This window comes from Coregonus clupeaformis, chromosome 21, assembly GCF_020615455.1.
Source record: "Coregonus clupeaformis isolate EN_2021a chromosome 21, ASM2061545v1, whole genome shotgun sequence".
NCBI classification, from domain to species: domain Eukaryota; kingdom Metazoa; phylum Chordata; class Actinopteri; order Salmoniformes; family Salmonidae; genus Coregonus; species Coregonus clupeaformis.
The window spans coordinates 51845909-51983756 of NC_059212.1; the positions used below are offsets into that span (position 1 = coordinate 51845909).

Sequence of the window (137848 nt, forward strand, 5' to 3'; positions counted from 1 at the left end):
AGACTATCTCAAACCTTAGCATCACTGATAAGCTTTCACTTCTTTGACTTTATTTCCTACTGATCAACCTTTTGGCCTCAATCACTCTGCCTCCCTTCACATTTTTCACATTTTCTTTAACCAGGTACATGGCTTTTAATCTTTATCCCATTAAGTTTTTCCATTTTCTAAATCTTCCTTTGCTGAGCCTGGCTACCACACAATATTAACAATCCACCAACTTTTTCTCCATTTCGTCTGCACTACTCGCAGCCATTTCCCATTAACCTCTTACCACATTTATGCAATAGCGAAATAAGATTCAACAATATCAAACAACTCTCACTTGTGGTCAAACAATCGGTCTCATTAGTTTCTAGTTGCCTCCTTACACCGTTCAACCGAGAAGTGTCTTGCTCTCTTCTTTCTAAGTCATGTCCAAACAATTTAATTGACTATAGGTGGACTCCAATCAAGTTGTAGTAATGTCTCAAGGATGATCAAAGGAAATTGGATGCACCTGAGCTCAATTTGGAGCGTCATAGCAAAGGGTGTGAATGCTTATGTAAATTAGATATTTCTGTATTTCATTGTCAATATGTTTGCAAACATTTCTAAAAACATGTTTTCACTTTCATTATGGGGTATTGTGTGTGTGTAGATGGGTGAGAGTAAAACATATATTTAATCAATTTTGAATGCAGGCTGTAACACAACAAAATGTGGAATAAGTCAAGGGGTGTGAATATTTTCTCGTGTTTATGTTCTACTTTAATTTATAGTATATTTTTACTACTGATCTTAATTACTGCTTGCAAGAAAGGCGTTTCACTGTCCTTGTGCACGTGACAATATTTTGAAAGTTGAGTCGCGGTCGATTACTGAGCCACACTGCGACTGCGCAGTAGATTCAAAACCGGATGTGTGATCAACTATGCGATTTGTCTCCGCTTCTTTTCTACAAAATAGCAAAGATGTCTGGCTCATCAAATCTCGTTGCGATGAAGAAAGTTGTCCAGCAGCTGCGTTTTGAAGCGAGCATCAACAGAGTGAAGGTAATAATGTATTTCATACTCAAACATACTTGATAAACCTGCTTAGGGAAACTAGTCAGTTGGCATCAGTATCTAGCTAACAGTGGCTAATAGCTAGCTAAGGGCGTGGATCTAGGCACAGAAATTGTGATCTGGCCATGAAAACCTAATATTTTGCTAAATCATCTCCAATGGAATTGTTAGTTGTTGGTTTTAGAGGCTATTGGTCATTACTGAGTGTTGCCTACTGCCCTAGGATCATTCGCCCCAGCACTGCTGGCAGCAGCCAAAGCCTAATTTAAGGGTCTGTGTTCACACCTGATAGCTAATATTGGCAACACCCATTCAAGGAGGATATTGTAGGAGTCTTATAGCTAGCAATGAGTGCCATGTTACCCGTTGCAACAGGCAGACCTTTTTGTTCACAGCTATATTCCTGTATTATGGCATCTGTTCAGGTGTCCCAGGCAGCTGCAGACCTTCAGCAGTTCTGCATGCAGAATGCCCTCCAAGACCCCCTGCTCACCGGGGTCTCCTCCAGCACCAACCCCTTCAGACCACAGAAGGTGTGCTCCTTCTTGTGAGACAGACCCATAGGACAGACCAACCACAGCATTATTTGGTGAGTCTCCTCTCTTGTCAAAACAAAAACGTTATTTTCTGGTTTTGTGTACGTAGTCCTTCATTGGCCTGGAATCCAAACGGAATCAGTGAAAATAAATGATACAGAAACAGATTGTGTGGATTGCAGACTAGTATTTGGTTGCAATTCAGAGAAATGCATGTGTATTGAATGTGCTTATCTCACTGTCTGTTCCTGTCTTGCAGGCCTTCATTTTGATGCTACAGGGAAAAAGTTGACCTCAACACTGCTCCTCATTGCCCACGGCATTCCACTGCCACAGACTCTCATGAAGTGTAGAATAACATGTCAGGAAGACTTGCCATCTATTTTCAGCAAACTACCTTAGAGGAAATGATGAGGTTTATTTTTCATGGCACAGGGTGGTTTTCAAGTAAATTATTGTGCCTTTTCTATTTTATTCATCATTGATCTTGACTTTTTGTATTTAGAAATTAAAACATTCTTCTTTCTCTACTACATGATTGTATTTACTAATCGTTCTTGGGTCGGACTAATAGTGGTATCTCAAATCATTAAAGATGCAAGTTGTTTATTTCATAACAGAATGCAAACAGAGCACCTTAACAATACAAAGGGAAAGAGTACCACTTTTGATAAAAACATTCATATCCAAAACAATTTCTAAAAATACATCCTTTTAAGATGAAAGAATATGGTCTTAATATGGTAATTAAGGAAATCGAAGAACAATTATTAACCTATATTCCCCACCCCCAAGTGCTTAAAGATCCAGTCCAGGATCTTAAGCACAACAAATTCGTAACATATATGAAATGGATGACGTAGTACCCAAAACGGGGACCCGTTTTGGCTTGTAAGCACCACTTTCAAAACTACAGGCTGAAATTTAACAAAAGTTCCCGAAGTATCACTTTAACTAGATCATTGAAGTACATAATGCTTAAAGATACAGATTTGATCATGTAATATTCATAGTGGCTTATTAGGGAAAAAATTCACAGTGATGGAGGAACAGTAATTCTAAGACTATGGTGCAAACACGTACATTTCCTCCAACTAATTACCATGCAATCTTATCTGAAATCAAACTGTGTTCAAAAGTTTGTATATACTGAAAATATCAATAAGACAAGGTTAGGACATTTATCAGCAAGTCAGACATCTAGTGCACCTTTGCGTCCATATGAAAAGGACCATCCCCTAAATAAATCAATTCGGTTGAATTTGCTTCAGCAGCAAGCTTGATTAGAATATTTTATATTACAATGTACTTTGTAAGACCTGTAAAAAAATCATTTTTTATTCAAATAAAGGATTCAAGTCCTTGTTTACTTTCATAAACCAATACCATCACTCCGTTAACTAAAAACAGTATGATCACTGCCATGTCTTTGTAAATTAACTTCACGGCGCACACCATTTGGCATCGGTCATCACTTCAAGTAAAAGAACATTGACTTTGCATAAGGATGCAAATAAGTTTTCTAAGCACCATCATCCTCTGCTGTCCATAAACGTCTTCGGCCTGGTCTGTCCGTACAGCCTCTCACCCCTCCTCCATAGGTGACTGTCCTGTTGCACATGGAGGAGCATGGAGTGATGCTATGATGCATTAGCATTACTCTTCAGATGCTGGGTCTGGAGTGGCTTCACATGGTACTCGTAGATCTTCAGTGCTGGACCCAGTTTGATGGACAGGCCTGTTAGGACATCGTTCCGCGTCATCAGAAGCAGAGACTTTCCGTCGATTTCCTACGAAAAGAAGAAGGGATTGGGAAGCTCTGACCCACGAGAAAGAGAGAGAAGGAAGGAAGAATGTGCAACTTGCAAGGTTAGTAAATGATATGTTCTGTTCATTTACCTGGTCCTGGAAAGCAGTAGCCTGCTCTTGAAATCCTGCAGCTTTGAAATAGTTAACGACATCAGTAACTGCCCAGTCTGCAGGATCCGGCAGCTGGCCATTCTCCACCTTACTAGAAAGACGGAGCAGACAGGAGAATGGGTATAGGGACAAGGCAAAAGGGCATCAATCTTATCCCTCATCTATAGCCTCGGAGGGAAGAACACCCTCAACTTACGGCTTGGCTTCCACTGATCCATTGGTTTTGTTCTCCATTCCAGCTAGTAAAAGAAAAAGAACAGTTAGATTTGTAGAAAAGAGAAAACACAAGAATCTAATCCAAAACTAGATTAGGTTTATTAAATAAACCCAAGGTCTGTCATGAACTGAATACATTCACTACTTGCATGAAGTTTGTTCAATATAATAGGATGTGTTGAGAGGTTATCTGGAAATGGATAATTGGGTTTCTGAAACCTTCAACTACAGAGCATCTGATGTACTGAGTGTTGAATAGAGATGCCAGAGTTGATTTGGAACAAAACAATTCAATGATGCAATACTGACATGCATGAGTACTCAGTTGCTAAATAACATGGATGTGGAGAACTTGATACTGTTGAAATACTAGGGTAAAAATGCATAGACCATTTAATGATGCCCAAAAAGCAAACAGTCTTCAATGGATGATGGATATGGGCCATAGAGGGTATACATAACAAACATGGAGGATATGATCATCACTTCACAGTAGTGGGCACACTGGAATACAATGAGAGGTCTATGGATTCATTAGTTGTGGATTCTGCCCTGATCAAAAGCCATGGAACCCGTTGCACTCGGATGAGTCAATTTCAAAGACAGAGGAGCCATTTAAAGTCCCCTTATCTGCATTCTTAGAACTTCCCTATTCAGTGAACATCTTCTACATGACCATGTGGTTATATCATGAGCTGAGTAATCCAGAATTTACCCAAAAGCAATCTGGCTGTATTTGTGAAGCATTGTATATACTTTAGTATTAGCTACCTACAGTCTTGGATTTTCAGCAGTTTATCTTTGGAGGGCCAATTTCCACCAGAAACTTCACTCTCACAGTTCTAACTTTAGACACTGCATTTCATTCAGGACCTATGCACATCAGTGGAAAGAAAGATTGCGGATCGTGATGATATTGTGGACATTACAATATAATATTACAATGTGTAACATAAATCAGATGCAGCATGAAATATGCAGTAATTGAAGAATGTGTATTCATTACAATCTTGGAATAAGGAAAGCGTAATTCAGGCTACTTTATCTATTACTATAGCTTGCTACCTTAAATTATATTATTGACACCATTAACCTGAGCATGTCTTACTGACTTTAAGTGTTGTTTTTTATCTCAATTCTAACATGTTATTCATTTTGCCAATAATTATGTGTTGCTAACACAGGGTTTCCCAAACTCGGTGCACGTTTTGGTTTTTGCCCTAGCACTACACAGCTGATTAAAATAATCAACTAATCATCAAGCTTTGATAATTTGAATCAGCTGTGTAGTGTTATGGCAAAAACCAAAACGTGCACCCCTTGGGGGTCCGAGTTTGCGAAACCCTGCGCTGTGTTCTGCTTCAGTCTATATTTGACACTTACCTTTTTATTGTTTATTAGTTGGCTTCGTTGATAGTTCTTCTGACAGCGTAAATGAATATCCTGTTTATTCACGAATGTCTGCTTGGCGCTGGGCCGTTTATTTGATCTATAAACCACCTAAACTGCTCAAACTAATTCAATTACTCTGTTCTTATGTTGAAAGGATCTGTGAGTCGGCATGCGCCGCCTAGACAAGACGCTCGTGAACAGGCACAACATTCTCGAACCTGACTGGCCAGTTCACGAGAGGCAAAGCCGGAAATAGGAAGAGGGATTATGCAGCCGTAAACACTGATCTGAAGTCAGTTTATTTTATTTATTCTCCAAGTGGTAAATTCGGATTGGGGTATGGTAAACTGATTTAAGATCTGCTTTAGAGACATCATCTGATTGATTGAATGAATGGATCATGTGAGAGCTGCCAGGGCCAGTTGCTGTGGAAACGTGAATGGAGTCAACTCGTTTCGTGATGGAAGCGATTCAGCAAAGAAAAAGTAAGAGGAAAAATACATTAGATAGCTTGCTAGCTATTTGCCGGCGACACGTTCACATGCGCCCTTTGGTAGAATAGCTAGCTAGCTACCAAGTTTATTTCGATAATTTTGTTCTGTTTATAGTGAAAATGTTATCACTAACGTTAGCTATGTTAGCTAGCTATCTTGCTATCTAGTTGACTTGCAAACAATGAAAAAAAATAGGTAGTATTTTGCTTGTTTGCTTAGTTATAGTAACTAGCTAAATGCTTAAAAGTTGTCTGCAAATACACATCTGCGACATGTTTGCATGACAAGTGATATATTGCCCCGTGTAGCTCAGTTGGTAGAGCATGGCGCTTGCAACGCCAGGGTTGTGGGTTCGATTCCCACGGGGGGCCAGTATAAAAAATAATAAAAATGTATGCACTCACTAACTGTAAGTCGCTCTGGATAAGAGCGTCTGCTAAATGACTAAAATGTAAATGTATATCTGCTTGTGTGCGTTCAGTAATTACTATCTGTTATATACATTCTTGTTGCAGGCAACTGCTCTTGTTTTCTTGCAAGTGTCCCATAACCATGGACTAGAGCTGAATCTTCTCCATCATTAAACCAGAGGGCCAGTCAGTGGACGGTTCAGGAGGACAGCGCCTAGCCTGGCCACCCCAGCCATATGATGCTCCAACAGGCAGGCTCTGCGCAGCTTCTCTGCCTCACTGCCAACAGCGGGGTTCCCCTCTTTACCCGGGGGGCTTCTAAGCAACTCCCCTTCTCCATCATCGGCTCCCTGAACGGTGTGCACATGTTCGGAGCGGGCCAGGGGGTGGTGCTGGCTGGCTGTGAGACTGACCGTGGAGGCCGGGTGGTGTGGAGGGTGTTTCAGGACAGCGTGATGCTCATAGCGGTGAGCAGCGGTGGGCAGGCCCAGCAGGGAGGTGGTGGTGCAGGAGAAGGAGACCTCCACTTGCGGCGCTTGCTGGAGAACGTGTGGAACTGCATGGTGCTGGTGCTGGGGCAGGACGAACTGGCCAGTTTGAGGAACGTGGAGCGGCTGAAGAGGGACCTGCGCTCCTGCTACCGCCTCATCGACCAGCTCCTGGAGGGGGGACAAGGACAGGAGGGCACTATGGGGGACCTGACGCATTGCGCCGACTGCCTACTGCCCCCCAACCCCACCCTGCTTCAGGAGGGCCTGGACGGCTTTACCCAGGCTGCAGATAGCGAGTTTGGCTGCCTGATGGTCCACGGACGGATAGCCACCGCCACTGACAAATGGTGGCGTCTGGCGCCACAGGAAGTGGTTCTCCTATCCTCTCTGGCCCGCTCTCTCTCCCTCTCAGGCTCTGCATCCTGTGACACCCCTGTCTTCCTGCCCCAGGGCAGCCCCACTGTGGCCCATCGCCTGCTCCGCTTTCAGCTGCTCCCGGGGGCGGACGTGTGCGTGCTGTGCGGCCCCAGTCCCACCCTGCACAGGGCTGAGAGTGAGCTGGTGGGATGTTTCTGGTCTCCTCTACTGGAGGCCCTGAGAGGCAGCCTGGCCGTGGGGGAGCGCTGCCTGCCAGGCTCTGTGATCCTCCGCCCTGATGTCCTGGCTCTGCTGCTCATCAACAGAGAGTCCCGTCGCTCTGTCTCCTGTGTGAAAGGTATCGTTACTAACCCCAACCCTCCTCCCAGTGATCCACCTCTGCCCTCCAAGGCACGCTGCTGGGAGCTGCTCAGGCTCTTCTACACTTTCACCACCACTCGCTACTTCCCTCTGGAGGAGACCCAGGCCCTGCCCCTGACCCCAGGGGAGAAGGCCCAACGTGGGGACTCCCTCCGGGAGGACTTTGCCCTGGGCTTCTCTCACCAGCCGCTGCAGTGCTACCTGGTGACTGAGGAGTGTAAGTGTTTTGGCCTGCAGACTGCCCAGCACCAGCTCTACTTGCTCACCCCTCTCTCAGTGCCTACCTTCGCCCTACGCTCCGTGGCTACACAGACCCTCGCCGCCATCACTTCAGCCACAGGATTTTAGGGCAGCTTTTATAATGGACATGGGCACATTGCTGTGAAACCTAGGGATAGTGTGACACTGTTCACTATATGTACCACTTTCATCATGGCCAGCCATTATGAAGCAAGGAATGCTCCTTTTACCTCAATTTGATACTCCAGAATATTATCCTGTGTGTGTGTGTGTATACTTTTTATTTTTTTCTAGAACAGGGGTATTCAACCTTGGGTTCGCAGCCCCCCTAGGGGTCCACAGAGCTGCTGCAGGTGGTGCACGGCGTTACTGCAGGGGGTCCGCATATATACTGAATAAAAATATAAACGCAACAATTTAAAAGATTTTACTGAATTACAGTTCATATAACATTTACATACATTTACGTCATTTAGCAGACGCGCTTATCCAGAGCGACTTACAAATTGGTGCATTCACCTTATAGCCAGTGGGATAACCACTTTACAATGTGTTTTTTTTCCTTTTTTTGGGGGGGGGGGTGGGTTGGGGTAAGGGAGGGGTAGAAGGATTACTTTATCCTATCCCAGGTATTCCTTAAAGAGGTGGGGTTTCAAATGTCTCCGGAAGGTGGTGAGTGACTCCGCTGTCCTGGCGTCGTGAGGGAGCTTGTTCCACCATTGGGGTGCCAGAGCAGCGAACAGTTTTGACTGGGCTGAGCGGGAACTATGCTTCCGCAGAGGAAGGGGAGCCAGCAGGCCAGAAGTGGATGAACGCAATGCCCTCGTTTGGGTGTAGGTACTGATCAGAGCCTGAAGGTACGGAGGTGCCGTTCCCCTCACAGCTCCATAGGCAAGCACCATGGTCTTGTAACAGATGCGAGCTTCAACTGGAAGCCAGTGGAGTGTGCGGAGGAGGGGGGTGACGTGAGAGAACTTGGGAAGGTTGAACACCAGACGAGCTGCGGCATTCTGGATGAGTTGTAGGGGTTTAATGGCACAGGCAGGGAGCTCAGCCAACAGCGAGTTGCAGTAATCCAGACGGGAGATGACAAGTGCCTGGATTAGGACCTGTGCCACTTCCTGTGTAAGGCAGGGTCGTACTCTCCGAATGTTGTAGAGCATGAACCTACAGGATCGGGTCACCGCCTTGATGTTAGCGGAGAACGACAGGGTGTTGTCCAGGGTCACGCCAAGGCTCTTCGCACTCTGGGAGGAGGACACAACGGAGTTGTCAACCGTGATGGCGAGATCATGGAACAGGCAGTCCTTCCCCGGGAGGAAGAGCAGCTCCGTCTTGCCAAGGTTCAGCTTGAGGTGGTGATCCGTCATCCATACTGATATGTCTGCCAGACATGAAGAGATGCGATTCGCCACCTGGTTATCAGAAGTGGGAAAGGAGAAAATTAGTTGTGTGTCGTCAGCGTAGCAATGATAGGAGAGGCCATGTGAGGATATGACAGAGCCAAGTGACTTGGTGTATAGCGAGAATAGGAGAGGGCCTAGAACTGAGCCCTGGGGGACACCAGAGGTGAGAGCACGTGGTGCGGAGACAGCTTCTCGCCACGCCACTTGGTAGGAGCGACCGGTCAGGTAGGACGCAATCCAAGAGTGAGCCGCGCCGGAGATGCCAAGCTTGGAGAGGGTGGAGAGGAGGATCTGATGGTTCACAGTATCAAAGGCAGCAGACAGGTCTAGAAGGACAAGAGCAGAGGAGAGAGAGTTAGCTTTAGCAGTGCGGAGAGCCTCCGTGACACAGAGAGGAGCAGTCTCAGTTGAATGACCAGTCTTGAAACCTGACTGGTTTGGATCAAGAAGGTCATTCTGAGAGCGATAGCAAGAGAGTTGGCTAAAGACGGCACGCTCAATAGTTTTGGAGAGAAAAGAAAGAAGGGATACTGGTCTGTAGTTGTTGACATCAGAGGGATCGAGTGTTGGTTTTTTGAGAAGGGGTGCAACTCTCGCTCTCTTGAAGACGGAAGGGACATAGCCAGCGGTCAAGGATGAGTTGATCAGCAAGGTGAGGTAGGGGAGAAGGTCACCGGAGATGGTCTGGAGAAGAGAGGAGGGGATAGTGTCAAGCGGGCAGGTTGTTGGGCGGCCTGCAGTCACAAGTCGCAAGATTTTATCTGGAGAGAGAGGGGAGAAAGAAGTCAAAGCATAGGGTAGGGCAGTGTGATCAGGACCAGCAGTGTCATTTGACTTAACAAACGAGGATCGGATGTCGTCAACCTTCTTTTCAAAGTGGTTGACGAAGTCATCCACAGAGAGGGAGGAGGGGAGAGGATTCAGCAGGGAGGAGAATGTGGCAAAGAGCTTCCTAGGGTTAGAGGCAGATGTTTGGAATTTAGCGTGGTAGAAAGTGGCCTTAGCAGCAGAAAAAGATGAAGAAAATGTAGAGAGGAGGGAGTGAAAAGATGCCAGGTCCGCAGGGAGTCTAGTTTTCTTCCATTTCCGCTCAGCTGCTCGGAGCTCTGTTCTGTGAGCTCGCAATGAGTCATCAAGCCACGGAGCTGGAGGGGAGGAACGAGCCGGCCGGGAGGATAGGGGACATAGAGAGTCAAAGGATGCAGAAAGGGAGGAGAGGAGGGTTGAGGAGGCAGAATCAGGAGATTGGAGGGAGAAGGATTGAGTAGAGGTAAGAGATGATAGGATGGAAGAGGAGAGAGTAGCAGGAGAGAGAGCGAAGGTTGCGATGGCGCATTACCATCTGTGTAGGGGCAGAGTGAGTAGTGTTGGAGGAGAGCGAGAGAGAAAAGGATACAAAGTAGTGGTCGGAGACATGGAGGGGAGTTGCAGTGAGATTAGTAGAAGAACAGCATCTAGTAAAGATGAGGTCAAGCGTATTGCCTGCCTTGTGAGTAAGGGGGGACGGTGAGAGGGTGAGGTCAAAAGAGGAGAGGAGTGGAAAGAAGGAGGCAGAGAGAAATGAGTCAAATATAGACGTAGGGAGGTTGAAATCCCCCAGAACTGTGAGGGGTGAGCCATCCTCAGGAAAGGAACTTATCAAGGCGTCAAGCTCATTGATGAACTATCCAAGGGAACCTGGAGGGCGATAGATGACAAGGATATTAAGCTTAAATGGGCTAGTGACTGTGACAGCATGGAATTCAAATGAGGAGATAGACAGATGGGTTAGGGGAAAAATTGAGAATGTCCACTTGGGAGAGATGAGGATTCCTGTGCCACCACCCCGCTGACCAGATGCTCTCGGGGTATGCGAGAACACATGGTCAGACGAGGAGAGAGCAGTAGGAGTAGCAGTGTTTTCAGTGGTAATCCATGTTTCCGTCAGCGCCAAGAAGTCGAGGGACTGGAGGGTAGCATAGGCTGGGATGAAGTCTGCCTTGTTGGCAGCAGAACGGCAGTTCCAGAGGCTGCCTGAGACCTGGAACTCCAGGTGTGTGGTGCGTGCAGGGACCACCAGGTTAGAGAGGCAGCAGCCACGCGGTGTGAGGCGTTTGTGTAGCCTGTGCGGAGAGGAGAGAACAGGGATAGGCAGAGGCATAGTTGACAGGCTGCAGCAAATGGCTACAATAATGCAGAGGAGATCGGAATGAAATGAACTAAACATCTGGGATACAGATATGCATCTGTTGGTCACAGATACCCCCAAAAAATGGGCCTCACAATGGGCTTCAGGATCTCGTCACGGAATCTCTGTGCATTCAAATTGCCATCGATAAAATGAAATTGTGTTCGTTGTCCGTAGCTTATGCCTGCCCATACCAAAACCCCACCGCCACCATGGGGCACTCTGTTCACAAAGTTGGCATCAGCAAACCGCTCGCCCATACGACGCCATACATGTGGTTGTGAGGCCGGTTGGGCGTACTGCAAAATTCAATTGCTCTGGTGGACATGCCTGCAGTCAGCATGCCAATTGCACGCTCCCTCAAAACTTGATACATCTGTGGCATTGTGTTGTGTGACTACAGCACATTTTAGTGGCCATTTATTGTCCCCAGCACAAGGTGTACCTGTGTAATGATCATGCTGTTCAAATATAATTGTATTTGTCACATGCGCCGAATACAACAGGTGTAGACCTTACTGTGAAATGTTTACTAACAGGCCCTTAACCAACAATGCAGTTTTAAGAAAAATAAGAGTTAATTTATTTAGTAAATATTTTCTTAAAACAATTCTAAAAAGAACACAATAAAATAACAATCACGAGGCTATATACAGGGGGTACCGGTACCGAGACAATGTGCGGGGGTACAGGTTAGTCGAGGTAATTGAGGTAAAGTGACTGCATAGATAATAAACAGCGAGTAGCAGCAGCGTCTCTGCCCAGTCATGTGAAATCCATAGATTCGGCCCTAATGAATTTATTGCAATTGACAGATTTCCTTATATGAACTGTAACTCAGCAAAATCATTGAAATTGTTGCATGTTGTGTTTATATTTTTGTTCAGTCAGTGTGTGTGTGTGTGTACAGTGCCTTGCAAAAGTATTCACCCCCCTTGGCGTTTTTCCTATATTGTTTCATTACAACCTGTAATTTAAATAGATTTTTATTTGGATTTCATGTAATGGACATACACAAAATAGTCCAAATTGGTGAAGTGAAATGAAAAAAATAACTTGTTTCAAAGAATTCTAAAAAATAAATAACGGAAAAGTGGTGCGTGCATATGTATTCACCCCCTTTGCTATGAAGCCCCTAAATAAGATCTGGCGCAACCAATTACCTTCAGAAGTCACATAATGAGTTAATAGTGTCCACCTGTGTGCAATCTAAGTGTCACATGATCTCAGTATATATACACCTGTTCTGAAAGGCCCCAGAGTCAACAACACCACTAAGCAAGGGGCACCATGAAGACCAAGGAGCTCTCCAAACAGATCAAGGACAAAGTTGTGGAGAAGTACAGATCAGGGTTGGGTTATAAAAAAATATCTGAAACTTTGAACATCCCACAGAGCACCATTAAATCCATTATTAAAAAATGGAAAGAATATGGCATCACAACAAACCTGCCAAGAGAGGGGCCGCCCACCAAAACTCACGGACCAGGCAAGGAGGGCATTAATCAGAGAGGCAACAAAGAGACCAAATATAACCCTGAAGGAGCTGCAAAGCTCCACAGCGGAGATTGGAGTATCTGTCCATAGGACCACTTTAAGCCGTACACTCCACAGAGCTGGGCTTTACGGAAGAGTGTCCAGAAAAAAGCCATTGCTTAAAGAAAAGAATAAGCAAACACGTTTGGTGTTCGCCAAAAGGCATGTGGGAGACTCCCCAAACATATGGAAGAAGGTACTCTGGTCAGATGAGACTAAAATGGAGCTTTTTGGCCATCAAGGAAAATGTCTGCCGCAAACCCAACACCTCTCATCACCCCGAGAACACCATCCCCACAGTGAAGCATGGTGGTGGCAGCATCATGCTGTGGGGATGTTTTTCATCGGCAGGGACTGGGAAACTGGTCAGAATTGAAGGAATGATGGATGGCGCTAAATACAGGGAAATTCTTGAGGGAAACCTGTTTCAGTCTTCCAGAGATTTGAGACTGGGACGGAGGTTCACCTTCCAGCAGGACAATGACCCTAAGCATACTACTAAAGCAACACTCAAGTGGTTTAAGGGGAAACATTTAAATGTCTTGGATTGGCCTAGTCAAAGCCCAGACCTCAATCCAATTGAAAATCTGTGGTATGACTTAAAGATTGCTGTACACCAGCGGAACCCATCCAACTTGAAGGAGATGGAGCAGTTTTGCCTTGAAGAATGGGCAAAAATCCCAGTGGCTGGATGTGCCAAGCTTATAGAGACATACCCCAACAGACTTGCAGCTGTAATTGCTGCAAAAGGTGGCTCTACAAAGTATTGACTTTGGGGGTTGAATAGTTATACACGCTCAAGTTTTCAGTTTCTTTGTATTTTTCTTGTTTGTTTCACAAAAAAATATATTTTGTATCTTCAAAGTGGTAGGCATGTTGTGTAAATCAAATGATACAAACCCCCCAAAAATCCATTTTAATTCCAGGTTGTAAGGCAACAAAATGGGAAAAATGCCAAGGGGGGTGAATACTTTCGCAAGCCACTGTATGTATGTATGTATGTAATTTATGTGTGTGTGTGTAATATATATATATATATATATACACACACACACACACACACACTACCGGTCAAAAGTTTTAGAACACCTACTCATTCAAGGGTTTGTCTTTGTTTTTACTATTTTCTACATTGTAGAATAATAGTGAAGACATCAAAACTATAAAATAACACATATGGAATCATGTAGTAACCAAAAAAGTGTTAAACAAATCAAAATATATGTTATATTTGAGATTCTTCACATAGCCACCCTTTGCCTTGATGACAGGTTTGCACACTCTTGGCAAAATAATAAACTATCTACAAAATCTATTCATTTTTAAAACATGATGGGGGTCGCCGGTTTGCCTGGGAGGAAGTCGTTGGGCAAGAAAAGGTTGTTTCCTCTCACCGGCTCCTATACTTGACTACAGAAGTGCTGTTGGAGGACCAAGGGAAAGTGTTCAGCTGACCAGGTCAAACATACCAGCAATGCGGGTTACGCAGGAACATGTCCTAATGGTTTTTGGAGTAGATGCAGAACCACTGTGTATGTTGTTTATCAACATGTCAAGTGCTTGAAACCTAAGTGCTGTTACTGTCTATTTTCTTATGATCATAAATATTTTGTGTTTCAAAAACTCTGTTTCGATTGAGTTACTGCTGATAGAGATTATGGGAATTTTTGACTGTTTTTATACATCTATGTGGATGAATATGGGATCTACTTTTGAGTTGTCTATTGCATTATTTATTTGTGTGCAATAGTGATAAATGCTTATAACATGGCTAAGGTTGCCTCCTACTGGTAAGAGAAAACATCTTGGTGTTGACCGTGTGAGAAACCAGGACAGTCCACAATCCTGGGTAAGTGTTTTTGCATGGAAAACCTTAGCCATTTTGGGTGATTGACTATTCTTAGACTTCCTATTGATGTTGAAAGTATCCATGGGAGTCTCTCTGAGACGGTGTGAAAGAGGTTTTAGATAACTGAAACGGTCTGGTGTAGGAATCTAAAATGAATGTGCAGCTAATTCTTAATCAAACTTTATCAGTTCCTCAGGTGTGCCAAAATCAAGTCAGGATCAAATAGTTGGAACATCTGGCCCTACTTTTCACAAAATAGTTGATGGTATGTCCTAACTGTTTACTTCAGCTGCAACACTTTCAGCCATCGCTGATACAATGATGACCGCATAGTTCAGTAGATTAACCATGAAGGTTTTCCCCTGCTCTTCCTGATTCCATTTTCTGTTCACTTCAGGCATGGATGAATGGGATGATGACTGAACCTCTGGTTCTTGATGGCAAAATCTCATCATGCCGCAAGAAGGAAACAAATCAAAGTAAGCACTTGAGCCACACTGCTTTTACGTTTCAATAGCTGGTGATAAAAAGATTATGCAATATGAGTACATTGATTATACTCCAACCGTTCCAGTTATTTCTAAAGCTTCAATGGTATGAACTTTCATATCTGCCTTGCTGTGTACTGCTCTGAACCCTTTTCTTGTTTCCATTCAATGTACCTAGTGTCAAAGGCCCAGATGAGTTTACAATAAATTCTTATAAACTGAGAAGGTATGTTATTTTTCTTGTATGTGTACAGAGGAACTGAGGAAGGGGCTATTCAGTATCTGCCACCAGCATATTGAGTCATTATCTCTGAAGCTTTACTTGGTTCATATGACCCATGGTTACATCTGTTAGAGATACCCTATAGTTGCGGTCACACACATTCACACACTCTGCATATTTACATTTTAGTCATTTAGCAGACGCTCTTATCGAGAGCGACTTACAGTTAGTTAGTGCATTAATCTTAAAATAGCTAGGTGAGACGACTACATCTGTTATTTTTCCTCAATAATGTAGCTATCAGCAAAGCCAGTGCTAGTAGGAAAAAGTTCACGAAAGAGACTTGTGTGCAGACACTTGAACTGGAGTACATAAAGGCCCTAGTGGAAATGAGGTAAATGATTTTATTGACCTGATCAAAGTTATGTAGAGGTGAAAATATATTATTGAGAGGACTTTGATTGGGAGGAATAAAACAAATTTTTCCCAAGATGGTAAGCCTATGTAGATAAAAATTATGTTGTGGTGGAGTAATTTGGACTTTATCACTATAGTGAGCAGGGTGCTGAGCAATACTAGGACAAAAGAAACCATTAACATTGTATGCAGACGGTAGCAGGTAATAACTCTATCGTAACATTAGTTAATGATCATATGTTATCCAAAGTTATATAACAACCATTGGGGACAGAGATCAAGCCATTGAGGGAAAGACGAACAGCAAAGCAGGAAAATTGTCTTTAAATAAATCCCCCTGTCTGTAGTGGGTGATTAGGACGGAGTCAGGCACAGGAGGTGGGAATCACAAAATATGGTTTATTAGTCCAATACAGCAGTTTGCAGCAATGCGTAAACCAAATACAGTGCGCCTTAAATGCGTACTGGGAAAACAAAACACGGGTGAATATCCCTGCGATAAAAGCACATAATGATCAACCAAGCTAGCGACACCTCCACATGGAAACAATAACACACAAAGACATGGGGAGCAGAAGGAATACTTATACAGAGACTGATGAGGGGATATGAACCAGGTGTGTGTGAAAACAAGACGAAACAAATGGAATGATGAAAAGAGGAGCGTCAGTGGCTAGAAGGCCGGTGACGATGAACGCCAAAGCCTGCCCGAACAAGGAGAGGAGGCAGCGTCGGAGGACAGTACCCCCACCCCCGACACTGGCCTCGGGGACGGCCAGGAGGACGTGGATCAGGGCGATCCGAATGGCAGCGGTGGAAATCGAGGACATCCTTCACCAGGACCCAGCACCGCTTGAGGTACTGAAGGCCCCCCACCCGACGCCTCGAATCCAGGATGGAACGGACGGAGTACGCTGGTGCCCCCTCGATGTCCAGAGGGGGCGGAGAGACCTCCCGCACCTCAGACTCCTGGAGCGGACCAGCCACCACCGGCCTGAGGAGAGACACATGAAACGAGGGGTTAATACGGTAATCAGGAGGGAGCAGCAACCTATACGTAACTTCGTTCACTCTCCTCAGGACTTTGAATGGCCCCACAAACCGCAGGCTCAGCTTCCGGCAGGGCAGGCGGAGGGGCAGGTTCCGGTTCGAGAGCCAGACCCGAACACCCGGTACAAAGACCGGGGCTTCACTGCGGTGGCGGTCAGCTTTGGCCTTCTGGAGGTGGACGTGGGCGGCGTTCCACGTCTCCTCCGCGCACCGAAACCAGTCGTCCACTGCAGGAGCTGCGGTCTGGCTCTGATGCCATATGCCAGGACCGGCTGATACCCTAAAACACATTGAAATGGTGACAGGTTAGTGGAGGAGTGGCAAAGAAAGTTCTGGGCATATTCGGCCCATGGCAAGAACACCGACCACTCCCCCGGCCGGTCCTGGCAGTAGGACTGCGGGAACCTACCCATATCCTGATTCACCCGTTCCACCTGCCCATTAGATTCGGGGTGAAACCCAGAGGTCAGGCTGACCGAGACCCCTAGACATTCCATGAACGCTTTCCAGACCCTAGACGTAAACTGGGGACCCTGGTCAGACGCTATGTCCTCTGGCACCCCGTAGTGCCGGAAGACGTGAGTAAACAGGGCTTCCACAGTTTGCAGGGTCGTGGGGAGACCGGGCAGAGGAAGGAGGCGGCAGGCTTTAGAGAAGCGGTCCACAATGACCGGGATGGTGGTGTTACCCTGAGAGAGGGGAAGATCAGTTAGAAAATCAATCAATAAATTGGACCATGGCCGTTGTGGAACTGGTAAGGGATGTAACTTGCCCACTGGAAGGTGCCTTACTCTGGGCGCACACCGAGCAGGAGGAGACATACACCCTCACGTCCTTAGCCAAGGAAGGCCACCAGTACTTCCCGGTCAGGCAGCGCACTGTATGGCCGATGCCTGGGTGACCAGAGGAGGGGGACGTGTGTGCCCAATAGACAAGACGATCACGGACACTAGACGGCATGTACCGAAGCCCAGCTGGGCACTGAGGTGGAGATGGCTCAGTGCGTAACGCCCGCTCTATGTCCGCGTCCACCGCCTACACCACTGGCGCCACAATGCAGGAGGCCGGGAGTATGGGGGTGTTGTCAAATCAAATCAAATGTTATTTGCCACATGCGCCAAATACAACAGGTGTAGACATTACAGTGAAATGCAGTTTTTTAAAGAAAAAAATAAGTGTTAAGTAAAAAACGGTGGGCCTCTCCTCTGTGTCGTACAGCCGTGACAGTGCGTCTGCCTTCACGTTCTTAGTGCCTGGTATATAGGACAGCGTGAAATCAAACCGGGTGAAGAACAAGGCCCACCTGGCCTGGCGAGGGTCCAGCCTCCTCGCTGCCTGGATGTATTCCAGGTTACGGTGGTCAGTCCAGACGAGGAAAGGGTGTTTAGCCCCCTCGAGCCAGTGCCTCCACGCTGTCAGGGCTCTGACAACAGCCAACAGCTCCCGATCACCAACGTCATAGTTCTGCTCCCCCGGGCTGAGTTTCTTCAAGAAGAAGGCACAGGGGCGGAGCTTGGGTGGCCTACCCGAGCGTTGGGATAGGACAGCGCCTACCACTACCTCGGACGCGTCCACCTCCACTACGAACGGCAATGATGGATCGGAATGGGCCAGTACCGGGGCTGAGGTGAACAGAGCCCTCAGGTTACTGAAAGCCCTGTCAGACTCAGCAGACCAGCGGAGCTGGGACGGCCCACACTTCAACAGAGAGGTGATGGGGGCTGCAACCATGCCAAAGCCCCGGATAAACCTCCGATAGTAATTGGCAAAGCCAATGAAGCGCTGCACCTTCCGCGTAGCGGAATACACCAGGATGTCATCGATGTAGACCACCACACTGTGACCAAGCATGTCCCGAAACACCTCGATCACAAAGGACAGGAAGACTGATGGAGCATTCATCAACCAGTACGGCATCACCAGGTATTCATAATTCCCCGTGGTTGTGCTAAATGCTGTCTTCCATTCGTCCCCTTCCCGGACACGCACCAGGTTGTACGCACTCCTGAGATCTAATTTTGTGAAGAAGCGTGCCCCATGCATTGATTAGATCACAGAGGAAATGAGGGGTAGAGGGTAACTATAGCGAATGGTAGTTTTATTAAGTGCACTGTAATAAATGCAAGGGCGCAGACCCCCGTCTTTCTTCTTCACGAAAAAGAAACTCGAGGAGGCGGGTGAAGTGGAGGGACGTATGAACCCCTGACGCAGGGACTCGGAGACATATGTCTCCATAGCCTCCGTTTCAGCCTGCGACAGGGGATATACATGACACCTGGGTGGCACAGCGTCTAACCGGAGGTTTATCGCGCAATCCCCCGCCCCATAATTTGGTCGCCTGCGTTTTGGAAAAAGCGTGCACCAAATTGAGGTATTTGGGGGGAATGCGCACGGTGGAGGCATTGTCTGGACTTTCCACCGTGGTCGCATCAACGGAAACAGCTAGACACCTACCCTGACACTCTCGCGACCACCCTGTGAGAACCCTCTGTGGCCATGAAAAGGTGGGGTCGTGTAGTGCTAGCCAGGGAAGGCCCAACACAACAGGGAAATCATGGGACTCAATAATATGAAAGGTGATTTGCTCAAAATGGGTCTCCTGCGTAATCATAGTGTCTGGTGCTGTAACCTCCCTAACAAAACCTGACCCTAATGGTCGACTGTCAAGTGCTTTGATGAGCAATGGAATGGACAGGGGAACCAATGTCATACGTAAAGTGAGGGGAAAAAGTATTTGATCCCCTGCTGATTTTGTACGTTTGCCCACTGACAATGACATGATCAGTCTATAATTTTAATGGTAGGTTTATTTGAACAGTGAGAGACAGAATAACAACAACAAAATCCAGAAAAATGCATGTCAAAAATGTTATAAATTGATTTGCATTTTAATGAGGGAAATAAGTATTTGACCCCCTCTCAATGAGAAAGATTTCTGGCTCCCAGGTGTCTTTTATACAGGTAACAAGCTGAGATTAGGAGCACACTCTTAAAGGGAGTGCTCCTAATATCAGCTTGTTACCTGTATAAAAGACACCTGTCCACAGAAGCAATCAATCAATCAGATTCCAAACTCTCCACCATGGCCAAGACCAAAGAGCTCTCCAAGGATGTCAGGGACAAGATTGTAGACCTACACAAGGCTGGAATGGGCTACAAGACCATCGCCAAGCAGCTTGGTGAGAAGGTGACAACAGTTGGTGCGATTATTCGCAAATGGAAGAAACACAAAAGCACTGTCAATCTCCATCGGCCTGGGGCTCCATGCAAGATCTCACCTTGTGGAGTTGCAATGATCATGAGAACGGTGAGGAATCAGCCCAGAACTACACGGGAGGATCTTGTCAATGATCTCAAGGCAGCTGGGACCATAGTCACCAAGAAAACAATGGTAACACACTACGCTGTGAAGGACTGAAATCCTGCAGTGCCCGCAAGGTCCCCCTGCTCAAGAAAGCACATATACATGCCCGTCTGAAGTTTGCCAATGAACATCTGAATGATTCAGAGGAGAACTGTGTGAAAGTGTTGTGGCCAGATGAGACCAAAATCGAGCTCTTTGGCATGAACTGAACTCGCCGTGTTTGGAGGAGGAGGAATACTGCCTATGACCCCAAGAACACCATCCCCACCGTCAAACATGGAGGTGGAAACATTATGCTTTGGGGGTGTTTTTCTGCTAAGGGGACAGGACAACTTCACCGCATCAAAGGGACGATGGACGGGGCCATGTACCGTCAAATCTTGGGTGAGAACCTCCTCCCCTCAGCCAGGGCATTGAAAATGGGTCGTGGATGGGTATTCCAGCATGACAATGACCCAAAACACACGGCCAAGGCAACAAAGGAGTGGCTCAAGAAGAAGCACATTAAGGTCCTGGAGTGGCCTAGCCAGTCTCCAGACCTTAATCCCATAGAAAATCTGTGGAGGGAGCTGAAGGTTCGAGTTGCCAAATGTCAGCCTCGAAACCTGAATGACTTGGAGAAGATCTGCAAAGAGGAGTGGGACAAAATCCCTCCTGAGATGTGTGCAAACCTGGTGGCCAACTACAAGAAACGTCTGACCTCTGTGATTGCCAACAAGGGTTTTGCCACCAAGTACTAAGTCATGTTTTGCAGAGGGGTCAAATACTTATTTCCCTCATTAAAATGCAAATCAATTTATAACATTTTTGACATGCATTTTTCTGGATTTTGTTGTTGTTATTCTGTATCTCACTGTTCAAATAAACCTACCATTAAAATGATAGACTGATTATTTCTTTGTCAGTGGGCAAACATACAAAATCAGCAGGGGATCAAATAAATTTTTCCCTCACTGTACAGTATGAAGGGGGATATGGAGAGCAAAGTGTTTGAATTGTGCAATACATTGTGCAATAATAAAGGTGTGTGTGTGTGTGTGTGTGTGTGTGTGTGTGTGTGTGTGCATGGGCGCGTGTTGCAGAAGGACAGATGCTGTGTTTCCTCAGCAGATAGACAGGTTTGTTTGACAGCTGATATGTGACCCTATTCCTCTTTCAGGTCTGACCTTGTTCCTACACATTCCCAGAATACCACTGGCCTCACATAACTGGACTCTGGGGGCTCAGAAAGGAAGCCCATCTTTAATACAGAACTAAATAACTTTGACTAAATTATGTCCCTTATCAGTCGAATAAGACCACTTTGATACTTGAAACTTTGTCTGACAATGGTTGATCCTGTTCTTTGAGTGAAATCTGTCCACACTGTGGCAATGGAAATCTCCTATCCACTGTCACCATGCTCATCAACCCAATTATGTAATTACGAATATTGCACTGGGGGTAAGGCCTACTGAAAGTAGGCTATATGAATAGTTATTTAGGAATGTTATATCATTTGAAAGTATTATTTATGTTTAAGAACTATCAGCTATAAATAAAGCAACATCTACCACAGTCATTCACACTAAAACTTTACTAGCCTAGTGTGGAGGGCCCTTAAAACTTCACCAGTTGAGCAAACCAGTTGAGCACAGTGCACATTCCGTGTAAATATGCTGGTGCTACAAGCAGTGGGAGAACTGGGCTCGTGTCCAAATAGGAGGAGTTGCGCAACATTTCTGCAGAATTCCCCCGGTCCGCAGTCTTCTCCCAATAGTCTAGCGCACGCCGCCGGGTGTGTGTTGACCAACGAAAAAGAGGGAGTTCCATGGAAAGGGAGCAAGTTTGAAGCTGCGCCGGGTCTCCTCGCATAGGCTTATCGCTTGTGTCTGTCGTCTCGGTAACCGGAGATCCGATCCTGACTGACAACGTATCGGTGTGTAGGCAAATGAGGATGAAGTTTGGATTCAACTCACAAAAGGGGTGTATGCGGGAGTAATGTTACAATGTGTACGCTGTGCAGAAGACATACATTTCAGGTTGAAAAGAGTGGACCAATCTGTGAATAACGGGTTGGAGAAACAGATAGATCTACTATCACTTCCCCTTAACTATGTTTTAAAAACTCACATCATTCTGTCTTAATTATAAGGTTGAAAGCCCTGGGCGTTTTTTTTTTTTTGTCAGTTGCACAACAAACAGTTGTCTGTCTATGTGCATTTATTGAGCGTAGGGGGGTCGCAGCACTTCACAGCTAAAGAGATAGAATATTGTAACATGTCTGCTTCGCGCATAGGACAAATGTTACCATCCAGAAGCGTGAGCGTTTTGAACGGAGGAAATGGACGGTTTTTCGGCTGCGGGGCGCAATACCCCGTGGGGCACCTCGCCTCTGGGGTCCGCTCAATGCTGATTCCCTCTCCGCTGTCCCCTTTTTTCCCCCAGAGTAGAGCACTTTCAGGAGTCAGTGAACGTCGGCGTGGACTTGCCCAAGAGAAAATGACAGAGAATGGAGTGTTCTCCCGGGACAAGGTGTTGACCATCGACACAATGAACCCCACTGTGAAGAAGGTCGAGTATGCGGTGCGCGGACCCATTGTACAGCGCGCCGTGCAGATCGAGAAAGAGCTGAGAGAGGTATGCTTAAAATAAACTGTATTAATTAAATCATATTGTGATTTTGATTAGCTTACAAGTTGTTATGTTTACATTTATTTCTTTATTTTTTTTATTGTGTAAATCATTTGTTTCTCTCGGTTTTAAATATATTGCAGTTTGCAAAGTGGGAAAGCAATCTCTCACTGACACTGTGCCATGCACTGACTGTCTCTCAGCTAGACTCATTGCATCAGTCTGACTTTTAACCTAGCTGGACTGTGGCCTCATTGGCTCCGCTTTTCTGAATTTGCAACTGCAGCAGAGTGACACGCAGCAGCTTGTAGGCTTGCGTAATATATGGTGACCAGACAATTTTGGTGGCCTGGCCCCGGCTAAAGATGTCCCCGTAAATGTCCCCGATTAGCCCTCTGAAAGAAAAAAAGCAACTCTGAAGTTAAATTGAGGCGGATTATTTAAATAATCAAACGCTGTATCCAATCAGATTTGCATGTACAAATTATGTATATCACTGTTCCAAGCTCGTTTGCTGTCATGGCTTTGCCACAGACCTATTATGAGAACATTTGATCCATAGCCGAAATTGCCACAAAATATACAGTGCCTTCAGAAAGTATTCACACCCCTTGACTTTTTCCATATTTGGGATTAAAATGGATTTAATTGTACTTTTTTTGTCAATGATCTACACAAAATACTGTGGAAGAACAAGTCTAACATGTGTAAAAAATAAATAAATATACAGTCAGCCACCAATTGTGCAAGTTCTCCCACTTAAAAAGATGAGAGAGGCCTGTAATTTTCATCATAGGTACACGTCAACTATGACAGACAAAATGAGAAAAAAAATCCAGAAAATCACATTGTAGGACTTAATTAGAAGTTGCAAATAAATTCATTAAAAATTCTACTTTTTCTCTCTGCCCCATGGCAAAAATATATTTACCCCTACCTACATGTACATATTACCTCAATTACCTCGACTAACCTGTACCCCCGCACATTGACTCGAAAGCCCCTGTATATAGCCTCGTTATTGTTATTTTATTGTGTTACTTTTTGTACTTTAGTCTATTTAGTAAATCTTTTCTTAACTAGTATTTTCTTAAAACTGCATTGTTGGTTAAGGGCTTGTAAGTAGCTTAGTGGTTAAGAGCGTAGTGCCAGTAACCGAAAGGTCGCTGGTTCTAATCCCTCAGCCGACTAGGTGAAAAATCTGTCTGTGTCCTTGAGCAAGGCACTTAACCCTAATTGCTCCTGTAAGTCGCTCTGGATAAGAGCGTCTGCTAAATGACTAAAATGTAAATGTAAGTAAGTGTTTCACAGTATTCGGTGCATGTGACAATAAAATGTGATTAGAATTTCTTTGTTGTATTTTACCTCCCTTTTCTATCATATCCAATTACGATCTTGTTTCATCGCTGTAACTCCCCAACGGGCTCAGGAGAGGCGAAGGTCGAGTCATGCGTCCTCCGAAACATGAACCGCCAAACTGCACTCCTTAACACCCGCCCGCACCAATGTGTTGTAGAAAACACTGTTCAACTGACGACCGACGTCAGCCTGCATGCACCCAGCCCGCTACAAGGACTCTATAGAGCGCGATGAGCCAAGTAAAGTCCCCCCGGCCAAACCGTCCCCTAACCCAGACAACGGTCACAGCCGGTTGTGAAACACACTGGGATCAAACCCAGGTCTGTAGTGACGCCTCAAGCACTGCGATGCAGTGCCTTAGACCACTGCGCCACTCGGTAGGCCCCTTGATTTGAATTTCTGTTGAGTACTTTTTCTTTCACTGAGACCGGAAGCTCAATAATTACGCACATTTCACTTGGACAAATCCCATTTTGATCTTGTGAATCCCATTTGTGTGTAGCCTTGTACTAATTGTGCACTAACTGGTTTACAATGACTTGAGCAACTCTTGTCATGTGCTTGCACTTCCCTTTCCCTCTAGTCTACTAAATGTTCACAAAAATCTAGACTTTTTGGGTGCGTTTGCTCACACACTCAGTGTGTCACCCACCAGCCAAAGTCTACTACTTTGAACGTTAGATGAACATTTTGCAGGTTAGTTGAGCCTTCTGTTGGTCATCTGTTGATTTTGAAGGCAAGCAGATTGACCCTCATCGGAAATTAAATGACTGTCTTAAAAAGGCACGGAGCTGATTGCCTATGACACTAGTTATTTGTTCAACAATGAAGAAGACCTTATTTGACATTTTAGTTATTTTGCAGACACTTTTATCCAGAGCGACTTACAGTAGTGAGTGCATACTTTTTCATTTGTACTGTTCCCCCGTGGGAATCAAACCCACAACCCTGGCGTTGCAAGTGCCATGCTCTACCAACTGAGCCACACGGGACCATTTTCTATGCAGTTGAAGATTACTCTCTCCCCAATCTCTCTCTTTCTCTCACTCACTCTCTTGCATTCACTCTCTCACTCATTATCTCCCTCACCCTCTGTCTCTGGGTCTCTCTCTCCCTCACCCTCTGTCTCTGTGTCTCTCTCTCCTTCGCCCTCTGTCTCTGTGTCTCTCTCTCCTTCACCCTCTGCCTCTGTGTGTCTCTCTCCTTCACCCTCTGTCTCTGTGTCTCTCTCTCCTTCGCCCTCTGTCTCTGTGTCTCTCTCTCCTTCGCCCTCTGTCTCTGTGTCTCTCTCTCCTTCACCCTCTGTCTCTGTGTCTCTCTCTCCTTTGCCCTCTGTTTCTGTGTCTCTCTCTCCTTCGCCCTCTGTCTCTGTGTCTCTCTCTCCTTCGTCCTCTGTCTCTGTGTCTCTCTCTCCCTCGCCCTCTATTTCTGTGTTTCTCTCTCTTTCGCCCTCTGTCTCTGTCTCTCTCTCTCCCTCACCCTCTCCCTCTGTGTCTCTCTCTCCCATGCCCTCTCCCTCTGTCTCTCTCTCATTCGCTCTCTGTCTCTGTTTCTGTCTCTTTGTCTCTCTCTCCCTCGCCCTCTGCGACTCTTTCTCCCTCGCCCTCTGTGTCTCTCTCGCCCTTGTCACTGTTTGTTCTCTGTTATACAGTATCAAAGTTGTTCTCTGAGCTGAGAAAGATCGAGGTCAAAGTCCACAAGTCAAACAGCAAACTGAGAGATTCAGTTCAGTCTGTGGTCTGTTTTTACATCAGCTCTATTTAAACGTCTGACCTCACAATGATATACAGTATGTCATCTATCATCAGAGGTCAGAGGTCAAATCCTCACTTTACCCCAGACCAATACCACTGTCTCCTTTAACTCTCTTAAAAGCAATAACTCATCACTTCTATAGCCCCCCTCCAGTCCCGTGACATTTGTTATGTGAAATGGGTGAATGATCTAGACCAGAGATGGGAAACATTGATGGGGGTCGTGGCCACAAAAATCTGAACTCATCATTAGGGGCTTTAATTGCCCGTGGGTCTGTGTACCCACATCCATACCCACACATGCAGTCCGAGCCGGCCCTAGCCTTTTGGGGGGCCCTAAGTAAAATGTTGATGCCCCGCCCCCCAATAGAGAGAGAGAGAGAGAGAGAGAGAGAGAGAGAGAGAGAGAGAGAGAGAGAGAGAGAGAGAGAGAGAGAGAGAGAGAGAGAGAGAGAGAGAGAGAGAGAGAGAGAGAGAGAGAGAGAGAGAGAGAGAGAGAGAGAGAGAGAGAGAGAGAGAGAGAGAGAGAGAGAGAGAGAGAGAGAGAGAGAGAGAGAGAGAGAGAGAGAGAGAGAGAGAGAGAGAGAGAGAGAGAGAGAGAGAGAGAGAGAGAGAGAATAAATGCACTCTCTAGCTGGGTAGGGGGGTGGAGGGACTGTCATAGTAAGTCTATGGTGACCTTCACCAGACGGCCCTATGGCTTTACCCAAATGCAAAACGTTGGATTCATGGATCTTCTCTCTACTATTTGTTCTGACTCATCCTCAAACACCCTAGCCAACCAGGAGCCTACCTGGGTTATTCAGCAGTCTACCTCAGGGGTTTCATAAGAAGTTATTACATCCTTATGTCATATTGAGCACCTAGAAATAGAAGCAATGCGTGTTTTGTTATGTATGGAAACATCCACATATCCAACTTCTAACACACAAACCATGTGCTGTATCAGGTGGACTCTATCTGTAGGCTCTTCCATGTCTAGCTGGGCCAAACCAGTCTTGTCTTTTGTAACTAAGAAAACCTGCTTTTTAAACTGAGCTCTGGTGGGTGTTAGGTTTCTTTGTGAAAACAGGACACAAAGCTTACATTCACTTGCTTGCCTTTGTCTAAAATAGGTAAGGAAAGAACATGCACTTTCAACAAAATACATTCTCTCTTTCTCTGCCCCCTCTCTATCCTCTTTTCACCCTCTACTATTTTCTCTTACTAACACACAAGCCTATTTTGAGGGCTCAGAGGAACTGCAGTATTTCAGGTGCATATAAAGTTCAGAAAAATGTTCTGATACCTGAGACGACTTAAATAGTCATCATTAGTTAATTCCCCTCTTAGCCAAGCAGAAAGAGAAAAACATTTAAAAAGTAGAGTGTGAGCAAAACAAAATCACATCAACAAATCCAGCCCAGTTGTCATGTCAGTCAGAGCTTTTGTTCCTTGCTAATCGGTTTGCTGATGAACGGTGAACAGAAGGCCCACTAGCCTGTTCACAGATCTGTTTTTGCTGTCTTACCAACTCCTAGTCATAACAGATCTAGGACCAGGCTAGAGGCCCACAGAGATGCCTTCTACAGCCTCAGGGGTCTCCATGGAGACTGCGGGAAGATTGCGCAAAAGCACGGCACGCTGTCACTTTCTTTAATGAATGAAAGGCGTCATGTTACATCTCCTGCCTCTGCTACTTCGCTACTTTTGAAGAGTAAACTAGAATCCATAACGATGCAACTTTCTTTGGCCAGACTTCACATTTGTTTTGCCAGACCAATTAGAATGCAACTTATCAGAGACAGAAAAAGAGAGGCAAATAAATGTACACGTGCAGAAAGAGCAAAGAAAACTAGAGAACTGAGTAGAGAGGTAGAGAGAGAGGGCAACATCAACCATAGGATAGTCTCAATCATCTTACAAAGAACATGCAATAGACAGCACTCTTGACGAGCGATAGGACTTAATCAGTGTACTGTATAAGGGCAGAGAAAATGGTACAGACAGCTACCCACTGTTTCTATTGGCCTATAAAAAACTAACTTTTTAGTTTGGATCCCACGACACAGTTGGCATCAGTTGCTGGCATTGCTAGTCTCTGTCCAGTGATGCTGCTGACCAAGGACGGGTCTGAGGAGCTATTTGACGTTGCAGCTAGCCTAGCTGCTAGCTAGCAGCATATCAAGCTAGCTTGGTTTTCTTGAAGGCTTGAACGCAGCCCGCGACGCGGTTAGCCATTGTGTCAGAGACCGCGGATTGTCCCGGGTTTGTGGATGTCTAGATCCCTGCTGTTTGTTGTTTTCAATCTTCCCTGTGACCTGCCCTGTCTGGAACTGTGAGGAGTAACAGCGTAGCCTACATTGCTAGCTACCATGACAAAGACCAAAGCCGGTGGGAGTACCGTTGTCGAGGACAGTGGTGTCTCTCTATCACACGTGAAAGATCTTTTAAACGAACAAAAATAGTTCTACAAGCAGTTGTTACAACAACAAGAAAATAGCTTCAAGTGCTTTGTCCAAATACTGGTGGATTCGACTAATAAAAGAATGGACGACCTGACCAGAGAGGTCCAGGACCTAAAGAACAGTTTGTAGTTCTTCCAGGGTCAGCTCGATGAGTTGAAACAGGAGAACGGCAAGATTACAGCAATCTGTAAGCCATTGAGAGAGGACATCAGTTCTGTCTGTGAATCCATGATAACAATGACGGATAAATCAGACTATCTTGAGGGACAATCAAGTCGTAACAACATGGTTGTGGACGGAATTGCAGAATCTCCACATGAGACCTGGACGGAGTCTGAGGACAAAGTGAGGGAAATTATCTCTGAGAAATTGAAGCTGAACCACAGGAAGATTGAGGTGGAGCGTGCCCACAGGACTGGAAAACCCACCACCGGCCCAGGTGACAGGCCCAGGCCGATAGTGGTCAAGTTCCTGAGGTTCAAGGACAAGGTAGCTGTTCTGGAAAGAGCCAAGAACTTGAGAGGAACGTATATCTTTCTCAACAACGACTATCCTGAAGCTGTGCGTGTCACGGTTCAGACAGACGACAAGAGGACCACAATTGCGTCACACCAGAAAGTTTATTAAAACTTAAGGGAGAAGGGAAGTAGGGAGTGAGTGAAGGCTCCAGGGGTTATCCCGTCCAATGTGCTGGGTCTGTGCCCCCAGTGGCAGCGGTGCGTCCGATGACGCCGGTGGTTGGTGGTCCAGAAGTCCTGGGGGGGGAGGAAACACAGACACAACGGGGCGGATGAAACAAGGCAGAAGTACAGTTCAAGGGAAATCCAAATACGTTGTAGCAAGGCAGAAGGCTGGTCAGAGTTACCGGGGTCGAAGAGTAGTCAGGAGTCGTAATGGCAGAAAGCAGGTCTGGTCTTCCTGGGGCAGAAGAGTATCCAAGAATCAGGCAGGTCCGGGGTCACAAAACAAGGGTGAGCCAGAAGCGCGAGCACACAGGTTCCGGGTGTGAGCTTTGCAGACGATCTGACAAAGGAGAGCTGAGAGACGGGACTTTAAATACTGGGAGAGGTTAGTGGGTAATGCAGCGCAGCTGGCAGAGTAATTAGAGCCGAGCAGAGCAGGGGCAGGTGGAGCTCGTTAGGCTGAGTAGAGAGAGAGAGATGAGCAGAGTGGAAGATAGTGGAAACACATTAAGGTGGTAACCCGGTGGAGTGAGAGGGCTCATGACAGAACCCCCCCAAGGGACGGCCCCAGAAGTCCCAAGAGCAACACCACGCCGGGCGGGAGGAGGGGAGCCGGAGGAGGGCTAGAACTCCTCCGAACGGTCCGAGCGAACGCCCTCATCCTCGGAGGAAGCCGGAGGGCCGTGGTCGGGAGATGGGACAGGTCCCGAGACAGGATCAGGCACAGGACAGGAAGCCGAGCGGGCAGGACGGTTAGGGATCCCTCTGGGGCGGCCCCTACGGATTGCAGGTTGATCAGGATGCCGTTGGTGGAAGGCGGTGATGAGAGTCCTATCCACAATCCGACTAGCTGGCACCCAGGTCCTTTCCTCAGGTCCATAGCCCTCCCAGTCAATGAGGTACTGGAGACCCCTACCCCTCCGTCTGGACCGAAGCAGGCGGCGGACGGTGTAAACCAGACCACCATCGACGAGCCGTGGAGGAGGAGGACAAGGCGCAGCAGGGACCAGCGGACTCTCATGAATGGGCTTAATCTTAGACACATGGAAAGTGGGGTGCACCCTCATGGAATTAGGCAGTTGGAGCCGGACAGCAGTTGGGCTAATCACTCTTATGATAGGGAATGGGCCAATGAACCGAGGTGCCAACTTCTGCGACTCCACCCTGAGTGGCAGGTTCCTTGACGACAACCACACCCTTTGACCAACATGGTAGGTGGGAGCAGGGATTCTCCGACGGTTGGCCCCGGTAGTGTAGCTGGCAACGGATCTGAGAAGTGTGGCTCGGGCCTGTGACCAGGTGCGGCGACATCGACGGGCAAACGCAAGTGCAGATGGGCAAGTAACCTCCCTTCCTGACTGGCAAATAGAGGAGGCTGGTATCCATAAACACATTGGAAAGGGGACATACCGATGGCAGAGCAGGTCAGAGAATTGTGTGCGTACTCCACCCATGTCAATTGCTGCGACCAGGAGTGGGGGTTGCGTGAAGTCATGCATCGCAGTGCCTTCTCGAGCTCCTGATTTGCCCGCTCTGACTGCCCATTGGATTGGGGATGGAATCCGGAAGTCAGACTGACTGTGGCTCCCAGCAGGTGACAGAACTCCTTCCAAAAAGCGGAGGAGAATTGTGGACCACGGTCAGAAACTACATCCTTTGGCAGTCCGTGGATCCGGAAGACGTGTTCCAGGACCACCTGGGCGGTCTCCTTGGCGGTTGGGAGCTTGGGGAGGGGAATGAAGTGTGCCATCTTGCTGAGTCGGTCAACTATGGTGAGAATGACGGTCTTGCCCCTTGAAGGGGGGCAGCCCCCGTGACAAAGTCAAGGGCGATGTGAGACCAGGGACGTCTGGGCACAGGCAGGGGCTGCAGCAATCCGGCTGGGGGGCTGGCAGGACGACTTGTGTTGGTTGCAGATGGGGCAGGCTTGGACGAATTCCCGTACATCCTTTCTCAGAGCGGGCCACCAGAACCTCTGGGCGAGCAGGTTGTAAGTGCGGGTGGAGCCAGGGTGACAAGCTAGGCGGGAGTCATGTCCCCACTGAACGACCTGGGACCTTAGGTTTTCGGGGACAAAAAGGCGGTCAGCTGGGCAAGTGCTGGGACCGGGCTGGTTACGGAGAGCTTCCAGCACCTGTTCCTCAACAGCCCAGGTCAGAGCTGCTACGATGCAGGGACTTGGCAGAATCGACACAGGATCCTTGGAGGGGTTGTCATCCTTCTGGAATTGACGGGAGAGGGCGTCTGGCTTGGTGTTGCGTGATCCAGGCCGGTATGACAGAGTGAAATTAAACCTGGTGAAGAACAGGGCCCAGCGGGACTGCCTGGAGTTCAACCGCGTTGGCCGTGCGGATGTACTCCAAGTTCTTATGATCGGTCCAAACGAGAAATGGAATGGTGGACCCCTCCAGCCAGTGACGCCACTCCTCCAAGGCAAGCTTCACAGCCAGCAGCTCTCGGTTCCCTATGTCGTAATTGCACTCAGAGGGGGACAACCGACGTGAGAAAAAGGCACAGGGATGGAGCTTCCTATCCTCCGCAGCCCACTGAGAAATCACAGCACCAACTCCCACATCCGAGGCGTCCACCTCCACAATGAATTGCCGGTCCACGTCAGGCATCTGGAGGATGGGAGCGGAGGTGAACCTTACCTTGAGGGTACTGAAGGCCTTGTCGGCTGCTGGGGTCCAGGTGAAGGGTTGCTTGGTGCTGGTTAGAGCAGTGAGAGGGGCAGCAACGGTACTGTAGTTCCGGATAAACTTTCTATAGAAGTTAGCAAACCCCAGAAACTGTTGCAGCTTCTTTCTGTTCTCCGGAACTGGCCATGACGTGACTGCTGATACTTTGGCAGGATCCATTTGGATACTTCCCTCTGCCACTATGTACCCCAGGAAGGCCACTGTCTTGACGTGAAACTCACACTTCTCTGCCTTGGCGTAGAGGGGAATTCTCCAGAAGACGATGAAGGACTTGCTGGACATGGCGGGTGTGTTCAGACAGGTTTCTGGAGTAGATTAAGATGTCATCCAGGTAAACGAAGACAAACTTGTTTAACATGTCCCGCAGTACATCATTCACTAGAGCCTGGAACACAGCAGGAGCATTGGTGAGGCCAAAAGGCATAACCAGATACTCGTAGTGGCCTGTTGGTGTATTGAATGCGGTCTTCCATTCATCTCCCTCCCGGATCCGCACTAGGTGGTAAGCGTTTCTGAGATCCAACTTGGTAAAAACAGTGGCTCCCTGGAGCAACTCAAAAGCAGAGGTGAGCAGAGGGAGAGGGTAACGGTTTTTCACTGTGATGTCGTTGAGTCCCCTGTAGTCGATGCAGGGGGCGAAGAGATCCGTCCCTCTTCCCCACAAAGAAGAAGCCAGCACCAGCCGGAGATGAAGATGAACGGATCAATCCTGTGGACAGAGAGTCATTGATGTAGTCCTCCATGGACCTTCTTTCAGGAGCAGACAACGATAAAGACGGCCCCTTGGAGGGGCTGTTCCAGGGAGGAGGTCGATGGCACAGTCGTACGGTCGGTGAGGGGCAGAGATGTGGCTCTTGCTTTGTTAAACACTTCTCTGAGACCATGGTAGCATTCTGGGACATGGGAGAGGTCAGGGGCGGAGTTAGTAGGTACTGGCCGAGGGGGTAGTGCGGCAGCAAGCAGGCAGGTTCGGTGGCAGTCCTCTCCCCACTCCCTGATCACCCCGGTCACCCAGTCGAGCTGAGGGTTGTGCCGGCGGAGCCATGGGTAACCCAGGATGAGGGGTTGGCCTGGAGAGGGGAGCAGGTGAAACTGGATAGTTTCTTGATGGTTTCCGGACAGACCCATCAAGACCGGGGCCGTGACATGAGTAACCGATCCGAGTAAGTGTCCGTCCAGTGCCCGGGCAGGAATAGGAGGTGTCAAACGGAGGTTCTCCAGTCCCAGTTGGCGTGCCAGCTTGATGTCCATTATGTTGGCTTCGGGCGCCCAGAATCCACCAGAGCAGCCAGGGTGTGAGTAGAGTCAGAGAGGCGGAGGTGAACTTGCAGCAAGGGTTTGCGGTCGGAGGACTGGATGGTCATTGAGCTCAACCGGACTCCCCTATGCCCGGTGAGCTTCGGCTTTTAAAGGGCAGGTTACCACATCGATGTCCATCACCTCCACAATAGAGGCAGAGGTTTGAGGTGAAGCGGCGCTGGCGCTCTGCAGGAGTGAGAGAGGCTCGCCCAATCTCCATAGGCTCAGACTGATCAAGCTGACTTGGGTGAGTGGCAGTAGCTGACAGGAGCCCAGTCGGATCTCTCCGAATGCCGGTAGTTGGTGGACCTTGGCGCCCCCTCTCACGACGACGGGTCTGTATCCTTCTGTCGATCCGGACAGTCAGTGCGATGGCTTCATCAAGAGTGGAAGGCAGTTCATGGGAGACCAACTCGTCCTTGATATAGTCAGCCAAGCTATGGAAGAACGCGTCCACCAACGATGGTGTGTTCCAAGAACTTCGTCTTGCCAGGGTTCGGAAGTCGATGGAATGGTCTGCGACTGTACGTCTGCCTTGTCGAATACTGAACAGTTCACGAGACGCCTCTGCGGTTGGTGAATCCAGGTCAAACACCTTCAGCATCTCCTCAGCAAACAGGTCGAAGGTTGCACATGCGGGGGTTTGACGTTCGAACTCTGCTGTTCCCCAGAGTCGAGCTCGGCCCGTCAGGTGAGTGATGGCATACCCGACCCTAGCCCCCTCCGTGGCGAAGGTCCTTGGCTGCAAGGAGAACTGAAGTCGGCAGCTAGTCAGGAATGGCCGGACCTGGGTAGAATCGCCGTTGAACCGCTCGGGGTTTCCAATCTTGGGTTCCGGGGCAGCGGCTGAAATGACCGGGGCAGGTGACTCGGAGGCAGGGCTGGTGGGCAGACTGGCTGGGGTAAGGTTGGTGAGGAGTTGAATGATCCTGGCGAGTTGTTGTTGCTGCTGCTGGGACTGCTGCTGGTGCTGCTGGAACTGCTGATGCTGTTGGTGGCCGACCTGAAGCAGAGAGGTGATGTCGCCGCTCATGCGGCCTAGCTCTCTCTCAGTGTGTTCCAGGCGTAGCATGGCGGTGGGTTGCTCAGGTTCTTCGGTTTCCATGTCGGGGGGAAGTGTGCGCTGAGTCCATGATGGTCAGATCGTACTGTCACGGTTCAGACAGACGACAAGAGGACCACAATTGCGTCACACCAGAAAGTTTATTAAAACTTAAGGGAGAAGGGAAGTAGGGAGTGAGTGAAGGCTCCAGGGGTTATCCCGTCCAATGTGCTGGGTCTGTGCCCCCAGTGGCAGCGGTGCGTCCGATGACGCCGGTGGTTGGTGGTCCAGAAGTCCTGGGGGGGGAGGAAACACAGACACAACGGGGCGGATGAAACAAGGCAGAAGTACAGTTCAAGGGAAATCCAAATACGTTGTAGCAAGGCAGAAGGCTGGTCAGAGTTACCGGGGTCGAAGAGTAGTCAGGAGTCGTAATGGCAGAAAGCAGGTCTGGTCTTCCTGGGGCAGAAGAGTATCCAAGAATCAGGCAGGTCCGGGGTCACAAAACAAGGGTGAGCCAGAAGCGCGAGCACACAGGTTCCGGGTGTGAGCTTTGCAGACGATCTGACAAAGGAGAGCTGAGAGACGGGACTTTAAATACTGGGAGAGGTTAGTGGGTAATGCAGCGCAGCTGGCAGAGTAATTAGAGCCGAGCAGAGCAGGGGCAGGTGGAGCTCGTTAGGCTGAGTAGAGAGAGAGAGATGAGCAGAGTGGAAGATAGTGGAAACACATTAAGGTGGTAACCCGGTGGAGTGAGAGGGCTCATGACAGTGCGTCAGAAGAGGAAAGAACTTATCCCAGTCATGAAAGCTGCCAGAGCGCGTGGGGACATTCCTTACATCCGCTATGACAGGCTCATTGTCCACCCTCCCTCCCAGAAACCTGGAAGGGATGAGAGAGCCAAGCCTATGGGTTCGTAGCTTCAACCCTGCAGCACACACACACACACACACACACACACACCAATTGATTAATGGACTGCTGAATGTATTTTTTTTTTATCTTGCTTTGTTTGCTCATTCCAGTATTATGTCTATCTCTGATAAGCTACCCAGGAAAGGGCTGAAAATAGCCCATATTAATATATGTAGCCTTAGAAATAAGGTTCATGAAATCAATAACTTGCTAACATCAGATAACATTCATATAATAGCCATTTCTGAGACTGACTTATGACATTTATTTGATGATACAGCAGTAGCAATACAAGACTATAACATCTATAGAAGAGACAGAAATGCTTATGGGGGAGATGTTGCTGTATATATTCAGAGCCATATCCATGTAATGCTTAGAGAAGATCTTATGTCAAGTGTTATTGAAGTGTTGTGGTTGCAGGTTCACTTGCCACATCTATAGCCTTTTGTTTTGGGATGTTGCTATAGGCCACCAAGTGCGAACAGTCAGTATTTAAATAATATGTGTGAAATGCTTGATAGTGTATGTGATGTAAACAGAGAGGTCTACTTTCTTCGGAACCTGAATATTGACAGATTTTCATCAAGCTGTCCGCTCAAGAGGAAGCTTCTTACTGTAACCAGTGCCTGTAATCTGGTTCAGGTTATTAATCAACCTACCAGGGTGTTTACAAACACTACAGGAACAAGATCATCCACATGTATCGATCACATTTTGACTAATACTGTAGAACTTTGTTCTAAAGCTGTATCCGTACTCATTGGATGCAGTGATCACAATATAGTGCCTATATCCAGGAAAGCCAAAGTTCCAACAGCTGGGCCTAAAATAGTGTATAAGAGATCATACAAAAGATTTTGCTGTGACTCATATGTGGATGATGTAAACAATATTTGTTGGTCTGATGTGATTAATAAGGAGCATCCAGATGCTGCACTTGATTAATTTATGAAATTGTTTCTTCCAATTATTGATAAACATGCACCTGTTAGGAAACTGACTGTTAGAACTGTTAAGGCTCCATGGATTGATGAGGAATCGAAAAACTGTATGGATGAAAGAGATGGGGCAAAAGGAGTGGCTAATAAGTCTGGCTACACATCTGACTGGCTGACTTACTGCAAATTGAGAAATTATGTGACTACTCAACAAAAAGAAGAAGAAACTGTATTATGAAGCCAAGATCAATGATATAAAACTTTGGAGTACTTTAAATGAAATTATGGGTAGAAAGACACATTCAACTCCATCTTTCATCGAATCAGATGGCTTATTCATCACAAAACCATTTGATGTTGCCAATTATTTGAATGATTACTTCATTGGCAAAGTGGGCAAACTTAGGCAGGAAATGCCAACAATGAACAGTGAAGGGAGTAGTACACAGCGTTGTATGAGATCTTTCTTGGCAATTTCTCGCATGGAATAGCCTTAATTTCTCAGAACAAGAATAGACTGACGAGTTTCAGAAGAAAGTTATTTGTTTCTGGCCATTTTGAGCCTGTAATCGAACCCACAATTGCTGATGCTCCAGATACTCAACTAGTCTCAAGAAGGCCAGTTTTATTGCTTCTTTAATCAGCACAAGTTTTCAGCTGTGCTAACATAATTGCAAAATGGTTTTCTAATGATCAATTAGCCTTTTTAAATGATAAACTTGGATTAGCAAACACAACGTGCCATTGGAACACAGGACTGATGGTTGCTGATAATGGACCTCTGTATGCTTATTTAGATATTCCATAAAAAATCAGCCATTTCCAGCTACAATAGCCATTTACAACATTAACAATGTCTACACTGTATTTCTGATCAATTTGATGTTATTTTAATGGACAAAAAAATTGCTTTTCTTTCGAAAACAAGGACATTTCTAAGTGACCCCAAACTTTTGAATGGTAGTGTATGTGTTATGGCTTTTCAACCTCTGCCATATCATGGATTCTATTAGCTATCTATCTAATAGAACTCAAAGAGTTTTCTTTAATGGAAGCTTCTCTAATGTCAAACATGTAAAGTGTGGTGTACCACAGGGCAGCTCGCTAGGCCCTCTACTCTTTTCTATTTTTACCAATGACCTGCCACTGGCATTAAACAAATCATGTGTGTCCATGTATGCTGATGATTCAACCATATACGCATCAGCAACCACAGCTACTGAAGTCACCGAAACCCTTAACAAAGAGTTGCAGTCTGTTTTGGAATGGGTGACCACTAATAAACTGGTCCTGAACATCTCTAAAACTAAGAGCATTGTATTTGGTACAAATCATTCCCTAAGTTCTAGACCTCAGCTAAATCTGGTAATGAATGGTGTGGCTGTTGAACAAGTTGAGGAGACTAAATTACTTGGCGTTACCTTAGATTGTAAACTATCATGGTCAAAACATATAGATTAAATGGTTGTAAAGATGGGGAGAGGTCTGTCCGTAATAAAGAGATGCTCTGCTTTTTTGACACCACACTCCAAAAAGCAAGTTCTTCAGGCTCTAGTTTTGTCTAATCTTGATTATTGTCCAGTTGTGTGGCCCAGTGCTGCAAGGAAAGACCTAGTTAAGCTGCAGCTGGCCCAAAACAGAGCGGCACTTCTTGCTCTTCATTGTAATCAGAGGGCTGATATAAATACTATGCATGCCAGTCTCTCTTGGCTAAGCGTTGAGGACAGACTGACTGTATCACTTCTTATTTTTATAAGAAACATTAATGTGTTGAAAATCCCAAATTGTTTGCATAATCAACTTACACACAGCTCTGACACACACATTTACTCCACCAGACATGCCACCAGGGGTTCTTTTCACAGTCCCCAAATCCAGAACAAATTCAAGAACGCGTACAGTATTATATAGAGCCATTATTGTATGGAACTCATATTGCTCAAATAAACAGCAAACCTGGTTTTAAAAAACAGATAAAGCAACACCTCACGGCACAACGCCTCTCCCCTATTTGACCTAGATAGTTTGTGTGTATGTATTGATATGTAGGCTACGTGTGCCTTTAAAAAAATGTATGTAGTTCTGTCCTTGAGCTGTTCTTGTCTATTAATGCTCTGTATTATGTCATGTTTCATGTTTTGTGTGGACCCCAGGAAGAGAAGCTGCTGCTTTTGCAACAGCTAATGGGGATCCTAATAAAATACCAAATACCAAATACTGTCACCACACTCCCTGACAACCTCCCTAAATTCAGTTTTTACCATTCTCCATGTCTGTTTTGAGTCTGTTTTTTTTTACTCTGCAGTTGACACCTGCTTTACTACTTAACTTCTGTTTGTTTCTACAGCTGGAGTCTAGCTGATGTAACACTTGACAAGCCTTCCAGGCAGCCTGGGAATGTGTATGTCTCCTTTTGTTTTCCAGATAGCATTTTCTCTGCTTTAATATACACTGAGTGTACAAACCATTATGAACACCTGCTCTTTCCATTATATAGACTGACCAGGTAAATCCAGGTGAAAGCTATGATCCCTTATTGATGTCACTAATTAAATCCACTTCAATCATTGTAGATGAAGGGGAGGAGACAGGTTAAAGAATAATTTTAAGCCTTGAGACAATTGAGACATGGATTGTGTATGTGTGTCATTCAGAGGGTGAATGGGCAAGACAAAAGATTTAAGTGCCTTTGAACGGGATATGGTAGTAGGTGCCAGGTGCTCCGGTTTGAGTGTTTCAAAAACTGCAACGCTGCTGGGTTTTTCACACTCAACAGTTTCCCGTGTGAATCAAAAATGGTCCACCACCCAAAGGACATCCAGCCAACTTGACACAACTGTGGGAAGCAATGGACTCAACATGGGCCAGCATCCCTGTGGAACGATTTCGTCACTGTGTAGAGTCCATGCCCCAACGAATTGAGGCTGTTCTGAGGACAAAAGGGGGTGCATCTCAATATTAGGAAGATGTTCCTAATGTTTTGTACACTTAGTGTGGCGTTAGGCTAAAATGTCACATGTTGTTTTGACTCCCTCCACTCTGCAGACATTATGTGTATGTATTTGTAGGTAGGTGTGTCTTATCTTAACTTTTCAGTTGCCAACCCTGCCCCATTTACACATTACACCTTCACAGACTCGGCTAACATTGGATTGTGTTACTCCTGTGTTTTATGTTTTTTAACAGCACTAATGTCCTACATTTTAGGACCAAAGGCAATAGGAGTGGAGAGCACGTATTGAACTAATGTATGTTTGCATTGTGCCAAATCATTTCTCCTGGAAAAGACTATACCTGATTTTGTGTTTGTGCTTTGGAGTTGAATAAGTAAAAACAAATGGTAAAGAAAATTATAAAGAGCTGTTTGGCTGTTACTAAAGGTTGTCTATTTAAGTGCATTTGTTATCGACAAACATTGTTTGAGAGAGAGAAGTTGGGAGAGGGGGGTGAGAAAGAGAGAGCGAGACAGAGAGTGTGAGAGGGAGGGAGAAAGAGAGTGAGACAGAAAGAGAAATATAGTTGACGCCAACGCCAAACCTTTTCCAGAGCTCTTGTTTGCTCTCATGATAGCATGATTACAGTAGAGGGGCACCTTTAGCTTTACCTGAGGTAGTGGAGACATCTGAGATTAGAGAGTAGAGCCGTGGCTGGAGTCTAGGAGGACGTGACCTCATATTCCAGGAGGACGTGACCTCATATTCCAGAAGGAACTGACCTCATACTCATGTCTTATTTATAGAGTGACACACTCAGATAAGTAGTTATAAATGGTTAATTATGAGTTTATAAAGAATATGGTAAAGTATTGGTCTGCCTTTCTGCCCTGCACACCGCTGGGACCCAGGAAATCATTCTATTCATCCATTACTTTCTTCCTTGCCCTAATCTTTTCATCCTCTCTCAGCCTCTCTCATTGTTTTGTGTCTTGTTTCTCTGTCCTGAAGGGAGTGAAGAAGCCTTTCACTGAGGTTATCAAGGCCAACATCGGTGACGCCCATGCCATGGGCCAGCAGCCAATCACCTTCTTCCGCCAGGTCTGCTTTTATTCCCTAAGTTCCAAACCATTTATCTAAAACCTCAGTTCTCTTTTTGATTACAGGATGTCTTTCATTCTCCTTTATCATTTGAAACCCTTCTGTCTATGGCAAAACCCCATTGTGACCTTTTCATGCAGATTCATGTGGTGTTTCATGCAGATTTGTGTACATAATTCTGCATCAACTCCTGTCTGTTCCTCACTTAACTCTCTGTCCTCTCTTCCTCCTCAAGGTCTTGGCACTCTGCTCCTACCCGGAACTATTGAATGAAAACATGTTTCCAGAGGATGCCAAAAACAGAGCACGCCGCATTCTGCAGGCTTGTGGAGGGAGTAGTGTGGGTATGTTGTTAATTTACTTGATGGATTGTGTATTGGAAGGATGTAAGTTAAGATAGAAGGATTTTTGGGCCAATAGGCCGTGGTAACCTTTTGGTGACCGCATAACCAATGAATTGACCTCCAACTCCGGTCCTGGAGTGCTGTAGTGTATTGAGTTCTCTCTCTCTCTCTCTCTCTCTCTCTCTCTCTCTCTCTCTCTCTCTCTCTCTCTCTCTCTCTCGCTCTCTCGCTCTCTCCCTCTCTCTCTCTCAGGTGCATACAGTGCCAGCCAGGGAATAGACTGCGTGCGGCAGGACGTGGCTCGCTACATCGAGCGTCGGGACATGGGCGTACCCTGTGACCCAGACAATGTCTACCTCACCACCGGCGCAAGCGACGGCATTGTAGTAAGAACTTTGTATTTTTCAAGTATTGTATTTTTCAAGTAACACTGCAGATAAAGAGGAGGGCGGATGGAGAGCGTTGAGGATTATAGACTTGAGATGCACCCATCAGTCAGTCTATCACCCAGCAACGTTATCACCTATTATTCTTGATTGATTGATTGAATGACCTATCATTTGCTCATCCACTCACTCCCTTCTCCTCTCCCCTGTCTCTCCCAGACCATGCTGAAGCTGTTGGTGTGTGGTGAGGGTGCGTCGAGGACAGGGGTGATGATCTCCATCCCTCAGTACCCTCTGTACTCGGCTGCCCTGGCTGAGCTGGGTGCTGTGCAGGTCAACTACTACCTGAACGAGGAGAAGTGCTGGAGCATGGACCTCAGTGAGCTAGAGCGCTCCCTAGCGGAGGCCAGGAAGCACTGCAACCCCAAAGCCCTCTGCATCATCAACCCTGGTAACCCCACTGGTAAGTAAACAAGCTAACGGGGGCTGAACTTCCCGATTTAGCCTTGGTTTCAATTCTCCTCATTAGGAAATGCGACTGAGAACGAGATTTGGGTCTTGGAGGCGTGCTTTGATGTGGGTTTCTCTCTTGTGTGTGTTCGACCGTTGGAAGTGTTTGTATTTTCACTCTGCCAAAACAGTACACAGTTACAGTCACTCACCCTTCTAGATAACTTGAAACTGTCTAACCAGTTATTTATTTTCCCACGGGGGGCCAGTATGAAAAATGTATGCACTCACTAACTGTAAGTCGCTCTGGATAAGAGTGTCTGCTAAATGACTAAAATGTAAATGTAAAATGTCTGGAAGTAGCCTAGACTAGCTAACAAGCTAGCGAACTTCTTTCGCCAATTAACTTCAGCCGGTGTTGTGCGACCATGGCAAAGTTGGTTTGACTTTGGACAGCCTATCTTTGGGGCTAGTTAGGGACCGTCAATATATTACACAATGTAAATGGGACAATATTTCCATGTTGCACATCTTTTAGTTGTCTCATTAAATTAATTCAGTATTTGTTTATGCATTTCTACAATTTATAGTTGGTTTGAGGTTTTAAGTCATTGAAATTGAGAGCTATTGGCATTTAAAAATATTGGCCCATGTACATTGTGTAATTTACTGATTGTCCCTAACTAGCCCCATAGGGATATGGAATGTCAAACCAAATTGACCATGGGCATTATGATCGGGTCTCGTGCAACTGCGCTCCGAATTGATGATTACTTGGGTGCTGCCAGCTGTGGGCATGTGGGCATGATTTAAAAATCCAACCCAAGGAAAACTGTTACGGTACCCTTCATTCTGTGACATCCCATTTATTCCTAATTATCTCGCAAATATCCGTTTTCCTCCCAGTCATGGCACTAGATGGCGCAAGAGGACATAGATCCCACTTTGACAGAAACGAAAATGTCAAGTTCTGCTCATATGAGCCTTTCCCTCTCCTCTTCTGTGATAGGTCAGGTCCAGAGCAGACAGTGTATTGAGGACGTGATCCGATTCGCTGCCAAAGAGCGACTCTTCCTGATGGCTGATGAGGTTAACCAATCAGACCTTTTTGTCATCCTCCACATAAACATAATTTCACCTCTACATTATTCTCTTACCCCCTGACATCCCTCTCTCTCTGTCCCTCTCCTCCAGGTGTACCAGGATAATGTGTATGCGGAGGGTTGCCAATTCCATTCCTTTAAGAAGGTGCTATTTGAGTTGGGACCAGAGTACTCTGACACTGTAGAACTGGCATCATTCCACTCCACCTCCAAGTGCTACATGGGAGAGTAAGATCATTCTCATTAATTTAACATACCCTGAAATATCAACCATTATATGACCTTACTTATTCAACCAATATATAAATAGCTAGACCTGTAGATATGGTGCAGTTCTGTCTTGCCCCTGTACCTGGTTTCTCTCTCTCTTCCTCTCTCTGCTAGGTGTGGTTTCCGTGGGGGTTATATGGAGGTGATTAACATGGACCCAGAGGTGCAGGCCCAGCTCTCGAAGCTGGTGTCGGTCAGACTGTGTCCCCCCGTCCCTGGTCAGGCTCTGATGGACCTCGTTGTCAACCCTCCCCAGCCTGGAGAACCTTCCCACACCACCTTCATGAAGGTAATAATATTGTCAGTAAGCAGACATTTTCTATCCAAAATGACTTACCGGACTGTCAACATTGACAGTGACACACATTCAATATACACTGAGTATACAAAACATTAAGGACACCTGCTCTTTCCATAACATAGTCTGACCAGGTGAATCCAGGTGAAAGTTATGATCTCTTATTGATGTCACTTGTTAAATCCACTTCAATCAGTGTAGATGAAGGGGAGGAGACAGGTTAAAGAAGGATTTTTAAGCCTTGAGACAATTGAGACATGGATTGTGTATGTGTGCCATTCACAGGGTGAATGGGCAAGACAAAATATTTCAGTGCCTTTGAACGGTATTGTAGTAGGTGTCAGGTGTACCGGTTTGTGTCAAGAACTGCAAAGATGCTGGGTTTTTCACGCTTTTCCCGTGTGTCAAGAATGGTCCACCACCCAAAGGGCATCCAGCCAACTTGACACAACTGTGGGAAGCATTGGAGTCAACATGGGCCAGCCTCCCTGTGTAATGCTTTCAACACCTTGTAGAGTCCATGCCCCGATGAATTGAGGCTGTTCTGAGGGCAAAAGGGGAGGTGCAACTCAATATTAGGAAGGTGTTCCTAATGTGTGGTGTACTCTGTGTATGTGGCCCATATGGAAATCACACACACACTCACACACAACATACACACACACAACATACACACACACACACACACACTCCCACCCTCTTCTCCATGTCCAGGAGCGCACAGCCACCCTCAGTCTCCTGGCAGAGAAGGCTAAGCTGACAGAGCAGATTCTGAACACAGTACCTGGGATCACCTGTAACCCTGTTCAGGGAGCCATGTACTCATTCCCTAACATCAGCCTGCCAGAGAAATCCATCAATGAAGCTAAGGTCAGTCAATACCACAAGAATTTACCATGGTCCTTTTTGTGGGATGAGCCCTGTATACACATCAATAAACAACAATTACACTATACATACAGTGTATTCGGAAAGTATTCAACACCCCTTCACTTTTTCCACATTTTGTTACGTTACAGTCTTATTCTAAAATAGATGTAAAAAAAAAAATCCCTTTTCAATCTACACACAATACCCCATAATGACAAAGCGAAAACAGGTTTTTAGAATTTATTTACATAAGTATTCAGACCCTTTGCTATGAGACTCGAAATTGAGCTCAGGTGCATCCTGTTTCCATTGATCATCCTTGAGATGTTTCTACAACTTGATTGGAGTCCACCTGTGGTAAATTCAATTGATTGGACATTATTTGGAAAGGCACACACCTGTCTATGTCAGAGCAAAAACCAAGCCATGAGGTCGAAGGAATTGTCCGTAGAGCTACGAGACAGGATTGTGTCGAGGCACATATCTGGGGAAGTGTACCAAAAAATGTCTGCTGCATTGAAGGTCCCCAAGAACACAGTGGCCTCCGTCATTCTTAAATGGAAGAAGTTTAGTACAACCAAGACCCTTCCTAGAGCTGGCCGCCCAGCCAAACTGAGCAATCGGGGAGAAGGGCCTTGGTCAGGGAGGTGACCAAGAACCCGATGGTCACTCTGACAATGCTCCAGAGTTCCTCTGTGGAAATGGGAGAACCTTCCAGAAGGACAACCATCTCTGTAGCACTCCACCAATCAGGCCTTTATGGTAGATTGGCCAGACGGAAGCCACTCCTCAGTAAAAGGCACATGAAAGCCTGTTTGGAGTTTGCCAAAAGGCACCTAAAGACTCTCAGACCATGAGGAACAAGATTTTCTGCTCTGATGAAACCAAGATTGAACTCTATGTCCTGAATGCCAAGTGTCACATCTGGAGGAAACGTGGCACCATCCCTATGGTGGTGGCAGCATCATGCTGTGGGAATGTTTTTCAGCAGCAGGGACTGGGAGACTAGTCAGGATCGTGTGAAAGATGGACAGAGCAAAGTACAGAGAGATCCTTGATGAAAACCTGCTCCAGAGTGCTCAGGACCTCAGACTGGGGCGAAGGTTCACCTCCCAACAGGACAACGACCCTAAGCAAACAGCCAAGACAACGCAGGAGTGGCTTCGGGAAAGGTCTCTGAATGTCCTTGAGTGGCCCAGCCAGAGCCCGGACTTGAACCTGATCGAACATCTCTGGAGAGACCTGAAAATAGCTGTGCAGCGACGCTCCCCATCCAACCAGACAGAGCTTGAGAGGATCTGCAGAGAAGAATGAGAGAAACTCCCCAAATACAGGTTTGCCAAGCTTGTAGCGTCATACCAAAGAAGACTCAAGGCTGTAATCGCTTCAACAAAGTACTGAGTAAAGGGTCTGAATACTTATGTAAATGTGATATTTCAGTTTCTAAAAAATTCAAAAAACCAGTTTTTGCTTTGTCATTATGGGATATTGTCTGTAGATTGTTGAGGGGAAAAAACTATTTAATCCATTTTAGAATAAGGCTGTAACATAACAAAATGTGGAAAAAGTCAAGGGGTCTGAATACTTTCCGAATGCACTGTACAACATTTAAGTTGATATATTTGATTGTGAGATGTGTTTCCTGTGTACAGTACTGTAATACCTCTCTCCCTCTCTCTCTCCCTCCCCCACCTCCCCCACCTCCCCCACAGGCACTTGGCCAGGCTCCAGACATGTTCTACTGTATGAAGCTGTTGGAGGAGACTGGCATCTGTCTGGTCCCAGGGAGTGGCTTCGGACAGAAGGACGGCACCTACCACTTCAGGTCTGGACAACCCAGTTTACTCAAACATGTTATCGCAACCTTTCACATCCTTAGATGGGCATAATTTCCCTTTTTGCTATACCTAACAAGGTGGAAATGTATGCAACAGAAGAAGAGTATATGGCCTTTCATTTCCAATGCACTGCATTTCATTCAAAGTTCAAGATATGTAACAGTTTACCAAGGTGTGGAGTATATGATTTATTTTACAGCTTTTTGACGATGTTCTCTCCCTTTACTTCTTCACTCTCTCCCTTCCTCCTTCCCTCGTTCCAGGATGACCATTCTGCCGCCCACAGACAAGCTAAAGATCTTACTGGCTAAAGTAAAGGAGTTCCATCAGAAATTCACTCAGCAGTACTCTTAACCATCCTCCTTAACTTCCTAACTTTCACCCAATCAGAAGAGAATAGCACACTGACCACTATGCGCACCGTCTACCAGCCAACCTATCAGAATTCATCTGTCACTAAGTGCCTACTGTGCTAGTGGCTCTGTCGCCGGTCGCCTTGATCATGCACTTTAGCCCCTTAGCCTACAAGATTCCAAGAAATGGTGGACTCCGACTGTACATGTAAAACTGTAGTGATTATGAACACCCGGGATATTGGGAGATGTCGTTTTTCGAAATCAGGATAAGAGCTGTAGTTTTTTATTTTGGGACATATCAAATTCAGTTTTATCTGACATACTTGATCATTTTTTATTCATTGTCATCTCAGTTGTGTGTTTGTGTGTGCGCGTGCGTGTGTGTGTCATGATCACACAAGTTAAGGCCACCATGATGGTACAGTAATGTTGTACTGTATGAAGAAACTGAAAGCACTAGTACATTATTTCCAAACTCTGTAGAAATGATTTTGTCAGTATTGTAGACAAAGGCACAGGAAAGTATTATATAATAGAAAAACTTTCACAATGATTTTTATATGAAGATGATTTTATTGTATTGAAAATCTCTATCATATGGTCTTTTATATTCATAGTTTCAGTTTGGCAATTTTTTGTGTGGACATTTTCACCATCGTACATTCTTTATAGCAAACTAATGGGAAAACCTGAACATAGAAAAGACAGCAGGAGAAGAATTTAGAATAGCAGGAGTATGAAATTCAAGGTTATTAAAGTGAGCAACGCTGTCAGGGATTTTCAGAATTATGAAGACAACAGCCGTGCATTTCAATTATCATGGGGGTGAGTGAGGAGCTTACTGGACACACACACACACACACACACACTCCCCTGGGAGAGGCTGTCTGTCCACTTGTCTGTCCCCTGCGGAGTCTGTCAGATCTAGAGGATAAAACACTACCTGCACACAATCACATTACACAGTACACAACAACCACCGTACAATAAACCAGCCAGCACCACATTACAACTATACATCCAACCATACATCCAACCCCTCCTTCCAGCCGTACAGACAGCCCCCCTGAGCCCCTATACCTACAGAGAGGGAGAGGGAGCCCTTACATCTCCCCACACAGCCCTTACAATCTCCCCTCACAGCCCTTACATCTCCTCTCACAGCTGGACACGGCCAGTTGGCGACAAGCCCCCTGTTCTCACTAATTTAAATGGGTGCTGATGTAGAAAAGTTTATTTGTCCTCAGTAAATCCAGTATTCTTCCTGTACACCAAGTCAGAACTGTAAGATAAATAAAGGGGGCATATAAGCAGACAATGAAAGCTCTTACAATATTTGATGATTACATTTCTCTAAAACAGGCTATAGGCTACATGTGCACCACCAAGTTAGAACAGTAGGCGAAATTAGAAGGGGAAACGGGACTAGATTATTAGGGTGAGGCACATGGGCTACTAACATCTTACTACACAACATACACTTAGTATTCTTAGCTACAGTATACATATCTCCCTGGCATATTACATCATTTATGCAGCACGTACAATATATTTTTGGACTCACCTTGTTGTGCTGTGCTCACTTGAACAGGAAGGTGGCGTGGTGGTCCTTCGTGGGCAAATTTAGTCATCAAACTTTGTCATCAAAGTCTGGCATTCTCTGGGTTTATGGTGCTTTCAAGACAACTGGGAACTCTGTAAAAAACAAGGTCGAATCATGATGACATCAGTGATCTTCAGGTCAGAGCTCTAGAAAGAGGCCAGAGTTCCCGACTTGCAATTCTGAGTTGGAAGACTGTTCAAAACTTATTTTCCCAGTCTGAGCCTGTTTTTGTCCGAGTTCCCAGTTGTCTTGAACTCACTAAAATCAGATTTCCCAGTTCTGAGTTTACAGTTGTTTTGAGCTCGGCAGAAGTCATGCTGGATTGACAGCATGGCCAATGTTGAATGTTTATTATTTTAAGCTTGGAAAAGAGACCCTTAAACCCAGACTTGGGACCACACACCCTCTCCACTGAATAGCAGGCTAGTGATTGCTTTGCAATGCTTGCAGTTAGCCACTGATTCCCTCCAAACCACTCATTGATGAATTTGTGATTTTCAACTTGTTGTGTAATGTTTATGTCCAATGGCCGATGAGCACCAATGCATTTTATCTATAATTTCTCTTCATTATTTATCTTCATATGACAAGGATTAAAAAAGATTTGCCAGTAGATTGTCGACTTGATTCATGACAATGGCTGCTAGCTTGCTAGCTAAGATTTTGAAAGTATGATGTTGACATGATCAGTCCAATCAAAGCTGCTGTAGATATAACGTGATTTGACGTCATTTTATCTGTGGCCAATGCCCTTGAGCCTTCTTGGATGGGCACTTCTCATGTAACTCTATGGCAGCACCCAAGGGGCTGCACCACCACCACAGAAAGCTCTGAGCTAGGCTGAAACACTTGCATTTTGGAGCTGCCTTACTCAAGAAAGCAAAAAAGAGACCATGTTTGTATGCGGCTTTATTAACTCTTTTTTTTAAATATTGTTTGCAAACTGATATGTGACACGTATTTATGCCAAAATAACATGCAAAACAGGCTCTTTTGTTTTTGCTAGAAAGGTGGAGCTCAAAACAGGCTCTGCCCCACCTGCCCTGAATGACGGGTCGCCACTGAATTCAGATATTCAAGTGGGTGAATAAGTGATTGAAACAATCAAGCCAACAAGTTTGAAATAAATAATTAGAGAGAGAGAGAGACTGAGGGGGACCATCTGGCCAGAAAGCCTTTTCTCCGTGTCCAGCAGATGTCCTGATATTGGATGGCATTTAGCTACATGGTATTAACTCACAAGTAGAGCAATGGGATGTCAACAACATGAGTGTCATGATTAATACTTTGATTATTGCTCTGGGAGTACATCATTAGTTGTAATATGAAACACTTTTAGTACTATTGTTCAAATATGACAAATTCAGATAAGGATTGATTGATTCCCAGTGGATTATCTAACCTTTATATCTGACCATAGCCTATGTTGCCATACTATCTACATGTATACGTTTGAATATTAACATGTAATAACCATGTAATTATGTTAACTTACAGATGAACTTCAAAACATTTTCACAACCACTACCAAACTATTTTATATCGCCATACAAGATGACAGAAATCCCTATATTGCAGGCTCTTGAACACAAGAAAACACAAGCTTAACTAGCAATTGTCTCTTGATAACACTGTATCGGTTTCTCTGCCCCTAGTACTAGAGCCCTGGTCCAATCTATGATTTCCTCTACTCTCACTGCATGTAGTAATTTTAGTGCAATTAAAGCTGCGCTAAGAGATGTGCTGCCTGTTGCATTGTGGGAACTCAGATCAACTGTTGGACAGAACACTCTCATCTTCAATCAGGGACTCCATTGTGCTCGTCCATGCTTATTCAAGGTCATGTGCGACGGATGATGGTGTAGTTTGCTAAGCGTGACTACTGTCAGAGCTAGGACCTAACCCAAATGTAGACACAACTCATGTTGCAATCAGAGAGGGTGTGGTGGAGCGATTAATGAACTGAACTAAAGTGTAAATGACTTGAAGAGTGAATGAGAGGGGAAAGCAATTAACTTCTGATTGTGATTTGTGTTTTTCCTATAATTGTTGTTTATGTATTATTTGCCACTCTCTCTTTCTTGCGCTCTCACTCTTTCTCTCTCTCCCTCGCTCTCTCTCTCTCTCTCTCTCTCTCTCTCTCTCTCTCTCTCTCTCTCTCTCTCTCTCTCTCTCTCTCTCTCTCTCTCTCTCTCTCTCGTAGATGTAACATAGTAAACGAAAATCTGGGACACTCAAATTAGTATGATATGTTACGTTTGGTATGGTATGTATTAATTTGTGGATGTCCATCATCCATTTTGTATGATGTTACGAATTACAATTCGTATGTTATGTTACAAATTGCAATTCGTACGATATGTTACAAATTTGCCCTACGTATGATATGTTATGAATTCCAATTTGTTGAGGCTAACATTAGCTAGGTGGCTAATGCTAACGTTAGCTAGGTGGCTAATGTTAGCTAGGCTAGGGGATAGGGTTAGGGGTTAAGATTAGGGTAAAGGTTAGGGTTAGGCGTTAACGGAAGGGTTAGCTAACATGCTAAGTTGCAAAGTAGCTAAAAAGTAGTTGCAAAGTTGCTAATTAGCTAAAATGCTAAAGTTGTCCATGATGAGATTCAAACACGCAACCTTTGGGTTGCTAGACGTTCGCGTTATACCTCTACCCATCCACTACGACCAACCACCCTTATTTTTCCTTAAGTAACCTTCTGTCTTATGTAACCATACCAAACGTAACATATCATACTAATTTGAGTGTCCCGGATTTTTGGTTACTACGTTACGTCTATGGGACCAGCCTGGAAAGCAACAGGCTTCTTCTCTGACAGTGAAGGACGAGGGCTTGCCTTCAAACCGAGGCCTTCATCCACAACTTCTATCATCCCCTCTTTGGCTTTCTCTTTTTAAGTCCAATTTGTGTTTGCCTCTTTCTGTCTTTTCTCTTGCTCTTGCCTCATCTATCCCTCTCACCCTGCATGCTTTCCCCACTCACCTCTGTTCACTCCCCCAGCCACACCCCTCTTGTCATCCTTTTTTGGTAGTATCCCTCCTTCCCTCACTTTTTGTTTTCCTCCTCTCCATTCACACTCATTCATAAACCTCTGCCATCATACGTTAACATGGTAGCCCAATGACTCTATATTTTTGAATAACATGTATTATTCTACCTAATCTACCTATCACTCTATAATTCCTCTAATTCTACCTAGAGTTCTACCTAATGAAAGGGGTAAAAAATATAAAGCGTGAGAGAGCTAGTGGAGATTGGTGGGAGGTGATCTATCTTTTTCTGATTGGGTTTCTCTGTCACTCCAGCTGCACCTCAGAAGCTCTCGCAGCCAGAGTAATTAATCAATCCCAGACTGGGCTGATCGATCAGTGTCTCTGTGTTCCCCTGGCGTGTTTACAATCCTCCATCTCATTTGCTACTAAGCTCCTCGCCACCGCTCAATCTCATTGGCAGAGAGTGTGACACCCCGCCTCCCTGATGTCACCAGCAAGCGAAGCATTGATCGGTGCCTCTCTCTAAGAATCCATCCTCTCTTTTTAATTTGGTGGATTTGTTTTTGTCTAGTGTCTACCTGTAACATGCCTTTGCAGTTAGGGTGTGCAAGTTCCTGCTTTAAAGTCTGTGTAGCACCTCATTTTCAATGCCAGAATGCATAATCAGCTAAGACCCCAAAATGCATTCTCTAAATATATTACCGATACCAGTTATTTTGTCTTTGAGATGCTTCTATTTCAGGAGCCTGTCTAAATCAGTGATGAGACTTGATAGGTTCTAGAGGTGACGTAACCACCATTGATCAGCTAGCCTGGTAAGCTACAGGACACACTTTGGTATAGGACACGCTTTGAGGGGGTGGTGGTGTGGTCACGCTTGCTTTTCCTCCCTGCTGAGTTCAACTGTTATCTCTCTGCCATTCACTGTTGTATGGAGGAAAAAAGTTAACATTTACAAAGAGATTCTGCAGAAAGAGCAGAATGTGTGAAAAGCATCCTTTGAAACATGCAGAGATCCAACAAACAGGACAGAGTATTAATTGATCAAATGACTCATTTACTCAATACCTTGACTTTGACACACAGACATTTGTGTCATTGGCATGAGATTCTTAATGGCCCCTTACTTGAAGAATATATTGTATACGATTGTATATTTTGCTATCCAAACATGTAGAATAGTAATGACGAAATTATTTAGACTCCAATGTTATCCACTTGATAATTTTTATAGGCATATAGAGTTATATTGATTCAGGCAGCATTGAATACTATTTTGCCACTCTAGGCAGGTTATCCACCTGTCATTCATATTTCATGGAACTCTCTCACTAACTGACAAAGAGAAGTTTAGGTGAACTGACAGCGCACCTCATATCTCATTAGAATACTAAAAAGGTCTCGATCTTGGTCAATTGGCTTGATGTTTTATTCATTCATCCTTTGAAGGAGCCCTCCCCCACCACTGTCCCAGGCTGATTGTAAATGAACTGCAAATTGCAAAGTCTGAAGTCTCCAAACAACCTGTCAAAGCTCAGCGTTAAGCCTTGTTTTTATATCTTACACACTGAATATTTTAATAGTCTACAGCAAAGGAGTTCTTATGAACTGAACAACATTCTGGGTTGGATACCCTTAGACACACATAGCACGTTCACATGACATACTGTACATACATTATTGCATATAGATGCACATGAACACACACACGTGAGCATGTGCACACACACCCACACACCCACATATAGAGGCTGAGTCAGTGAACACTTGTTGCAGGCTGGCCTCTTCCCCCCGTGCTGGCATGGGCCTTCTGTGACTCAGTGTGACTAAAAGATCATGAGTTTAAATTAGACTATAGTAGGCTACTATATCACTGTAATGTCACTGTGATGTACTGTAATGCAGACCTGGGATAACTATAGTATTAACTATGCTTTTTGGAAAGTAACTATTTTTCCGGTGGCACAAATAGTTACTTTGGAGATTACTATTTGAATACAGATCCCAAAAAAGTACTACTTTTTAAAACTATTTGAATACAGATCCCAAAAAAGTACTACTTTTTAAAACTATTTGAATATAGATCTCAGAAAGTGACTACTTTTCAAAACTATTTGAATACAGATCTCAGAAAGTGACTACTTTTCAATACTATTTGAATACAGATCTCAGAAAGCAACTACTTTTTTTAAATATTTGAATACAGATCTCAGGAAGTGATTAGTTTTCTGAAACTATTTGATTGGCTGCTTTTAACTAATGGCAGGGCTGTATCTGGAACTGCATGTTGAAGATAGAAATATAATGAATAGAGAACACACAATCTCCTATACTATTCCAATCTCCCTGACAGTTATATTTGATCTACACAATAATTGTATATCTGAACATTATCTAAATGGCCATTCTCCTGAATGTCCATTGCCCCAGGTGTACATACTCAAGTCAAACCAATTAACCTATGATATTGTGTGCAGATAAGTATAAATAAGTTGTAACACTCAACTACTGTATGACTCTTTCAACATGCCACTGAAAAGGTTGAAAGCTTAAATTAATTGTATGATACCTGAAAATACTGCAGAGGGAGGAGGTATCTGAGGGTAAGTGTTCTTGTTTCAAACACACACTATGCCATCTTTAAAGGGATAGTTGACTGAGAATACAAACTAACATGATTTTCAACCTGCCTTAGCTGTAGTTGATTCAAGAATGCCGTTTTGGGATATTTTGTTTCCTTTCGACACTTAACAGCCATATTTTGTTACCATTAGCATTCTCAGTAACACTTAACATTAAATTGTTATTGTGCATGTGTAATCAAACTGTAATTACTTTTGGAACAAGATTTTATTAGCATGTTGTTACATAATACTTCGGTAATTGCATTTTAATTGCATAGAAATTAGCTGTGAGTTTTTGTAACTACTGTACACAAAAGGAATAGTGACTGTTCTTTATTCCACTTATGTAATAACTCCATTATTATGCAATCATAAAACAATTTCTAAAGTCCTATGTAACAACAATGTTGCTATTGCAATAATCACCAAGTTACTACACATGCATAAGAACTGGATGTCAAGTGTTACTGGATTACCTTGTCTCACTCATTATGAACATATATTTGTTTGTCATTTTGAAGCTGCAAAAGTGGTCTACTCTGATGTTGAGGTGATTCCATGTCCCTCATGTATTTAATTCTAGGATAAAGGCTATGTTAAGATTAATATCTAAGAGCCCTCCAAACCATGTGCTTATAATAATATACAGTATTTAGACTAATTCAACTAACTGTTGAAGTTTTTGATTCTTCATTAAATATTTGGCAGCCATCAAGTAAATCTTTTTTTTTGTTTTCAAATAACTTGCATTTATTCAAATATGATTTGGTTTTCTGAGAGGTGTTCAAAATACGTTCAAATATATATATATTTTTTTATGAGACCTCTATTTGAAAATCAAATAAAAAAGTTGCCTATATTCGACTACCTTGATTATTTGAAAAGTTACAAAATCAATATCACCCTAACTGCATTGTTGTTGCAATGCCGTTCTTCTCCAAATCTGTCTTTCCTCTGCCTCTCCGCAGCCACAAGACCCATGGTAACCCATGGCAACATCCTATCATCGTCCCTCCCCGACTGCACCAATTAGATCTTCATCAGTCAAACAACACTCCAACCCACCTTTTCTGGTTCTAAAGTTGCCTCACATCCATGCCATGGGATCTTTAATTACCACGGTGAGATAGGACATCGGTTTAACGTCTCATCCCAATACTGAATCTGACATCTGAACAACCTCAATAAATGAAATGTCTCTCAGTTGGTTGCGTTATCATTCAGAGGTATCCCTTCATTTCACCTTTCAATGTGTATGGGGACACATCCCCTACGCCCACCCCCAACCCAATGCCCTCCGTCTCTTTGACTTTATTGATTTCCTCCAGAATGATTAATTGGACACAGGGGGAGCTGAGGTGTGACCAGATACTAAGCGTACAGCCTATGTCCTCTGTGGCCATACAGAAAGGCCATTCTACAAACAACATGCCTCTGTTAGTGGACATTCAAATATGAGATTGCAAAAATCTCTCTCTCTCTCTCTCTCTCTCTCTCTCTCTCTCTCTCTCTCTCTCTCTCTCTCTCTCTCTCTCTCTCTCTCTCTCTCTCTCTCTCTCTCTCTCCCCGTTGATGGAGGAGATTACATAATAGATGAATTGGAGTACCTTTCCCTCAACATCCATCTGATATCAGAGCTAGCCTCCTCCCCTCCCCTCTCCAAACACTCACGCACAGGTAATCGCTGTGACCATCTCGAGGACATCGTAGCATGGTGCCAGGTAAACTTGTATGTATGCTTTATCCCAATTGGCGCAAAGCGTAGGCAGCAAGTGGATGCTAAATCTATAAACTATTGCGAGTGTTATTTTAATACAATGTGATGTTATTGAGCCATACCAGCGCGGAGAGGAGAAAAAAGAATGGACTTTGTGGCGCGTAAAAGTTGAATTCATCAATACCACTTCAAGACCAGGACACGGGACAACATTTCAATAGCCCGCCTTGTATAGATTACGCACACAAATTTATTCGTTGTTTTCTTATTTTCTGATCGTTAAAGTGCACCGGCAACAAGAATCCCTCTCATCCGGCAAGATTTCGTCCAGAAGCAGACTGGAAGACCGTCCACTTCGGAGGTTGGCCGGAAGGACGCGGATGATCGTAACGGGTGTTTGTGGAGTAGTCATGGTGCTAGTGTTGGTTATCCTGATTCCGGTGCTGGTCAACTCAGCCGGGACATCCGCGCGCTACGAAATGCTCGGATCCTGTCAGATGGTGTGTGATCCCCACGGGACCAAGTCCACGGCCACGGACAAAGCCAATACTATCAGAGACAGCCGCTTGGTCCAGTCTCTACCAACCTTAATCCAAGGTCCTAAAGGGGAGCCCGGACGCACGGGAAGAATTGGCCCTAGGGGTCCTCTTGGAGAGCCAGGACCACCCGGACCTGTCGGCCCGCCTGGGGAGAGAGGAGAGCCTGGTCCGCCAGGACTACCCGGAACGCCCGGAGATAACGGAGCCACAGGTGCCATAAGCGCAGCCACATACAACACCGTTCCAAAGATAGCTTTCTATGCCGGGCTGAAAAAACAGCATGAGGGCTACGAAGTGCTGAAATTTGACGACGTAGTCACCAACCTTGGCAACCACTACGACCCCACGACCGGGAAATTCACCTGCTCGATACCGGGCATCTACTTCTTCGTTTACCATGTGCTGATGCGAGGCGGGGATGGCACCAGTATGTGGGCTGATCTTTGTAAAAACAACCAGGTGAGCCATATACTGACTTGTGCAATCAAATGAAACTGAAACATAGCACTTCTTTCTCATCTATAATTTGTAATTTTTGATTAAGATTCAAAACATTAGAAAACAGCTTAGGCTACAATTTTAGCACACGTAAACTGCGTTTTACCCACGTACTCCACTTTCATTAAAGCGGCGCTGTCAGTGGTGCTGAAGTTCCAGCCCTGCGCCCCTTTCATTACTGAAACTCCAATTCACTAACATGACTAAATAATACCACATTGATAAAAACATAAATAAAAACGTGGTATCAGAAAGATTGGTGACTAATAATATTGTTCTCCAGGTGCGCGCGAGCGCTATCGCCCAAGACGCCGACCAGAACTACGATTATGCCAGCAACAGTGTTGTCCTGCATCTCGAGCCCGGCGATGAGATCTACATCAAGCTGGACGGGGGCAAGGCGCACGGGGGCAACAACAACAAGTACAGCACCTTCTCCGGCTTCATTGTCTATGCCGATTAACAGAACACCATATATTCTACACTAGGCTGTTCACTGCGTCTTCATCTGCTATTATTCTCTCCTTTGGATTGGTTACACCGCTGTCGTTAAGAAGTGGTTACAGAGAGACTGGGGGATCTTGACGCAGAAGTGAACATTAACATGCTTAAATATATATTTCCTTTCGTGCGTAAAACCCCAAATTATGCAATGTCCAAAGATGAACTTGGAAACATGGAAGGAGATGAGTGAAAGTTGCATGTGTATAAACCCATATTATGTACAACAGGTTAAACAGGAATGGTATTAATGCTTCATTGCTGTTCATTGCTTTTGCCATTGGGTCAATTAATGAATGTTTCAATTGGTCTTGTAATGCATCTCAGTTCATGTTAGAGTCCATGGAATAGGAAAAAATAGGCAACTCATAGAGGTGATTAAAAGTGTACTGTAGGAAGTCATGATTGGTGTGTTTCTGTCTGCATCTTCTTACTTTACCGTGGGTTACTGCAGTGTTTTTCTAACCATTACTACTGTTTTATCAGACTACTGCATGAGTGTAAAAGAGCTATCATGATCATAATGTCTATAAATGTCTTATAAAGCCCCGTGTAGCTCAGTTGGTAGAGCGTGGCGCTTGCAACGCCAGGGTTGTGGGTTCGATTCCCACGGGGGTATGAAAAAAACAAAAATGAAGAAAAAAAAGTATGCACTAACTGTAAGTCGCTCTGGATAAGAGCATCTGCTAAATGACTAAAATGTAAATGTAAAGTCAAATTCAAGATTTTCCTGGAAAAATTAATTAAGTGCTCAGTGCTTGACTAAGACTGATTAGGCCTACAGCCGGTATTTGATATGGAAAATCTATATTATCTGGAAGAAAAACATGCCATCAGAGAAAATGATTTCTGCACAGTATTCCTGTTCTTCAAAAAATAAATAATCAACAGGTCAATTCTAATTTAAACAGAGCTTTGAAAATGGTAAAAATGTTTTCCTTGGTCACATTTTTCATCTGAATGGTAGGCTGCCACTATGTTCCATTTGGTGATGTATCAGAACACAAGAGACTTTCCTACTGTACCTGCACTTCCTAACTTTTTCATCCTATCACACACTGTCCTGAAGTGACATAATAGTTATGTATTGTCTGCTGTGATGTCATTGCTCATGTGGTGAAGTCACTGTGATGCCACCTGTTCCCAGGAGAGACCATGTCCTTCAGGACGACCCACCAGCCAACCAGCTCCCTCCCATAGCCACCCCACCGTGTGACCTCACAACAACTCTTCTAACAAGCTTTGAGTGCACAGTATACTGATTAAGAAAACCTTGAAAGAGTTAGCTCTTTCAGTGCTCTTTTGGTACCCTAATATCTATTAGCAATTAAAAAATATCAAATAGGAAATATATTTTTTTGTAATGCTACTACTTTTCACAAAGACTGTTTGTGAAATGTCATTACTACTGACAAAGCTGCTACTGCTTTCAATACAACTAATCAGCACCATATTTACAAGTAAAGCACCATGTGCAGACCATGTCGTTGAGTTTGATTGGGCAGAAATTGTTGCTTTACCTTGTTGAATTACATTGGGCTTTTGTGTTGGCGCCGCATTTACATTTAGTATTTTCAAACTGAGAATTTTTGAAGGAAATGTGGCCTTTTGTGCGACCAAGGCTATAGCTATTGAGGAGCACTCTGCCTAGCAGGATGGTTTTGTTAATTTGCTTATGGTATTAATGATTAATTACAAACATTAATTGAAGCTTTGATTCACTCATGGCTCTTATGTGAAATAAATTGAATAACTTCCTCACTCAGCTGTCAGAATATTGTTAGTGTTCAACAATTCAAGTTTTTTCCCTTATTTACTTCTCCATAATACATTTCAATTCAGTACATCACAGCGAAGTAGCAAGAATAAAAAGTGTCAACCTCTGACATCAATTATGTTTGGTGATTTGCAAGTAATATAAAATGTATAAAACATTTTTTTTTTACTGTGTTCAATAGCTGATGCAAAGCTAAAGGCCAAGGAGCAGCCTTCCTCTGTTCTGGGTAATCTGATTCGGATCCTTCATTTGAATGTGAGCCAGCGTTTAGAGTTGTCTATGACGATCTTGTCCACCTGGGTCTGGTTGATCCCTCTGCTCAGCATCTTGGCCACAATGTTCTTCAGGATGTGTAAGTAGCCCTGGCCTCCGTACTTGGTGAGACGGTTCTTGGTGTGGATGTCATGGGCGATGACAATGTTGTCCTCATAACCCTCCTGGACCAGGAACGCCAAGCTGGAGAGAGGGAGGTACACACTCGCACCCACGCACATACACACACATCAAAACAGATCTATGGGTGTTATTTTGCTGTTTACATTTTGTAAAGTATCGTGAATTATATAGAGACAACCACATGGACTTTGTTTAGCTGTGGTTGTCTAGTACATATGTAGGATCTTCATTTGATCACCCTTTTGTTGCAGCAAATGCAAACTTGCAGTGTATTTGAGGTTTTAAAAGGCTTCTAAAGTTTGTAATTTCAACTTTAAATGTTCAGACTTGATTTTCCAATGCCTACAAATATGTCAATTAATTATAATTCACATTTCCTGTTGTTGCAGGATTATGTTCATGCTGTGGGAATCAGGGTCAAATTAAGATCCTAAATCTGTAGGTAGTTTGGTAGCAACATAAAGAGTACTCACACTTTGACTCTGGCTGTCACTGGGCATGTCCATCTCCAGGTTATAGGCATAGTTCAGCATCTCTGTTCCATACAGGTCGTACTCCAGGTTATTCCCCATTTTAGCAAACTCCAGCAGCTCTCCATTGTCAAATATGGTCCTGTGTTAGAAAAAAACCAATATAAATAATTTACAGTCACTCATCACTGAAGCTACTGTATCTTTGAGTCATCAGCAGATTCAAATGCTCCACAATAAGCATTATTACCTTGCTGAACATAACAGCTATATAGAAGCTTGCTTTATAAGTATAATTGTTTATACTATATTATAAACCCATGTAGGGCCCAGAGTTTTTCCAGACTATGTGACTGACCAGGAAAAACTCTTAGCCGTAGTCCTGTCACCACTCCATATCCAGTCCAGTCTGGGTCCTGAGAACCCTCACCTGTCCAGGTGTGACATGACGGTCTTGCTGATGTCACCTCCAGCCTCCTGCAGGAGGTAGACTATTTCAGCGGGGCTCCAGGGTTCCATCCCAGGTGGATGATGACTGGGCAGCCCAGCTTGGTCTGAGCGTGTGCAGTGGCCTGCAGCAACTTCTTCTCACTGTCCATGACTGGCCAGCTGCAGCCGACCTCGGTCCCGTCCGCCCCCTGGAGCACCTCGCTAACGCTGTTGTCTGTGTCATGCCTCGTTCACATTAACCATAGGCACTCAGTTACATTGCGCCAGATGTCATTCATTTCAATGGGGTTGTCCACAACGCAGTGGAATCGTAACGCCCCCTTGAACAAAGTTTGAATTTTTCAAAACTTTGCATTGTCTTCAGTCCAGCTAGAATCCGTTGATAAAATATGTGGTTTTCGGTTTTGGCTTTATGGGATAGCTAGCAGCTTGTAAACAATGACCCATTCCTATAAGTGAGTACTATTTTAATAGTAATGTTAAGTAATACACATTGGCTGGTAAGCCAATTATATGACTGCCTCCCGTTTATGTTTATTGTAATGGTAATGTTGTTTCTTTTTGATGGAGAGAGGACCAGACTTGAATGCAACATTTTAACTACTGTATTTGCCTTGAATGCAGCTCCCTACTAACTTAACAAGCACCTGCTGCTACTAACTGCCAATCAGTTTCCATGCCTTTTGCAACACTTTAACTAGTTACCGTGAACACAGCTCCTCAACAGCATTAGTTGCAACTCATTGCTAATCAGCCTCGACACCTGTCCTCACTCTCCTTAATCACCACTGCCACCATACTTAAATCTGAACAAACTAATATTCCTCCTCTGTCTTCTGCAGTGCATGTTGCGTTGCACGACACTGTGCATTACTAACCTTATCAAGTTTTGCATCCCCCCTTCTATCTAGTATCTCTTAGGTTCTTCCAAGGATCTCCTGGAAGCAGCCTAACTCCCACAGGCCTGACGATGATGTCTACCTGAGACTCCAAGCCAAACTCTAGAGTCCACCCCCCGGATCCTTCATCTGCAGCCTTCAGCTTCATCCGGCCCATTCCCAATTCCCCTCCTGAATCCATTACATTCCCGCAATAAATATTCTAAAGCGATCTCAATGTCTGGTCCTTAAATTCGTGAAATGATAATTATTAGATGGAGGTCGCTAGGTACAGTGGTATCTTGAACCTAGCCTAGCTTTTAGCTAGCTGCTCTGCAAGCTAGCTTCACGTGCTATGAAGTTAGAGAAACAAGACAATGGACACAAACTGGCCATAACTCCTTCAGGTGGGAGACAGCTGACCAAAGCCACTTGGAAGATTCTTACTGAGACAGTGGCTCCTACAAATAGGCCAGTACACATCAGACACAAACTACACGACACCACCAGGTAGCTTAGTGGTTAAGAGCGTAGTGCCATTAACCGAAAGGTCGCTGGTTCTAGTCCCCGAGCCGACTAGGTGAAAAATCTGTCGATGTGCCCTTGAGCAAGGCACTTAACCCTAATTGCTCCTGTAAGTCGCTCTGGATAAGAGCGTCTGCTAAAAGACTAAAATGTAAAAAATGTAATAAACCTTCCCGACCTTCTCCACTGTCATCTTCCTGATGTCCTCAGAGTGGGTGGCATCCACATAGTCCCCCGCCCCTCCTATGACATGTAGACCTGTATCCTTGGACAGCTGTTTGAGGCTGGGCAATACCCTGGGTAGTGCTTTCTCTGATGGTTCCCCCTCCTGCCTTTTGGTACTCACGCAACGCTTCCCGCACAGCTCTGGTCTCCTGCAGCAGAAGCAGGTTCTCATGGCTAAAGAGGAAGATGATGAAGACGAATACTTTATTGTCCATTGCCACAGAGATTTAACAGGTTCTAGACTGCCTTCTGTATGGGTTCTAGACTACCTGTGTAAGGGTTCTAGAAAACTGCCTACTGTATGGGTTCTGGACTACCTGCTCTATGGGTTCTAGACTACCTGCTGTATTAGTTCTAGATTACCTGCTGTACGGGTTCTAGAAAACTGCCTACTGTATGGGTTCTGGACTACCTGGTCTATGGGTTCTAGACAACCTGCTGTATTAGTTCTAGATTACCTGCTGTACGGGTTCTAGAAAACTGCCTACTGTATGGGTTCTGGACTACCTGCTCTATGGGTTCTACACTACCTGCAGTATGGGTTCTAGACTACCTGCTGTACGGGTTCTAGAACACTTCCTGCTATATGGGTTATAGACTACCTACTGTAACGGTTCTAGACTACCTGCTGTATGGGTTCTAGACTACCTGCCGTAAGTGTTTTAGACTACCTGATGTAGACTACCTGCTGTAAGGGTTCTAGACTACCTGCAGTACAGGTTCTAGACTACCTGCAGTAAAGGTTATAGACTACCTGCTGTATGGGTTCTAGACTACCTGCTGTACAGTTTCTAGACTACCTGTGGTAAAGGTTCTAGACTACCTGCTGTAAAGGTTATATCTGCTGTACAGGTTCTAGACTACCTGCTATAAAGGTTATAGACTACCTGCTGTAAAGGTTCTAGACTACCTGCTGTAAAGGTTCTGGACAACCTGTTATAAAGGTTCTAGACTACCGGCTGTAATGTTTCTAGACTACATGCTGTATGGGTTCTAGACTGTCTGCTGAACGGGCTCTAGACTACTTGCTATTAATGTTCTAGATTACCTGCTGTAAGGGTTCTGCTCCAGCCAGAACATGTTCTTCATCTGGATGGGGGCCAACTGGGCCACGGCCTCGTCTCCCTGGCCAGAGGGAAGTAGCAGCACTCAAAGGTCATGGTCAGGTGCTCGTGGGTCATGGTTCAACCAAGCTGGTCGGGTTCTATCGGACCCAACACTGTCTGGACCTTACAACTCAGTGCTGACATGTTGGAATGGATGAGTCTCTGGGGTTAAGATCCTGCAGAATAGAATATGTTATTATTACTACATTACACATAACATATTATTATTGAGCTATTCCAGTACTGGAAAAACAAATCCATTTGGTTGATGTATAGTTCCATGGATTGCTGAATTGATTGAGACCAGCAGCAAAATACAGAGATAGCAAGCAACTGTGCATGCATTTAGGACACACCTCTTTCACATGAATATGTATGACTACTCCTAGCTCTCGAGAACCCAATGGGTTCCCTGCCCTTGAGTTCTCAATTGAACATATGGACTACAGCTGGATCAATTAACTACAATTCCGACACTCTGTTTCAACATTTAGAAATGTTAATTATCCTCGCTTGCAATACGGTTTTGAAAACCTTTGGAATACAAAAGATACACTTACTATATGCAGCTTAGCAAAGTTGCATCCTGGTTGCACCCGGCAGAATTGTCAAAAACAGCCCCCAGCCGAGGTATGAAACTTCCTCCCCAGTTACGTTCTATTGGAGACGTTTGAACGGTAACACTTTACTTGACTGACACCCAGCATCATAACATATTATGACACAGTCGTAACCATGTCATAATATGTCATAACACTGTCATGACACGTATTTAGACCTGTTGTGATATATATTCCGTTATTTTATGGCTGGTTATGACACCTACATAAGTGTAAAAACCCACTGAACCTACCACGGTAGTTATTTTATGGCTGGTTATGACATCTACATAAGAGTGCCAAAACGCACAAAACCTACCACAGAAGGCAAAACATTCCATTACACCATAGCATACGTGTCAACAGTACGTTTGTGTTATATTCTTTAGTTTTTTTATTGACCATATTAAATTATCATTGTAATTGCACACATGTCAGACATGTACCGACCCCAATGCTCTGTTGCTTATGCCTGGAATGAACGTAGGAGCAGATTTCAGGAGCAGGACAAGACACCCTCTTTTTGACTGATGACTGATATAAGGGCCTATCTAGCTTATATAATTATGATGGTCATAATATTTCTTGACAGTGTCATAAAGTGTATTTTCTTAGTCCAAGTAAAGTGACACAGGATGGTCATAATGCTTCATGACAGTGTCATAAAGCGTATTTTCATCAAGTTATTTAAAACATGATGAAAAAAACATGACTGTAAAGAATTCATTACAACAATAACAAAGGATTTAAGAAAAAACTTTCAAACGAAAGAAAACTTATTGGCAGGGAAAAACTAATTTGAATAAATGTGGGTTTTGACTATCTTATGTAGGTGTCATAACCATCCATAAAATAACGCAATAGGTCACAACAGGTGTACATATATGGTGACAGGTTATGACAAGTTATGTCAGCTGTTATGACATATTATGACATGGTTATGACCATGTGATAACGTGTTATGACACTGGGTGTCAAGTAAAGTGTTACCGTTTGAACTTGAGGGGAGGGGAGGAAGTGTAGTCTCGGTTGGATGCGGTGTTCTTGAAAATACAGCCAGGTGCAACTTTCCTAAACTGCATACATTAAGGGTATCTTCAGTATTTGAACAATTATTTCTCGCTTATACTGAGTGTACAAAACCTTAGGAACACCTTCCTAATATTGAGTTACACCCCCTTTTGCCCTCAGAACAGCCTCAATTTGGATGTCTAATCTAATCAAATGTTATTTGTCACATGCTTCGTAAACAACAGGTGTAGACTAAAAGTGAAATGCTTACTTATGGGCCCTTCCCAACAATGCAGAGAACAATTGACAAATAATTGAAAAATAATAACACAAGGAATAAATACACAATGAGTAACGATAACTTGGCTATATACACGAGGTACCAGTACTGAGTCAATGAGAGAGGTGCTGGGGGGCTGCCTTAATCGACATCCACGTCATAATTTCATGTAGATATGTACATATACAGTAGGTAGGGGTAAAGTGACTAGGCAACTGGATTGATAATAAACAGTAGCAGCAGCATATGTGATGAGTCAAAGGGGTCAATGTAGATAGTCCGGGTAGCTATTTGGTTCTGTTGGTTCCAGACTTGGTGCATTGGTACCGCTAGCCATGCAGTAGCAGAGAGAACAGCCTATGACTTGAGTGGCTGGAGTCTTTTTTGGGCCTTCCTCTAGCACCACCCGGTATAGAGGTCCTGGATGGCAGGGAGCTCTGCCCCAGGGATGTACTCGCTAGTATTCCTCGATCAGACAGACATCGTCGTTGCATCAATGCTGCGTAATAAATTCTGCAGTCAAACTTTTTTCTTTATGTAATCCCAATATTTTTGTGGATATGTGTGCAACAAAAGTTCAACATTCACCTTTTGCTACTATTTCTGTCAAATCTATGCATAGAATTTGATGCATACGTTGGATAAATCCAACATATGCACCACACAGAATGCACTGACACTGCCTCTGTAATGCAATGCTGCAAGGCAAACGTAGCATTCCATTGGAAATGAATGTACTTCTGGTGTACCAAAACACAATGACGCTGTCGGTCTGATCAGGGCGTAGACAGGTGCACACTGAAGAGACCTTTGGACCGACCAATGGTTGTATATAAGAGATCAGAGGATGCTGGTGGGAGGAGCTATAGGAGGATGGGCTCATTGTAAAGACTGGAATGGAATCAATGGAACGGAGTCAAACAGATTATAATGAGCCCGTCCTCCTATAGCTCCTCCCACCAGCCTCCTCTGCAAGAGATCAAGCTCCTATTTTGACTCACATGACCTGCTATAGCCTACTGCAGTCTCTGATGTGAGTAAATATCATTGATTGTTTTCAGTTTTGCAAGTGTTATGATATCCCACATCAGTAACATGGCAAAGGAAAAATAATGCTTAGGTTTAAATTTCATATGGTGCTGATTTCAAATAATTTTACTGGCAATCCTTTGGCTGTGATTGAGTTTAGCAAATTTAGCGGGCTGAAACAAGCAACTGTGGTGTCTGCAAATGCAACAGCTATTCAGTTCATTGGTAAAGAATGTGCATCGATTGTTCACGAGATCATGACACTACGATGTATCCAAAATGATACAAGACCTGGAAGTCTTTCTTCGATTCAGCAGTACACAAAACAAGTCCTCTTCTCTGAGGTTTTATGGCATACCACAACAATTGCAGTATTGCTGCCACCAACTGGAAGGGACGGGGGAAAAATAAAATAATAAAAGTACATTCCATCACGGACAATAAATTATCATAGAAAAAAAAAAAGGTCCTCCCTCATCTTAAACGGCAGCGATCGCCACTGTAGTTCACATATCCCAGCTACACTCGGATAGGGAGAAACTTATAAAAAAACACAAGAACAAACCAACTCTTATCTTTCCTCCCATTTACCACGCGATTCATTCTATGTGCATCGACCACTCCATGAATCTTCTTCAGTAGAGCAATGTCGAATGATTTCGCTACTCCAGATATTACTCCTTTGACAGGTGCCCTGCTTCGTAGATCAAAGCATGACACATCATATCCATCAGTTCGAGTGAGATCTAACACTTTTCTTCTGATCAACAGATACACAACCCAGCAAATCGGAACATTCCCAGAACATAAGCTAAGATTCCCATTAATTTCTAGTTAGGGTTTTATCTAACATTAGGATAACATCCAAACATTCAAATAATGTTTTTGATAACAAAATCTTCTTCTTTTTTTCAACAAATGTTTTAAATGAAATATCTTTTGAATGTTCTCCTACCATTCACTAAAATGCTGTGCACAACATCTGCAACAACAACCACAGAACATTCCCCAAAAGTTATCATTATGCTTACAGGTAATGTAATAATGTACCAGTAAAGTTTTCCTAGCAAACCAAAAGATCCCAGAACATTCGTTAGGTTGTGGCAAATGTTCGTTAAAACACAAAAATTGTCCAGTCTTGCAAGAACGTTCCTAGAACACATTGAATATGTTCTTTAAAGGTTCCCAGAATGTTTCATTAGGTTGTGGGAACAGTCTGGTGAGAACATTGTGGAGACATCACAAAAGATATGTTCCCAAAACACAGTTGTGCAGATTATTCTACAATGTTTCTTTTAGGGTGCAAAAAACATTCACCTGATGTTACAAGAACGTTCCCAGAATTTTTTTCCCCCTGTTCTCTAAAGTTCCCAGAATGCTTCTTAAGGTTGTGAGAACATTGTGGGCATATGACAAGCAATAGGTTCCCAAAACACTAAAACTGTCCAGTTGTGCTGACATTCAGATAATGTTGACAGAACAGCCTTGGAGGTACTCAGAACATTTTCTATTTAAGTTTGACCTAATACTACCACCCCATTCTTAGTATGCAAATGTAAGCTCCTTAAAGCAGATTTGAATACATACCCATTATGTTTCTCTCCAGATATAATGGCAACACACATTTGAGGACTGTATTGTAAGCCCACCACATGGGGATGTAGGCACACAGCATTTTAATTTCATTCATAGGACATTTGAACAGCATTTAATCATACAAACACAACCATATGTTTTACACTTTAACTGTTGACAATCTGCAATGTTTGGTTTCCAAGCCAGGTATTTTATCGTCTGCGCCATCAGGGAAGCGCTCTTACATTTAATTTTTTCAGTGTACAGCTATGGCAGTATGATCAATCGGGAAGTCCATGCTTCCTTTTCAGCCTTCTTAGACATAACTAACCCAGGGATATACTGGTAACTGGGTTATTCGCAATCACTTCACCCATCCTCTTTATATGCTGCATACTTCTGGGCCCATATTTACAAGGTATCCAAGACTATGAGTGCTAATCTAGGATCACTTTTGCTTTTCAGATCGTGAAAAATAAGACAGGGGGGACCATGTCAAGCATCTCAAAGTAGGAATTATATTGGGTGCGTTTAAAAAAAAGTTGAACAGTCAATTAAATGTGTTCTAGGAACGCTCTTCTAACATCAGGCACATTTTTTATACAAACATTCTATAATCATCAACACAGTTGGACAGTTTTTGTGTTATGAGAACATTTGCCACAGCCTAATGAATGTTCTGGAAACTTTCACAGAACCAATCTTGGTTTGCTGGGAAGAAATTAAAAGAAGTCCACTTCTCCTGATTTTCACAGATTTAACTTGACCTATTGCTTTCTCTACCAGTTTTGATATTTCAAATGGATCCACTAAGTTGCCCCAAAAACGCATTACGACTAGATACGATGGGGTATCTGCAGCACTAGACGACTAGATACGATGGGGTATCTGCAGCACTAGACGACTAGATACGATGGGGTGTCTGCAGCACTAGACGACTAGATACGATGGGGTGTCTGCAGCACTAGACGACTAGATACGATGGGGTATCTGCAGCACTAGACGACTAGATACGATGGGGTGTCTGCAGCACTAGACGACTAGATACGATGGGGTGTCTGCAGCACTAGACGACTAGATACGATGGGGTGTCTGCAGCACTAGACGACTAGATACGATGGGGTATCTGCAGCACTAGACGACTAGATACGATGGGGTGTCTGCAGCACTAGACGACTAGATACGATGGGGTGTCTGCAGCACTAGACGACTAGATACGATGGGGTATCTGCAGCACGAGACGTATTTTCACAAACTATTTTGCTCCTTTTTCATTTTGTTTTGGACAAAAGTCTACACATCCATTTTCCCACCGCTATCGGATTCAAGCTCCACATCCATTTTCCCACCGCTATCGGATTCAAGCTCCACATCCATTTTCCCACCGCTATCGGATTCAAGCTCCACATCTATTTTCCCACCGCTATCGGATTCAAGCTTCACATCCATTTCCGCCATTTTGCAATTTCGAGAATCGGAGTTGTTTACCAAAACCCAGAAGCAACAAGTCGCACCGCCGGCGTGATTAAGTAGTTGTATACTATAGCGAGAATACGACTGATACAAAGTATAATAGGCCACTGCCAGAATATATCATAAGCATATCATTTGATGCAATTTATCATCATAATGACATTGCTCATGAAGTCATTAACATAACACTGCACCCGACAAGAATAGCCTATTGTACCATGGGTTTAAAGAACTAAGTATTAATACCAACAAATGTTTTTCTTTTTTTTAAAGGCGTAATCTTGATAAGAGCCTCAGAAAAGATCTGGTCTCAGTCATAAATTGAGTTGCTTAGCACGCTTCTCTTTCGAGAGTCCACCACAACCCCATCCTGAGAGTAGGCTACTTTGATTTGATCAGATGTGACAAGAGTTCTTCTCCATTATGTTCATTAAACCCTCAGGAGGAGCAACAGATAAGCTATTAACTCACTGCAAATTGTGCCAGAAATATAATTGACCTTCTTGCCTTTAACAGCTCTATGTATGCTATGAGAGAACAAAACACCACAATCTATCTCTAAAGGATTGATTGCAATTTGAGCATGTTTTCACATTGTCCTGGTTGGTGTGTCTCTATTTTTCTCAGACCACCAACATTTCCTCTCTCTATCCCCCCCTTTCATTTTTACATAGCCCATTTCTTGAACAGGCTGAAAGACAGATGGATTAGGTAACCCCCGTTTATCATTCTCCAGCTGTCACTCAGTGACCAGCCCAGTGGATGTGCACTCATACAGCATGTGAGATCATTGCAGAGAGTCTGACATAGGCTACAGTTGGAGTTAGGGCCAACTTCTGTGCTCTCTCCGAACACGCTTTTGCAGAATCTGTTACACTTATGTTCTCCAGCATTTGGTTTTGAGAAATGCCAATAGTTGAGCAAATGATTGACTACGGCTGTTCTCCATCTGTAGGCTATGCAAAATTATGACCTCTCAACAGTGTCATGTAGCAGAAGGGACAGCGAGAGAGAGAGAGAGAGAGAGAGAGAGGCTATGATGAGTAATATTTCTGATGTACAATCAAAATAAACGTTTTACCCTGCTTATTGTCTATAACTGGGGCTCAGATCAGAAAAAACTCAAGGCCCTAAAGATGACTGAAAACTTAGACTAGAGGTTCCTTGCCCTGTGCACAGTGTTACAGCAGCTTTACACATGACCCAACATGCTCCTCGCTCCAGGTTCCCTCATTACTGAACCTCTGTCCTGTCACTGTCATCAGTCACCCTGACTCTGCTCTGCTACACACACACACACACACACGCACGCATGCAAGCACACGCATGCACACACACACACACATACACACACTCACACAGAGGCATGGGGGAGTCTGACAAAGAGAGATGACAGAAGCAAGGCCTGATATCCACCGAGACCTCTGTAGACAACTCATTTATTTAGGAGGAATCTCAGTGGGACAGAGAGTCGAGGGTTGGAGGTGATTTGATGATACTAGTCGTTGTTCATTGCCATTTTTGTATTATTGTGAGTTGGGTGTAGGCTGGTGTTGCAACCCATGAGGTCTTGGTTTTCAGACAAAAAGAGGTCAAAAAATATAAAAGACATCAAAACTCATGTTAATATTTTACTGTTATCGTATTTAGCATTTAGATGATTTCCTGCATTACAGTTTTTTTCAATCGCTAACAAGCATCAGTCAATACTGAAGCCACTTTCAAAACTCTTCACACAGTCTGCATTACCAACATGCATCTTGGCCAAACAGTTAATCTCACCTCCAAAACTCACTCAAACCACCAAAACACTTCATACATGTCTCAAAATAAGCCCGTTCGACCATAACACTGGCAGCAATTCTCACTCAGAAAGCATACATTGTCACTCATAACACACTGACCTAAAAAACACTAACAACAGGGAGCATTACATAAATGATTAACTTTTCTCTTTGAAGTTTGAATGATTTTTCACATAAATCAGTATTTCATTATAGAATAAGAATAACACCTTTTCACTTTATCGATTGTACTAAAGTATATGTAACAAGAATGATTCAGAAATGCAGCAATTTACTTCAAAAGCCTTTTTTTCTATATCTTTGCATATAGTCACTTGTGAAAAATAAAAAGTTGAAACAAAAAACAAAATCCTGAAATTCCAGGGCTGCAATAATAATTACAAAAAAAACCATCATCAACATGTATAGTATAATCACTCATACTGTACAGTACTGTGAGGGTTCTAGTCTCCCTCTCTCCTGCATTTGGCCACTAGTTCTCATCAACATCACATCTTATTTCTTCTCTGGCGATGCATCTTGGAAAGTATCTTCTGGAACGTCTAATCCAGGGGTGTCAAACGTACGGCCCGCGGGCCGGATCAGGCCCGCAAACGGGTTTAATCCGGCCCGCGAGATGATTAAAAAAAAAAAAAAAAATTACAAAAAATGTTATTTTATTTTTGTAAAGTATAAAAATGCGCTGCAATTTTTCAATAAAATAAACCGCTGTTCCAATTGCGTCCACTGGATGGCGCAATAGCAATTGTGTTAAGCAAGCAAACTGTTTATACCGGGGCAGAGCAAGTAGGTCAAGCACGTGCAGCCAATGAGCTACTTTGTTTTGCCCGCGATATTTATTACGGCTTCTACTTTTAACATAATGTGCTTTGGCACCCTCATTGCCCCAATATGTCTCTGTCAAAAAGAGAAAAGTGGACGCAGAGTGCAGTGTTCCAAGAAAAATGGTCATCCTATTTATTCACGGAATTGAATGGGAAAGCTGTATGTTTGGTGTGTTCAGAGCATGTTGCAGTGCTGAAAGAATATAACCTTCGTCGCCACTATGTGAGTCTTCATGCCGACAAATATGACAACTTTCAAGGACAGCGGAGATGAGAGAAGGTGAATGAACTGTTGGCGGGTCTGAAGAAACAGCAGTCTGTGTTTACTCACAGCCGAGACATCAGTGACGCTGCAGTGAAAGCTAGCTACCTCATTGCTAATGAAATCGCAGTGGCTTCAAAACCATTTAGTGAGGGTGAATTTGTAAAAACATGCATGATGAAGTCAGCGGAGATTGTGTGCCCTGAAAAGCGGCAGGCTTTTGCAAATATCAGCCTGACAAGAAACACAGTTGCAGACAGGATTTCCGATCTTTCAGTGGATTTGGACAGCCAGTTGAAGCAAAAAGTAAAGTCATTTATTGCGTTTCGGTTGCAATTGATGAAAGTACGGACATTACAGATGTTGCACAACTGGCCATTTTCATCCGCGGAGTTGATGACACATTGACCGTCACCGAGGAGTTCGTGGAGTTGGTGCCGATGACAGATACAACGACAGCAGCTGATATTTTTACCGCAATCGTCGGCGCGCTGGACAGGGTCGGAGTGGACTGGTCCCGCGCTGTCAGCCTGGCTACAGATGGTGCGCCCTCAATGATCGGGAAAAAAGCAGGCGTTGTGACAAAGTTCAGAGAGAAAGTGCAATCTGCAAATGGAGGACGTGATTTTTTGACTTTTCAATGTATTTTGCACCAGGAGGCTTTGTGTTGCAAGTCATTAAAGATGGATAACGTCATGAAGGTGGTCATCCAAACTGTTAATTTCATCCGATCCAGAAGCCTGAATCACCGTCAGTTTGACAGCCTTCTCAGAGAGAAAGACCACATCTATGGCCTGCCATACCACACTGAGGTAAGATGGTTAAGCCGAGGTGCTGTGCTGAGGCGTTTCTTTGATTTACGAGAAGAAATTGAACAGTTCATGGAAGAAAAGGGCAAACCAGTGTTAGAATTTCATTCCGCAGAATGGATGCAGGACCTTGCATTTATGGTGGATGTTACAGAGCACCTGAATAACTTGAACAAACAGCTGCAAGGGCGCAACAAAGTTGTCACGCAGTATTATGACAGCATACGTTCTTTCAAGTTGAAGCTGTCATTGTGGGAGACGCAACTTGCCAGTGGTGATGCAGCTCACTTCCCCTGTCTGAAAAATGTGTGCGCGACCCAACATGTGGCAGACATGAAGCGGTTCAAAGATAAAATAATGGGACTGTTACGGGAGTTTGAGCAACGCTTTCAGATTTATGTTTATATGTTTTTATGTTGATGTGCTATGGTTTTTAATTGTTTTTATTTTATTTGTATATTTAACCTATTCTTGACTCTGTGGTTCTTGCACTTGTTTGGGGAACAGGATTTCATTATTTTTATCTACATTTCTGCCTGAGAAACGACACCCTGATATAGTTATGTGATCTGTGAAACAGTTCTGTTAATCACTGAGGCATTGTGTGTTTGTGTGTTCTTTTTCTTTAGAATTTTCAAATAAACTTGACGTGTTTTATGATTAATAGTGATGTTGTGCTTGTACTATTTTGGACACACTGTCCTCAGGCTCCAGCTTTATGTTGTATGTTGATCGTATTAAAACAAAGAAAACAATCTGAAGTTGTTGTTTTTAAGTTATATATACCATGATTTTTCCGGTCCGGCCCACTTGGGAATAGATTTTCCTCCATGTGGCCCCTGAGCTAAAATGAGTTTGACACCCCTGGTCTAATCCAACCCTGGAATTGTCTCCACACCACGCATTCATGGCATCCAGTAAGGACATCTGGTCATGAACCTTCCACCTCCACACAGAGAAAAACTCCTCTATGAGGTTTAGGAAGGAGTATGGAGGCAGGAATAGTACTGACATCCTGGGATGTGGAGCAAACCACATCCCAGTCTGTGACTGCAGCAGAGTGGTGGAATGCCACATTATCCCACACAACAACGAAGGTAGGGGAGTTTCTTGACCCTCTCTCCTCCGCTGGCACAAGTCGATTATGCAGGTCATCCAGAAAATAAATGATCCTCTCTGTATTGTAGGGGCCAATGAGCGGTTTGTGTAACAGCAAACCATCATTGGACAGTGCTGCACACATTGTGATGTTAGCTCCTCTCTGGCCTGGGACATCCATGGTTGCTCTCTGTCCAATCACATTTCTTCCCCTGCGGCGTGTTTTTGCCAGGTTGAATCCAGCTTCATCCACAAAGATGAATGTATGAGCAGTTTGCCTGGCTTTCATCTCCATTACTCTCTAAAATACAGTAAATCCACAGTTTTACAGTACTTTACACTATGTATAGCTGTGTATGTACCCTGTTTGGTTATTGAACAGACATCTTACCTGGACATGTTGATACTGGAGTACTTTCACACGTTCACCGTTTCTCTCAAAGGGACAGTGTACAACTGCTTCATCCTTATTTTATGTTTCTCTACGACTCTGGCAACTGTCGTTGTGCTGACCGTATTCACATTCCCAAAAGTGATATTGTCTGCCAGCACTCTGTCCCGAATTTCCTGCAGTTTTATTGCATTGTTGCCAATTACCATGTCAACAATGGCAATTTCCTGCGCATCTGATAACATTCTGGCTCTCCCTCCTGTGGGAGGCAACCTTTGGATCCTACAGAAAAACACAAAACAATCAATATATTTCAAAATGTCAGTACATGTAAAAATGTGAACATACTGTATTGTACTGTAATATGTACTTCAATTATCATTGAAGGATGCACATCTCACCTGTTGTTTTGCCGGAAAATGTGTACTATTGATGCAACTGTTGAACGCTGCAGATTTGGTTGCACCCTTAAACCGGCCTCTCTCAAAGAGAGACCACGGTTTACAACATGGTCAATAATTGTGGCCCTTATCTCATCAGAGACCACCGCTCTTGGTCTTCCTCTCCTTTGTCCTCCACGCATTCTCCCTCACCCTGCCACTCTTCTTTCCCCACCAACCTGTCTTCCTTGATCCATGTTTCCAAACTAAATCATTCCGAAGCTGTCCTCTTTTGTCTGTTTGGTAACGAGACTAAAAACAGGACACTCAGCTGTGTTAAGAATTATTAAATATTCTGCTGAGATTTTCTACATGTTTCAATCTGGTTACTGCAGAAATGCACGACATTTGCCATCATTCTGTTTTGAATGTGTTTTTAACAGTTTTGGAAACGGTGTGTTAGCATTTGAAAACGTGCTGCAAATATAACGTTTAGCAGGTGGTGGAGTATGAATGAGAAAAGAGTTCATGGATTTCGGAGAATGTGGTCATTGAATGCATTTTGTGTGAAAGCAATAAAAAATGATTCACAGTTTGGTCCACATACAGTGGCTTACAAAAGTATTCACCCCCCTTGGCATTTTTACTATTTTGTTGCCTTACAACCTGGAATAAAAAAAATTTGGGGGTTGTATCATTTGATTTACACAACATGCCTACCACTTTGAAGATGCAAAATATTTTTTGGGGTGAAACAAATAAGAAATAAGACAAAAAAACAGAACTTGAGCGTGCATAACTATTCACCCCCCCAAAATCAATACTTTTTTGAGCCACCTTTTGCAGCAATTACAGCTGCAAGTCTCTTGGGGTATGTCTCTATAAGCTTGGCACATCTAGCCACTGGGATTTTTGCCCATTCTTCAAGGCAAAACTGCTCCAGCTCCTTCAAGTTGGATGGGTTCCGCTGGTGTACAGCAATCTTTAAGTCATACCACAGATTCTCAATTGGATTGAGGTCTGGGCTTTGACTAGGCCATTCCAATACATTTAAATGTTTCCTCTTAAACCACTTGAGTGTTGCTTTAGCAGTATTCTTAGGGTCATTGTCCTGTTGGAAGGTGAACTTCCGTCCCAGTCTCAAATCTCTGGTAGACTGAAACAGGTTTCCCTCAAGAATATCCCTGTATTTAGCGCCATCCATCATTCCTTCAATTCTGACCAGTTTCCCAGTCCCTGCCGATGAAAAACATCCCCACAGCATGATGCTGCCACCACCATGCTTCACTGTGAGGATGGTGTTCTCGGGGTGATGAGAGGTGTTGGGTTTGCGCCAGACATAGCGTTTTCCTTGATGGCCAGAAAGCTCAATTTTAGTCTCATCTGACCAGAGTACCTTCTTCCATATGTTTGGGGAGTCTCCCACATGCCTTTGGGTGAACACTAAACGTGTCAATGGCTTTTTTCTGGCCACTCTTCCATAAAGCCCAGCTCTGTGGAGTGTACGGCTTAAAGTGGTCCTATGGACAGATACTCCAATCTCCGCTGTGGCTTTGCAGCTCCTTCAGGGTTATCTTTGGTCTCTTTGTTGCCTCTCTGATTAATGCCCTCCTTGCCTGGTCTGTGAGTTTTGGTGGGCGGCCCTCTTTTGACAGGTTTGATGTGATGACATATTCTTTCCATCTTTTATTAATGGTTTTAACTGGTGCTCCGTGGGATGTTCAGTTTCAGATATTTTTTTATAACCCAAGCCTGATCTGTACTTCTCCACAACTTTGTCCCTGACCTGTTTGCAGAGCTCCTTGGTCTTCATGGTGCTGCTTGCTTGGTAGTGCCCCTTGCGTAGTGGTGTTGCAGACTCTGGGGCCTTTCAGAACAGGTGTATATACAGTTAAAGTCGGAAGTTTACATACACTGTTTTTCTACCACTCCACACATTTCTTGTTAACAAACTATAGTTTTGCCAAGTCGGTTAGGACATCTACTTTGTGCATGACACAAGTAATTTTTCCAACAATTGTTTACAGACAGATTATTTCACTTATAATTCACTGTATCACAATTCCAGTGGGTCAGAAGTTTACACACACTAAGTTGACTGTGCCTTTAAACAGCTTGGAAAATTCCAGAAAATGATGTCATGGCTTTAGAAGCTTCTGATAGGCTAATTGACATCATTTGAGTCAATTGGAGGTGTACCTGTGGATGTATTTCAAGGCCTACCTTCAAACTCAGTGCCTCTTTGCTTGACATCATGGGAAAATCAAAAGAAATCAGTCAAGACCTCAGATTCTTTTTTTGATCTCCACAAGTCAGGTTCATCCTTGGGAGCAATTTCCGAACGCCTGAAGGTACCATGTTCATCTGTACAAACAATAGTACGCAAGTATAAACACCATGGGACCACGCAGCCGTCATACCGCTCATGAAGGAGACGCGTTCTGTCTCCTAGAGATGAACGTACTTTGGTGCGAAAAGTGCAAATCAATCCCAGAACAACAGCAAAGGACCTTGTGAAGATGCTGGAGGAAACAGGTACAAAAGTATCTATATCCACAGTAAAACGACTCCTATATCGACATAACCTGAAAGTCCGCTCAGCAAGGAAGAAGCCACTGCTCCAAAACCGCCATAAAATAGCCAGACTACGGTTTGCAACTGCACATGGGGACAAAGATCGTACTTTTTGGAGAAATGTCCTCTGGTCTTATGAAACAAAAATAGAACTGTTTGGCCATAATGACCATCGTTATGTTTGGAGGAAAAAGGGGGCGGCTTGCAAGCCGAAGAACACCATCCCAACCGTGAAGCACGGGGCTGGCAGCATCATGCTGTGGGGGTATTTCACTTCACCAATTTGGACTATTTTGTGTATGTCCATTACACGAAATCCAAATAAATATCCATTTAAATTACAGGTTGTAATGCAACAAAATAGGAAAAACGCCAAGGGGGATGAATACTTTTGCAAGGCACCGTACACTTCTGTTTCGCTGACTGTGTGAAGAGTTTTGACAATGTGACTTCAGTTTTGACCAATGCATGTTAGCAATTGAAAAATACTGTCATAGATGAGTAAATGAATTGACAAATCGGCTATCACTCGCTTCATGCTATTGTTTATTACGTTTAAAAAGCTCTCTTCTCATGCTGGAAGGGAGGATACTGGGCCTTGTTCAGAACGAAAACGTTTTGGAACATTGCAGATAGGAACGCTATGACTAGAGCCGGCGTTATTCTTTATTCTACATGTCAGAGGCATGTTCGTTGTACATAGCATACTTCTATCTGAACGTAACAAAATGTCCTGCTGAAAGCTCCTCTGGGTTAACTATTAGATTCCAGGGCCATCTGTGGGTGGAAATGGAGAGCTGCATGCAAACTGACTATTCAATGATCCAAAAGTAAATTCATAGACTGCAAGGATGATCACAGACAGGAGAGAAACATTTAGAAAATGAGTGAAAAACGGTGGTTAGGAGTTAAATGTGAATATCACTATGATTCCCCCATACATTGGTCCCCCCCTTTCCCAGATTAGTACAGCAGCTGTTAGTTGTGAGTTTTTCTATAACAAAGACAGCACTGTAATAGCAGACCACTCCCATGTCATAGGGGACCATCCCCGTGACCCATATGAGAAGTTTAAGACTATTTTTTCAAGACCATCATGCTAATCAATAGACATTCTCTGGTCAATGATTAGTGCTGCAGCCGTTGATCAGTGGATAAACATTACCACTGCAAACCACAAAATACATCTCTTAACATTTTTATGTGTTCAAATGTATTATAGATCCACTGAAAACAACTATATAACTATAGTTCCACTGAAAACAACTATATAAGAAGAGGTGGTCATCCTGTTAAGTATTTGTATTTGTATTTATTAAGGATCCCCATTACTTCTTGCCAAGGCAGCAGCTACTCTTCCTGGGGTCCAAACACATTAAGACACTTACATTACACGTAAAACAAAAGATAAAACAGTACATCATATAACACTGTCACACCCCCTCATATCCACAACACAAAATGTTTAATACCACCATACAACAATATTACAATGTACAGTGGGGAGAACAAGTATTTGATACACTGCCGATTTTGCAGGTTTTCCTACTTATAAAGCATGTAGAGGTCTGTAATTTTTATCATAGGTACACTTCAACTGTGAGAGACGGAATCTAAAACAAAAATCCAGAAAATCACATTGTATGATTTTTAAGTAATTAATTTGCATTTTATTGCATGACATAAGTATTTGATACATCAGAAAAGCAGAACTTAATATTTGGTACAGAAACCTTTGTTTGCAATTACAGAGATCATACGTTTCCTGTAGGTCTTGACCAGGTTTGCACACACTGCGGCAGGGATTTTGGCCCACTCCTCCATACAGACCTTCTCCAGATCCTTCAGGTTTCGGGGCTGTCGCTGGGCAATACGGACTTTCAGCTCCCTCCAAAGATGTTCTATTGGGTTCAGGTCTGGAGACTGGCTAGGCCACTCCAGGACCTTGAGATGCTTCTTACGGAGCCACTCCTTAGTTGCCCTGGCTGTGTGTTTCGGGTCGTTGTCATTCTGGAAGACCCAGCCACGACCCATCTTCAATGCTCTTACTGAGGGAAGGAGGTTGTTGGCCAAGATCTCGCGATACATGGCCCCATCCATCCTCCCCTCAATACGGTGCAGTCGTCCTGTCCCCTTTGCAGAAAAGCATCCCCAAAGAATGATGTTTCCACCTCCATGCTTCACGGTTGGGATGGTGTTCTTGGGGTTGTACTCATCCTTCTTCTTCCTCCAAACACGGCACGTGGAGTTTAGACCAAAAAGCTCTATTTTTGTCTCATCAGACCACATGACCTTCTCCCATTCCTCCTCTGGATCATCCAGATGGTCATTGGCAAACTTCAGACGGGCCTGGACATGTGCTGGCTTGAGCAGGGGGACCTTGCGTGCGCTGCAGGATTTTAATCCATGACGGCGTAGTGTGTTACTAATGGTTTTCTTTGAGACTGTGGTCCCAGCTCTCTTCAGGTCGTTGACCAGGTCCTGCTGTGTAGTTCTGGGCTGATCCCGCACCTTCCTCATGATCATTGATGCCCCACGAGGTGAGATCTTGCATGGAGCCCCAGACCGAGGGTGATTGACCATCATCTTGAACTTCTTCCATTTTCTAATAATTGCGCCAACAGTTGTTGCCTTCTCACCAAGCTGCTTGCCTATTGTCCTGTAGCCCATCCCAGCCTTGTGCAGGTCTACAATTTTATCCCTGATGTCCTTACACAGCTCTCTGGTCTTGGCCATTGTGGAGAGGTTGGAGTCTGTTTGATTGAGTGTGTGGACAGGTGTCTTTTATACAGGTAACGAGTTCAAACAGGTGCAGTTAATACAGGTAATGAGTGGAGAACAGGAGGGCTTCTTAAAGAAAAACTAACAAGTCTGTGAGAGCCGGAATTCTTACTGGTTGGTAGGTGATCAAATACTTATGTCATGCAATAAAATGCAAATTAATTACTTATAAATCATACAATGTGATTTTCTGGATTTTTGTTTTAGATTCCATCTCTCACAGTTGAAGTGTACCTATGATAAAAATTACAGACCTCTACATGCTTTGTAAGTAGGAAAACCTGCAAAATCGGCAGTGTATCAAATACTTGTTCTCCCCACTGTATGTGTATGTAGAGTGCATGTGCTAGCGTTTGTTTGCATATGCGTGTGACTGTACCTGTGTGTGTTTCTTTACAGTCCCCGCTGTTCCAAAAGGTGTATTTTTATCTGTTAAAAAAAAATCAGATTCTACTGCTTGGATCAGTTACCTGATGTAGAATAGAGTTCCATGTAGCAATGGCTCTATGTAGTAGTGTGTGCCTCCCACAGTCTGTTCTGGACTTGCGGATTGTGAAGAGACCTCTGGTGGCCTGTCTTGTGGGGTATGCATGGATGTCTGAGCTGTGTGCTAGTAGTTTAAACAGCTCGGTGCAATCAGCATGTCAACACACTCTTACAAAAACAAGTAGTGATGAAGTCAATCTCTCCTCCACTTTGAGCCATGAGAGATTGACATGCATATCATTAATGTTAGCTCTCCGTGTACATTTAAGGGCCAGCCACACTGCCCTGTTCTCAGCCAATTGCAATTTTCTCTTTGTGGCACCTGACCACACGACTGAACAGTAGTCCAGGTGCGACAAAGAACTAAAGGCTATCATTTGGCTATCATTTGAATTTCCCATCTGGTGCACTTTCAGTCTATTATATAGAGTTCCAGATATTACTGAGGAATGATCTGGGACACTGTGTGCTGCTAATAGTGCTATTCTTAACATGTGCACCAACATGTGAGTTTCGTGATCTGATCAATATGATCCAATCACTATCTGATCAAGGTTTGTCGCGTCTACACACTGTATTAGAATGTGTCTCTTATCCGTCTACTGTGTCCACATTGTAATCAGATTAGCTGGTGCCTCCCTGTATGCAAATTATTGGACATATTCTTTCAAAATAATATGAATTAATTTGTTTTAACACAATTACTGATGCCATAAGTCCATGATGCTACCTGTCAATGATTTTAGAGGACAGTATAATGATGATTTAATGGTTTGACCATCCAGATCTGTTTACACTTGATTGATATCCAGACACCATGTGTGCTTGACTACCTCCATTTTTATACACCTAAACATTTGTGTACAATCAGAATGTGGACAAAATCAGGACAAAGGTGCATGTCAGCACCAGGTATAAACAAGGCTTTAGATGAGATATTAAACCAAGATCCAGACTCTCTATATAGACATTGGGTCCCTTTTCCCAGACCCGAATCGCTCTTTCACTAATTGCAAGAGCCTGTCTTTTTTGGCCCACTTAAAATATATTAATGTACTTTTTGAAATGCAGATCCATGAAGTTTGTCTAATGTCAGGTTATAAGTAAGTAGTAGCCTTAACAGTTGTATCACATACAGGTATGTTCTAACTAAACTAAACCATATTTTAAAAAAATCCAATAGTAGTGTGTTTTCATTCAAATAAATGATTTGTTTTCTCTGAAAAATTTGGCATGTCACACATCATGTTTTTCTGACTTCTAGGAAGATTCTAATCCACTTACCCCAACAAATTGCCTAAAGTTTTAATTTTAAAGCCCAGTTATTTTGTTGCTTTGTCAAAGTAATTTATTGCATGTGATTTTTGTCACTCATTTTAAGGTCAACCCGGTAATGTGAACTGAACTCTCATTTGAATATGGTGAAACTATTCCTTTTTAAATTTAGTCATAGTGTAAAAGCAGGTGAGGTGGCTCTGCTCTTTTTAGCCATTATCTGATGTTTTGTGGTAGAAAACTGAGAGCGTCAAGCATAACACATCAATCCTGTTATATGTAGATGGACTAGAAATGTTTGACCAAGTCTAAATGTTTTGTTAAGCTTGCATTCAATTGCACACAACACGCTTCCATTTCCCCTGTCACAAGGAGTTATGGCTGATTAAAGAAATCGTCAACGCTGTTATGGTCAACCCTGTTACTTTAATCAGCACTTTCCCTGTTACTTTAATTGGCATTTTTCTTAATTTAACCTTTTGAGGTGAGATTTCTTTCTTCTATGAAGTGGAACACATGTTCTTTATGACAGAATATAACATTTAGGTAAAATAAGTAGTTATTTATGACAGAATTACACTACTCAAAAGCCACTCTTTTCGTGGTACGACCATAGAATTAGTTAGATGACTCATCTTTGTATCTGACCCATTATGGCATCTGTGAGAGCAACGGCAGCACCATCTCCATTTTTAAGTAGTCCCATTTCCTCTTCTTTTCTTTCTGAACCAAATCTTGTGTCATTCATTTATTGTGGCCACTAGATGGCGATGATACAGCTTAAATTCTTTCTAAACCAGGTAACCCAATTACATTTACATTTTAGTCATTTAGCAGACGCTCTTATCCAGAGCGACTTACAGTTAGTGAATACATTTTTTTTATTTTTTTTATACTGGCCCCCCGTGGGAATCGAACCCACAACCCTGGCGTTGCAAACGCCATGCTCTATCAACTGAGCTACATCCCTGCCGGCCATTCCCTCCCCTACCCTGGACGACGCTGGGCCAATTGTGCGCCGCCCATGAGTCTCCCGGTCGCGGCCGGCTGCGACAGAGCCTGGATTCGAACCAGGATCTCTAGTGGCACAGTTAGCACTGCGATGCAGTGCCTTAGACCACTGCGCCACTCAATTACCTGCTATACCCTACTATACCCTACTATTGTCTACTATACCCTGCTATAGCCTACTATAGCCTACCATACCCTAATATGGCCTACTATAGTCTACTATACCCTACTATACCCTATAATACCCTACTATACCCTACTATAGCCTACTATACCCTGCTATTGTCTACTATACCCTGCTATACCCTACTATACCCTACTATTGTCTACTATACCCTGCTATAGCCTACTATAGCCTACCATACCCTAATATGGCCTACTATAGCCTACAATACCCTGCTATAGCCTACTATAGCCTACTATATCCTACTATAGTCTACTATATCCTACTATAGTCTACTATACCCTACTATACTCTACTATACCCTACTATAGCCAACTATAGCCTACTACAGTTGAAGTCGGATGTTTACATACACTTAGGTTGAAGTCATTAAAACACGTTTTTCAACCACTCCACAAATTTCTTATTAACAAACTATAGTTTTGGCAAGTCGGTTAGGACATCTACTTTGTGCATGACACAAGTACTTTTTCCAGCAATTGTTTACAGACAGACTATTTCACTTATAATTCACTGTATCACAATTCCAGTGGGTCAGAAGTTGACATACACTAAGTTGACTGTGCCTTTAAACAGCTTGGAAAATTCCAGAAAATGATGTCATGGCTTTAGAAGCTTCTGATAGGCTAATTTACATAATTTGAGTCAATTGAAGGTGTACCTGTGGATGTATTTCAAGGCCTACCTTCAAACTCAGTGCCTCTTTGCTTGACATCATGGGAAAATCAAAAGAAATCAGCCGAGATGTGTAGACCTCCACAAGTCTGGTTCATCCTTGGGAGCCATTTCCAAACACCAGAAGGGACCACGTTCATCTGTACAAACAATAGTACACAAGTATAAACACCATGGGACCACACAGCTGTCATAACGCTCAGGAAGGAGACGCGTTCTGTCTCCTAGAGATTAACATACTGAGTTTAAATGTATTTGGCTAAGGTGTATGTAAACTTCCGACTTCAACTGTATACCCTATTATACCCTACTATAGCGCATCTGGTCCATCCAGTATAGCGAAAATGCAAACATTTCCTGGTGTAACATTTGAATAGTCCATGATTTATGGGGATGACTCATATCTTATGTAAAAATTAAGACAAGGATGGGGTCAGCATTTACACAGCAGCAACATAGGCTCAAAGATGGGGTCAGGCTGCAGTTCTAACAAAAAGATGCGACTTTATTAAGTCATCATAAACCCATCAGCTCATGACACAGTCAGGCATTAGTCTAATGACCAATCATTCTCAATTTTATTCCATAAAACTCTTAAACTATTTCTATAAGTTACCCCCTTTGATGTATGGAGTAGGTTGTGTACATAAAACATTTTTAGATACTTAAACGTTGGCAACAAAACAAATGCAAACTAATAAGAAAATTGCATGAGGGGTGAATGTTTGCTTTCTTAAGCTGCAAGCCACCTAAACTGTCCCAAAACAAAGAGGTCATGTTGTCCCAAAATCAGGAAAATCCTGGCTCCTTGCTCCTTTCTCCTGGCTCCTTGCTCCTTGCTCCTGGCTCCTGGCTCCTGGCTCCTGGCTCCTGGCTCCTGGCTCCTGGCTCCTGGCTCCTGGCTCCTTGCTCCTTGCTCCTTGCTCCTTGCTCCTTGCTCCTTGCTCCTTGCTCCTTGCTCCTGGCTCCTGGCTGCTGGTCTGACTAATTCATGCTGTGCTGCTCCCTTCATTAGGCCGACCGTACATGTCAGGCCAATGGCCATCTAGAGAAAATGATCTTTAACAAAACTGGGAAAGATCAAGCAAAACCTTCCCAATACCAAGACATCATGCATGCCATTGTCTTACAAATCCATCTTGCGCTTATCTATTTTCTGTTACACATGGCAGGCCTATTGTGTTGAGAAAGTTTGGGAAGCGTCCTCTATAAAGCCTGGGTCTGCACTGCTATGACACACACAGACATCAGACACGCTTCCCAAGAAGCCAGCAACCAGCAACTACTGAAGAAGACGCCAAACCAACTCCATCATCTCTGTGAAAAGTTTACTCCTAGCATCTGCTATGATCTCAACTGCTGCACCCATCCATGCATTCTGCAATGTGGTCTGGTAAAGTCTCACTGATCTCTGAATCCTTTCAACTAACAGTTCATTGTATGTTAGTCTGTCTCTGTCATAGTAGCATCTTGAGTAGTTTGGAATTGTGTTAATAACTAAGATGAGGATGATGCTTTTGGGAAATTAATTAAAAACTAACAGTACAGTAAGTAGATTGAAAACATACCATGTCTAATGAATATAGTCACATTACTGCAGCAGTTATATATCTATCTACACTAAACACTGAGTGTACAAAACATTAGGAACAACTTCCTAATATTGAGTTGCACCCCCTTTTGCCCTCAGAACAGCCTCAATTCGCCGGGGCATGGACTCTACAAGGTGTCGAAAGTGTTCCACAGGGATGCTGGCCCATGTTGACTCCAATGCTTCCCACAGTTGTGTCAACTTGGCTGGATGTCCTTTGGGTGGTGGATCATTCTTGATACACACGGGAAACTGTTGAGCGTGAAAAACCCAGCAGCATTGCAATTCTTGACATAAAATGGTGCGCCTGGCACCTACTACCATACCCTGTTCAAAGGCACTTAAATCTTTTGTCTTGCCCATTCACCCTCTGAATGGCACACATACACAATCCATGTCTCAATTGTCTCAAGGCTTAAAAATCATTCTTTAACCTGTCTCCTCCCCTTCATCTATACTGATTGAAGTGGATTTAACGTGACATCAATAAGGGATCATAGCTTTCACCTGGATTCACCTGATCAGTCTGTGTCATGGAAAGAGCAGTTTTGTACACTCAGTGTATATAAAACACAGGAAAAGCATGTTTTTGACTGCACTGTGCTTTAATATATCCTCTAAAATCATAGCTCACAATTCCACAACTGGTGCAGTTTATAACAATTTAAAACAGTGCAGCATTACAAGTAAGTTAATAAACACTGGTCTTTCTGACATCAGCCTCTCCAGTAAAGATAACAGCCAACCACGTCTCCAGATTACCTCCATGTCCTCTATCGAGATAACTATGGGCTGCCGGGTGTCGGTAAATCAGACATTTTCAATGTCAATCGAAAAATGGCACATCATCCCAGAATTTTCCTAGCCCAGTATTTTCATACAATAGTATCGCAGAGCCATGCTGTGAAAGACTAAAAAAATACAAAAACATTGCATACCATGTGAATATAATGTACTGTATATTTCTACTTATCAATGAATAAAAATAATTATACCAATTATACTAATTTGACCATTCCCACTGTGAAAGCTCAAAGTAGATTCTCTCAGATGAAATTGTGTCTTGTATTTTATGGTCCCCAAGTACCTCTGTAACTACTTTACCTTGGTCAGGGATAACCATAACTATTCCACTAGAAGGAGTAAAACCAACGTTGTTCCTTTCAGATTTAAGATTGGTATGGGGAAAGAAACCTTTTTGTAGTCAGCTGCCATTCTTTGGAATAGTCTTCCAAATAATTTTTAATTCATGGTCGGTTTCAAGTTCTCACTGAAAAAATTGCTAAATAGTAGCATGTCTCAAAACATGGATGAGAAGAAAATGCACAGCTTAGCATATGGGCTGGCTTTTGGTGCCTATGGTGTGTCATATTGTGATTGTCTTTTATATATTAGGGATTGATTGTTGTATATACACTGCTCAAAAAAAATAAAGGGAACACTTAAACAACACAATGTAACTCCAAGTCAATCACACTTCTGTGAAATCAAACTGTCCACTTAGGAAGCAACACTGATTGACAATAAATGTCACATGCTGTTGTGCAAATGGAATAGACAACAGGTGGAAATTATAGGCAATTAAAAAGACACCCCCAATAAAGGACTGGTTTTGCAGGTGGTGACCACAGACCACTTCTCAGTTCATATGCTTCCTGGCTGATGTTTTGGTCACTTTTGAATGCTGGCGGTGCTTTCACTCTAGTGGTAGCATGAGACGGAGTCTACAACCCACACAAGTGGCTCAGGTAGTGCAGCTCATCCAGGATGGCACATCAATGCGAGCTGTGGCAAGAAGGTTTGCTGTGTCTGTCAGCGTAGTGTCCAGAGCATGGAGGCGCTACCAGGAGACAGGTCAGTACATCAGGAGACGTGGAGGAGGCCGTAGGAGGGCAACAACCCAGCAGCAGGACTGCCACCTCCGCCTTTGTGCAAGGAGGAGCAGGAGGAGCACTGCCAGAGCCCTGCAAAATGACCTCCAGCAGGCCACAAATGTGCATGTGTCTGCTCAAACGGTCAGAAACAGACTCCATGAGGGTGGTATGAGGGCCCGACGTCCACAGGTGGGGGTTGTGCTTACAGCCCAACACCGTGCAGGACGTTTGGCATTTGCCAGAGAACACCAAGATTGGCAAATTCGCCACTGGCGCCCTGTGCTCTTCACAGATGAAATATTATATATATTATATGGTGTTCGGTCAAGGGACGAAACGGCTGTGACATTAATAATGTGTCTCATGCAGTACAGCCATTAATAATTGGTTCTGTGAGGATGATATGATCCTCTTATACGCCTCTGTCCCGTGATGCATGTCAAATGACCCCAGCCTGATTCATCTGCTACCTGTCACTGTTAATCAGAGATGTAGGACCTGCTGCTGTACTACTGTAACACCCCTGGACAATACATATCTCAAACCTTATGTTCACCATCTTTGACTTTAACTAATTAGCATATGGTTTTGCTGTAATCATCCCATCACACTGCTTTCACAGTGTGCTTTTAGTTTTTTGGTTTGTTGAATGTCATCAACTGTCAAGGACAAAACAGATGGGTATTAATATATGGGTCTGTGCTGTGTGGGTGTGTTTGTGTGTGTGCATGCGCGCCTGTACGTGTGTGTCTGTTTAAATTCTCCTAGAATTTTGCTTTTGGGTAAAGCCATAGGGTCGTCAGGTAAACGTCACCATAGACTTACTATGACAGTCCCCCCCAACCAAAGAGTGCACCTTTCACCTCTCTCTCTTTCTCTCTCTCAAAAGTCACGTCTCTTTTATCGAATGCTGTGTAATTGGCTCTACCCACTTCTATTAATGGCACTCCAAATGATCCCTAATGGCTTAACAGCATGTGTCAAAGCAGCAGAGAGAGAGGCACTCAAGAGACTGGTGAAGATAACACTTATCTACTTCCAGACAGACAGAGCTGGCAATCATGCCAGGCAGTTTTAACATTTAATGCTCCTGATTTTTATAACATTCTCCTTTGCCCTTAGTGGAGAAGATCTCATGTTAGTTGACTATATAATTATAGTGTTTTGGCTTGTTTGGCATTGATGCTGATCCTTTGTATACACTTATGGAATTCTCTATAACCAAACAGGCTTCAATGGCAAAGCCTTTTTTTAAACGGCGTATTCATCCTTTTGGTTTTGCCTTTTTTCAAATGTTCTCTATTGAGCTCTCTGCTTTCAAATATAGTATTTTATTCAATCATAATTTCTGTTGATACTACTAATGCTTTATTTTATTGTATGATAACTTAGAAATATCATTTTCTTAGATTTAAACACTTATAATGAAAATAACATTTACAAGAATGATGTGACTGTGCTGTACAATGCCAAAAACAAGCACGGGGATGACCAAACGCTGCACTGCGTTTTAAAATCCACTTTATTGACAGATTTTATCTTGCCCTCAGAACAATGCAACGAGATTAAGGTGCTGATGAGCACAGAGGAATAAATACACCAATAAATACAGTACTGACTGAACTGAACTAGCCTGACTGGCTCTGCTTCAGAGTTGGGTTCTATTTCAATTCAATTCAGTCCATTCAGGAAGTACACAGAATTCCAAGTTCTCATTGAGGAAAATTGGAATTGAAATTTCAGCATACTTCACGAATTGACATGGAATTGACCCCAACCCTGCCATGCTTTCAGACCTGTCTTTCAGACCCTCACCACAAACACACTTACCATTAAAACATGTAGGATAACATGGAGTGCAGGCAAGCTTTCTTCTTCCAGCTTAAATCATATGAGAATGTATAACCAACAGCAATTGGATGTTTGAAGAAAGTAGAGATATCCCTTTAGAACGTATCTGCCAATGTGAACATAATATTTCATGGCCTTCAAATGAGGAGAGGTCTGGGGAGCAGACCATTTAACATGGTTTAGAAAAAAATAATGTCTCTGCCATGTAAATCAAATACAAAACTACAATTACCATCAGTATTGTAGTTCATGAATAGCAATTCGTTATGACCCTTTTAAATGATCCATGGAGAACAACAATGAGAAATGAACTGGTTGTTATAAGATAGTTATAACATGTTATTACACATTAGTCTTATGGTTTGATAAGAGCCCTTTCGTTTTATGATTTCGAAGGGTTAAGATATAGTATTGATATAGCTGTTGATTTGGAGTTCAATATCCTGATTCTATAAGAGACCATATCCTTTGTAAGTAAAACATAGTTTTTACCACAAATGTGGAAAACTCTAATCCCTAAAAATGCTAATATAATTTTTTTCACATTCACCGGGAATCTCACATAAGGAGTCATCTCACACACGTCAAGAGGAACGTGACATCACAGAGCTCTACAGTGCGACCATTTTACTCGCATATGTGCCTACATATTTGGCTGTGCAACCTGGAATTTTAATTGAGGAGCACCAGTGCGCCTAGAAACAAATCAACCAGATGATAATTGTTGCAATGATTACTTCACTGTACCACAGGCCGAGTGCCATGGAGAATACACTGAGAGCAGATTCATGACCATCATGCTTGCACAATTACTACCTCAAACAATTGTTACCTCAAATATTTTTTATTGTGCTCCTAAATGTCTTTGTGTGCTCCTAAATGTATTTGTGTGCTCCTAAATTGTTCAACTGCTGCTGCTTCCCATAGACATTGTACATTTGGTACTGGCACTGACCCTGTATACAGCTTCCTCTCTTATTTCTTATTTCTCCTGTTTTTATATTTATTGTATTTTTTATTAGTTATACTCTTTTGATATTGAATATTGCACTGTTGGGTAGGGCTTGCAAGTTAAGCATTTCACTGTACTTGTGCATGTGACAAATACAACTTCAAACTTGACAGAGTGCACACCAGACCAGACCAGAGCAGAGCACACCAGACCAGAGCAGAGCACACCAGACCAGAGCACACCAGACCAGAGCAGAGCACACCAGACCAGACCAGAGCACACCAGACGGATGGTCACAGGCAGATATGGAAAAGACATGGCCAAAGAAAACGTGAGCGTGATGTAATGTCATGATGATGTTAGATCCATGGATTAGAATTAAACATCCCAACGAAGAATCTCGGAGTCGTAATCCTCTCTGGGAAGGTCATATTTGGTTTGGGTATCAGACAGTCCACCTCACAAGTACTAATCTTTTAAAGAGAATTCAATTCAAAAAGCACAGTCTGGGCAACTTGAACTTTACTAGGACACATCAAAAGTAGTAACCTATTACTAAATGATCCACTGTACTGTAGTTAGTAAGGGCTTGTTGTGGGCGTGCAAAGACAGAGATAGACATAGGTCCCACACAGCTTTCCTCTTTCTCCAATAACTACTGAGTGTACCCAAAGATAGTCAAGAGTCAAAGCAGACAGCTCTCAGTTGGAATTGGCAGCCACAGTCCCTCATAGTGTTGAATGAAGAGGGCTAGCTTCAATCCACCTTGTCTGTCACAAAGAGGGCAAAACACAGTTTTGACCATGTTAGGAGGACTCCTCTACTGTACTGTATATACTGTCCATCCACAGAAGGGCTTAGTTCAACAACTACAGAACAATATGAGTTTGATAACTCTTCCTTACAGTCCGTAGTGGGAGTTCCATACACCTCCTCTACAGTTCCAGTCCCCTCTCAGGTTTAGCTCAGACCCACTCCTGCATGGAGCGCTTGCAGTACAGTATGTGTCTCTGCGTGCTCTTCCTCCTGAACTGGAACACGGTGTAGAGCAGGACCATCATGCACAGCGCCAGGATACAGGGGATGGCGATAGCCACGGCCTTCTCCGTGCCCCCCGTGCTGTCCAGCTTGATGATGATGTCCACGTCACCACTGCTGCTGTCGTAGTGGCGCTCCTCCACCTCCGGAGGGCTCCAGTCCCAGTCGGGGTCGGCCGGTAGGCCGTCGCAGCCCATGAAGTCCCTCAGGATGGAGCGGGGGTAGCCCGGCTCCACACGCAACCGCTGGTTGTTGAACTTCCAGTACTCCTTCCCCTTGTAGAAGTAGGTGAATCCTGTTCACAGGAGGAGGAAAAAAACTTAACATTTAAACATTCATACAAGCTAATAAAATGACTTGTCCCAGAAAGTGCCCAAAAGTTTCTCCTTAACTTTGGTTTGCTAGTTTTAGAAACCAATCTTTACTTCCTGTACTGAGAAGCAAGGCATAAATAGATTATATAGAGGCCTATTTTAGTCATTAGAAAGAGATGTGATGCAGAGATGGAGGATGATATAGAGCAGGGGTATTCAACTCTTACCCTACGAGGTCCGGAGCCTGCTGGTTGTCTGTTCTACCTGATAATTAATTTCACCCACCTGGTGTCCCAGGTCTAAATTAGTCCCTGATTAGAGGGGAACAATGAAGAAATGCTATGGAACAGGCTTCGAGGTCCAGAGTTGAGTTGGAGAGGTATAGAGGGAGGATTGGATGGCCTACCGTTGGCCTTGTCCACAAACGCCCCCTGAGGAGAGTCAGGGATGCCCTTCCACACCGTGATGGGTTTGGGGTAACCAGGGTCCATGTTTCTCATGTCTTCATTGTACCTCCAATATCTAATGCCAGGTAGGAAAGAAACACTACGGTCAATATCCATAAAGACTACACACACATGGATGCATGCATGCACAAACAGTCACACGCACACACACACACACACACACACACATACACACACACACACAGTCACACGCACTAACATTATAATCTCATGATCTACTACACGTACACACATCTCTTTAGGATCAAGACAATGGAATTCTGTCAAACACAGAGGGATGAAGTCATGTTCGACAGAACATAATATCCGTGATATGAAACAGTTTGCTGCTGAATGATGACAAAGCATTTTATCTGCTCTCACAACAGGGTTAGGACCTCGTATGACTTGATCTATCATGACAGCTGCACCAAATGTTTGAGTCACATTGGTATACAATAAATAATGTACTAATTATAGCATCTTATCCTCTCACAGTCAACTTTATATCAGCTAGCCTGTATCACTGTCAGTGGCGTACCGCAGTTTGGCGAAACATTTGTAGTTTTAAAGCTAATCTCATACTATTCTACACATTTTGCCATGAGGCTAAAATAATATTTTGCATTTTTAGAGCTAATTTCCTGTAATTCTAAACGTTTTGCTACGGCTTATGACGTGTTCATATGCTATCTGGGGAGGGGGCCCAACCTCCAGGGGGCCCCCAGAGCTCGTGGGACCCCCCGCATTGCGGGGGCTGCAAGGGTGTGTGAAACGCCAATGATCATTGTCATTGACAAAACTAATACAGTATAATGTATAACCTACAATTCACAATCTAACCAATTGAATGTAATGGATAGATGGATAATTCTATAATCAGCTACATTCTACCTTCACTATGGATAAAACCAATGTAATTTAACGGATAGATGGATAATTCTATAATCAGCTACATTCTACCTTCACTATGGATAAAACCAATGTAGCGTAACAGATAGATGGATCATTCTATAATCAGCTACACTACCTTCACTATGGATAAAACCAATGTTTTGTAGCAGTTATATAAATAATTATATAATCAGCTACATTCTACCTTCACTATGGATAAAACCAATGTAATGTAATGGATAGATGGATAATTCTATAATCAACTACATTCTACCTTCACTATGGATAAAACCAATGTAATTTAACGGATAGATGGATAATTATATAATCAGCTACACTACCTTCACTATGGATAAAACCAATGTAATGTAATGGATAAATAAAAAAGTCAAACAGACCTGTCTCCCTTGAAGAAGTATGTCTTGGCTACGTCCTCCCACCACACAGCAGTCTCTATACTCTGGGTGGGCATCCCACTCCCAAACAGAGAGATGTCCTGCGGGTAGGTGGGCTGCAAAGTAGTGTCCTTGAACACCCAGAACCGGTTCCCTAAAACAAACACAGTCACAAATGGATCAGTGCTCATAATTGTCCATTATTCAAAAACAGAGCCTGGGTCCAAACATTATGTTTTACACTTTTGCTAGGAAATATCCCTTGCTTTTTGCTGTAACACGATGAGCATAATTGCCGTATAGCTGCTAAATTCAGTCTAATAATGAGGCCTTATTAGCATCGTTCACACAGACGTAAAGAGCTACTATAGTGTTGTGAGTATATTAGAGCTAGGATAGTGTTGTGAGTATATTAGAGCTAAGATAGTGTTGTGAGTATATTAACACTAAGATAGTGTTGTGAGTATATTAGAGCTAGGATAGTGTTGTGAGTATATTAGAGCTAAGATAGTGTTGTGAGTATATTAGAGCTAAGATAGTGTTGTGAGTATATTAGAGCTAGGATAGTGTTGTGAGTATATTAGAGCTAAGATAGTGTTGTGAGTATATTAGAGCTAGGATAGTGTTGTGAGTATATTAGAGCTAAGATAGTGTTGTGAGTATATTAGAGCTAGGATAGTGTTGTGAGTATATTAGAGCTAAGATAGTGTTGTGAGTATATTAGAGCTAGGATAGTGTTGTGAGTATATTAGAGCTAGGATAGTGTTGTGAGTATATTAGAGCTAAGATAGTGTTGTGAGTATATTAGAGCTAGGATAGTGTTGTGAGTATATTAGCACTAAGATAGTGTTGTGAGTATATTAGAGCTAAGATAGTGTTGTGAGTACAGTATATTAGAGATAAGATAGTGTTGTGAGTATATTAGAGCTAAGATAGTGTTGTGAGTATATTAGCGCTAAGATAGTGTTGGAGTATATTAAAGAGCTAATAATAGTCTTATGAGTGTATTAAAGAGCCACTCTACAGTAATGTTATTATAGTGAATACAGTAAGGGGCAACTATAGAGTTGTGAGTGAGTCAAGTCCAGCAAGTAGCTCCTCCATCAGCGAATAAATAAAGCATGAGACTCTTTGTGATCCTGCTGGAGGACAGATGTCATGTTAATCTGCCTGATGGAGGGATGCAGGGAATGATGGATGGAGGGAAGGAGGGATGGAGAAGGGGCTGAACTCTCACCCATTATTATACAGTACAATATCATACAGAACAAAATGGATGCTATTTAGAACATATAAGCAATATTTCTACTAATTGAAGTAGCATTCTCTTGTATACTTATTAATACACTGTAAAAAAACAACCTAGCTAATTATTAGTAAGAAACTGGTTCCACAGCCTTTTTTTTTGTTTAGCCAACTTTTCGGACAAAGTGTAACCTGAACTTAAAATGTTTAGTTTGCTCAACATGAGAAAACGTACGCAAAAATTAGATCCACTTTAAATTATGTGTACTTTGTCTCATATGTTCATTCAACTAGAAATTTATATTTTTGGCATCTTACAAAAGAAAAGTCTGTGGAACTCTTTACACAGCGCTTTTAACATACAATGTTTTCAACTTACATATCTGACACACATTATTACATTGTGGATGTTCATTTATACAGTAATTAGTATTCAACATGTCCTCACCTGGGATTTGAACTCACAACCTCTTGGTTCATGTCATTCCGATCGTCCTGCTACGCCACCACGTCTGTGTCAATTATCAGCTAATCTGACTATTCAAATTTTGCCTACGTTCTCTCATGTTGGAACTAAAAATGTTACATTCTGGTAACACTTTGACTGAAAAGTTGAGTAAACAAGGCTGTGGAACCATTTACTTAATAATATGTAGCTGAAACAACTAGATTTTTAATTTTTTTACAGTGTATGACACTGTGATGACCACAAACAAAATACTTTGCTCTGTCTTTCTCTCTAAATTGCTCTCCTCTAACTAACCTTCAAACCTAATGCTACCTTCTGCTGATATAAGAGTAAAATAAGGTCCCTTTTGTCTCCTCCATCTCTCTTTCTCTCCCCCCTCTCTCTCTTTCTCCCCCCCCCTCTCTTTCTCTCCCCCTCTCTCTCTTTCTCTCCCCCTCTCTTTCTCTCCCCCTCTCTCTCTTTCTCCCCCCCCTCTCTCTTTCCCCCTCTCTCTTTCTCTCCCCCCCTCTCTCTTTCTCTCCCCCTCTCTCTCTTTCTCTACCCCCTCTCTCTCTTTCTCTCTCTCTCTTTATCTCCCCCTCTCTCTCTCTCTCCCCCCTCTCTCTTTCTCTCCCCCTCTCTCTCTTTCTCCCCCCTCTCTCTTTCTCTCCCCCTCTCTCTTTCTCTCCCCCCTCTCTCTCTTTCTCTCCCCCCTCTCTCTCTTTCTCTCCCCCCCTCTCTCTTTATCTCCCCCCCTCTCTCTTATTCTTTCCTCTCCTCCAACTCTCATTACTCTCTTTCTCTCACCTTTGAAGAAGACAAACTTCCCCTCGCTGTTTTCGTAGACGGCGTCGATCTTGGCGGGCAGGCCTCTCCAGAAGAAGTTGATCTCCATGGGGTAGCCAGGGACCACCGAGTTGTCCCTCACCCTCCAGAACCACTGGTCCTACACACGTAGACCAAAACACTTGATATTTTTCCTTATATTCGTCCCCTTCTCTCTACTGTAATATTACCCAAACTCTGAAACCTGCTTTGTTGTCTAATACCAGCAGTGATTGATTCCACTGAAACCCTTCAGTGCCAATCTCTACCTCCTCATGCAAACATACCTTTTTAACACTGTGTTCATGAGATTATATAGGGTAGACAAGTGTACATCATACAGTATCTGTACATGCCAACCTACCTTGAATACGAACAACTCTTGTCTGAGGATGGCCAGGGTGTTGAAGCCTCCGTCACAGATGTTGGGTTTGGCATTGGGGTTGGAGGGTTTTGCGCCCTGAGGAGGGCGGTGTGGCCGGACCTGGCGGTCATGCTTACGGGGTTCCGAGGGGGGGTGGAAGCGTGGGGGAGGGGCCGTGGGTGGGGCTCTGGTGGGCTGGGCGGACCTGTCTGGTGGACCTGGAGATGAATGGGCTACATTAGCATAGCCAGCTAACTAGCTAAGGGCATCAAAAAATTACATATTATCATTGTAATTATTTTGTCATTGAACATTATCATTGAACATTTGTTCCTTCAATGAAAACAATGAAACTCACTTTAAAAAACATATACACAAGACAAATATTAACATACTACTTGGTGAAGATTTAGTGTAATAAACAGATTTTGAGGGCATTCTTCTAATATAATAAAATAAAATGTAGGAAATTCAGTACCATAGATAGACACAGTACCATAGATTTTCTGGATGCCCTGAAGGTCATCGTGAGGTAGTTTAAAGTTCTCTGTGTCCATGTACTGATAGAAGGGAGCCATGATGGCTGTGGGGTCGTTGGAGTGCTCCAGACCCAGGGCGTGGCCCAGCTCATGGACTGCCACCAAGAACAGGTCATTACCTGGGAAGGGCAATAGAGACTATGGATTAGATACACACACACACACACACACACACCACAGGAGGTTGGTGGCACCTTAATTGGGGAGGACAGGCTCGTGGTAATGACTGGAGTGAAATGAGTGGAATGGTATCAAATACATCAAACACATGGTTTCCACGTGTTTGATGTCATTCCATTTGCGCCGTTCCAGCCATTATTATGAGCCGTCCTCCCCTCAGCAGCCTCCACTGATACACACACGCACAAACACACATCCGTACGAAGCTGGCACATTTCCAGTTGAATTTGTACAGATGTGTATCACCATGTAAATCACACTGCTGACATTTACTATAGTCTGACTTTATTGGGCTAGAATTCATACGGTTTTGTGTTTTTCACCTGGGGATTCTGCTCTATTATGTACTGCAAGGTTAGAAAGAGGCTATTGAGGCTGGGAGACGTCTACAGGGAGCCACAGCTTACACAGAGAAGAGTGGTCCCTGCCCAGGGCAATGGAACACTCATCATGTCCTGCTATACAACACACGTGCACAACACACACACACACACACACAGCATCAGGACCACAGTAATACGTGCATGACTCCACGGTACTGTCAACATTCAGTGTAATAATAGTGTCAGGTTGATTTTGTGATCGCTTTGGAAAAATCTACAAAATAGAGTTTCTCTCTATAGCATGTGACTGAAGATATCCCTGGGAAATGGCTGCCCTTAACAACATGATATCTACTCCAGCCAGGAGCACAGAGAGCCAGGAACACAGAGAGCCAGGAGCACAGAGAGCCAGGAGAACATAGAGCCAGCATCACAGAGATCCAGGAGCACAGAGAGCCAGGAACACAGAGAACACAGTAACAACAGCAGCAGCTGACCCTCTGCCAGCAGTTAAAAGGTTACTACACTAAGATCCTATCTACACAACTAGCCATCCTAACCCCACCCCCACTAATCCATCTATCCTATCTACACAACTAGCCATCCTAACCCCACCCCCACCACCATCTATCCTATCTACACAACTAGCCATCCTAACCCCACCCCCACCACAATCTATCCTATCTACACAACTAGCCATCCTAACCCCCCCCCACCACCATCTATCCTATCTACACAACTAGCCATCCTAACCCCCCCACCACTCCATCTATCCTATCTACACAACTAACCATCCTAACCCCCCACCACCATCTATCCTATCTACACAAAAACCCATCCTAACCCCCCCAACACTCCATCTATCCTATCTACACAACTAGCCATCCTAACCCCCCACCACTCCATCTATCCTATCTACACAACTAGTCATCCTAACCCCCCACCACCATCTATCCTATCTACACAACTAGCCATCCTAACCCCCCACCATCTATCCTATCTACACAACTAGCCATCCTAACCCCCCCACCACCATCTTTCCTATCTACACAACTAGCCATCCTAACCCCCCACCACTCCATCTATCCTATCTACACAACTAGCCATCCTAACCCCCCCCCCCCCATCACCATCTATCCTATCTACACAACTAGCCATCCTACCCCCCACCATCTATCCTATCTACACAACTAGCCATCCTAACACCCCCCACCACACCATCAATCCTATCTACAGAACTAGCCATCCTAACCCCCCCACCACCATCTATCCTATCTACACAACTAGCCATCCTAACCCCCCCCTACTCCATCTATCCTATCTATACAACTACCCATCCTAACCCCCCACCACTACTCCATATATCCTATCTACACAACTAGCCATCCCAAACCCCCCACTCCCACCACTCCATCTATCCTTTCTACATAACTAGCCATCCTAACCCCCCCCCCCCACCACTCCATCTATCCTTTCTACACAACTAGCCATCCTAACACCCCCCCCACTACTCCATCTATCCTATCTACACAACTAGCCATCCGAACACCCCCACCCCACCACTCCATTTATCCTTTCTACACAACTAGCCATCCTAATCCCCCCCACTACTCCATCTATCCTATCTACACAACTAGCCATCCTAACCCCCCCACCACACCATCTATCCTATCTACACAACTAGCCATCCTAACCCACCCACCACCATCTATCCTATCTACACAATTAGCCATCCTAACCCCCCATCACCATCTATCCTATCTACACAACTGGCCATCCTAACCCCCCCACCCCACCACTCCATCTATCCTATCTACACAACTAGCCATTCTAACGCCCCCACCCCACCACTCCATCTATCCTATCTATACAACTAGCCATCCTAACCCCCCACCACCCCCATCTATCCTATCTACACAACTAGCCATCCTAACCCCCCATCACCATCTATCCTATCTACACAACTAGCCATCCTAACCCCCCCACCACTCCATCTATCCTATCTACACAACTAGCCATCCTACCCTCCCCCACTACTCCATCTATCCTATCTATACAACTAGCCATCCTAACCCCCCACTACTCCATCTATCCTATCTACACAACTAGCCATCCTAACCACCCCACCCCCACCACTCCATCTATCCTTTCAACACAACTAGTCATCCTAACCCCCCCACCCTTACGACTCCATCTATCCTTTCTACACAACTAGCCATCCTAACCCCCTCACCCCCACCACTCCATCTATCCTATCTACACTTTCTACACAACTAGCGATCCTAACCCCCCCCACCACTCCATCTATCCTATCTACACAACTAGCCATCCTAACCCCCCTCCACCACCATCTATCCTATCTACACAACTAGCCATCCTAACCCCCCCACCACCATCTATCCTATCTACACAACTAGCCATCCTAACCCCCTCCCACCACTCCATCTATCCTATCTACACTTTCTACACAACTAGCCATCCTAACCCCCCCACCACTCCAACTATCCTGTCTACACAACTAGCCATCCTAATCTCCCACCACCCCTAACACCATCTATCCTATCTACACAACTAGCCATCCTACCCCCACCATCTATCCTATCTACATAACTAGCCATCCCTAAACCCCCACCCCACCACTCCATATATCCTATATACACAACTAGCATCCTAACCCCCACCACTCCATCTATCCTATCTACACAACTAGCCATCCCTATCCCCCACCCCCACCACTCCATCTATCCTTTCAACACAACTAGTCATCCTAGCCTCCACCCCTACGACTCCATCTATCCTTTCTACACAACTAGCCATCCTAACCCCCTCACCCCCACCACTCCATCTATCCTATCTACACTTTCTACACAACTAGCCATCCTAACCCCCACCACTCCATCTATCCTATCTACACAGCTAGCCATCCTAACCCCTCACCACCATCTATCCTATCTACACAACTAGCCATCCTAACCCCCACCACCATCTATCCTATCTACACAACTAGTCATCCTAACCCCCTCACCACTCCATCTATCCTATCTACACTTTCTACATAACTAGCCATCCTAACCCCCCACCACTCCAACTATCCTATCTACACAACTAGCCATCCTAACCCCCCACCACCCCCACCACCATCTATCCTATCTACACTAACTAGCCATCCTACCCCCACCATCTATCCTATCTACATAACTAGCCATCCTAACCCCCCACCCCCACCACTCCATCTATCCATATACACAACTAGCAATCCTAACCCCCACCCCTACCATTCCATCTATCCTTTCTACACAACTAGCCATCCTAATCCCCCCACCCCACCACTTTATCTATCCTTTCTACACAACTAGCCATCCTATCCCCTGCCCCACTACTCCATCTATCCTATCTACACAACTAGCCATCTTAACCCCCACTACTCCATCTATCCTATCTACACAACTTGCCATCCTAACCCCCCCCACCCCCACCACTCCATCTATCCTTTCTACAAAACTAGCAATCCTAACCTCCCACCCTAACATCCATCTATCCTTTCTACACAACTAGCCATCCTAACTCCCAACCACCCCCACCACTCCATATATCATTTTTACACTAATACCATCCTAACCCCCCACCCCACCACTCCATCTATCCTTTCTACACAACTAGCCATCCTAACCCCCCACCATCTATCCTTTCTAGCACAACTAGCCATCCTAACCCCCCACCCCCACCACTCCATCTATCCTATCTACACCTTCTACACAACTAGCCATCCTAACCCCCACCATCTATCCTATCTACACAACAAGTCATCCTAACCCACCACACCATCTATCCTATCTACACAACTAGCCATCCTAACCCCCATCACCATCTATCCTATCTGCACAACTAGCCATCCTAACCCCCCTACCACCATCTATCCTATCTACACAACTAGCCATCCTAAACCCCCCACCATCTATCCTATCTGCACAACTAGCAATCCTAACCCCCATCACACCATCTATCCTATCTACACAACTAGCCATCCTAACCCCCACACCACCATCTATCCTATCTACACAACTAGCCATCCTAACCCCCCCATCACCATCTATCCTATCTACACAATTAGCCATCCTAAACCCCCCTACCCCCACCACCATCTATCCTATCTACACAACTGGCCATCCTAACCCCCCCCACCACACCATCTATCCTATCTACACAACTATCCATCCTAACCCCCCCACCACCATCTATCCTATCTACACAACTAGCCATCCTACCTCCACCATCTATCCTATCTACACAACTAGCCATCCTAACCCCCCACCACACCATCTATACTATCTACACAACTAGCCATCCAAACCCCCCACCACCATCTATCCTATCTACACAACTAGCCATCCTAACCCCCATCACCATCTATCCTATCTACACAACTAGCCATTCTAAACCCCCCCACCTCACCACCATCTATCCTATCTACACAACTAGCATCCTAACCCCCCACCACTCCATCTATCCTATCTACACAACTAGCCATCCTAACCCCCCACTACTCCATCTATCCTATCTATACAACTAGCCATCCTAACCCCCACCACTATTCCATCCTATCCTATCTACACAACTAGCCATCCTAACCCCCCACTACTCCATCTATCCTATCTATACAAACTAGCCATCCTAACCCCCACCACAATTCCATCTATCCTATCTACACAACTAGCCATCCTAATCCCCCACCAACACCACTCCATCTATCCTATCTACACAACTAGCCATCCTAACCCCCCACCCCACCACTCCATCTATCCTTTCATACACAACTAGCCATCCTAACCCCCATCACCATCTATCCTATCTACACAACTAGTCATCCTAACCCCACTACTCCATCTATACTATCCTATACAACTAGCCATCCTAACCCCCAACCACTACTCCATCTATCCTATCTACTAAACTAGTCATCCCTAACTCCCCACCCCCACCACTCATCTATCCTTTCTACACAACTAGCCATCCTACATCCCCCCACCCCCACCCCCACCACTCCATCTATCCTTTCTACACACAACTAGCCATCCTAACCCCCCCACCCCTAACACTCATCTATCCTTTCTACACAACTAGCCACCCTAACCCCATCCACCCCCACCACTCCATCATCGGCGCCTTTTTACACAACTAGCCATCTAACCCCCACCCCACCACTCCATCTATCCTTTTCTACACAACTAGCCATCCTAACCCCCCCACCACTCCATCTATCCTATCTACACAACTAGCCATCTAACCCCTCCACCACCGTCTATCCTATCTACACAACTAGCCCATCCTATTACCCCCACCACCATCTATCCTATCTACACAACTAGCCATCCTAACCCCCTCCCACCACTCCATCTATCCTATCTAACTTTCTACATAACTAGCCATCCTAACCCCCCACCACTCCAACTATCCTATCTACACAACTAGCCGTCCTAACCCCCCCACCACCCCCACCATCTATCCTATCTACACAACTAGTCCATCCTACCCCCACCATCTATCCTATCTACATAACTAGCCATCCTAACCCCCCCCACCCCCACCACTCCATCTATCCTATATACACAACTAGCAATCCTAACCCCCCCACCCCTACCATTCCATCTATCCTTTCTACACAACTAGCCATCCTAACCCCCCCACCCCACCACTTTATCTATCCTTTCTACACAACTAGCCATCCTAACCCCTGCCCCACTACTCCATCTATCCTATCTACACAACTAGCCATCTTAACCCCCCACTACTCCATCTATCCTATCTACACAACTTGCCATCCTAACCCCCCACCCCCACCACTCCATCTATCCTTTCTAAAAACTAGCAATCCTAACCTCAACCCTAACACTCCATCTATCCTTTCTACACAACTAGCCATCCTAACCCCAACCACCCCCACCACTCCATATATCATTTTTACACAACTAGCCATCCTAACCCCACCCCACCACTCCATCTATCCTTTCTACACAACTAGCTATCCTAACCCCCCCCACCATCTATCCTTTCTACACAACTAGCCATCCTAACCCCCCACCCCCACCACTCCATCTATCCTATCTACACCTTCTACACAACTAGCCATCCTAACCCCCCCCACCATCTATCCTATCTACACAACAAGCCATCCTAACCCCCCCCACCACACCATCTATCCTATCTACACAACTAGCCATCCTAACCCCCATCACCATCTATCCTATCTACACAACTAGCCATCCTAACCCCCCACCACCATCTATCCTATCTACACAACTAGCCATCCTAACCCCCCACCATCTATCCTATCTACACAACTAGCAATCCTAACCCCCCCATCACACCATCTATCCTATCTACACAACTAGCCATCCTAACCCCCACACCACCATCTATCCTATCTACACAACTAGCCATCCTATCTCCCATCACCATCTATCCTATCTACTACAATTAGCCAATCCTAAACCCCCTACCCCCACCACCATCTATCCTATCTACACAACTGGCCATCCCAACTCCCCCACCACACCATCTATCCTATCTACACAACTATCCATCCTAACCCCCACCACCATCTATCCTATCTACACAACTAGCCATCCTACCCCCCACCATCTATCCTATCTACACAACTAGCCATCCTAACCCCCCACCACACCATCTATACTATCTACACAACTAGCCATCCAAACCCCCCACCACCATCTATCCTATCTACACAACTAGCCATCCTAACCCCATCACCATCTATCCTATCTACACAACTAGCCATTCTAAACCCCCCCACCTCACCACCATCTATCCTATCTACACAACTAGCATCCTAACTCCCCACCACTCCATCTATCCTATCTACACAACTAGCCATCCTAACCCCCCACTACTCCATCTATCCTATCTATACAACTAGGCCATCCCTAAACTCCCCCACCACTATTCCATCTATCCTATCTACACAACTAGCCATCCTAACCCCCACTACTCCATCTATCCTATCTATACAACTAGCCATCCTAACCCCACACCACTATTCCATCTATCCTATCTACACAACTAGCCATCCTATTACCCCCACCAACACCACTCCATCTATCCTATCTCACAACTAGCCATCCTAACCCCCCACCCCCACCACTCCATCTATCCTTTCTACACAACTAGCCATCCTAACCCCCATCACCATCTATCCTATCTACACAACTAGTCGTCCTAACCCCCCACTACTCCATCTATACTATCTATACAACTAGCCATCCTAACCCCCAACCACTACTCCATCTATCCTATCTACACAACTAGCCATCCTAACCCCCCACCCCCACCACTCCATCTATCCTTTCTACACAACTAGCCATCCTACTCCCCCCCACCCCCACCCCCACCACTCCATCTATCCTTTCTACACAACTAGTCCATCCTAACCCCCACCCCTAACACTCCATCTATCCTTTCTACAACTAGCCACCCTAACCCCATCCACCCCCACCACTCCATCTATCCTTTTTACACAACTAGCCATCCTAACCCCACCCCACCACTCCATCTATCCTTTCTACACAACTAGCCATCCTAACCCCCCCACCCCACCACTCCATCTATCCTTTCTACACAACTAGCCATCCTAACCCCCACACCCCCACCACTCTATCTATCCTATATCACTTTCTACACAACTAGCCATTCTAACCCCCCACCATCTATCCTATCTACACAACAAGCCATCCTAACCTCCCCCACCACACCATCTATCCTATCTACACAACTAGCCATCCTAACCCCCATCACCATCTATCCTATCTACACAATTAGCCATCCTAAACCCCCCACCCCCCCACCATCTATCCAATCTACACAACTGGCCATCCTAACCCCCACCACACCATCTATCCTATCTACACAACTATCCATCCTAACCCCCCACCACCATCTATCCTATCTACACAACTAGCCATCCTAACCCCCACCATCTATCCTATCTACACAACTAGCCATCCTAACCTCCACCACACCATCTATACTATCTACACAACTAGCCATCCAACCCCCCACCACCATCTATCCTATCTACACAACTAGCCATCCTAACCCCCCATCACCATCTATCCTATCTACACAACTAGCCATCCTAAACCCCCCCACCTCACCACCATCTATCCTATCTACACAACTAGCATCCTAACCCCCCACCACTCCATCTATCCTATCTACACAACTAGCCATCCTAACCCCCCCCCCACTACTCCATCTATCCTATCTATACAACTAGCCATCCTAACCCCCCACCACTATTCCATCTATCCTATCTACACAACTAGCCATCCTAACCCCCCCACTACTCCATCTATCCTATCTATACAACTAGCCATCCTAACCCCCACCACTATTCCATCTATCCTATCTACACAACTAGCCATCCTAACCCCCCACCACCACTCCATCTATCCTATCTACACAACTAGCCATCCTAACCCCCCACCCCCACCACTCCATCTATCCTTTCTACACAACTAGCCATCCTAACCCCCATCACCATCTATCCTATCTACACAACTAGCCATCCTAACCCCCCCACTACTCCATCTATACTATCTATACAACTAGCCATCCTAACCCCAAACCACTACTCCATCTATCCTATCTACACAACTAGCCATCCTAACCCCCCCACCCCCACCACTCCATCTATCCTTTCTACACAACTAGCCATCCTACCCCCCCCCCCCCACCCCCACCACTCCATCTATCCTTTCTACACAACTAGCCATCCTAACCCCCCACCCCTAACACTCCATCTATCCTTTCTACACAACTAGCCACCCTAACCCCATCCACCCCCACCACTCCATCTATCCTTTTTACACAACTAGCCATCCTAACCCCCCCACCCCACCACTCCATCTATCCTTTCTACACAACTAGCCATCCTAACCCCCACCCCACCACTCCATCTATCCTTTCTACACAACTAATGCATCCTAACCCCCACCCCCACCACTCTATCTATCCTATATACACTTTCTACACAACTAGCCATTCTAACCCCCCACCATCTATCCTATCTACTACAACAAACCATCCTAACCTCCCCCACCACACCATCTATCCTATCTACACAACTAGCCATCCCTAACCCCCCACCACCATCTGTTCCTATCTACACAACTAATCATCCTAACCCCCCCCACCACCATCTATCCTATCTACACAATTACATTTACATTTACATTTTAGTCATTTAGCTAGCCATCCTAACCCCCCCACCATCTATCCTATCTACACAACTAGCAATCCTAACCCCCACCACACCATCTATCCTATCTGCACAACTAGCCATCCTAACCCCCTCCACCACCATCTATCCTATCTACACAACTAGCCATCCTAACCCCCATCACCATCTATCCTATCTACACAACTAGCCATCCTAACCCCCCCCACCCCCACCACCATCTATCCTATCTACACAACTAGCCATTCTAGCCCCTCCCACCACACCATCTATCCTATCTACACAACTAGCCATCCTAACCTCCCCCCACCACCATCTATCCTATCTGTCACAACTAGCCATCCTAATCCCCCCACCATCTATCCTTCTACTACAACTAGCCATCCTAACCCCCCACCACACCATCTATTCTATCTACACAACTAGCCATCCAAACCCCCACCACAAAAATCTATCCTATCTACACAACTAGCATCCTAACCCCCCCACCATCTATCCTATCTCACAACTAGCAATCCCTAACCCCCCTCACCACACCATCTATCCAATCTACACAACTAGCCATCGTAACCCCCCACCACCACCTATCCTATCTACACAACTAGCCATCCTAACCCCCATCACCATCTATCCTATCTACACAACTAGCCATCCTAACCCCCACCACTCCATCTATCCTATCTACACAACTAGCCATCCTACCCTCCCCACTACTCCATCTATCCTATCTATACAACTAGCCATCCTAACCCCCACTACTCCATCTATCCTATCTACACAACTAGCCATCCTAAACCCCCACCCCCACCACTCCATCTATCCATTCTACACAACTAGCCATCCTAACCCCCCACCCCCACCACTCCATCTATCCTTTCAACACAACTAGTCATCCTAACCCCCCACCCCCTACGACTCCATCTATCCTTTCTACACAACTAGCCATCCTAACCCCCTCACCCCCACCACTCCATCTATCCTATCTACACAACTAGCCATCCTAACCCCCATCCACCACCATCTATCCTATCTAAACAACTAGCCATCCTAACCCCCTCACCACTCCATCTATCCTATCTACACTTTCTACACAACTAGCCATCCTAACCCCCCACCACTCCAACTATCCTATCTACACAACTAGTACATCCTAACCCCCAACCACCCCCACCACTCCATATATCCTTTTACACAACTAGCCATCCTAACCCCCCCACCCCCACCACTCCATCTATCCTTTCTACACAACTAGCCATCCTAACCCCCACCCCTACCACTCCATCTATCCTTTCTACACAACTAGCCATACTAACCCCCCACCCCCACCACTCCATCTATCCTTTCTACACAACTAGCCATCCTAACCGCCCCACCCCCACAACTCCATCTATCCTATCTACACCTTCCACACAACTAGCCATCCTACCCCCCCCACCATCTATCCTATCTACACAACAAGCCATGATAACCCCCCCAACACACCATCTATCCTATCTACACAACTAGCCATCCTAACCCCCCCACCACCATCTATCCTATCTACACAACTAGCCATCCTAACCCCCCCCACCACCATCTTTCCTATCTACACAACTAGCCATCCTAACCCCCCCACCATCTATCCTTTCTACACAACTAGCCATCCTAACCCCCCCACCCCCACCACTCCATCTATCCTATCTACACCTTCTACACAACTAGCCATCCTAACCCCCACCATCTATCCTATCTACCTAACAAGCCATCCTAACCCCCCACCACACCATCTATCCAATCTACACAACTAGCCATCCTAACCCCCATCACCATCTATCCTATCTACACAACTAGCCATCCTAACCCCCCCACCACCATCTATCCTATCTACACAACTAGCCATCCTAACCCCCATCACACCATCTATCCTATCTACACAACTAGCCATCCTAACCCCCACACCACCATCTATCCTATCTACACAACTAGCCACCTCCATCACCATCTATCCGTATCAATTAGCCATCCTAAAACCCCCCCCCCCCCACCACCATCTATCCTATCTACACAACTGTCCATCCTAACCCCCCCACCACACCATCTATCCTATCTTCACAACTATCCATCCTAACCCCCCACCACCATCTATCCTATCTACACAACTAGCCATCCTAACCCCCCCACCATCTATCCTATCTACACAACTAGCCATCCTAACCCCCACCACACCATCTATACTATCTACACAACTAGCCATCCAAACCCCCACCACCATCTATCCTATCTACACAACTAGCCATCCTAACCCCCATCACCATCTATCCTATCTACACAACTAGCCATCCTAACCCCCCCACTACTCCATCTATCCTATCTATACAACTAGCCATCCTAACCCCCCACCACTATTCCATCTATCCTATCTACACAACTAGCCATCCTAACCCCCCCACTACTCCATCTATCCTATCTATACAACTAGCCATCCTAACCCCCACCACTATTCCATCTATCCTATCTACACAACTAGCCATCCTAACCCCCCACCACCACCACTCCATCTATCCTATCTACACAACTAGCCATCCTAACCCCCCCCCCCCACCACTCCATCTATCCTTTTCTTCACAACTAGCCATCCTAACCCCCATCACCATCTATCCTATCTACACAACTAGCCATCCTAACCCCCCACTACTCCATCTATACTATCTATACAACTAGCCATCCTAACCCCCACCACTACTCCATCTATCCTATCTACACAACTAGCCATCCTAACCCCCCCACCCCCACCACTCCATCTATCCTTTCTACACAACTAGCCATCCTACCCCCCCCCACCCCCACCCCCACCACTCCATCTATCCTTTCTACACAACTAGCCACCCCTAACCCCATCCACCCCACCACTCCATCTATCCTTTTTACACAACTAGCCATCCTAACCCCCACCCCACCACTCCATCTATCCTTTCTACAAAACTAGCCATCCTAACCCCCCCACCCCCACCACTCCATCTATCCTTTCTACACAACTAGCCATCCTAACCCCCCCACCCCCACCACTCTATCTATCCTATATACACTTTCTACACAACTAGCCATTCTAACCCCCCACCATCTATCCTATCTACACAACAAGCCATCCTAACCTCCCCCACCACACCATCTATCCTATCTACACAACTAGCCATCCTAACCCCCCCACCACCATCTGTCCTATCTACACAACTAGCCATCCTAACCCCCCACCACCATCTATCCTATCTACACAATTACATTTACATTTACATTTTAGTCATTTATTAGCCATCCTAACCCCCCACCATCTATCCTATCTACACAACTAGCAATCCTAACCCCCCACCACACCATCTATCCTATCTACACAACTAGCCATTCCTAACCCCCCTCCACCACCATCTATCCTATCTACACAACTAGCCATCCTAACCCCCCATCACCATCTATCCTATCTACACAACTAGCCATCCTAACCCCCCACCCCCACCACCATCTATCCTATCTACACAACTAGCCATCCTAACCCCTCCCACCACACCATCTATCCTATCTACACAACTAGCCATCCTAACCTCCCCACCACCATCTATCCTATCTACACAACTAGCCATCCTAATCCCCCACCAATCCCTAACCCCCCACCCCTACCATTCCATCTATCCTTTCTACACAACTAGCCATCCTAACCCCCCACCACACCATCTATTCTATCTACACAACTAGCCATCCAAACCCCCCACCACACAATCTATCCTATCTACACAACTAGCCATCCTAACCCCTCCCACCACACCACCTATCCTATCTACACAACTAGCCATCCTAACCCCCCCACCACCATCTATCCTATCTACACAACTAGCCATCCTAACCCCCATCACCATCTATCCTATCTACACAACTAGCCATCCTAAACCCCCCACTACTCCATCTATCCTATCTACACAACTAGCCATCCTAACCACCCCCCACCCCCCACCACTCCATCTATCCATTCTACACAACTAGCCATCCTAACCCCCCACCCCCACCACTCCATCTATCCTTTCAACACAACTAGTCATCCTAACCCCCCACCCCTACGACTCCATCTATCCTTTCTACACAACTAGCCATCCTAACCCCCTCACCCCCACCACTCCATCTATCCTATCTACACTTTCTACACAACTAGCCATCCTAACCCCCCACCACTCCATCTATCCTATCTACACAACTAGCCATCCTAACCCCCCATCACCATCTATCCCTATCTACACAACTAGCCATCCTAACCCCCCCACCCCCCACCACCATCTATCCTATCTACACAACTAGCCATTCTAACCCTCCCACCACACCATCTATCCTATCTACACAACTAGCCATCCTAACCTCCCCACCACCATCTATCCTATCTACACAACTAGCCATCCTAATCCCCCCACCATCTATCCTATCTACACAACTAGCCATCCTAACCCCCCACCACACCATCTATTCTATCTACACAACTAGCCATCCAAACCCCCACCACAAAATCTATCCTATCTACATAACTAGCCATCCTAACCCCCCACCATCTATCCTATCTACACAACTAGCAATCCTAACCCCTCCCACCACACCATCTATCCTATCTACACAACTAGCCATCGTAACCCCCCCACCACCACCTATCCTATCTACACAACTAGCCATCCTAACCCCCATCACCATCTATCCTATCTACACAACTAGCCATCCTAACCCCCCACCACTCCATCTATCCTATCTACACAACTAGCCATCCTACCCCCCCCACTACTCCATCTATCCTATCTATACAACTAGCCATCCTAACCCCCCCACTACTCCATCTATCCTATCTACACAACTAGCCATCCTAACCACCCCCACCCCCACCACTCCATCTATCCATTCTACACAACTAGACATCCTAACCCCCCCACCCCCACCACTCCATCTATCCTTTCAACACAACTAGTCATCCTAACTCCCCACCCCCTACGACTCCATCTATCCTTTCTACACAACTAGCCATCCTAACCCCCTCACCCCCACCACTCCATCTATCCTATCTACACAACTAGCCATCCTAACCCCCATCCACCACCATCTATCCTATCTAAACAACTAGCCATCCTAACCCCCTCCCACCACTCCATCTATCCTATCTACACTTTCTACACAACTAGCCATCCTAACCCCCCCACCACTCCAACTATCCTATCTACACAACTAGCCATCCTAACCCCAACCACCCCCACCACTCCATATATCCTTTTTACACAACTAGCCATCCTAACCCCCCACCCCCACCACTCCATCTATCCTTTCTACACAACTAGCCATCCTAACCCCCCCACCCCTACCACTCCATCTATCCTTTCTACACAACTAGCCATACTAACCCCCCACCCCCACCACTCCATCTATCCTTTCTACACAACTAGCCATCCTAACCGCCCCCACCCCCACAACTCCATCTATCCTATCTACACCTTCCACACAACTAGCCATCCTACCCCCCCCACCATCTATCCTATCTACACAACAAGCCATGATAACCCCCCCACCACACCATCTATCCTATCTACACAACTAGCCATCCTAACCCCCCACCACCATCTATCCTATCTACACAACTAGCCATCCTAACCCCCCACCACCATATTTCCTATCTACACAACTAGTCATCCTAACTTCCCACCATCTATCCTTTCTACACAAACTAGCCATCCTAACCCCCCCCCCCCCACCACTCCATCTATCCTATCTACACCTTCTACACAACTAGCCATCCTAACCCCCCACCATCTATCCTATCTACACAACAAGCCATCCTAACCCCCCCACCACACCATCTATCCTATCTACACAACTAGCCATCCTAACCCCCCATCACCATCTATCCTATCTACACAACTAGCCATCCTAACCCCCCCACCACCATCTATCCTATCTACACAACTAGCCATCCTAACCCCCCATCACACCATCTATCCTATCTACACAACTAGCCATCCTAACCCCCACACCACCATCTATCCTATCTACACAACTAGCCATCCTAACCCCCCCATCACCATCTATCCTATCTACACAATTAGCCATCCTAAACCCCCCCACCCCCACCACCATCTATCCTATCTACACAACTGGCCATCCTAACCCCCCCACCACACCATCTATCCTATCTACACAACTATCCATCCTAACCCCCCACCACCATCTATCCTATCTACACAACTAGCCATCCTACCCCCCCCACCATCTATCCTATCTACACAACTAGCCATCCTAACCCCCCCACCACACCATCTATACTATCTACACAACTAGCCATCCAAACCCCCCACCACCATCTATCCTATCTACACAACTAGCCATCCTAACCCCCCATCACCATCTATCCTATCTACACAACTAGCCATCCTAACCCCCCCACTACTCCATCTATCCTATCTATACAACTAGCCATCCTAACCCCCACCACTATTCCATCTATCCTATCTACACAACTAGCCATCCTAACCCCCCACTACTCCATCTATCCTATCTATACAACTAGCCATCCTAACCCCCACCACTATTCCATCTATCCTATCTACACAACTAGCCATCCTAACCCCCCCACCACCACCACTCCATCTATCCTATCTACACAACTAGCCATCCTAACCCCCCCACCCCCACCACTCCATCTATCCTTTCTACACAACTAGCCATCCTAACCCCCATCACCATCTATCCTATCTACACAACTAGCCATCCTAACCCCCCACTACTCCATCTATACTATCTATACAACTAGCCATCCTAACCCCCACCACTACTCCATCTATCCTATCTACACAACTAGCCATCCTAACCCCCCACCCCCACCACTCCATCTATCCTTTCTACACAACTAGCCATCCTACCCCCCACCCCCACCCCCACCACTCCATCTATCCTTTCTACACAACTAGCCACCCTAACCCCATCCACCCCACCACTCCATCTATCCTTTTTACACAACTAGCCATCCTAACCCCCCCACCCCACCACTCCATCTATCCTTTCTACAATACTAGCCATCCCTAACCCCCCACCCCCACCACTCCATCTATCCTTTCTACACAACTAGCCATCCCTAACCCCCCACCCCACCACTCTATCTATCCTATATACACTTTCTACACAACTAGCCATTCTAACCCCCCCCCACCATCTATCCTATCTACACAACAAGCCATCCTAACCTCCCCCACCACACGATCTATCCTATCTACACAACTAGCCATCCTAACCCCCCACCACCATCTGTCCTATCTACACAACTAGCCATCCTAACCCCCACCACCATCTATCCTATCTACACAATTACATTTACATTTACATTTTAGTCATTTAGCTAGCCATCCTAACCCCCACCATCTATCCTATCTACACAACTAGCAATCCTAACCCCCACCACACCATCTATCCTATCTACACAACTAGCCATCCTAACCCCCTCCACCACCATCTATCCTATCTACACAACTAGCCATCCTAACCCCCATACCATCTATCCTATCTGCACAACTAGCCATCCTAACCCCCCACCCCCACCACCATCTATCCTATCTACACAACTAGCCATCCTAACCCCTCCCACCACACCATCTATCCTATCTACACAACTAGCCATCCTAACCTCCCCACCACCATCTATCCTATCTACACAACTAGCCATCCTAATCCCCCACCAATCCTAACCCCCCACCCCTACCATTCCATCTATCCTTTCTACACAACTAGCCATCCTAACCCCCACCACACCATCTATTCTATCTACACAACTAGCCATCCAAACCCCCCACCACACAATCTATCCTATCTACACAACTAGCCATCCTAACCCTCCCACCACACCACCTATCCTATCTACACAACTAGCCATCCTAACCCCCCACCACCATCTATCCTATCTACACAACTAGCCATCCTAACCCCCATCACCATCTATCCTATCTACACAACTAGCCATCCTAAACCCCCACTACTCCATCTATCCTATCTACACAACTAGCCATCCTAACCACCCCCCACCCCCCACCACTCCATCTATCCTATCTACACAACTAGCCATCCTAACCCCCCCACCCCACCACTCCATCTATCCTTTCAACACAACTAGTCATCCTAACCCCCCCACCCCTACGACTCCATCTATCCTTTCTACACAACTAGCCATCCTAACCCCTCACCCCCACCACTCCATCTATCCTATCTACACTTTCTACACAACTAGCCATCCTAACCCCCCCACCACTCCATCTATCCTATCTACACAACTAGCCATCCTAACCCCTCCACCACCATCTATCCTATCTACACAACTAGCCATCCTAACCCTCCCACCACTCCATCTATCCTATCTACACTTTCTACACAACTAGCCATCCTAACCCCCCCACCACTCCAACTATCCTATCTACACAACTAGCCATCCTAACCCCCCCACCACCCCCACCACCATCTATCCTATCTACACAACTAGCCATCCTACCCCCCCACCATCTATCCTATCTACATAACTAGCCATCCTAAACCCCCCCCCCCCCACCACTCCATCTATCCTATATACACAACTAGCCATCCTAACCCCCCACCACTCCATCTATCCTATCTACACAACTAGCCATCCTAACCCCCCCACCCCCACCACTCCATCTATCCTTTCTACACAACTAGCAATCCTAACCCCCCACCCCTACCATTCCATCTATCCTTTCTACACAACTAGCCATCCTAACCCCCACCCCACCACTTTATCTATCCTTTCTACACAACTAGCCATCCTAACCCCTGCCCCACTACTCCATCTATCCTATCTACACAACTAGCCATCCTAACCCCCCCACTACTCCATCTATCCTATCTACACAACTTGCCATCCTAACCCCCCCACCCCCACCACTCCATCTATCCTTTCTACACAACTAGCCATCCTACCCCCCCACCCCCACCCCCCACCACTCCATCTATCCTTTCTACACAACTAGCCATCCTAACCCCCCACCCCTAACACTCCATCTATCCTTTCTACACAACTAGCCACCCTAACCCCATCCACCCCCACCACTCCATCTATCCTTTTTACACAACTAGCCATCCTAACCCCCCCACCCCACCACTCCATCTATCCTTTCTACACAACTAGCCATCCTAACCCCCCACCCCCACCACTCCATCTATCCTTTCTACACAACTAGCCATCCTAACCCCCCACCCCCACCACTCTATCTATCCTATATACACTTTCTACACAATTAGCCATTCTAACCCCCCCCCACCATCTATCCTATCTACACAACAAGCCATCCTAACCTCCCCCACCACACCATCTATCCTTTCTACACAACTAGCCATCCTAACCCCCCCACCACCATCTATCCTATCTACACAATTACATTTACATTTACATTTTAGTCATTTAGCTAGCCATCCTAACCCCCCCACCATCTATCCTATCTACACAACTAGCAATCCTAACCCCCCACCACACCATCTATCCTATCTACACAACTAGCCATCCTAACCCCCATCACCATCTATCCTATCTACACAACTAGCCATCCTAAACCCCCCCACCCCCACCACCATTTATCCTATCTACACAACTAGCCATCCTAACCTCCCACCACACCATCTATCCTATCTACACAACTAGCCATCCTAACCTCCCCACCACCATCTATCCTATCTACACAACTAGCCATCCTAATCCCCCCCACCATCTATCCTATCTACACAACTAGCCATCCTAACCCCCCCCACCACACCATCTATTCTATCTACACAACTAGCCATCCAAACCCCCCACCACACAATCTATCCTATCTACACAACTAGCAATCCTAACCCCTCCCACCACACCATCTATCCTATCTACACAACTAGCCATCCTAACCCCCCACCACCATCTATCCTATCTACACAACTAGCCATCCTAACCCCCATCACCATCTATCCTATCTACACAACTAGCCATCCTAACCCCCCACCACTCCATCTATCCTATCTACACAACTAGCCATCCTACCCCCCCCCCACTACTCCATCTATCCTATCTATACAACTAGCCATCCTAAACTCCCACCCCTAACACTCCATCTATCCTTTCTACACAACTAGCCACCCTAACCCCATCCACCCAAACCACTCCATCTATCCTTTTTACACAACTAGCCATCCTAACCCCCCACCCCACCACTCCATCTATCCTTTCTACACAACTAGCCATCCTAACCCCCACCCCCACCACTCCATCTATCCTTTCTACACAACTAGCCATCCTAACCCCCCCACCCCCACCACTCTATCTATCCTATATACACTTTATACACAATTAGCCATTCTAACCCCCCACCATCTATCCTATCTACACAACAAGCCATCCTAACCTCCCCCACCACACCATCTATCCTATCTACACAACTAGCCATCCTAACCCCCCACCACCATCTGTCCTATCTACACAACTAGCCATCCTAACCCCCACCACCATCTATCCTATCTACACAATTACATTTACATTTACATTTTAGTCATTTAGCTAGCCATCCTAACCCCCCACCATCTATCCTATCTACACAACTAGCAATCCTAACCCCCCCACCACACCATCTATCCTATCTACACAACTAGCCATCCTAACCCCCTCCACCACCATCTATCCTATCTACACAACTAGCCATCCTAACCCCCCATCACCATCTATCCTATCTACACAACTAGCCATCCTAACCCCCCCACCCCCACCACCATCTATCCTATCTACACAACTAGCCATCCTAACCCCTCCCACCACACCATCTATCCTATCTACACAACTAGCCATCCTAACCTCCCCACCACCATCTATCCTATCTACACAACTAGCCATCCTAATCCCCCCTACCATCCATCCTATCTACACAACTAGCCATCCTAACCCCCACACACCATCTATTCTATCTACACAACTAGCCATCCAAACCCCCCACCACACAATCTATCCTATCTACACAACTAGCAATCCTAACCCCTCCCACCACACCATCTATCCTATCTACACAACTAGCCATCCTAACCCCCACCACCATCTATCCTATCTACACAACTAGCCATCCTAACCCCCCATCACCATCTATCCTATCTACACAACTAGCCATCCTAACCCCCCACCACTCCATCTATCCTATCTACACAACTAGCCATCCTACCCCCCCCCACTACTCCATCTATCCTATCTATACAACTAGCCATCCTAACCCCCCACTACTCCATCTATCCTATCTACACAACTAGCCATCCTAACCACCCCCACACCCCACCACTCCATCTATCCATTCTACACAACTAGCCATCCTAACCCCCCCACCCCCACCACTCCATCTATCCTTTCAACACAACTAGTCATCCTAACCCCCCCCCCCCTACGACTCCATCTATCCTTTCTACACAACTAGCCATCCTAACCCCCTCACCCCCACCACTCCATCTATCCTATCTACACTTTCTACACAACTAGCCATCCTAACCCCCCCCACCACCATCTATCCTATCTACACAATTACATTTACATTTACATTTTAGTCATTTAACTAGCCATCCTAACCCCCCACCATCTATCCTATCTACACAACTAGCAATCCTAACCCCCCCACCACACCATCTATCCTATCTACACAACTAGCCATCCTAACCCCCCTCCACCACCATCTATCCTATCTACACAACTAGCCATCCTAACCCCCATCACCATCTATCCTATCTACACAACTAGCCATCCTAACCCCCCACCCCACCACCATCTATCCTATCTACACAACTAGCCATCCTAACCCCTCCCACCACACCATCTATCCTATCTACACAACTAGCCATCCTAACCTCCCCACCACCATCTATCCTATCTACACAACTAGCCATCCTAACCCCCACCACACCATCTATTCTATCTACACAACTAGCCATCCAAACCCCCCACCACACAATCTATCCTATCTACACAACTAGCCATCCTAACCCCCCACCACACCATCTATTCTATCTACACAACTAGCCATCCAAACCCCCCACCACACAATCTATCCTATCTACACAACTAGCCATCCTAACCCCCCCCCACCATCTATCCTATCTACACAACTAGCAATCCTAACCCCTCCCACCACTCCATCTATCCTATCTACACAACTAGCCCAGGCCACAATTAACACACATGTCAACACGCAACATTCACCATAACACATACACACACATTTACATTTACACACCACTTTGAAAACCCATTAAACACTTCTCGACATACAGCTAACCCCTTATTGGACAGCTCTGTTTTACACCCTTTAAAGTCATTGATTTACACAAACAAGCTGAGGCAAATGGTTGAACCATAGTCTATTCTGCATTGGTAGCCATGATGGTTCAACAGAGAGTAATCTGAATCTGAATCAGAGATATTAACTAGAAGAGACTGAGGAGAACTGATAGGGGACTAAAGGACAGAAAGCCTAACCAACAAAAAAACCAACAAACAAAGCAAACAAGACATTGGCTGCTATTATCCTTTTCACACTAACAGGCAGGCGGCCTAGGAGGGGAGTGTCTATCTAAGTGGCAGTGTTGTGCTGTGCACATATCCATTCTGGCTGCCCTGGATGCGGTTAGTGCTCCCTGACGGGCCTCTGGCTTTGACAGCCCTCTAGATGTGCTGTCCCGCAGGCAGCACTAACAGAAGCCAGAGCAGAGCAGGTTGGCAGCAGGGTAATTAAAGTAAAGTGCTGCCTGATGGTGGATAGATGGAGGCCGACAGGGCTGAGAGAGGGATCTGATTACCATCTTCACGCTGCAGCTCTCCAGGGCTGCAGGCTGGATCCACCCTCCACCCTGCCCTGCCCTGCAGCTACAGTACAATACACTCCCTCACCATAACACAATATAAATGTGACTGTTTATAACAGCAGGGATGGGCTCTGAACTATGACCTGGGCCCAGATTCACAAAACACTACTTACGCAAAAACTTAAGAAGATAGTTCGTAAGTGCAATTCCTCAACAATATCTTAAGATTTAATGATTTTCTTACGAACTTCTTAGCTATCTTCTTAAGATGATTGTCGCTAGGCAACTGATTTAGCTAGCTATCTATTTCATACTGAGGTTATTGTTCTAAAACATGTTCTTGAGTTTAAAATAATCAATACTGAAACTTTCAGATGAAGTTTGTGAGTGAATTAAACATGTCCAATTGCTTTCATTAGCTTATTATCTTACTGCCCTGAGTTTAAGACAAGGGTTTAGCTATCTTGGAATTAAGAACATTTCCAAGAACAAATCCAATAACTTTCTTTTCAAGAATAAAATGTCTTCTTAACTTTTTGCTTAAGAAGAAACATAAGATGTATATTTTTTAATTTTAGCGTTGCAATTTCAGAAAATGTCCATAATATATCTGTAGAAATAGTGATACTCACCCACCAGTGTTGTGATTGGCTTTGATATTCGCCTATTGATTTCTCCTGCAGGAGCACCATCTGTTGTCAAAATGGGAAAGTTATTCTGACGTTGTTGCTGTGTTATCTGGTGGAAATCGGTCTGTAATTTCCTGGTTGCTAAAATCACACAGTGTTTGCTCAATTTCAATCGTGAGTTGAGCCTTTTACTTTCGGTTTTGGTCCACCAGCTTCAAACAGCTGTAAAAACGATATTGTTTGTTATTGAAAAAATATTTCACAGCGATTTATATGAGTGATTCTCTACACTATTCAGTGCTTATTTTCTCACATAAGGCCAGACAAACGTTACTGTTTAACGGATGCCCCGCTTCACTTTTCTACCCACGCCCCCAAAAAATAAATCATATTGTTTAAAAAATATGTATTCTTTTTTGGCCAATTTATGCAGTGAGTTGTTCATATAATGCACTGTCTGCTGTCCCTTGAGGATTTACCAAGCTGATGCACGAGAATCAAAGACCAAGCTACCTCAGATCACACTTATATTTGGGCCTCTGATTGGACAGTGACACACACGCTCTGGACCTGTATGTGCAAATGTTTAATTTCTCTCGTTGGCACAAATTCAAAACAGTTGTAATCATGCTTAATGCATAATTTTCTGACCTATTAGAAGCAATTGATACCTGAAATAACAATGCCATCATCGAACCAAATGACTGGCAAGAGATCAGGGCATTCCTCAACAGACCCAATGCAAGCTGATAGTATTTTGGACAACCAGATGGAAGTCAACGTGAGTGATGACATCGAAGTGTGTCAGGCTCAGATGTATGGTGATTTTTGATTCATAACCTACATTTTACCCGTAGCCTACTGCCTGTAGTAGGCCGACAGACAACACCAAGACGGAATGTGTTTGAAGTTATGCGCCGCCGAGAACAGCTCGCATATTGACTGTATAGGCCTACTGGCCTCGAATTTAGTCAAGCTTGCTCTGTAATGGATTGATGCTTTTTTTCCCCAAGGCTACATTCATTTGACAGACCTAACTTGAATGATTGTCCCTCTTTCTTCAAAGTAAACGCCTAGTCTATGATAGGCCTATTCATATTTGTATTAATATTTTGTTAAAGCCTATAGGATATATTCAGGTAATGCACTCATTATACATTAACATTTCATTTGATGACAATTATTTATTAAATTAGAAAAACACTAATATTCTAATCTGTTACCCTATATACATGACATTAAATTAACTTTTTATCCTGTAGATGATAGGGATTGGATTGCACTTTTTCCAGATCTGCATTCATTTGACAGACCTAACTTGAATTATTGTCCCTCTTTATATAAAGCAGCCTATTTCTCCTATAAAGTGTGGTCTATGATAGGCCTTTTAATATTTTTATTGTATTCATATTTTTGTTAAAGCCTAGTAAGGCTATATTTAAGTAATTCAATGATTACACATTCTGTTGATATTTTTTTTATTAGAAAAAACACTTTTATATTGTATTCTATTATACATCATATGTTAATAATACTGTTATTGATGTTCAGAGATATGTTCAGAATAAAGAAACTGTCATAAGATATACTGCCCATTGTGTTTCATTTCTCATGATTTTAACAACTAACATTGTAACATCATCTGCATTCTTTTTCAAAATAACACAGGAAGGATTTCCTAGCGTAGGTTTTTGTTTGGAATAATAACTCTTGAAGCCCACATTAGGCTCAGATCTTGCACAGGTGCGTAGGACAATGTGGTAAAGTACTCATTTATTCCTTCTCCACTACTTATGAAAAACCCTCTCACTTGGTATCAATTTGGAGTCCATTTTATTTTGGGGGGGATTATTTATTTTTGGGCTCGCTCGCCTCACTTTTCTAGAAACAAATTCTGTTAAACAGTAAATCAACTTTGTCCTGCCTAAACTGAAATTGAGGGAACAGTGTAGAATTTTAGCAACTGGGAACTGACAAAGCAATTTCCACTAGATAACACAGCCACAAAGTCAGAACCGCTTTCCCATTTTGACAACAGATGCCACTCAGGCGGAAAAAATCAGTAGGCTAATATCACAGCCAATCACAACACTAAGTAATACTGTGAAACACTATCATTCCACTATTAGCGCCAGATACATGTACTGTATATTATTAACATTTTCTGAAATTACAATGCAAAAAATGTGTAGCACCTTTAAGAAGACATTTTTTGAGAATGTTTTGTGAATCTGGGCCCTGGTGTTGTGCAATTCAGCCTGATCAAATGCAGACTGTATCCATAAATTGTTTTCAATTAATTAATTTATATGACACGTGAGTCTTTGATATGATTCTTTCACAACCATATTCCTTTTTCCATCTGTTCCGCTCTCTGTCTCTCCTAGCCCCCCCCCCCATTCACTCACCATCATGGTTGGGGTTCCCCAGTGTCCAGGGTTCGTCTGAGTCGAAGTGGGTGTCCCCTCCGATCCCAGGGCCCGGGAAGTAGGCGTGGGCTAGGAACCCCCCCTCGCCGTCGAAGGGTGAGCTGTCACCGTGGAAACCTGAGGTGAGATCAATGTATTTTAACTTCAAAGTTTACATTAGGAGAACGGAATTAGGGCAACACTGACATACACTGAGTACACAAAACATTAGGAACACCAACTCTTTCCATGACATAGACTGACCAGATGAATCCAGGTGAAAGCTATGTTCCCTTATTGATGTCACTTGTAAAATCCACTTCAATCAGTGTAGATGAATGGGAGGAGACAGGTTAAAGAATGATTTTTAAGCCTCGAGACAATTGAGACATATTGTGTTGTGTACCATTCAGAGGGTGAATGGGCAAGACAAAATATTTAAGTGCCTTTGAACGAGGTATGGAGGTAGGTTCCAGGTGCATTGGTTTGAGTGTGTCAAGAACTACAACACTGCTGGATTTTTCACGCGCAACAGTTTCCTGTGTGTATCAACAATGGGAAGGAAGCATTGTAGGAAGAAATGGAATCAACATGGGCCAGAATCCCTGTGGAATGCTTTCAACACCTTGTAAAGTCCATGTCCCGACAAATTGAGGCTGTTCGGAGGGCAAAAGGGGGTGCAACTCAATATTAGGAAGGTGTTCCTAATGTTTTGTACACTCAGATACAGTTTCCTCTCCCCAGCACCATTCAATACAATTCTCACCTGAGGCGAAGATGATGGTGATGTCCACGTCACGCCGGCCGCTCTCCAGGGCGCTGTAGGGGACGGCCTCGAAGCGGAGCGGCGTCACCCCCTGCCACACATCGAACGCACGCCGGATGGCATCGTGGGTCTCTCTGGCGCCCACTTTGGGCGTGACGTTCTTTATGCTGAGGGAGGAAGAGGGGGTGAGTCAATTAATAATATATTTGTATTTACATTGACGGCATGTTTTTACAATAAAGACCTGGGCCCAGATTCACAAAACCTTGTTAAGAAGAAATGTCTTCTGAACTGCCATTTTTTCCTTAACAATAGACTTAAGAAGAAAGTTAAGCAAAGTTGCTATTCCTCCAAAAGGTTCTTGGAAATGTTATTGCGCAATTTCTTATGTTTCTCTTTAAGCAACAAGTTAAGAAGAAATTAGATTATTGAAAATAACGTTATTGGAAATGTTCTTAATTCCAAGATAGCTAAACCCTTGTCTTAAACTAAGGGCAGTGAGAGAAAAAGCTCATGAAAGCAATTGAACATGTTTAATTCACTCACAAACTTCATCTGAAAGTTTCAGTATTGATTATTTTAAACCCAAGAACATGTTTTAGAACCGTGATCTCAGTACGAAATATGCTAGCATGATTGCCATTGCTAGCTAGATAGCTAGCTAAAACGGTTGCCTAGCAACAAACATCTTAAGAAGATTCGTAAGAAGATATTTGAGAAGTTCGTAAGAAAATCATTCAATCTTAAGATATTGTTGAGGAATTGCACTTATTAACTTCTTTTTTTTTCTTAAGAATCTTCTTAAGTTTTTGCATAAGAAGTGTTTTGTGAATCTGGGCCCTGATGTTAGGAGAGAAATAGATGTTAGGAGAAAAAAGGAGACAAGAGTGAGGGTTGGATGGTACCACCAGTTAGACAAGAGCCAGTTGGTAAGAAAATATAAGAGATTGACAGTAATTGGAAGAAAATATTTAACTCCTTGCTACATTTCACATCATGAAGACGAAGCTTTAACATAAAGCAGCCCCCCACAAATACAGCATTTTAAATATAGAAAGAAACCGACAGCAGCACATATCTGCCCAAATTCAAACCACCTCTCGCACTATTGCCTGGAGAGAAAATTCTCTAAAATGGATGATGAGGCACTCTAAAAGTTTCACTTTTAAACTATTCCAACAAGCCCAGAAGCTTTCACTGCACTTTAACATTGCTGTCGTTATCAGTCGTTTGCAGACAGAGAGAGCGAGAGAGAGCGAGAAAGAGAGAGAAATCTTCTTCCCCTCGTTTTCTCTCCCCAACTCATTTTCACAGAGAGAGTGCAGCCAGACAGCACAGCCAAGCTGACTGACATTCCATTAGAAGAGGTGCCTCATCAATTCACATGCAAGAAGGAAGGAAGGATTTGAATAAATTGACAGAGTATTATCGTCTATGACGGCTGTAACCTGTCAATTTCCCACTGCACTGAGGAGGACCCCTCATCCTGCTCTCTCAGATCCCATTAGCAATCACACGTGATAAGATGGGGAATTTGAATATTTTGGTTAAGATTATTGGATGATTTACATAGAGGATTTTAGAGAGAATTGGACGAGAGAAAAGTTGTCCTCATCCTCGATCATCCTTGCTATTAAAATGAGGCAGTTTGTCTGCTGGTATTCTTAAAATGCAAACGAAAGCTAACTGCAAAGGAATGCAAGGAAGAAGAAGGTTGAAAAACATTCCATCACTTTATTCTGTTCTCTGACTTGACTTCTATTTACCCACAAACAACTTTTCTTCTGTGTATATCAATTTGTGTGTGTGTTTGTATGTGTGTGTGTGTGTGTGTGTGTGTGTGTGTGTGTGTGTGTGTGTGTGTGTGTGTGTGTGTGTGTGTGTGTGTGTGTGTGTGTGTGTGTATGTGTGTGTATGTGTGTGTGCCCGTATGTGCTGTCTCCAAGGCAATGCAGAGGGCATATGAGACCAAGGAGAAAGAGAGAGGAAGAGAGAGGAAGAGAGAGGAAGTGAGAGGAAGAGAGAGGAAGAGAGAGGAATAAAGAGGAAGAGAAAGGAAGAGAGCACAAATTAATAGCTACACTGACAAACATGGAACCCTATAATGACCGTTGACTAACGTCGCTCACCTGTAGGTGATGTGTGTATGTGCTTGTGCCGGCCTACGTCTCTCACCTGTAAGTGATGTGTGTTCGCTGCCACTTCTGCCCCGTCAGCGCGTACCTCCGCTTCCGCGACCTCGAGTTGCCCTTTAGTTTGTCTGAATTCCCACACCTCGGCCTCTTCATCCAACTAAGAAGGAGGGAGGAAGTGGAGGTTGAAGAGGAGAAGGAAAAATAAGGGATGGGGGAGGACAAGAGTTGGTTAGATAAGCACAAGAATGTGGTGACACACATATACCTACAGGATGTTTAACTGGTTATATTTGATGCCATAACAAGCACTACTCTGAACTAGAATACCCTACGTATTGCCTTACATACTGCAGTTCAGTGGACAATGGGACAAGTGGTTCCCGCTGTAAAATAGAGCTGCTTCCTACTACCCCTAATAACCCTACTACATACAGTATATACCTTTTTCAAAAGTATACTGTATATCAGAGATCATCAACTAGATTCAGCCACGGGCTGATTTTTTCTGGAGCAGATGGTCATGGGGCCGGAACATAATTAGAAATAATTTGTACACTGCAAACTGACCGCAAGAAGCCGAAACAGATATAATATTTCACTAAAACATAATCATTTCAAACCTTGCTTTGTATAAGATCACATATATCTCTCTATTATGCGTGGGAATACTTTGGAACAGATTTCCAAAATGTAAATGACTTGGAGCTGGTTTGCTGGGTTTTTTATTGTCCAACAGTAAAACAAATAAAACAATGAACGTATTTTATTTATTTTTACATTTACATTTACATTTTAGTCATTTAGCAGACGCTCTTATCCAGAGCGACTTACAGTTAGTGAATACATATATATATATTTTTCATACTGGTCCCCCGAAGAGATATTAAGGTTCTTACATGCCAATATAATCAAAACAATCTATGTCTAGGTGTTTTAATCGGCATATGCTTACTTCACTTATGACCTTTACGCCAATTAAGAAAATCTGAGTAAGGTGTTGACATGACTATTGCCAAACTCAGAGTATTACCCTAATTAGCTTAATATTGTATAATTAGTGTGCATGTAAACATACTCAATGTAGTAAACATACTCAATGTAGTAGTCATTGGTGTCATAGGTTTGTCTATGATCCTGAGAATTTGTAAGGCTTAGCAATTTACTTTGCAACTTGTAATTGAGTTTGCAAATTGTTTTGTAAGCTTGCAGACGTAGGATCTTAATTTGATCATCCTGAGAACTTTGCTGCAATGCATGTACAACCTGTAGTGTACTCAGGGCTTAAGAAAACTTTGGGGGCCAAATAAAATCACCATTTGGGGAACACTGGAATACATATTACGTTTTTGAGTGCCAAACAAAAACACATGAAGAGTTTCATTCCAAAACGCGATATATCCATTTTCAGACATATCTTGTGAAAGCGATAGAGATATACTTTTTTCATCTTACCACGAAATGGGCTAGTCAAAAGACAATGATGATTTTTTGAAATATATTGCAAGGTAATTTTATTTTAGAGAGACAAATAATCATGTTTTGTGGTAAAACACTATAAATCCACCCCAAACAATAGAACTCCAATAGAAAAAGTATCCCGATTGGGTTTCAGACAGTATCAATACATAAATAAATATTAAAATAATCAATTTGTTTAAACTATATTGTGCAAATATCACATAGCCAGTTTATTGTATCCAGAGGGTGAATTTAAGTAACTTTTTTTTGGGGGGGGTTATAGGTTTTTTCGTTAGGATAAAGGGAAGCTTTTTCAGTTTGATTATATACACATTAGGGAAGGATTTAATGAATAATAAGGACATTGAAAGTCTGTTGCAATTAATTTTGACGGTCAAGGATGGATTTATTCTTATTGTAGAAAGTTTCCTCTTTGGGCCAACAGGAACAGCAATCACAGGCTCCAAACTGTCAAGGGGATTCATAACCAAAAGGTCCACGACACTCAAGAGCTCAAAGCTAACGTAACGCTAGGTAGCCAGCACAGGAACAGCTGAGAGTGACAGCGGTCTATGACCGCATCTGGCTGACTAAGCCAGAGGTTAGCCTAAATTAATAAAATAAGGTTCTGATTACATTCCTAAGTGTGGCAAAAATATTTCGCGAAACCTAACTTACAACTGAACAGACAAATATAATGGAAATTATTCGCTAAATGACTGACTTTTGCGGAAGCGGCAAAAACCATATCGAACGTTCCATCTATCTGGACAGTGGATATAGCCAGAAAGATTTTTTAAATATTGTTCTAATTCTAGATATTCAGTTACATAGCTTTTGCCCTCCTGTAGCTCAGTTGGTAGAGCATGGCGCTTGCAACGCCAGGGTTGTGGGTTCGATTCCCACGGGGGGCCAGTATGAAAAATGTATGCACTCACTAACTGTAAATCGCTCTGGATAAGAGCGTCTGCTAAATGATGTAAATGTAAATGTCTATTTTTTATATTCCCCATGTAATGTTAATGGATCGCTAACATGGCTGCCATAGAATTTTGAAGTGTCATGTAAATGCCTCATAATGCTAATTCTGTTAAAGGGAGCTAACATAGCTGCCATAGTGTCATGTAGTGTCATGTAAATGCATCCTAATGCATAAACCTCAATGTCCCATCTCTCTAAACACATGGCTCTGGTATGAAACAAGTGTGTTGGTTATTTCATTGAACAAAAAACTAACAAATTCTAAAGCACACCTAAAGTAAATGTTTTAAAAGTATGAGAACAGCCACAATTCATACACATAGAAAGGGAACCATGAGCATTCAATTCAGAAGAAAACATACAAATGAGAAAAATTGGCGTTTATCACGTTTTGGAAATAAACCCTTTCATATTATAGTACTCCACAAAAGTTAATGTATTACCATAAAAATGTGACATCTAGTTGAATGAAATGGTTCTTTCCATTCTGAGAAAAAGTGGTGAGACTGAGTGTTGGCCAGGCTTCAACGACTGATCTATTTCCATTCAAACCCATGTAACACATATGGAATACTGTGCTCACACATAATATGTAAATGATAGAGCCTCACCTTAGTGTGATATCACTTCATCAATTAAGCAAGAAGGGGAAGAATGAAAAGTGTTAAAATCTCACTTGGCACTGGACTGCTGGTTAGAGGTGTTGGAGCTAATTCGGGTAAATCAGTGTAGGCTACAGATATTTATCATTGGTGATAATAATTTTTTTTGTGTTCCTACTTTCACTGATATATTCAGTTCCATTCTGATTTTAAGTAATGAAAAATGGTTTATTGTGATTTAGATGACTCAATGGTCCTCAATGTGAGTGTAGATGTGTTTATATGTGCATGTGTCCATGTGTGTGTGCATGTGTCTTTTTGTTTGTGTGTGTGTGTGTGTGTGTGTGTGTGCGTATATGTCATCAATGTGGTGTACAGTACATGTGTATCTGTATGTTTATCTACTCACTCTGTGGTCTTCTCATCCAGTGTCCCTGTAACATTGAGGCCATAGATGCGCTGCATGGCTGCAATGGCTTGGTACATGGTCTGGGCTGAGCGCAGGACAGCCATTCTGGGGTCTGTGTGGGGCAGGTAGCCATACTTCTGCAGCCATCCCTACAGGAGACAGGAAGGGAGGAGAGAGGGAGAGATTCATGCATTGCTGTCCTTATTCATATCTGAAAGAAAGCTGACAAATTACATGAGTTATAACAAAGCTACATTTTGGTAATTGTCACCAAGAGAAAAATGAGAGGGAGAAAGGTCTGTCCTTGTTCATAAAGTCTCTAGTATGAGTCAAACTGATCTCTGCATCAAATAACTTTTTATTTGTCACATGCGCCGAATACAACAGGTGTTGAATTTACAGTGAAAGGCTTACTTACGAGCCCTTCCCCAACAATGCAGAGTTTAAAAGTAAGACCATTTTTTTACTAATTAAAAAAGGAAATAGTAACACAATAAAATAACAATAACGGAGTAGTGGTACCGAGTCAATGTGCAGGGGTACGAGGTAGTGGAGGTAATTGAGGTAGTATGTACATGTAGCAGCATCTGTGAAAAGAGTGAAAGAGTGTGAAAGTGTGTCTATGTGTGTATGTGTGTGGCGTTAATATGCATGGGTGGGTTTTGTGTGTGTGAGCGTATGTAGTTGTGTGTGTGTGTGTGTGTGTGTGTGTGTGTGTGTGTGTGTGTGTGTGTGTATGTGTGTGTTGGGGTGTCAGTGTGGTATGTGTGTGGGGGTAGAGTCTAGTGAGTGTGCATAGAGCCAGTGCAAGAGAGTCAGTGCACTTTTTTTTTTTTTAAGTGGGTCAATGCAAATAGTCCGGCTAGCTATTTGATTAACTGTTCAGCAGTCTTATGGCTTGGGGGTAGAAGCTGTTCAGTAGCCTATCATACAGAGAATCTCTGCATCATACAGTTCAGGTTCATCATTGATGGAGAACTCTCAGGATAGAAGTACCTCTGTTCCAACCTGAACATTGTTAGCCACATCCTACATTATACCCACATGCCTTCCAGAGTTTCAGTAACACTTGTTATCTATAACAACCACCGCTCAAAGCTGCCACTCACACACAGTGACACTGACAGAGAAAGGGCCTAGTTCAGGTTAATATTTTCTGCATATTAGGATGGACAGAAGTCCAGTATTCAAGGATGAACATTGTAACCCATATGGCTATGCTCAGTTACCCACATCCTTTCCAGTAACATTCACTCAGTGTTTCTGCCTATAACCATAATCTGCCACCCACACAGAGTGACACTGCCACTCCTTCATTCAGTATAGATTGAGTGTCGTCCAGGGGTCATTTTTAGGTCCAATCCCTGTTGATGGGATCCGAGAGCCACAAGGCAGCTAGGCAGGCGGCCATGCTCCACCACAGCTGTCCACACGCCAACCAGCTGCTGTTGCGTCGCCATCACCATCATTACCCAGCCTATGAGATGCTCCCGCTAATCCTCCATCTATCTCTCCCTCCATCCCTCCCTCCCTCAATCCCTGTTTCTCTATCTCTCGCTCTCCACTCCTCATTGAGCCAAACATCTTGTTGTTGTTTGTCCATCTTACCACTATCCCTTAATCAGATGTAGCCAATGGTTGGTTGGTTGGTTGTTTGCTTTGTCTGTATATAGCTAAGGCCCAGGTTCTGGTTCACAGCACAAAGGACTGAATAACACATTTGATTGTGCCATTTGACTTGAGGGATGGGATGAGAGAGAATAGCCTACAGTAGGCTAGGCCTATACAGATAATATGACAGCAGCAATTAATATGGTACAAGATATTCAACCCTATCCTATTATGCAACTTGGATCACATCTTAATCTGCACAACCATAAACCCACCAAATTTCCCTTGACGAATAATAGTAATTCATAGCATAGTAGTGCCTTGCAAAAGTATTCAGACCCCTTGGATTTCTTCACATTTTATTGTGTTACATAGTGGGATTCAAATTGATTTAATTGTCATTTTTTCTCAACAATCTACACAAAATAACATTAATAAAAATGTAATAACTAAAATATAGTCGTTGCATAAGTATTGAGTCAATACATGTTAGAAACACCTTTGGCATCAATTACAGCTTTGAGTCTTCTTGGGTAAGTCTCAGTGGTGTAGCGGAGGGTATACGCAGGTATAAGCCATATACCCACTTTTTTTTGTGGGCATTGCATATACCCACATCTTAATCCCCATGATGCGTATCAAAGTAGTGCAAATGTTCCAAAATACAATTTGAGGGGGAAAAAACATTCTAAAATGCGAGCCACACATGCTAGAGGTTTCATGGACAGAGATGGAAATATCCATTAGAAATTTAGAAAGCCATGATATCTAAAGATGCAACAACTATCATGGGTTGCTAATATGACTAGGAGAATGCCTTTGGCTGCTAGACAATGAAAGAAAGTTGATTTGAGTCTTTACAAAATAATTGCTTCCACCTTTCTATGGTGGGATTTGGGCTATAGGCAAATTTGAAGCAAGGTAAGACAGGCCTCATAATATGAAGTAAAACATCCAGATCTCAAACAATTAAGGAACAGGAAAAATATAACGATGCTAATGATAGGCCTAACTGTCTTCTGGTAGATGGAAAGGCTTTCCCAAAAACCTTCTCAATTACAGTGCATTTGGAAAGTATTCAGACACCTTTACTTTTTTCCACATTTTGTTATGTTACAGCCTTATTCTAAAATTGATTAAATCGTTTTTTCCCTTCATCAATCTACACACAATACCCCATAATGACAAAGCAAACACAGATTTTTGATTTTTTTTTGCAAATGTATGATTTTTGTGTTTTTTTTAAACGGAAATATAACAAGTATTCAGACCCTTTACTCAGTACTTTGTTGAAGCACCTTTGGCAGCGATTACAGCCTCAAGTCTTCTTGGGTATGACGCTACAAGCTTGGCACACCTGTATTTGGGGAGTTTCTCCCATTCTTCTCTGCAGATCCTCTCATGTTCTGTCAGGTTGGATCGGGAGTGTCGCTGCACAGCTATTTTCAGGTCTCTCCAGGGATGTTCGATCGGGTTCAAGTCCGGGCTCTTGCTGGGCCACTCAAGGACATTCAGAGACTTGTCCTGAAGCCACTCCTGCGTTGTCTTGGCTGTGTGCTTAGGGTCGTTGTCCTGTTGGAAGCACTCTGGAGCAGGTCTCCATCAAGGATCTCTCTGTACTTTGCTCCGTTCATCTTTACCTCGATCCTGACTAGTCTTCCAGTCCCTGCCGCTGAAAAACATCCCCACAGCATGATGCTGCCACCACCATGCTTCACCATATGGATGGTGCCAGGTTTCCTCCAGACATTACACTTGGCATTCAGGCCAAAGAGTTCCATCTTGGTTTCATCAAGACCAGAGAATCTTGTTTCTTATGGTCAGAGTCCTTTAGGTGCCTTTTGGCAAACTCCAAGCGGGCTGTCATGTGCCTTTTACTGAGGAGTGGCTTCCGTCTGGCCACTCTACCATAAAGGCCTGATTAGTGGAGTGCTGCAGAGATGGTTGTCCTTCTGGAAGGTTCTCCCATCTCCACAGAGGAACTCTGGAGCACTGACAGAGTTACCATCGGGTTCTTGGTCACCTCACTGAACAAGGCCCTTCTCCCCCGATTGCTCAGTTTGGCCGGGCGACTAGCTCTAGGAAGAGTCTTGGTGGTTCCAAACTTCTTCCATTTAAGAATGATGGAGCCCACTGTATTCTTGGGGACCTTCAATGCTGCAGACATTTTTTGGTACCCTTCCCCAGATCTGTACCTCGACACAATCCTGTCTCGGAGGACAATTCCTTTGACCTCATGGCTTGGTTTTTGCTCTGACATGCACTGTCAACTGTGGGACCTTATATAGACAGGTGTGTGCCTTTCCAAATCATGTCCAATCAATTGAATTTACCACAGTTGGACTCCAATCAAGTTGTAGAAACATCTCAGGGATGATCAATGGAAACAGGATGCACCTGAGCTCAATTTCGAGTCTCATAGCAAATGGTCTGAATACTTATGTAAATAAGGTATTTATGTTTATTTCTATTTTTAATACATTTGCAAAAATGTCTACAAACCTGTTTTCACTTTGTCATTATGGGGTATTGTGTGTAGATAGACAATATTTTATTTAATTTCATCCATTTTAGAATAAGGCTGTAACGTAACAAAATGTGGAAAAGGTCAAGGGGTCTGAATACTTTCCGAATGCATTGTAAATGTTAACTAGCTACAAAGTAGCCCATGCCTACCTACCTGGCAGAATGATATTATGATTATTTACATCAATCCAGTGGCCATTTGTTTTTCAAACTCCATCTCATGTGCGCTATAGAAATAACCAAACAACTGAGCAGTTGAATTAAAGGGTAACTACATCAGGAGATCATTTTCTAGGTATTTTATTTTTCCCAGACCTAAAAAGTGGTCTCCTGATGTGGTTTAAGCATTGTTGTGGACTTAGAACATCCAATTTAGTTGTTTTTCTATGGAAAGAAAATGACTTTGAGCGCGAAAACTGAAAAATCTTGAAAACCTGTGAATTTCTGACTCAGTTGACAGCCTAATTTATCTATTTCAATAGTAGGCCGAGTATTAACCTACTTGCACAGTACAGTTTGGGTTGGCCTGACTGTGAAAGACCAATATGCGATTCATCATTTTAGGAGCATAGCCTATGTCACTGTTTGTCATATAATTTTTCACACTGGGTGCCTTTCCCCCGCCATAGGGGCCGTTTGGGAAATGTTTGGCAAAATTAGAGTATGCCCACTTCCAAAATTAGAGTATACCCACTTCTCCAGGCACCACTGCACCATTGGTAAGTCTATAAGAGCTTTGCGCACTTGGATTGTGCCATATTTGCCCATTATTCTTAAAAAAATTATTCTAGCTCTGTCAAGATGTTGGGGATCATGGCTAGACAGCAATGTTCAAGTCTTGCCATAGATTTTCAAGCAGATTTAAGTCCAAACTGTAACTTGGCAACTCAGGAACATTCACTGTCTTCTTGGTAAGCAACTCCAGTGTAGGTTTGGCCTTGTGTTGTAGGTTATTGTCCTGCGGAATGGTGAATTCCTCTCCCAGTCTCTAGTGTAAAGCAGACTGAAGCAGGTTTTCCTCTTGGATTTCTGTGTTTAGCTCCATCCCGTTACTTTTTATCCTTAAACTCACCAGTATTTGCCGATATCAAGCATACCCATACCATGATGCAGCCACCACCATGCTTGGAAATGCCAATCTGTGCTTGAAATGTAATACTTGAATGAAGGACCTTCCAGTTGTTGTATGTATGGGGGACAGAGGAAGGGTTAGTCATTAAAAAATCATGTCAACCACTATTATTTCACTCAGAATGAGTCCACATAACATATTATGTGATTTGTTAAGCCACATTCTACTCTTGAAATAATTTAGGCTTACCTAAACAAAGGGGCTGAATACTTACATAACGACTATATTTTGGTTCTGAATTTTGTATTTATCGTAAAAATAAATAATAAAATATCCTACTTTGACATTACAGAGTATTTTGTGTAGATTGTTGACAAAAAATGACAATTTAATGCATTTTTATCCCACAATAAAATGTGAAGAAATCCAAGGGGTCTGAATACGCAAGGCACTGTATTATGATAACAAATATTGCAGTGAGATCGACTGAGAGGATGGGCGCTGGACCATCTCGTTCATGGTCGCCCATCCTCCCTCTCACCCGCCGTCCAAAGCAATGGAAAAAGCATCGGATGTTGTTTTTCTGACCTGTCAAAAATTATAGAACGGATAATAATTTCGACGTTCCGTGCATCTTGAAACATGCATCAGATACAATGTTGCTGTCATCCAGTCATGCTCCGGTTATAATGTAGCCAGATAAATAACAGCAACCCTCGTCCACAGTCAATGATTTGTTTCCACGCAATGCTCTGCCACTCGAGCAGAGGAGAGTGCACGGTCATTTATGATGAGCCACGGCGAAGCACTAGCAGGCCATTCATCTTACCTCAACGCTGAACTGATGAAGCTCTTCTCCGGATGCGGCGCATAAAATCCACAGCAAGAAATGCAAGCAGAACGCTGCTGCGTAAAAACAATCCAATGGTTTTCTTTTAGAGGAGGATACTAAGGTCATAATGACCCGTTTTTCCCAAATGGGTTATTAGGAAAAACCGCCCGTCGTCTGATTTGGTTCGTGCGTCAAATGAAGAAAACCATCGGGCGAGCTGTCAAAGCCAAATTCGGTGACGTGCATAAAAGGACGGCCGCGGTGGTTTTGTCAACCGGATAAAGTAAACCCAGATGACATGTATTATTTTCTCATGTTAAGCTGTGATAGAATTCGGCATGTTAGCTCCACTGCCCCCGTCGCTGTTATTTACATAGCTGGTTTAGTTTATCCAGCGGCATCAATGGCCATGTACAGTAAGCATACCTTCGAGTCTACGCCTGCGCTTTGATGTCTCCATCAGCGCAACACTCCCCTTGACGGCGTAAAGACCAACGTCATGTAATGTACCCTGGTATAAAATTCTGTATGTACCGTGAGAATAGAAATAGCCTGAGACAGATGGAGCAATCATCTTTCAATATGCACCGATATCATTCAAGTATAGACTATTAAACGTTTATAACAATGGTATGTAATAACGGGCATATTAACAGTATTAATCATATGGCCTATTCATGAAGATACACATATGATATTCAGTGAGAAGAACGCCCCTTGCGGGTCTCTAACCCTTGTCTCCTAGCTAACGACTGCTCCAGTTGGGCGTGGAATCTTAAGATGCCTACCTACAAGCTCATTACACTATCCCCTCCGGTCGGGAGAGCGTGTCCCCACGCTGCACTATACCAAGTACTTCACGATTCACTATACCAAGTACCTCGCGTGTGCACGCCTCTCCGATGGCCCCAAAGGCACCATCCAACCGCTGCCACCAACGTAGCGATCGTTGCGAACAGCGACAGTGTAACGCCCATTGCAGGTCTCAAACGCGGGTCTCCTAGTCCGTAAACCTGCTAACCACTGCTCCATTAAGGGTTAACCCATTCGGGGGGGATCGTAAGTCGTTACAGGCCTACCCTAACCCTGCTGTTGCCTAAACGTAGACTAGACCACTCTTGGAAATACTCCATTAGCAGGTTCATGGTGATTGGTGAACAAACGCATGGAGACAAGAAACCTCATCTGGGTACCAAAGTCAGGAATCTGCACGAGACAGAGATACTGTACTTTAACCACAAGGTGGTAGTGTTCTATTGAGAAACAGGTTCCATACTACTATTCAAATGGGGTCAAGATAAATATACTGAGACAAGCCAAACATATCTTAATTAAATCATTATATGGTGTACAATATCCCCACCCTACTCATTAGATATGAAAGTCTCTCTCTCTCTCTCTCTCTCTCTCTCTCTCTCTCTCTCTCTCTCTCTCTCTCTCTCTCTCTCTCTCTCTCTCATTAAAAAGTCAATGTAGCCATATAAAAATAAAAATAAACAGACTATGTTTAGATGCTTCCTAGTGTTTATGAAACATTGCTGATGATGGTCGGATAAATATATAGATACTCCAATATGAGGCTATTTTAAACCAACACATTCCATGGAAAATCACCCCAAATCTTTCACACCTTTTCATGATGAAATGCGATTGATTACTCACAATACCATATGATGGACATTCTGTAAGGGCTGAAACAGGACATGACTAGTGTACCACTTTTTAAAGGGATTCCTATTGGATTAAAGTTAGCAGGTTCATTCATTTAGCCTGAGTGTTTACTGTATAACCCAATGGGCTGCTATGGAGACCACATGCTCTAACAAGAGCTGTATTGGCCTGGGGAGATCGTTGGGAAATGGTAAAACCACCACCATGCAATTGCACATGTACAGTACTGTGCAAGTCTAGCTTCACTGTGTCAGCACAAAAGTGTGTGTGTGTGTTTTTGTGTGCACACGGCACAGGAGGTTGGTGGCACCTTAATTGGGGAGGACAGGCTCCTGGTAATGGCTGGAGTGGAATGAGTTGAATGGTATCAAATACATCAAACACGTGGTTTGATGCCATTCCAATCGCTCCGGTCAACCCATTATTATGAGCCGTCCTCACCCTCAGCAGCCTCCAACGGCACACGCGTACCTGCATATTCTATCCCATTAACTATCCACCACAAAACAGTGTTGTTGCCATTAACAGTTGCGGAATCTACCAGTGAAAATATTGTTCATCTTGTGAAATAAGTCCCCATTGCACATCCAAATATTAGCTAGTCTTAGCTGTGTGAACACAATGGAAATGCCTTGAGGAAAGCAGATGCTTTAGAGATATCAAGTGGTGCACTGTAATCTCTGCAGCTCTACTAATTAACTCTTCATTCATTGGCGTTAGGCTGTTTGTTCACCATGCCTGGAGCCGTCTTATATCACTGTATCGTTGACATAGCCTGGTTAAACCAGACTGAATAATGCGCTCAGCATTTGTGAATGAACCATTTCTGAGTATTCAGTCTGGCTTAACCAGGCTACCACTGACAATAGGATTCAGTTAACACTTTCAGCACTTAAAGTCTGCTGTGTGTGCGCTCTACATTTTAGTGTTATCCTACAGTTCTGAAAAGAAAAGGGGCCAAGGCAGGAACAACAAAACCTAGAGGCAAGACCAACAAAACCTAGAGGCGGGAACAACAAAACCTAGAGGCAAGAACAACAAAACCTAGAGGCAAGAACAACAAAACCTAGAGGCAAGAACAACAAAACCTAGAGGCAAGAACAACAAAACCTAGAGGCAAGAACAACAAAACCTAGAGGCAAGAACAACAAAACCTAGAGGCAAGAACAACAAAACCTAGAGGTAGGAACAACAAAACCTAGAGGTAGGAACAACAAAACCTAGAGGTAGGAACAACAAAACCTAGAGGTAGGAACAACAAAACCTAAAGGTTGGAACAAGAACCGACATGTTCTTACAATGCTCATATCAACCCAAATCCATAACAATACCTCTCTTAAAGTAATTGTCCAGTGTCTCCAGATTTCTATGAAATATGATGTAAAATTACAATACAGTGAGGGAAAAAAGTATTTGATCCCCTGCTGATTTTGTACGTTTGCCCACTGTCAAAGAAATGATCAGTCTATCATTTTAATGGTAGGTTTATTTGAACAGTGAGAGACAGAATAACAACAAAAAAATCCAGAAAAACGCATGTCAAAATTTTTATTAATTGATTTTTATTTTAATGAGGGAAATAAGTATTTGACCCCCTGTCAATCAGAAAGATTTCTGGCTCCCAGGTGTCTTTTATACAGGTAACGAGCTGAGATTAGGAGCACACTCTTAATCTCAGCTTGTTACCTGTATAAAAGACACCTGTCCACAGAAGCAATCAATCAATCAGATTCCAAACTCTCGACCATGGCCAAGACCAAAGAGCTCTCCAAGGATGTCAGGGACAATATTGTAGACCTACACAAGGCTGGAATGGGCTACAAGACCATCGGCAAGCAGCTTGGTGAGAAGGTGACAACAGTTGGTGTGATTATTCGCAAATGGAAGAAAAACAAAAGAACTGTCATTCTCCCTCGGCCTGGGGCTCCATGCAAGATCTCACCTCGTGGAGTTGCAATGATCATGAAAACGATGAGGAATCAGCCCAGAACTACACGGGAAGATCTTGTCAATGATCTCAAGGCAGCTGGGACCATAGTCACCAAGAAAACAATTAGTAACACACTACGCCGTGAAGGACTGAAATCCTGCAGCGCCCGCAAGGTCCCCCTGCGCAAGAAAGCACATATACAGTGGGGGAAAAAAGTATTTAGTCAGCCACCAATTGTGCAAGTTCTCCCACTTAAGAAGATGAGAGAGGCCTGTAATTTTCATCATAGGTACACGTCAACTATGACAGACAAATTGAGATTTTTTTTCTCCAGAAAATCACATTGTGGGATTTTTAATGAATTTATTTGCAAATTATGGTGGAAAATAAGTATTTGGTCACCTACAAACAAGCAAGATTTCTGGCTCTCACAGACCTGTAACTTCTTCTTTAAGAGGCTCCTCTGTCCTCCACTCGTTACCTGTATTAATGGCACCTGTTTGAACTTGTTATCAGTATAAAAGACACCTGTCCACAACCTCAAACAGTCACACTCCAAACTCCACTATGGCCAAGACCAAAGAGCTGTCAAAGGACACCAGAAACAAAATTGTAGACCTGCACCAGGCTGGGAAGACTGAATCTGCAATAGGTAAGCAGCTTAGTTTGAAGAAATCAACTGTGGGAGCAATTATTAGGAAATGGAAGACATACAAGACCACTGATAATCTCCCTCGATCTGGGGCTCCACGCAAGATCTCACCCCGTGGGGTCAAAATGATCACAAGAACGGTGAGCAAAAATCCCAGAACCACACAGGGGGACCTAGTGAATGACCTGCAGAGAGCTGGGACCAAAGTAACAAAGCCAACCATCAGTAACACACTACGCTGCCAGGGACTCAAATCCTGCAGTGCCAG

The 137848-nt window shown here is 44.2% G+C and overlaps 6 protein-coding genes and 2 pseudogenes across 13 annotated transcripts; 5 read left to right on the forward strand and 3 right to left on the reverse strand.

Annotated features, from left to right (window-relative positions):
- The first annotated feature begins 879 nt into the window (after positions 1–879).
- LOC121535562 (guanine nucleotide-binding protein G(I)/G(S)/G(O) subunit gamma-5) lies at positions 880–2115 on the forward strand. The gene is made up of 3 exons (XM_041842756.1): positions 880–1034; positions 1472–1635; positions 1842–2115. Exons 1-2 carry the CDS (start codon positions 900–902, stop codon positions 1595–1597), a joined length of 261 nt encoding a protein of 86 aa, XP_041698690.1. The 5' UTR covers positions 880–899; the 3' UTR covers positions 1598–1635; positions 1842–2115.
- On the reverse strand, positions 1841–5204 carry LOC121535561 (sterile alpha motif domain-containing protein 13-like). 3 transcript variants are annotated; one of them, XM_041842754.1, is made up of 5 exons: positions 5102–5204; positions 4490–4591; positions 3699–3741; positions 3482–3593; positions 1841–3372 (listed from the first exon to the last, which is right to left on the reverse strand). In XM_041842754.1, exons 3-5 carry the CDS (start codon positions 3734–3736, stop codon positions 3223–3225), a joined length of 300 nt encoding a protein of 99 aa, XP_041698688.1. In that variant the 5' UTR covers positions 3737–3741; positions 4490–4591; positions 5102–5204; the 3' UTR covers positions 1841–3222. The 3 variants fall into 3 exon arrangements, with proteins under 3 accessions (XP_041698688.1, XP_041698687.1, XP_041698689.1); XM_041842753.1 differs by having other exon boundaries at positions 4494–4591; positions 5102–5203; XM_041842755.1 differs by lacking the exon at positions 4490–4591 and having other exon boundaries at positions 5102–5190.
- Positions 5205–5395: 191 nt separating this feature from the next.
- On the forward strand, positions 5396–7936 carry fuz (fuzzy planar cell polarity protein). Its single transcript, XM_041842750.1, has 2 exons — positions 5396–5595; positions 6120–7936. Exon 2 carries the CDS (start codon positions 6251–6253, stop codon positions 7589–7591), a length of 1341 nt encoding a protein of 446 aa, XP_041698684.1. The 5' UTR covers positions 5396–5595; positions 6120–6250; the 3' UTR covers positions 7592–7936.
- A 13791-nt stretch (positions 7937–21727) lies between these two features.
- On the forward strand, positions 21728–46616 carry gpt (glutamic--pyruvic transaminase). 3 transcript variants are annotated; one of them, XM_041842748.2, is made up of 12 exons: positions 21729–21901; positions 22411–22602; positions 39680–39769; positions 40005–40113; positions 40366–40499; positions 40719–40962; positions 41959–42038; positions 42144–42280; positions 42437–42611; positions 43335–43490; positions 45203–45315; positions 45592–46616. In XM_041842748.2, exons 2-12 carry the CDS (start codon positions 22465–22467, stop codon positions 45680–45682), a joined length of 1467 nt encoding a protein of 488 aa, XP_041698682.1. In that variant the 5' UTR covers positions 21729–21901; positions 22411–22464; the 3' UTR covers positions 45683–46616. The 3 variants fall into 3 exon arrangements, with proteins under 3 accessions (XP_041698681.1, XP_041698682.1, XP_041698683.1); XM_041842749.2 differs by having other exon boundaries at positions 22416–22602; XM_041842747.2 differs by having other exon boundaries at positions 21728–22602.
- A 7865-nt stretch (positions 46617–54481) lies between these two features.
- On the forward strand, positions 54482–56770 carry LOC121534701 (complement C1q-like protein 3). The gene is made up of 2 exons (XM_041841285.1): positions 54482–55634; positions 55957–56770. Exons 1-2 carry the CDS (start codon positions 55017–55019, stop codon positions 56134–56136), a joined length of 798 nt encoding a protein of 265 aa, XP_041697219.1. The 5' UTR covers positions 54482–55016; the 3' UTR covers positions 56137–56770.
- Positions 56771–58137: 1367 nt separating this feature from the next.
- Positions 58138–62145, reverse strand: LOC121534699 (annotated as a pseudogene).
- An 8531-nt stretch (positions 62146–70676) lies between these two features.
- Positions 70677–71956, forward strand: LOC123481597 (annotated as a pseudogene).
- Positions 71957–89001: 17045 nt separating this feature from the next.
- Positions 89002–133765, reverse strand: LOC121535558 (matrix metalloproteinase-16). 4 transcript variants are annotated; one of them, XM_045205962.1, is made up of 13 exons: positions 133325–133765; positions 127287–127435; positions 126887–126901; positions 123877–123993; positions 121702–121868; positions 120936–121073; positions 118531–118590; positions 95257–95418; positions 94761–94978; positions 94379–94517; positions 91882–92032; positions 90550–90665; positions 89002–90124 (listed from the first exon to the last, which is right to left on the reverse strand). In XM_045205962.1, exons 1-13 carry the CDS (start codon positions 133451–133453, stop codon positions 89757–89759), a joined length of 1929 nt encoding a protein of 642 aa, XP_045061897.1. In that variant the 5' UTR covers positions 133454–133765; the 3' UTR covers positions 89002–89756. The 4 variants fall into 4 exon arrangements, with proteins under 4 accessions (XP_045061897.1, XP_045061896.1, XP_041698680.2 ...); XM_045205961.1 differs by having other exon boundaries at positions 95239–95418; XM_041842746.2 differs by lacking the exon at positions 118531–118590.
- Positions 133766–137848: the final 4083 nt, after the last annotated feature.

Bases quoted from the DNA above. Each gene is read 5' to 3' on its own strand.
- LOC121535562 (XM_041842756.1), top strand. From the start codon at position 900: ATGTGTGATCAACTATGCGATTTGTCTCCGCTTCTTTTCTACAAAATA. The intron at 1,035-1,471 runs GTAATAATGTAT...GCATCTGTTCAG, and splicing joins CGAGCATCAACAGAGTGAAG to GTGTCCCAGGCAGCTGCAGA.
- fuz (XM_041842750.1), top strand. From the start codon at position 6,251: ATGATGCTCCAACAGGCAGGCTCTGCGCAGCTTCTCTGCCTCACTGCC.
- LOC121535558 (XM_045205961.1), bottom strand. From the start codon at position 133,453: ATGACCTTAGTATCCTCCTCTAAAAGAAAACCATTGGATTGTTTTTAC. The intron at 95,419-118,530 runs GTGAGTATCACT...TGCCCTTCCCAG, and splicing joins GCCAATCACAACACTGGTGG to GTAATGACCTGTTCTTGGTG. The intron at 90,666-91,881 runs GTCTGTTTGACT...ACCTGGCATTAG, and splicing joins TACTTCTTCAAGGGAGACAG to ATATTGGAGGTACAATGAAG.
- LOC121535561 (XM_041842754.1), bottom strand. From the start codon at position 3,736: ATGGAGAACAAAACCAATGGATCAGTGGAAGCCAAGCC. The intron at 3,594-3,698 runs GTAAGTTGAGGG...CCGTCTTTCTAG, and splicing joins GGATCAGTGGAAGCCAAGCC to TAAGGTGGAGAATGGCCAGC. The intron at 3,373-3,481 runs GTAAATGAACAG...TTCTTTTCGTAG, and splicing joins CTACTGCTTTCCAGGACCAG to GAAATCGACGGAAAGTCTCT.
- LOC121534701 (XM_041841285.1), top strand. From the start codon at position 55,017: ATGATCGTAACGGGTGTTTGTGGAGTAGTCATGGTGCTAGTGTTGGTT. The intron at 55,635-55,956 runs GTGAGCCATATA...ATTGTTCTCCAG, and splicing joins ATCTTTGTAAAAACAACCAG to GTGCGCGCGAGCGCTATCGC.
- gpt (XM_041842747.2), top strand. From the start codon at position 22,243: ATGTCTGCTTCGCGCATAGGACAAATGTTACCATCCAGAAGCGTGAGC. The intron at 40,500-40,718 runs GTAAGAACTTTG...TGTCTCTCCCAG, and splicing joins GCGCAAGCGACGGCATTGTA to ACCATGCTGAAGCTGTTGGT. The intron at 42,281-42,436 runs GTAAGATCATTC...TCTCTCTGCTAG, and splicing joins TCCAAGTGCTACATGGGAGA to GTGTGGTTTCCGTGGGGGTT.